The sequence below is a fragment of the Podarcis gaigeae genome (genome assembly GCF_964106915.1).
Source record: "Podarcis gaigeae genome assembly, chromosome: 3".
Classification (NCBI taxonomy): Eukaryota; Metazoa; Chordata; class Lepidosauria; order Squamata; family Lacertidae; genus Podarcis; species Podarcis gaigeae.
The window spans coordinates 110175020-110315729 of record NC_139680.1 but is presented as its reverse complement, the minus strand read 5'-3'; the positions used below and the strand labels follow the sequence as shown (position 1 = coordinate 110315729).

The 140710-nt window shown below is 45.7% G+C and overlaps 2 protein-coding genes across 3 annotated transcripts; both read right to left on the bottom strand.

Annotated features, from left to right (window-relative positions):
• Positions 1–34899: 34899 nt before the first annotated feature.
• Positions 34900–62531, bottom strand: CIMIP6 (ciliary microtubule inner protein 6). Its single transcript, XM_083733737.1, has 5 exons — positions 62366–62531; positions 47675–47888; positions 45920–46076; positions 38702–38817; positions 34900–35521 (listed from the first exon to the last, which is right to left on the bottom strand). The coding sequence occupies exons 1-5, from the start codon at positions 62419–62421 to the stop codon at positions 35120–35122; spliced, it is 945 nt and encodes a 314-aa protein (XP_083589863.1). The 5' UTR covers positions 62422–62531; the 3' UTR covers positions 34900–35119.
• A 14245-nt stretch (positions 62532–76776) lies between these two features.
• ACYP2 (acylphosphatase 2) lies at positions 76777–140331 on the bottom strand. Of its 2 annotated transcripts, none has more exons than XM_083733919.1 (4): positions 140108–140310; positions 137052–137068; positions 134932–135041; positions 76777–77287 (listed from the first exon to the last, which is right to left on the bottom strand). In XM_083733919.1, exons 1-4 carry the CDS (start codon positions 140157–140159, stop codon positions 77173–77175), a joined length of 294 nt encoding a protein of 97 aa, XP_083590045.1. In that variant the 5' UTR covers positions 140160–140310; the 3' UTR covers positions 76777–77172. The 2 variants fall into 2 exon arrangements, with proteins under 2 accessions (XP_083590045.1, XP_083590046.1); XM_083733920.1 differs by lacking the exon at positions 76777–77287 and adding an exon at positions 133076–133416 and having other exon boundaries at positions 140108–140331.
• Between the last annotated feature and the right edge of the window lie 379 nt (positions 140332–140710).

The following is a 140710-nucleotide window of genomic DNA, read 5'->3' as shown; positions in this document are numbered from 1 at the left end:
AAAACTTCCCTATACAGGGCTGACTTCAGATGTCTTCTAGAGGTTGTAAAGTTACTTATCTCCTTGGTTCAGGGGTTGCATAACTCCATACCCTCCAACATCCAACATTTCTCCAATGAAAACAGGTGTGATTCTGTAAATCTGGGACTGTCCCTGGAAAATAGGGACACTTGCAATGGAGAAGTGTGTTTTTAGGGGTGAAAGTACTTACTACAGAATGTGATGGATGAAGGAAGAGGATAATCAACAGCCCAGATCTGGGAAGCGATGGTGTGCAGCACCAACAATTCCCGTGACCTTGGTAAGGTCAAGCTGGGCCTTCTGGGTTGCATCCTTCAGAAAGGCTTTGGCAGTTGAAAGCAGTAAAAGACGCCCAGCGAATATTTGGCAGTTCTGCTTCAGCAATATTATAAACATCTCCACGAGAACATGGAAACACACAATGGCTGGGCTTACCCTAGAGGAAATGGTACTTCATCAGGGCGTAACTTGTTTAAATAATCTCTTAATTAAAAGGCTGAGGTGGGGAATCTGGATGGATGCTGAATGTCTTTTTAGAGCAGGAAAAATAATGGAATGGTCAGCTCCAAGTCTTCACGATATGCTGAGTGGCCCTACATGACTAGTTTTGTTAGGCAAAACAAGAGGGTCAAAGAGGGAGAATATCACTCTTCCAAAAAAAATGGAGTTTGTACCTTTTTGTGAAGAGCTACTACCTGCTTCTATTACATCTCTATCAGATAGGCGATAGGTAGATGGATAGATGATAGATAGATGATAGATAGATAGATGATTGATAGATAGATAGATAGATAGATAGATAGATAGATAGATGATAGATGAGATTAGATAGATATAGATAGATAGATGATAGATAGATAGATAGACAGATAGATAGATAGATGATAGATAGATAGATAGATAGATAGATAGATAGATAGATAGATAGATGATAGATAGATAGATAGATGATAGATAGATATATAGATATAGATAGATAGATGATAGATATAGATCTCCAGACTGAGAGAGCGCCCAGGTACTGTAGCATAATAACCACATCAAACAGTCATGCCTTCACCCAAAGAATCCTGGGAAATTTAGCTTGCCAAGGGTGATTAGAGTCATTAGGAGACCCCTATTCTCCTCATGCGGGTGACGCTGTGGGTTAAACCACAGAGCCTAGGACTTGCCAATCGATGGGGTGAGCTCCCGTTGCTCGGTCCCAGCTCCTGCCAACCTAGCAGTTCAAAAGCACCTCAAAGTGCAAGTAGATAAATAGGTACCGCTCTGGCAGGAAGGTAAACGGCGTTTCTGTGTGCTGCTCTGGTTCGCCAGAAGCGGCTTAGTCATGCTGGCCACATGACCCGGAAGCTGTACGCCGGCTTCCTCAGCCAATAAAGCGAGATGAGCGCTGTAACCCCAGAGTCGGCCACGACTGGACCTAATGCTCAGGGGTCCCTTTACCGTTACCTATTCCCCTCACCCCCCTTCATGGATCACTGCCTTGCCGTGGCGAAGGGGCTTGAAGAACTCAGAGAAGCTATGAACTATGCCGAGCAGGGCACCCAAGATGAACAGGTCATAGTGGAGAGTTTTGACCAAACGTGATCCACCTGGAGGAGGAACCGGCAAGCCACTCCAGTATCCCTGCCAAGAAAACTCTATGGACAAAGACAACAGGCATATAAAAGTTATGACGCTGGAAGATGAGCCCCTCAGGTCAGAAGGCGTCCAACATGCTACTGGGGAAGAGCGGAGGACAAGTACAAGTAGATCCAGAGCTGATGAAGCGGCTGGGCTAAAGCCGAAAGGACGTTCAGTTGCGGATATGCCTGGAAGCGAAAGGAAAGTCCAATGCTGTAAAGAAAAATATTGCATAGGAACCTGGAATGTAAGAACCATGAACCTGGGTAAGTTGGATGTGGTCAAAAATGAGATGGCAAGAATAAATATTGACATCCTGGGCATCAGTGAGCTAAAATGGACGGGAATGGGCGAATTCAGTTCGGATGACCATCATATCTACTACTGTGGGCAAGAAACCCGCAAAAGAAATGGAGTGGCCCTCATAGTCAACAAAAGAGTTGCGAAATCAGTACTGGGATGCAATCTCAAAAATGATAGAATGATCTCGATACGAATCCAAGGCAGACCTTTTAACATAACAGTAATCCAAGTTTATGCACCAACTACTGGTGCGGAAGAAACTGAAATTGACCAATTCTATGAAGACTTACAACACCTTATAGAAGTGACACCAAAGAAGGATGTTCTTCTCATTATAGGAGATTGGAATGCTAAAGTAGGGAACCAAGAGATAAAAGGAACAACTGGCAAGTTTGGCCTTGGAGAGCAAAATGAAGCAGGGCAAAGGCTAATAGAGTTCTGTCAAGAGAACAAGCTGGTCATCACAAACACACTTTTCCAACAACACAAGAGACGACTCTACACGTGGACATCACCAGATGGGCAGCATCGAAATCAGATTGATTATATTCTCTGCAGCCAAAGATGGAGAAGCTCAATACAGTCAGCAAAAACAAGACCTGGAGCTGACTGTGGCTCAGATCATCAGCTTCTTATAGCAAAATTCAAGCTTAAACTGAAGAAAGTAGGAAAAACCACTGGGCCGGTAAGATACAATCTAAATCAAATCCCTTATGAATACACAGTGGAAGTGAGGAACAGGTTTAAGGATTTAGATTTGCTGGACAGAGTGCCTGAAGAACTATGGATGGAGGCTCGCAACATTATACAGGAGGCAGCAACGAAAATCATCCCAATGAAAAGGAAATGCAAGAAAGCAAAGTGGCTGTCCAACGAGGCCTTACAAATAGCGGGGGAGAGAAGGCAAGCAAAATGCGAGGGAGATAGAGAAAGATACAGGAAATTGAATGCAGATTTCCAAAAAATAGCAAGGAGAGATAAGAAGGCCTTCTTAAATGAGCAATGCAAAGAAATAGAGGAAAACAACAGAATGGGAAGAACCAGAGATCTGTTCAAGAAAATTGGAGATATGAAAGGAACATTTCGTTCAAAGATTACCATAATAAAGGACAAAAGTGGTAAGGACCTAACAGAAGCAGAAGACATCAAGAAGAGGTGGCAAGAATACACAGAGGAATTATACCAGAAAGATATGGATGTCTTGTACACCCCAGGTAGTGGGGTTGCTGACATTGAGCCAGACATCCTGGAGAGTGAAGTCAAATGGGCCTTAGAAAGCACTGCAAATAACAAGGCCAGTGGAAGTGATGGTATTCCAGCTGAACTATTTAAAATTTTAAAAGATGATGCTGTTAAGGTGCTACACTCAATATGCCAGCAAGTTTGGAAAACTCAGCAGTGGCCAGAGGATTGGAGAAGATCAGTCTACATCCCAATCCCAAAGAAGGGCAGTGCCAAAGAATGCTCCAACTACCGCACAATTTCACTCATTTCACATGCTAGCAAGGTTATGCTTAAAATTCTACAAGGAAGGCTCAAGCAGTATGTGGACCGAGAACTCCCAGAAGTGCAAGCTGGATTTAGAAGAGGCAGAGGAACCAGAGATCAAATTGGAAACATGCGCTGGATTATGGAGAAAGCTAGAGAGTTCCAGAAAGACATCTACTTCTGCTTCATTGACTATGCAAAAGCCTTTGACTGTGTCGACCACAGCAAACTATGGCAAGCTCTTAAAGAAATGGGAGTGCCTGATCACCTCATCTGTCTCCTGAGAAATCTCTATGTGGGACAAGAAGCTACAGTTAGAACTGGATATGGAACAACTGATTGGTTCAAAATTGGGAAAGGAGTACGACAAGGCTGTATATTGTCTCCCTGCTTATTTAACTTATATGCAGAATTCATCATGCGAAAGGCTGGGCTGGATGAATCCGAAGCCGGAATTAAGATTGCCGGAAGAAATATCAACAACCTCAGATATGCAGATGACACAACATTGATGGCAGAAAGTGAGGAGGAATTAAAGAACCTTTTATTGAGGGTGAAAGAGGAGAGCGCAAAATATGGTCTGAAGCTCAACATCAAAAAAACGAAGATCATGGCCACTGGGCCCATCACCTCCTGGCAAATAGAAGGAGAAGAAATGGAGGCAGTGAGAGATTTTACTTTCTTGGGCTCCATGATCACTGCAGATGGTGACAGCAGCCACGAAATTAAGAGACGCCTGCTTCTTGGGAGGAAAGCAATGACAAACCTAGACAGCATCTTAAAAAGTAGAGACATCACCTTGCCAACAAAGGTACGTATAGTAAAAGCTATGGTTTTCCCAGTAGTGATGTATGGAAGTGAGAGCTGGACCATAAAGAAGGCAGATCGCCGAAGAATTGATGCTTTTGAATTATGGTGCTGGAGGAGACTCTTGAGAGTCCCATGGACTGCAAGAAGAACAAACCGATCCATTCTTAAGGAAATCAGCCCTGAGTGCTCACTGGAAGGACAGATCGTGAAGCTGAGGCTCCAATACTTTGGCCACCTCATGAGAAAAGAAGACTCTCTGGAAAAGACCCTGATGTTGGGAAAGATGGAGGGCACAAGGAGAAGGGGATGACAGAGGACAAGATGGTTGGATAGTGTCTTCGAAGCTACAAACATGAGTCTGACCAAACTGCGGGAGGCAGTGGAAGACAGAAGTGCCTGGCGTGCTCTGGTCCATGGGGTCACGAAGAGTCGGACACGACTAAACGACTAAACAACAACAACATTCCCCCCACCAGAACTACAGTTGTCAGAGTAGTTTAACAACCAATCCCTCTTCCCAGGGAACTTTGGGAATTGTAACTCTTCAAGGGGAATAGCGTTCTCTCAGCACCCCTTAACAAACTGCCATTCCCAAAATTCTCAGAGTGGGGGAGCCATGTTCAAAGTGATATAATACTGCTTTAAATCTGTAGTGCATGTGGGGCTCACTTCTGTGGACTAGCCTTGAGAGAGGCAGGTCATCTCTTTTCAGGGCTTCTGTTCTCACTTGGCGGGGAAGGTGAAAAAAGAGGATTCCATCAGGAGTTAAGTGTGGGATTAATGCAATCAACCAGTAGATTAATCAATTAAAGTCTGGGTTTTTAAACTTTGCAGTTGAATTTAATTGATAAGGGCAAATTTTAACCCATGTGGCTGAGTTTATACTGGTTTGCTTCTGAGGCCAGCATGTTACAGCAATAGGGAATAAAATATTAAAGATCGCCTTCCTTCTAACAAGTAATGTTAGCAGTAGCCTATTAAATTGTAAGTGGTTTTTATTATTTTCTTCAGTACGTTACATACACCGTCCGTGAGTTAGGGACTCTGCACGTGAAGACAGGCTCTCATGGATTGAGAGAATGAGACCAATACAGTGGTACCGCGGGTTACAGACACTTCAGGTTACAGACGCTTCAGGTTACAGATTCCGCTAACCCTGAAATAGTACCTCAGGTTAAGAACTTTGCTTCAGAACAGAACTCGTGCAGCGACGGCGCAGCGGCAGTGGGAAGCCCCATTAGCTAAAGTGGTACCTCAGGTTAAGAACAGTTTCAGGTTAAGAAAAGACCTCCAGAACGAATTAAGTTCTTAACCAGAGGTACCACTGTAGTAGGTCCAACTGTCAAGAAGGTGATTTCTTCACATGCTGTAGAGGAAATGAGGGGCAGATGGGGGTCATTAACCTGGGAAGGCAGCCTATCTAAGAGAAGGAAAACTCTGATCCTAAACCTCTGATGCCTTGTGGGAAATATTCAGGAGAAGACAAGGAATATACGCTACACAAATCCAGAGTTGAGTCCCTAAGATGGTTGGATGGCACCTTGTACGCCTCCTTCCGACAACTCCTGCAGCCAAGTTGGTGCCAAATCTACTTTCCTTTGGACCACACCAGTGAGATCGAGAGAGGGATATTGTCGTCGAGGCAGTTATCTTTACACAAGGGCTGACATTGATACCGAAATCGAGCATCGCCTGAGCTCTCTGAGTGCAGCTTTCACCCAGTTGAAGTGCAGAGTTTTTGAGCACCGGGATATTCATAGGGAAACCAAAAGGCTTGTTTAACACTCTATATGATATGATATATACTGTATAGTGAATCAACACAGATGCTTGCCTTTTTTTACTCTCCTCGAAACCGTGCCAATGGTGGCTGTTGAAATAAGCTCCCACATTTCAGAATCTTGAATTCTTGTTTAATAGTCCAAAGTTTGTTGACTCACCATCTTAGTCAAGATGGCTTTGCAAATGCACCACATATTTCCCAGCTTGCAGGAATGAAAGATGGCAAAGTTTTATATGAAGAACTTAAATCAGATTTTTAAAACATGACAAGTAAAGCTATCTTCTGATGGTCGAGCTACAATGAAGGTTTATGTTGCGTGTATAAACCATATAACCCAGAGAGCATACACTGGAGGTGACATCTGAGGTGGTTGGAATACTTTCACAGGAAAATAATGTATGTTCATTTTAAATACATTTCCCATGGGAAGAAGTTTATTTCCACTGCAAACATAAAACCAGCTTTGTTTTGGCTAAAGCTCCATTGCAGAAGAACCCTTATCGTATGGGGCTTGGGTGTTTGGATGTAACTTTGATCTAAATTCATGCAGTCATAAAACTAAAAGAGATGTGTTTATTAGTGCTTAGTTATGCCAAAACTTTCCCTGCTATGCTCTCAGAGTTGAAAAGGTCCTTCAGTATCTTCTGATTTCTGCTGGCTCCATTATATCAGTCAGAATTGGTTGCTCACTACCTTCTCTGGAACCTGAAGAAGCCAAACCAGATATATATCCGAGAACCAGAAAATGCATGGAGGGAGTTTCACTGAGTCTTGGAAAAGGCTCAGATCGAGCTAGACAGCAGTAGCTCCTGATGGCTGGCATCATTTCACTCCCAGTATGTTTCTGAGCACAATTCAAAGTGTTGGTGTTGACATTTAAAGCCCTAAACAGCCTCGGCTCAGTAGACCTGAAGGAGCGTCTCCACCCCCATCGTTCTGCCTGGACACTGAGGTCCAGCTCCGAGGGCCCTCACTGCGAGAAGCAAAGCTACAGGGAACCAGGCAGAGGGCCTTCTTGGTAGTGGCACCCGCCCTGTGGAATGCCCTCCCATCAGATGTCAAAGAGATAAACAACTACCTGACATTTAGAAGACATCCGAAGGGAAGTTTTAAATGTGTGACATTTTAATGTATTTTTAATCTTTGTTGGAAGTAGCCCAGAGTGGCTGGGGAGACCCAGCCGGATGGGCGGGGTACAAATAATAAATTATTATTATTTCACATGAGAGCTGTGCCTTGTTGAACAGGCACCTGACAAAGTCAAATATTTTGGATGAATCCTTTCCTGATTTCTTGGGAAAGGCATCCTGTTTGATTTCTGCCTGTCTTGCAGCTGTTACAGAGGCTGGATGACTCCACATTGCAAATACAGTGGTACCTCAGGTTACATACGCTTCAGGTTACATACGCTTCAGGTTACAGACTCTGCTAACCCAGAAATAGTCCTTCAGGTTAAGAACTTTGCTTCAGGATGAGAGCAGAAATCGTGCTTTGGTGGTGCAGCGGCAGCAGGAGGCCCCATTAGCTAAAGTGGTGCTTCAGGTTAAGAACAGTTTCAGGTTAAGAACGGACCTTCAGAATGAATTAAGTAATTAACCTGAGGTAGCACTGTAGCAATCACAACAACACATAGTGGCATACATTCCCCGCTCCTCTCATTTCACCGGTGAGTGCTTAACTGTTCTTTAACAAAAATTCAACAATTGCAACAGCTTTTAAAGCATTTCAGCAGTATAACCAATTGCATAATTCCCTGTAATGTTCCCATTGTTATTATTTCTTTTGCTTTTTCATGGTGCGCTGCCTGCCCCAATAACTGTATCAAGTTGAGATAATCTTAAGCGTCCCGCATTTGTGAAATCTATGGAGACACGATTATTTTTGACGGGCAAAAGTCCTGACAGACAGTTTGACTCTTCCTCTAGACAGATGTAAATAAATAACCCTTGCCCTTATGCTCCAGTGTGTCCACTGTTTTCATGTCTCACGATAACGACAGCCACAAAAACAAAAGGAACATTTCTGAAAGCTCTAGATCAGCCTTTGCCAACTTGATACGTCCCAAATGCTTTGGACTACAACTCCCATCAGCTCCAACTAGTTGTAGTCCAAAACATTTCTAGGACACCAGGTGTCCAAATGCTGTGATATCCATTTTTTTATAACATATTTTTCCTTGATTTTCATCCTGTCTGCATAGGCAGAACCAGAGGGCAAGTGAGTGGGATAACGGTAACCTCTGCCCCCGCAATGATGGATCCTCTGTGATTACTCGAAGGAAAGTCACAAATTATAAAATATACCCTAAACATGCTTGTCATCCTTGGGCTGAAGGTTCTCTGCCCCCAGTTTAAGTGTGTGGCTGTGAGAAATTGTTTCCCCAGCAGAAGTGATATTACAGACAAATTTACTTAAAACAGGAAAACCTTTCAGCCTTCCAAGAGGAATTGTCCATAGGACACTTTGCAACACCTCCATTCAACAGATTTTCTACACGTAACATGGTTTGCATTTCAGTGTTCTGTAGGAACAGCTAAACAATCTGAAACCCTCTTTCACCGGCCGAGAGCTTGTGATAATATGGAAATTATCTCTGGAAGGACGCAGGGCAAGACTATATCTGTGCAGTTGGAAGCCATGTGTTTGATTTCAAGTCAGTGGTGGCACCAGGAAAAAAAAAATAGTGACGAGAGGGGGGAGACTTTGTGCCTTATGTTTGATGAACTAAAACCAGTTGCTGTAGGTCTGAAAAGCAAGAGGGGGTTAATAGTAATCATGGGATTAAAAAGTGCACTCTGTGTCCATATGGTGTTTTTCCACAATTTCAGTACATGCACATTATGGAAGAGGGCTTCCAGGCTCATGTCCTGTTTCTGAGCTTCCCAGAGACATCTAATTGATTATACAATGGAATTTATCCCCTGGCAGTTACCTGAGTGGCTTCCATTTGGATATGATTTTCACCTGGCATTTACATGTCCATCCTCCCACCATTATATGACTTTGATTGTGATTCATTTTTACTTGTTTTGTTGTAGTGATTTATAATAATAATAATAATAATAATAATAATAATAATAATAATAATAATAATAATAATAAATTTATACCCCGCCCATCTGGCTGGGCTTCCCCAGCCACTCTGGGCGGCTTCCAACAAAATATTAAAATACAGTAATGCATCAAACATTAAAAGCTTCCCTAAACACGGCTGCCTTCAGATGTCTTCTAAAAGTCTGGTAGCTGTTGTTTTCTTTGACATCTGGTGTGAGGGTGTTCCACTGGGCGGGTGCCACTACCAAGAAGGCCCTCTGCCTGGTTCCCCGTAACTTGACTTTTCGCAGTGAGGGAACCGCCAGAAGGCCCTCGGAGCTGGACCCCAGTGTCCGGGCAGAACGAAGGTGGTTTTACTTACGATTTTACAATTGTTTTGCTGACGATTTGTGTTTTGCTGACCCTATCATATTTACATTGCAGTTGTGAAGTTCTATTGTGCTATTGAAATTTATTGTTCGTAAGCCACTTTGTGACTCGTACAAGTGAAAAGCGGCATAGAAATATGTAAAACAAATGAAAGGAAAGGAAACTATTTGCCGTCCCAAGCAAACCTGCCTCTGTAGAAACTTTCATGTTAAAAAAAGTCTGCATCAAAAAAGAAAAGAAAAAGGACAAAAGGACAAAGGTGTCCATAAAAATCTGGTAGCGGCACTTAGAAGATGGAGCAGATATCATTTTCAGATTTCCCGAGGATAGAGAAGCTCTGGATTTAGCAGGGACAAAGTTTGGGGCCGCAGCTATTTACAGTGAATGTTGTATGGATGACGGAGGGTTAAAGGAAACATGTAGGGTTACATATTCCACATTAGACTGAAGTGTGGCTGAACCCTTAGTTATCCTCTTCTTGAATATGGGCTTCCTTTGGTTTAGGCATCAGAATTTTTTGCTTCTTAGCTTACCACTGCTTGTAAAAAGGTAAAGGTAAAGGACCCCTGACAGTTAAGTCCAGTCGTGAATGACTCTGGGGTTGCGGCGCTCATCTCTCTTTACTGGCCAAGGGAGCCGACGTTTGTCCGCAGACAGTTTTTCCGGGTCATGTGGACAGCATGACTAAGCCACTTCTGGCGAAACCAGAGCAGCGCACGGAAACACCATTTACCTTCCCGCTGGAGCAGTACCTATTTATCTACTTGCACTTTGACATGCTTTCAAACTGCTAGGTGGGCAGGAGCTGGGACCGAACAACAGGAGCTCCCCCCGTTGCGGGGATTCGAACCACCAACCTTCTGATCGGCAGCCCTAGGCTTTGTGGTTTAGACCGCAGCGCCATCCACGTCCCTTCACCACTGCTTGTACTGTATACCTAATACTGAAAACTGCCCTGTTCTTACCAAGCGATTACCCAGCCCCTGCCTATCTTCCAGCAACCATGTGCCATGTTATTTTTAATTTGCAGCTGAAAGGGTATGCTGGGGAGGGTGGTGGAGACAGGAAATAATCTTGCAAATAAACAAAAGATACATAACAGGGCGGATTCCTAGCCTGCTGTAAATGAAAACTTTCCTTTCGGAAAGAACAGAGTTATATTTAAATTCTGATTCTTTCCCCAGGAGAAAAACGGGAGAGGTGTGTCCGTCAGTCCGCTGCGTTTCAAAATTCCATTTGGACAAAGAGCTCAGTCAGGAGGACCAGACAAAAGAGTTGTGCCCTGGGCTTCAACTCCCTCTGCTCCAGTGAAAAAATATTTTATATTTCAAAAGCTAGAAGATCAGAGAAATACACGCAGGCCACACCAGTGTGCTGCAATCACCACCAACAGATCAGATAAGCTCCTTGGCCAGGTGTATTATAAACATCATTTCAAAAATCTGAGGAGTGTAGCTTTTGTGTTTGTTTGGTTTGAATCTGAATACTGAAAGAATAAGCTTTCCCAAAATGGCCCAAGTAGTTAAGACTCTGTTATATAACAGGCAGAAATGATGCTTTGGGGAAGGGCTGTAGCTCAGGGTGTGAGAGAATCTCCTCTGCATGCCAGGTTCCAGCTGTGGCATCTTTGCATAGGGGCATAAGAGCCAAATCCTAAGGGCTGTGGGGGCTTTGCCCCCCCTACAATAAAATACTTGAGGGGGCCAGGCCCCTGAAAAGTTGATGGGCATTCCCATCACATCCCTTGGGGAGACAGGTGAACTAATACCAGTGTACTGGAAGAAGCAAAGATCACCAGTGTCGAAGCAATTATTCTTCAACATGAACTTCGTTGGACTGGTCATGTTGTTTGGATGCCTGATGATCATCTTCCAAAGCAACTACTCTACTCCGAACTTAAAAATGGAAAGCATAATGCTGGTGGTCAACAAAAGAGGTTTAAAGACTGTCTCAAGGCAAATTTTAAAAAATGTAATATAAACACCAACAATTGGGAAACACTTGCCTGTGAGCGTTCCAATTGGAGAACAGCCTTTACCAAAGGTGTCATGGGCTTTGAAGACGCTCGAACTCAGGATGAAAGGGATAAATGTGCTAAGAGGAAGGCACGCTTGGCAAATCCACACTGTGATCAGCTCCTGCCCGGAAACCTGTGTCCCCACTGTGGAAGGACGTGTGGATCCAGAATTGGCCTCCACAGTCACTTATGGACACACTGTTAAAACCGTGTTTATGGAAGGCAATCTTACTCAGCTACGAGTGATTGCCAAAGAAGAAGAAGAAGCGCACTGCATCATGTGATCGTTTATGCGAGGCAGGGCTTACATGGGCCCTCAAAATATTTTATTCAAGTTGACACCCCAAGGTAGGGGTAGGAGAAAACCCTGGTGTTGAAATATACATTTATTAAAAAACCAGAAGCATTTTTATTTGGCATTGTAGGTGAGGATATAAACAGAAAGGATTGTAAGTTATTTTTATATGCAATGATGGCAGCAAGAATATTATTGGCACAAAACTGGAAGCAAGAAGAATTACCGATGAAAGAAGAATGGAGAATGAAATTGATGGACTATGCAGAGTTAGATAAACTAACAAGAATGATTCAAAACCTGCGGGACCAGAGATTCTCAGAAGACTGGAGTAAATTTATAGACTATTTGAAAAATAATTGTGATGGACAGATTATGCTAGTAGGTTTGCAAGAAGTTTTGTAAGGTGAATTATTTGATATATTGCAAAAAAGACAATGAGGAGAATCATTAGTTAAAGATAATTAAAGGTAATATGAAATTAAGAAATGCATAATAAATGATAAGAACGGAAAATCATCAGAGGCTTTGACGGAAGTCCAAAAATATTGTATAAGATGTGAAGTTCTGTTGTATGGATGTTAATTAATTTATTAAAAACTAATAAAAATGCAATTTTTTTTAAAAGGAGAAACCCCTGGTGAGCCACTTCCAACAGCCAAGATGCCAATTTTTATTGCACTTTCATGACAATTTGTGCTCACGATGCTCTCTGGGTGGTCACACACAATGCTGCTTCCAGTACTCTTTGTGCCGGCAAAACCTCTGGGGGTGCCTGCAATGTTGTCGCTTTTCAGTCCATTCGTATTCTGTAACTTCCTGCTGAAATCACGAAATGCTTTACACCATGCTAGGGGCTGTCAAGCCTGCGAGAGACACAAGTATCTGAGGGTTAGCAAGAAGTTTGGTAATGAAGACAAACCTGTCTCTCCCACTTGCCTACTTTCCTACCCGCCCGCCCCCGCCATTGACGGATCACGGACAGCATTGGACCAGTCATATGGCTATGAATAGCACTGATCTTCTTTTAAATAATTCACGGGCAAGTTCTCCTGCCCACTGGTGGATTGTTATAAGGGTCACTGACTACCACCGGGAGGAATGTGGTTGCAATTTGCAGCCTGGGTTTGTTTTGCTTTGGATTCCACCTGTTGGAACTCACTAAGCCTTTTCCAGCTTGATCAAAGCTGTGGTTCCAATGTGCATTCGGAGGTCATTCATGCCCCGAGGGCCTAATCCAAGGTTCCCAGTCGTCAAGCAGACTTAGCTGGGTAGATGTTAATAAGCTTTGGATCAAGGCCATAAATATGCAAGGCCATGCCTGGGCGGAAGACAAAACTGCAGGAGTTCTAAGAAAGGGAAAATGCCTAGTGGGGGTTGTCAAACTGGGGACAGATAACAGCCCCCCCCCCCCGACTGCTAGCAAGTGTGGAAAAGGGCAAGGTGGAGTCTCAGCTCCATCAGGATGAATTCATGTTGCATGTAGCCTCCAGTGTAGGCACATGTGAAAAGTGATGGACTTATTTTGCATTATGAGAGTCCAACTCCTGATAGCAAGAATACAGAGCGAATGGGCTCCCCCGGCGAGCTGCACCCGCCGCCAGATTGTATAAGATGCGCCAGAGGCTAATGTTATAATTATCAAATCCCCAGGCGGACAATATCTTTCTTAAGATCCGTGTAGGAAACCTGTCAGTTTCAGTTTCTCTCTGTTTTTTTCCCCTTTCCCCAGTGCTCAGTTCAGTTCCTCGCATTTCGGCGCCAGCTTACGCAGATCGTCTCCTCGTGAAAATTGGTCAGTGTTTTTGTGTGAATTTTTTCCAATGTGCAAGTTCTTTTCGCAAGCAGATTTCCCCGAACGTAGTGCAATTTTGTATGTTGTCCTCACATATTTTATGCATTCTTTCCCCTAATATAGAAGAAGAAGAAGAAGAAGAAGAAGAAGAAGAAGAAGAAGAAGAAGAAGAAGAGTAGTAGTAGTAGTTTGGATTTGATATCCCGCCTTTTACTCCCTTTAAGGAGTCTCAAAGCGGCTAACATTCTCCTTTCCCTTCCTCCCCCACAACAAACACTCTGTGAGGTGAGTGGGGCTGAGAGACTTCAGAGAAGCGTGACTGGCCCAAGGTCACCCAGCAGCTGCATGTGGAGGAGCGGAGACACGAACCCGGTTCCCCAGATTACGAGACTACCGCTCTTAACCACTACACCACACTGGCTCTCAATAGGCATCATTTTACACTTTTTTGATTGGCGGACTCCATCAAAAAATTCAGAGCAGTGCGAGTTTCAAAGCATAGCTGTGTTTCAGTTGGCGTATTGTTTTGGGGAGTTGGAATTGGGTAGGTTCTCATTAAAATGTGAACCAAATAGCATTTCTCCCCATCCTCTTTTCAGGGACACTACTAATATACAGTGGTACCTCGGGTTAAGTACTTAATTCGTTCTGGAGGTCCGTACTTAACCTGAAACTGTTCTTAACCTGAAGCACCACTTTAGCTAATGGGGCCTCCCGCTGCCGCTGCACCACCACTGCACGATTTCTGTTCTAATCCTGAAGCAAAGTTCTTAACCTGAGGTACTATTTCTGGGTTAGCGGAGTCTGTAACCTGAAGCGTATGTAACCTGAAGCGTATGTAACCCGAAGTACCACTGTATATTGATTTGCACAATCATGCTCTTTTGTCTAAAGACTCCTGTCTTCTTATGCCTTGTACATCCAGGTGTGTGTAGGATAACACACCTTGAATTGGAGTGCATTGGAGTGCATAAAGGTCAACCCAGTGAACTGACTTGGCACGGGCTGCTTCTAGTAATTTTTAAATATGAGTTGAAACTTGAGAACAGTCCATATAGTGGATGTGTTTTGGTTTTGTTTCTTGGGAGGGGAAGATAGCCTGTTGAATTTATAGGCTATGGGGATGGGAGGGGTGGATTGCAGCTCATACTGGCAAAGACACAAGGAGCTATTTTGATACCTCGCCTTGCCTTTAGTTAATAATAATAATCTATCATTTATATCCCGCCCATCTGGCTGGGTTTCCCCAGCCACTCTGGATGGCTCCCAACAGAATATTAATAATAATAAAAGAGCGATAAAACATCAAACATTAAAATCTTCCCCCAACACGGCTGCCTTCAGATGTCTTCTAAAAGTCAGATAGTTGTTTATTTCCTTGACATCTGCTGGGAGGGCGTTCCAGAGGATGGGTGCCACTACCGGGAAGGCCCTCTCTCTGGTTCCCTGTAAACTTACTTCTCACAGGGAGGGAACCGCCAGAAGGCCCTTGGTGCTGGACATTAGTGTCCGGGCAGAACGATGGGGGTGGAGACGCTCCTTCAGGTATACTGGGCCGAGGCCATTTAGGGCTTTAAAGGTCAGCACCAACACTTTAAATTGTGCTCAGAAACGTACAGTGGTACCTCGGGTTACTAGCTGCTTTGCTTCTCAATACAGTGGTACCTTGGGTTAAGTACTTAATTCGTTCCGGAGGTCTGTTCTTAACCTGAAACTGTTCTTAACCTGAGGTACCACTTTAGCTAATGGGGCCTCCTGCTGCCACTGCACCGCTGCTGCACGATTTCTGTTCTCATCCTGAAGCAAAGTTCTTAACCCGAGGTACTATTTCTGGGTTAGCGGAGTCTGTAACCTGAAGCGTATGTAACCTGAAGCATATGTAACCTGAGGTACCACTGTACTGGGAGCCAATGTAGATCTTTCAGGACCAGTGTTATGTGGTCTCGGCGGCCACTCCCAGTCACCGGTCTAAGCTGCTGCATTCTGGCTTAGTTCTAGTTTCCAGGTCACCTTCAAAGGTAGCCCCACGTAGAGCACATTGCAGTTAATCTCATGGTGTGTTGTTGTTTTTTATGGGATACAGCTATGAACTTAGAAAAATGCTGTACAGTATTCTGAATAAGGCACTGTCAGGGTCTCAAGGGAGCTGTGTGAGGAAGCTGGCTGCATTTGTAGTCCCAAGAATGAGACTTGCAGAAGGTTGTCTTGTGGTCATAGGCGCCGACTCCATGGGGCCTGAAGGGGCCCGAGCCCCCTCAAAAATTCGTTTGGGGGGGCTCTGCCCCCCCAATAATTTAAGAAAATTATTAGTTATATTATGCTTTGTAAAATCACAAAATTATGTTGGTATTTTTTATTTTCCTTGTTTGACGATAGTTACCTTTTAAAATACATTCAGTAGAATGTATTTTAAAGAAGCGGGGATTCCCCCTAGCTCATTAATATTCACCACCCACGGTGGCAGCCAATCAGCTGCCGCAAAGGGCGGGCCCTCACAGGTTCACTTAAGGTCGGGGCAGCCCGGGGCTCGCCCCTTTCATTCCCCCAGCAGCAGCGGTTTGGAGGTCTTTGGCCCCCCCAATATTTTTTATAAGTCGGTATGGGCCCCCCAATATTTTTTATAAGTCGGCGCCCCTGCTTGTGGTTCTCGGAGGCACCAAATCCTGGCTTCTCTCGGGTGCCAAGGCCTCCACCCAGGATGGAACCGTGTTGCCCAGATGGATAGACATCTTTCCAAAACAAAGCAGCTCGCTGCTTTCATGAACCCAAAGCCCCCACGAGGAGAGGAGAGAGGGAGGCGAGCTGGAGGAAGCCACACCTTACCTCATCTCTGCTCCATGCCCGTTGCCAAGCTGCAGTCTGGAAAGGGGAAAAAAGAGAGAGAGGAGAGGGCAAAGATGGGGAGGGAGCTGCGGGCCAGCCGGCGCCAGGCAGCTTCTGTGTTTCTCTGTGTTTGTGCACTGTCTCTGGCCGCTGGTTCACAGAACAGCCAGCACTTGTCATTCAGGGAGCAGCTGCCGCCCGGAGCCGGGAAGTAAACCTTCCTTTTTCTGCCCCTCCAAACTGTTCTGTATCTCCAAGAAATAAGCAGGAGAAGGGCTTGTTAGGGCTGAAACATGGCTTTTGTTCTCTCTCTCTCTCTCTTTTTTTTTTTTGGAGTTAGAAGATTTGAAATACAGTGGTACCTCAGGTTACATAGGCTTCAGGTTACATACGCTTCAGGTTACAGACCCTGCTAACCCAGAAATAATACCTCGGGTTAAGAACTTTACTTCAGGATGAGAACAGAAATCTGGTGGCTACTAGGCAGCAATTAATGGCTGCCGTGAGGAGTGAGTTTACAGGTGAACAAATGAGCAAGGCAACATTTCCGAGCTAGGGAAGCTAATGTTTATTTATTAGTGTTATGCCACAATGCTTTGATGAAGATATTTCTGTAGGCAAATTAGGGATTCTTTGTTAGACTCGGCTGTTCTGTCACCATAAAACAATACAGTGGTACCTCAGGTTACATATGCTTCAGGTTACAGAGTCCGCTAACCCAGAAATAGTGCTTCAGGTTAAGAACTTTGCTTCAGGATGAGAACAGAAATCATGTGGCGGCGGGGCGACAGCAGCAGGAGGCCCCATTAGCTAAAGTGGTGCTTCAGGTTAAGAACAGTTTCAGGTTAAGAACAGACCTTCGGAACGAATTAAGTACTTAACCTGAGGTACCACTGTACATAACTATATTTAATGGGGAAATATTGCAGCTACCTTCACACGTTCTGGCAGCTTCTGTGCAAGGTTTGGTGAGAATGATTGGGGTTGAGCTATTGGACACATTTAACCCTGGAAGCTTGTTTAATGTTCTACTGGGTCTTTACACGGCTTTTAAAGATTTGCTCTTCAGCCAATTTATGGAGAAAGAGACAATTGCATTTTCAGATTATTGCATATTGCTTGTCTACACTTGTTGCAAGGGCCAACTTTATCCTTTCTCTTGCCCAAGGCAAAAATGGCCAGGAGTTTGGCGACAGACTCAGAATAATTCTGTGTGTGCAGCTGCAACCCGTTTGGGTCTTTGTAGCTGCAAATTTCAGGGGGTGACAGGCCTGGGTCCTGCCAATTTGTCAGCAAGGAGAAGGCCAACAGTGAGAATAGAGCCTCTTAACTGGCCAATGAGATACCCAAACCATCCATTTATGATAGGGCCAGGGAGCTGCCTCAGGTGCGGGATGCTGTAGGATGATGCCCCTAAGTTAGCCCTGGTACCCCTAAGTTAGCCCTAAGCTAAACTTGGAGGAAGATTTCATGTTCAGTCCACTTGGCTTCTGCACATGAGTGAGTGCCTTCATGTTTTTCATGTCAGGTAGAAGAATGTGTTGGCACCTGGCCTGTTATGATTCAGAAGATTCCTTGCCGATTTGAGTTTGCTGGTTTCCCATAGTTTTCCTATTTGGTTAGTGTGGGTTGTGGACATAAGCAGACACCCCTCTTCAAATGTCCCAGGTTCAGGATCTATTGTACCACTGAGTTCCCCTTTCACAAAACCTCTGAAGAACTACTGCAAGAAGGGATGAGAAGGAAGGGGAAAGGGGAGTCCATGCTGCACCCACTAAACTAGCCTGCTGCCGCAAAACACCTTGAGTGTTGAAGTAGGATTCTGTTATGTACTGAGTTGAATAGGATCCAAAATGCAGCAGTCTGATTGGTCCTAGAACAATGCAGCAGTATGATTGGTCCGCAGGAGCCACCCAATCCAGCTGCAGGGGGAAGTGAATCCACAATCTGATTGGCCTACAGGAGAATCCCAGAATTAGCCAATCACATGCAGCCTATTGTGTAAATAATGTATATAAAGCAGATATTGTGGGGGAACTTCCATTCCTCCTCACCACTATGAGCTGAATGAAGAGCATGAAATCCACTCTCAATTCCGAGTATATTTCAGATTCAATGACACTCCACCTCCCTCTGACATCAGACAGGCAGCAAAATGTATTTGGGCAAAACAATGAATGATCCCAATGCCAACCTTAATGGATTGCTCCACTACCGATTTCAGTCCAGATGCTAATTTAAAACAATGAAACCATACAGTGGTACGTCTGGATGCGAATGGGATCCGTTCCGGAGCCCTGTTCGCATCCAGAAGTGAATGCAACCCACGTCCACGTGTCTGCAGGTCGCGATTCACCGCTTCCGTGCATGCACGTGACATCATTTTGACCGTCTGCGCATGTGTGAGCAGCGAAACCCAGAAGTAACACGCTCCATTACTTCCAGGTCGCCGCAGCACGCAACCCGAAAATACTTATCCCGAAGCTACTTCAACCCAAGGTATGACTGTATTTGAACTACAAAATGAGAGGGTGTGGTAATCAATCTTCCCAAAATTTATGCCATCTTATCCAAAAGCCTTTTTTAAAATCCCACCTGTATGATGGCCAGTAGATTCCACCCTGAATAGGGAAAACCACTCTGTAAACCAGACTTCCTCAGTCTGATGCGCCCACCCCCACCCCAGATTCTGTTGACTACAAATCCCATCATCCATGACCATTGGCTATGCTGGCTAGGGCTGATAGGAGTTGTAGTCCAAAACATGTGGAGGGCACCATCTTGGGGAAGGCTGCTGTACATGCTTAAGGTAGGGCTGCCATACATCGGGGATCGGCAAAATATCCAGAAAAGCCCAGACGTACGGCAACTAGCCTGGATTGGCAACCCTAGCTTAAGGATACGGTCTGATTTGTCTCCTGGCATTGCAAATAGGTATCGTGGGAACAAAGGAATCTGCCTTATACAACTTTGGATAAGTGATCCACCTAGCTCAGCATTTTCTACACTGAAGCTGAGCTAGATGGATCAGTGGTCTGAGATGGTATTCAAGCTCTCCAGGGGTTTGGACAGGAGATTCTCCCAACTCCCAAAATTCTGGGGGCTGAATGTGGGGCATCTGGCACACAATCTACCACTGAACTATAACCCGCTTCCCCAAAGCAGTGCCGATTCCAGTTTCAAATAAGTCCTGCATGAAATTCTTTGCTGACACCGCCTTCCTCTTCTATAGGTGTTCTCGAGGCCCATCTGGAGCACTTTTAAGTGTTAGTATTGAATGATCAACAAATAAGCTCTTACTTTTTGAAAGGTCAATGGTTCTAAGAACAAGGGCTCTAAATAGCCGGGACGGAGATAAAACGAGGGGCTGCGTCACAAGTGCACTTAGGCTAAGTCAGAAGATGGGAAAAGAGAGAGATGAGAACAATAAGTTCAAAGTCACTGATTATTCGACCTGCACAGGGTATGACTAATATATGGTGGCCAGTCAGTCACTCAGGACATCTCCATATTTTATTTCATTTGCTGCTAGTGCCAGGCAAACAGCAAAACCAGGGGTTTAGACATGCCCTTGATTGGCTGCCATTTACAGCTGGGGAGCAGCATTTAGGTTGTTGAATCTTAAGTTTTGCAGGACTGGCTTAGCACCAGTGGTGATTGTTAAGCTGTGGGCGAACATATCAGACGACACAGCGATTCTTCCAAAGCAGCTCTTTATTTGTAAGCTGGAACTGAACTGAACTGAGGAGCTCAGTCAGCCTGCTTATATAGAGCTCCAGAACAATGTTGTTGTTGTTTAGTCATTTAGTTGTGTCCGACTCTTCATGACCCCATGGACCAGAACACGCCAGGCACTCCAGAACAATGTAACTGTTGCCATTTTCTAAAACTATCCAATCACTGAACGTCACTTTCGATCCTTCATTTGCATACAAACTATTCAGTCACTGAACGTCACTTTCGATCCTTCATTTGCATAACTATCGGCAGTATTCCCCTGCTGGCCCAGGATGAGAACTTCAGTACATAACAGTGATCTATGATATCCATGTATCTCAGGGGACAAGCGTACCCCATCTGGATGGGAACCAGGATGGGCCAGAGATAAGAATGGGTAGAGTCAAAGGTGCATAGCAGCCAACGCTTTGAAGCCAAAATCCATGACATCATCTTCCCGGACGCCATCTTCCCATTTTTATAGCATGGTGGCCATTTTGGTTGCCATGATCTTGTGTGATTTCACACCACAGTCCCACCCCCACCCCCAAAAAAGCACCTTTTCAGGCACAGCGTGCCCAAAATGTGCATTTTGGGGCACCACATGAGATCACGGCCCCCCAAAAGTGCTTTATTTGGGGGGGGGGGAATGTGCCACAATATTGTGCGAGATCACAGCAACCAAAATGGCCACTGTTCTCTTGCAATAAAAAAATTGTTTTTTGGGTACACTTTCAGGGTATGCAGGTGTGATTCCTGCCTTTGTGCAATCAGTTGGAAGTTTCTAAGAACATTTCCATGTACACATATCTTCATACAAGCATGAAGGATACATTATTACAGCATTATAACTAGGGCATGTTGCATTTTTCAACTTTCAAATTCCAAAAATGAGGGATGTGCTAAAAAAGTTGCAACATGACTTGGGAATTCAAAAGATATTTTGCTTAAATTAATATAATTCAGTTTTGCTCGGAAAGTAAGATGCGTGTGAAATTTCATGGGAATCACTAAAAATGATTCCCATGTACTTGCAGTTATATATTATTATTTTTATTTATTATTATTACTATTATTTAGCTGTACCTGGCATTTTCAGAAGGTAAAATTTAAAAAACCTTTCGCTTTCCGAAAGCAGCTAATGCACTTCTTCATCGGACGTAGACTTACCAAATTAAGTGTTGTCCAGTCACAACGATAATAGCAGATTTAAATTCCTCACACTGAAGAATAGATTTTTTAAACTCCTCATGGAAAAGAAAAATGCAAAAATTAAGTTTGGCCCCTTAAAATGACACACCCACCTCAAGCACTTTGGTTAGTACGTGGTGAATAAATATCTCACATAACACAGCACAGTCAGGCTGTGTACACTAGACCTATAAAGCACATTCAAAGCACATTTTCCCCCTCAAAGAATTCTGGGCACTGTAGTTTAGGCCTCACAGAGATACAATCCCCAGCAAACTTTAACAAACTGCAGTGCCCAGAATTGTCTGAGGGAAAGAACGAGTTTTGAAGATACAGTGGTACCTCAGGTTACATACATTTCAGGTTACATATGCTTCAGGGTTACAGACTCCGCTAACCCAGAAATCGTGCTTCAGGTTAAGAACTTTACAGTTTCAGGTTAAGAACGGACCTCCGGAACGAATTAAGTACTTAACCTGAGGTACCACTGTACATAACTATATCTAATGGGGAAATATTGCAGCTACTTTCACACGTTCTGGCAGCTTCTGTGCAAGGTTTGGTGAGAATGGTTGGGGTTGAGCTATTGGACACATTTAACCCTGGAAGCTTGGTTAATGTTCTACTGGGTCTTTACACGGCTTTTAAAGATTTGCTCTTCAGCCAGTTTCTGGACAATTGCATTTTCAGATTATTGTATATTGCTTGTCTACACTTGTTGCAAGGGCCAACTTTATCCTTTCTCTTGCCCAAGGCAAAAATGGCCAGGAGTTTGGTGACAGACTCAGAATAATTCTGTGTGTGCAGCTGCAACCCGTTTGGGTCTTTGTAGCTGCACATTTCAGGGGGTGACAGGCCTGGGTCCTGCCAATTTGTCAGCAAGGAGAAGGCCAACAGTGAGAATAGAGCCTCTTAACTGGCCAATGAGATACCCAAACCATCCATTTATGATAGGGCCAGGGAGCTGCCTCAGGTGCGGGATGCTGTAGGATGATGCCCCTAAGTTAGCCCTGGTACCCCTAAGTTAGCCCTAAGCTAAACTTGGAGGAAGATTTCATGTTCAGTCCACTTGGCTTCTGCACATGAGTGAGTGCCTTCATGTTTTTCATGTCAGGTAGAAGAATGTGTTGGCACCTGGCCTGTTATGATTCAGAAGATTCCTTGCCGATTTGAGTTTGCTGGTTTCCCATAGTTTTCCTATTTGGTTAGTGTGGGTTGTGGACATAAGCAGACACCCCTCTTCGAATGTCCCAGGTTCAGGATCTATTGTACCACTGAGTTCCCCTTTCACAAAACCTCTGAAGAACTACTGCAAGAAGGGATGAGAAGGAAGGGGAAAGGGGAGTCCATGCTGCACCCACTAAACTAGCCTGCTGCCGCAACACACCTTGAGTGTTGAAGTAGGATTCTGTTATGTACTGAGTTGAATAGGATCCAAAATGCAGCAGTCTGATTGGTCCTAGAACAATGCAGCAGTATGATTGGTCCGCAGGAGCCACCCAATCCAGCTGCAGGGGGAAGTGAATCCACAATCTGATTGGCCTACAGGAGAATCCCAGAATTAGCCAATCACGTGCAGCCTATTGTGTAAATAATGTATATAAAGCAGATATTGTGGGGGAACTTCCATTCCTCCTCACCACTATGAGCTGAATGAAGAGCATGAAATCCACTCTCAATTCCGAGTATATTTCAGATTCAATGACACTCCACCTCCCTCTGACATCAGACAGGCAGCAAAATGTATTTGGGCAAAACAATGAATGATCCCAATGCCAACCTTAATGGATTGCTCCACTACCGATTTCAGTCCAGATGCTAATTTAAAACAATGAAACCATACAGTGGTACGTCTGGATGCGAATGGGATCCGTTCCGGAGCCCTGTTCGCATCCAGAAGTGAACGCAACCCACGTCCACGTGTCTGCAGGTCGCGATTCACCGCTTCCGTGCATGCACGTGACATCATTTTGACCGTCCGTGCATGTTTGAGCAGCGAAACCCAGAAGTAACGCGCTCCATTACTTCCAGGTCGCCGCAGCACGCAACCCGAAAATACTTATCCCGAAGCTACTTCAACCCAAGGTATGACTGTATTTGAACTACAAAATGAGAGGGTGTGGTAATCAATCTTCCCAAAATTTATGCCATCTTATCCAAAAGCCTTTTGTAAAATCCCACCTGTATGATGGCCAGTAGATTCCACCCTGAATAGGGAAAACCACTCTGTAAACCAGACTTCCTCAGTCTGATGCGCCCACCCCCACCCCAGATTCTGTTGACTACAAATCCCATCATCCATGACCATTGGCTATGCTGGCTAGGGCTGATAGGAGTTGTAGTCCAAAACATGTGGAGGGCACCATCTTGGGGAAGGCTGCTGTACATGCTTAAGGTAGGGCTGCCATACATCGGGGATCGGCAAAATATCCAGAAAAGCCCAGACGTACGGCAACTAGCCTGGATTGGCAACCCTAGCTTAAGGATACGGTCTGATTTGTCTCCTGGCATTGCAAATAGGTATCGTGGGAACAAAGGAATCTGCCTTATACAACTTTGGATAAGTGATCCACCTAGCTCAGCATTTTCTACACTGAAGCTGAGCTAGATGGATCAGTGGTCTGAGATGGTATACAAGCTCTCCAGGGGTTTGGACAGGAGATTCTCCCAACTCCCAAAATTCTGGGGGCTGAATGTGGGGCATCTGGCACACAATCTACCACTGAACTATAACCCGCTTCCCCAAAGCAGTGCCGATTCCAGTTTCAAATTAGTCCTGCATGAAATTCTTTGCTAACACCGCCTTCCTCTTCTATAGGTGTTCTCGAGGCCCATCTGGAGCACTTTTAAGTGTTAGTATTGAATGATCAACAAATAAGCTCTTACTTTTTGAAAGGTCAATGGTTCTAAGAACAAGGGCTCTAAATAGCCGGGACGGAGATAAAACGAGGGGCTGCGTCACAAGTGCACTTAGGCTAAGACAGAAGATGGGAAAAGAGAGAGATGAGAACAATAAGTTCAAAGTCACTGATTATTCGACCTGCACAGGGTATGACTAATATATGGTGGCCAGTCAGTCACTCAGGACATCTCCATATTTTATTTCATTTGCTGCTAGTGCCAGACAAACAGCAAAACCAGGGGTTTAGACATGCCCTTGATTGGCTGCCATTTACAGCTGGGGAGCAGCATTTAGGTTGTTGAATCTTAAGTTTTGCAGGACTGGCTTAGCACCAGTGGTGATTGTTAAGTTGTGGGCGAACATATCAGACGACACAGCGATTCTTCCAAAGCAGCTCTTTATTTGTAAGCTGGAACAGAACTGAACTGAGGAGCTCAGTCAGCCTGCTTATATAGAGCTGTTGTTGTTTAGTCGTTTAGCTGTGTCCGACTCTTCATGACCCCATGGACCAAAACACGCCAGGCACTCCAGAACAATGTAACTGTTGCCATTTTCTAAAACTATCCAATCACTGAACGTCACTTTCGATCCTTCATTTGCATACAAACTATTCAGTCACTGAACGTCACTTTCGATCCTTCATTTGCATAACTATCTACAGTATTCCCCTGCTGGCCCAGGATGAGAACTTCAGTACATAACAGTGATCTATGATATCCATGTATCTCAGGGGACAAGCGTACCCCATCTGGGTAGGGAACAAAGGTGCATAGCAGCCAATGCTTTGAAGCCAAAATCCATGGCATCATCTTCCCGGACGCCATCTTCCCATTTTTATAGCATGGTGGCCATTTTGGTTGCCATGATCTTGTGTGATTTCACACCACAGTCCCACCCCCACCCCCAAAAAAGCACCTTTTCAGGCACAGCGTGCCCAAAATGTGCATTTTGGGGCACCACATGAGATCACGGCCCCCCAAAAGTGCTTTATTTGGGGGGGGGGAATGTGCCACAATATTGTGCGAGATCACAGCAACCAAAATGGCCACTGCTCTCTTGCAATAAAAAAATTGTTTTTTGGGTACACTTTCAGGGTATGCAGGTGTGATTCCTGCCTTTGTGCAATCAGTTGGAAGTTTCTAAGAACATTTCCATGTACACATATCTTCATACAAGCATGAAGGATACATTATTACAGCATTATAACTAGGGCACGTTGCATTTTTCAACTTTCAAATTCCAAAAATGAGGGATGTGCTAAAAAAGTTGCAACATGACTTGGGAATTCAAAAGATATTTTGCTTAAATTAATATAATTCAGTTTTGCTCGGAAAGTAAGATGCGTGTGAAATTTCATGGGAATCACTAAAAATGATTCCCATGTACTTGCAGTTATATTATATATTATTATTTTTATTTATTATTATTACTATTATTTAGCTGTACCTGGCATTTTCAGAAGGTAAAATTTAAAAAACCTTTCGCTTTCCGAAAGCAGCTAATGCACTTCTTCATCGGACGTAGACTTACCAAACTAAGTGTTGTCCAGTCACAACGATAATAGCAGATTTAAATTCCTCACACTGAAGAATAGATTTTTTAAACTCCTCATGGAAAAGAAAAATGCAAAAATTAAGTTTGGCCCCTTAAAATGACACACCCACCTCAAGCACTTTGGTTAGTACGTGGTGAATAAATATCTCACATAACACAGCACAGTCAGGCTATGTACACTAGACCTATAAGGCACATTCAAAGCACATTTCCCCCCTCAAAGAATTCTGGGCACTGTAGTTTAGGCCTCACAGAGATACAATCCCCAGCAAACTTTAACAAACTGCAGTGCCCAGAATTGTCTGAGGGAAAGAACGAGTTTTGAAGATACAGTGGTACCTCAGGTTACATACATTTCAGGTTACATATGCTTCAGGGTTACAGACTCCGCTAACCCAGAAATCGTGCTTCAGGTTAAGAACTTTACTTCAGGATGAGAACAGAAATCGTGCTCCGGTGGTGCGGCAGCCATTTAGCACTATTAGCTAAAGTGGTGCTTCAGGTTAAGAACAGTTTCAGGTTAAGTACGGACCTCCGGAACGAATTAAGTAATTAACCTGAGGTACCATTGTACAGAGAGTATGCAGCCTTACTAGGGCTGTCATATGTCTGGATTTTCCTGGACATGACCAGGATCTTGGGAAAGTCAATTTTTAAAAAAGTGTTTTTTTGGTGCTTTTGCGAAAAAGCTTAACAACTTGTAACATCCTTGACCTTTGGCCATGGTGGCTGGGACCAGTGGGAATTGGACTCAAGCAACATCTAGAAAGCCACAAGTCCCCTACAAGAACATTCCTTCCAAGCCCGAAATAGTGTGATCATTCCAGACCCTGGGCTCCTCTAAACCTAGCCACCTAAGTCTCCCCAATGGAGATGCTAACGGGTAAAAACGTCACCCAAACAGTGATTTACGACATGGGTATGTCCTGCCCATTTCACTGTTCAACAGGAAGTTAGCTGGAAGACAGGTCTGCCTTTATTAGCTGCAAGGATCTTTTCTACGCCGAAGAGTCAGAGTCCATTTTGTCATGTGCCACTTGTGGCAAATCCTTAATTGCTTGGGTGCCAGACTCCTCTGCAACCCTCGCCTTCACGCAGGTTTCTTGGCCAATTGGTTCCTCCCCAGTTGCCTGGTAACCTAGGAGACAAGAAAGTCACATTTCTAGGTAAGGAGGCTGCTAAAAGAGTTCTTTCTCTTTCTCTCCTACACTGAGAAAGCATCTTGGTAGAACTCCACACTAAAACTAAGGTTTTGGGAGCTGGTACTTTAACAGAACCGGGAGTGAGAATGCTATTTTGCAGCAGTTTGCCTGTGGTTCTTTTTATCTGGCCGGGAAAGAAAGCCTACTGATTTAACGGGGACCAAAAAGGAAAAGATAATAATGCAGTCTTCATATCCTTCTATGTCAACATGAAGTTGATCAGGGGCAGAGGACGTGCATTGTGCATGCAGAAGGCCGCAGATTCAATGTCCACGTCTCGAAGTGGAACTTAGGTAATAATAATAATAATAATAATAATAATAATAATAATAATAATAAATTTTATTTATATCCCGCCCTCCCCAGCCGAAGCTGGGCTCAGGGCGGCTAGCAACAATCAAAATAGTCCAACATTCTAAAAACATTCATTATAAAATTAATTAAAATCAAATTAAAATCAAATTAATGGCAACCATCAAGCAAAATTCTGTGCAGATTGCCAGAGGAGGGGGTCAGGCTGTGCCCTGACCAAAGGCCTGGTGGAACAGCTCTGTCTTGCAGGCCCTGCGGAAAGATGTCAGGTCCCGCAGGGCCCTAGTCTCTTGTGACAGAGCGTTCCACCAGATTGGAGCCGCGGTCGAGAAAGCCTTTACACAAAGTCAGACCATTGGCCAATCTAGCTCATTGTCTGTTGTTGCCTTCGACTAGCGGTGTGTCATGGACTGGTTGGATGCTGAGGAATGGGGGGGGGGGAGAACTAGCTGGGGAACCCCCAAGGGAAGAAGGCTCAGAGCCCAGGGATTTGTGGTGGGACGGCAATGAGTGGTCAGAGGGAGAAGACTGGGAGGAGGAGGTGTCTGAAGCTGAAGTTGGCAACAGGGCTTAGTGAGCTGGGAGAGTCGGTGGCAGAGAGCAGTCCAGAATCAGGGACAGAAGCTGGAGAGGAGAGGAGGGAGGTCAAGAGGCAGAGATGAGTCTGACTGGTGTAGAATCACAGGTGTTTCCATCTCCTATGGTGACAAGAATGATCTCTAAGGGAACCCCATGCCCCAGCAATTTTGTTTGCAATAAAATAGACTGCTAAATGGGTATATCTCTGTTATGTAAAGCAGAAGGCCAAGTACAGGTGACTTGTTGCCATTGGAGGTAGATGATGGGAATTGCCCCAGGAAGGAGGGCATTTCTTTCTTCATCCCCTACCCTGTCTAGAAGTGATGCTCCAATTGTCTGCGTGCAAAAAAAGAACAATACAGTGGTACCTCAGGTTAAATACTTAATTCGTTCCGGAGGTCTGTTCTTAACCTGAAACTGTTCTTAACCTGAAGCACCACTTTAGCTAATGGGGCCTCCTGCTGCCGCTGCGCCATCGGAACCCAATTTCTGTTCTTATCCTGAAGCAAAGTTCTTAACCTGAAGCACTATTTCTGGGTTAGCGGAGTCTGTAACCTGAAGCGTATGTGTCAGGGTTTCAGGGACAGAGAGCGAGGGGGAGGGGTCCCAGGGTGACGAGGAAGAGGACGACGATGACCCGAGGTTGTCAGTGAGTCCGTCAAGTGAATCCGAGGATTCCCAAAAGGGAGCCCCCCTGGTCAGGCCAAGGGGCAGTAGAGAGGGAAGCAGTCAGAAGCAGGGGAACGAAGAGGGAATCCCCAGTGGGGGTTGGAGATCGGGACCGGCCTCTCTGTCGGAACGGAGTGAAGGGGGTGGAGTTACCAGTGTGTCAGAAGGAGCAGAACAGGGAGCAGAGAGGGGAAGGAGTTCGGAGCAGAACGTCCTGCCGGAAGGGGAGGAGTGTAGTACCGAGAGTAGCGTAACGGTCGAAAGGAAGGTCAGAGGCAACGTACACGCGCCAAGTTCAAATGTGGAGGCGCGCGGAAATGAGGAGAGCCCTGAGGAGGAGCCTGGTCCCAAAGCACGAAGGAGGGGGGAGCAGGCGTCAGAAGACTCAGCCTCGGGGGAGTCCCGAAGGGAGGGAGCACAGGGGGGCAGGAAGACCCTGCGGAAAAGGAAGGAGAGGAAAAGGTGGAGCAGTACAAGCCTCTTAAGCTGGTGCAGGGGCGGGACTGACTCAGAGGGGACTTCAAACATCTAAGGGTAACAGATGCGGAGCCACGGAGCTTGGATGTAACGACAACAATGTTCTTCAATAAAACCTTTTGTATATAACTTGGACTGGATTTTGGTCTCTTGTGAGCTGGGACCTCGGGTGGCTCTGACAGTATGTAACCTGAAGCGTATGTAACCCGAGGTACCACTGTACTATGGCAGTTTGATATGAAAGTAGCTCCATGGTGGAAGTTCTTAGAGTTTACCATCCCTGGTTGCATAAGAACACGTGTTGCTGTCTGAAGTGGAATGTGAAGGAGGCCATTAGAGCCTCTCCCAGTGACCTGTGAGGACATAATGTCCCCTTTAATCTCCTCTTTGCCGCTTTGAAGAGTTTTCAGTTCGCACAGATCAATGGCCCAGCTGGAGAGTTTACTCAGCTGTTTCTGAGGTAATGCCTCATGTCTGGGTTCCCTACAATGCTTTTGAAATGTTAGAAAAAGTCACTGCTTATTGCAGAGAGACATGCAGATCCCAGGAGCTCGGAGGCAGGGGCCTATTATCCAATGCGAATAACCCTACAAATGCCAGGGCGTGATTTGAAAGGCTTTCGCCAGAGTTCAGAACGTTTCTGGAGAAAAATGCCAGTGCTGCCTCGATAAGTCTTTATTAGATCAAACATTCTAGCAAGTAAACAACAACAACAACAACAACAACAACTCTATAGCCTAGGCATCTGTAGGTTAGGTGGGTTCATAGCTGTCAACTTACAGATTTGAAAATAAGGGACCAGCAGCCTCGAAAATAAGGGATCAGCAGCCAAAATAAGGGATCAACAATTACTTTGATAACATACATATTTTGTTGCGTGCAAGTGGCTTTAGATACCTATTAGGTCCATAAATTACCATATAGCATATATTCAACACAAAAAACAGCAACAATTTGTTGCTGACAAAGCACAGCTGGACATAGAAAGAGCGCCATTACCTTCAGTAGCTTATTTAAGGGACATCATCAATAAGGGACAGCAGCAGGACATGGTGCTAGGATAAGGGACTGTCCCGCCAAATAAGGGACGCTTCACAGCTATGGGTGGGTTTGGTCTTCTCAAGTAAGGGAGATGTCTCAAGCTATGTGCACATTATCATTTCCTGTACGTATGACATTAGCACAATCCATATCTATCCTGTCACTTCTTCGGAAATACTGTGTTTTGATGCATTTCCCCCCAAAACCAGCTGTTAATGTGAATACACCATGAACTGAGTTTCAGAAAGGCTTTTGTTATTACACCTAGAGGATTTATGTATGTATTACTGTTTGGGGATGAAAAGCTACATTACGTTATATGTCTCCTTATTCTTGCTGGTGGGCATGAAGCTAAATTTGCGGCTCTGCTCTGAATGTTTCTTTTGTTTCCATTATGGTATATAGCTAAATTATTGCAACTGTTATGGGTAGGTCCAGTATCTGGAATTGTATGTGATGTATATGTATTCTCCCCTCCAATAATTTGTATTACTTTTCATGTAAATACAAGAACAACACATGACTACAGTAACTTGTCCAGTGGTACATTCTAATTAAGTTTCATATGAAGTACACAGCACACAAGCAATTCATCTATTTATGTATTACCAATTCAAATATCCTCTCCACGGAGATTCTCGTGTTTGGGGTGGAATAAAAGTATCTCCTGTCTCATTTACAAAGGAAAATAAAGGAAGCCAAGTCTCACGAAAAGTGTCTATCCTTGAAGTGCCTTTAATTATCTTTCTGTGGTACGTGAGGCCAAAGTTCCAAATATTCCAAATATTCCAGTTCCAAGTTCCAAATATTATTTAACCAGATTTCAATGGATATAACCATTTTGCTTGATTTTAGTGATGAATGCTGCTCACATTGCTATGTTATTGTTATGGATTCCTCCTGCTGCTGTCTTTATGGGGCTTCTGGTATATTTTAGTTGTTTTAATTATATGTTGGAAGTTGGAACTGACCCTAGAAGGCATCCTAAAATATTTTTAACAATAATTGTAACAGCAGCAGCAGTGACTTCAGGGAGAATGATTTTCAGCTGTCAGCAGCGACGGTAACATACAAAAATGTGTTATATTAGGAAAAATCACTTGCAAAAATGTGCGCATTCGTCAAAACGGCATACATGATTGTGTTTATTAGGAAACGTTTGCACTAAAATGCCGAAGAATTTGTGAAGTTTTGTTTTGTTTTTTAAAAAAACAGATTGCAAATTGCTGCAGAAATGTGTAGAATGAGAGAGAGAGAAAATGAGAAACTGAGAGGACCGAGACTGACAGATCTCAAAAGTGAATAGAGAAGGGTGAGGCATACTGTTGCAGCTGTAAACTTTATAGGCAGAAGTGTTGAGAAAATGAAGACTCCCTGTAGGCCATCTGGTTGTTTAAAACACTGAAATAGTTTATGGCGTATGCAGCAGATATTGCTGAGCAACGGTGGGGACTCAAGCAGTCAGAACTGCTCTCCCACCCCTCCAGAAATAGGTTATTTTGAGCATCCCGTCCCCTGCAGAGCATTCAGATCTTCCATTGTAGCTGGGCCTTCTCCTGCCCAGCCTTTTCCCGGGCCCTGCTGCTTGCCGTGTGGCATATCTGTAGCCCCAGTCAGTTGCACCAGGTCGGGGAAGAACAGGGGCTGGGTGGGAACAGGCAATAAACTGCAGCTGCCTTGCTTCCTGCCGTATCTGGGAGGTTTTAAAGGCATGGGAATGCTCTTTGGCTTCCAAACCAGCAATCCTGCACGTACAGCTTTTCAGGGGTGCTTCCCACGGTGGACATTTTAGCAGCGCTCAATCATTGCTGTGCTGAGAGCATCGGTAGACGTTTGGGGAAGAGCCTCAGTCAAAGAGCCCTAAGCGCATTTTCCAGCGCCTGTTGACCCCAAGCATGACTGGAGGCAAGTCCTGTGGGATGTAATGTCAAGTACAACATTTCCTGTTTGCCCAGAGTGGACACACAGGGGGATGTTACTCCACCCAGGAGGACTTCCTGTCACACCTGTCTGGAGCATCCTCCCCCTGCCTGTGACCAGGTAGATGGGCATGACCTTGTGAAACCCTGTAAAAGGGCCAGTGACACAGCCATCTTCCTCTTGATGCCATTCTCTCTTTGACTTTTAATATTTGATGAATTATTGTATTTTAATATTTTGCTGGAAGCCGCCCAGAGTGGCTGGGAAAACCCAGCCAGATGGGCAGGGTAATGACAAAATCACAGGGCAGGGCAGCCATCTCTCTCTCATGATGACTACATGCATCGAAGAAGCAACATCTGCTTAGCCAAAGATGCTCTCTTGGCTTCTAGCTAAGAGAAGCTTTTCTAAGCTAAGTCTGCCTTCTGGGATCCTATTGTGAACAGAATGATGTGTGAGTAAACCTTTTTATAGTTTTATAGAAGACTGTGTCGTGTCTTATCTTTTATGAGGGAATAAGGGGAAAATGCCAGAACAGTCATTATAGAGGCTTTAGCGAGCCTGAGCAAACGCATCCGCTGCAAGTTTAAAAGGGGGAATGTTACTCTGCTAAATTGCTGAACTTGTTAACACAAGTTGGAAAAGGATATAATCAAACAATATATCCCCTCCTGCATCCCTGAACATTCAAAGAGAATACTTTCACATTTGACTGAGTGAAAAGGCGCCCCCAGGAAAAGCAAGGACCGCCTGCATCAACATTTAATTTTCCCACAATTGAACGGCTAGGTCAATAGAATTCATTGCCTCTAGATGCGATGACTAGCCTTAAGGACTGTCAACATGGATTGCATATGGGAGACAGCCCTTATATGTAGGTAGGACTGCCAGAGTTCCTTATGGTGAAGGCAAACCCTACACATATATAACTTGCATGCATCTAAGCTTTTATGCTAGTTGCACATCGGCGGTGGGAAGAGCAGATGATCCTGTTCCCCCTCTAGGTACATTTGCTACACAACCATCTAGCACGTATAGCCTTAAGAAGCTTTTTAAAAAGAGAGAAATCCATAGAGGGGGATGCATCAGTCCTGATAACCCCATGTACAGAGATCCTATGCTTCTTTGTGGTCTGGAGGTGGCTCAGTTGGTTAGAACGTGGTGCTGATAATGCCAAGGTCATGAGTTCGATTCCCGTATGGGACAGCTGCATATTCCTGCATTGCAGGAGATTGAACTAGATGACCCACAAGGCCCTTTCTAACTCTAAAGTTCTGATTCTGTCATTCTAATGTTGTTGCCTTTAAGGCCTCCTCCCTAAGTTTCTCCAAAGAATTTGGCTTGCTACTGTTGGAAACAGGATACTGGGCTTTACGGACCTTTGGGTTGGATGCAGTGTCTTTCGGGGTTTATCTCATAGAATTTCCCTGTTCTTCAAAAGTGTTGGAAAATGTATTTGTTTGTAAAAAAAAAGTGGGTATACTTAGAAATTAACCTCCAGGGTTTATAGAACTACTCCAAGTAAAGTATCCTGAAAACTGATTCTCCCCTCCGGAGATCATTAGTAAGGGATTTGTTTAATGGAGCCACACAATTACCTATCAAAAAAACCCCATATAACTAAAATGGCAACACTCACAAAGAAGAGGGAGGTATATCAGCAGGCTTGGGGGAATCTTGAGGTCTGCAGAAGCACAAAAAAACATGTGGGGGAAAAGTTGGAGGGAGCCCCCAAACAGTTCACGAAGGACTGAGTATGCTCAGTGTGCATGTAACGTTCACTGCCTGTTGTTGATGGTAGGACAGAAACATTGGGTGAGGAAGGGACTAGAATGGAGTCTCTTGCATGGCCAGCTGGCATCTCAAATGGAATTTCTTGCAGTTTCCACTTGTTAAGATACTAGACATGCTAAACACATTATATGGCATATCTTTTTCTCTGTGAATGAGTATATGCACTTTCTGAGTGAGCAGAAAGAAGAAATGGAAATGGGAAGATGGCAAGCATCTTTCCATAAGCATCTCCACTGAAGAACAGAGATATTATGCACATTTCATTTATTCTGGCACTCATAAGCATGGGTAGGCAAACTAAGGCCCGGGGGCCGGATGTGGCCCAATCACCTTTTCAATCCGGCCCCCGGACGGTCTGGGAATCAGGCTGTTTTTACATGAGTAGAATGTGTCCTTTTATTTAAAATGCACCTCTGGATTATTTGTGGGGCCAGCCTGGTGTTTTTACACAGGTAGAATGTGTGCTTTTATTTAAAACGCATCTCTGGGTTATTTGTGGGGCATAGGAATTTGTTTATTATTATTTTTTCAAAATATAGTCCGGCCCCTCACAAGGTCTGAGGGACAGTGGACCGGCCCCCTGCTGAAAAAGTTTGCTGACCCCTGCTCAATGCTAAAGGTGTGAAATGCAAGGTATAGCATTGTGGGTGCCGTGAAGAGAAATCTGTACACAGATTTTTAATCAGATCTGCAGCCCTGACCTTGAGAACAAATCCATTCCAGGAAACTGTTACAGCAAAACGTGAAGGTTGCTGCAACGGTGTCCTTCCTGACTGGGCTGAGCAACGGAACATAACTTACATTCTTATGGACATTGTCTCCTCTGTCACTGTTTCCAACAGAAATAACAATGGCTTCTGCTCATCACAGGATGACAACGCAACACATCCAAAAAAATTTACTGCTAGGATCTGCTTGCTGTTCTTTCCAAGAAACCACACTTTAAAGGTATCAGACAGGAACCCAAAACACCCGACCACCCGAGTCAAAATGTCGGAAGCAAAGCAACACAATTGTTGACATTAATTGCTCATTATTCATTAGTGGCGTCCTTAGTCGCTCTCGATATTCAGGAGAGCAGATAATCCAGATAATTTTGATTTGAGGGGGTGGGCAGGGAAATAACCTAACTGCAACGGCGGAGAGAAACCATAATAAAAGATTCATAGGATTTTATATATATATATAAATATAGGACTCTCATTTTCAAGAGGCATCAAAGCAGGCTGCAGCTGTTGTTATGTAAAGGCGAGAGCGCGTCGCCTCAGACCGTTTGCTGGTGTCAGTTTGTGTTTGGCGTTACTGAAATTACACCAGGCCAACCCCCGCGCTTGGACCTCTTAGGCCTTCTGAATATCTGCCGGGGACTGTGTGGCTTCATGGATGGGGGGGGGGGTCCTCCTGCTGTTTCTCAAGGGAGCCCGTCTTTGGTGGGCTGAGAGGCCTTTTCTCCCCAGAGGGATGGCTCACATCCCCTTCCCCTGCCTGAGAAATCCCTGAACCCTCCTCCTGTCCTTTCTCCGGGGCTCCGGGATCTGTTTTGGCTCCTGCGCCGCTATCTGCTTCTGATAAGCGTAGGTTGGAGTCTGGGGGCGTCTCTGGGGGATCTGGCAGGCGGAGGCCGGCTGAGGTCATGCAGCTTTCCGCAGAGTCCTCTTTCTCTGCTTTTGGCTGTTCCAGCATCTCCGGTCCCACAGCGCCCGGCTGGGTTCTGGTCCCCTCCGGAACCGACTCCCCCTTCTCCGGTTTTATCTTTGTCCACACAAAAGCGCCGCGTTTCTGGAAAGGGAAACAAGGTTGACGTTAAGCAGGGGGACTTCGGCGGTGAGGAGATGCAGCTGTGAGCTGAATTCATTTATTAGCTCAAGCGCTGGCTGGTCTCTCTCTCTCAGGCCTCTTCTCTTGCCAATGGGGGCCGGGAAGTAGCTGGGAGCGAAAAAGAATGGCTGAGCCATCATCTCGCCTGCTTTGCAGAACAAGGAAAGGAGTTGTGGGTGGACAGGGGAAAGGAACAGGTGAAAATAAAGGAGACAAAACCTTGCCAATGCCATCCCCTTACCTGCCCCCCCAGTTCTGCTTTTTTTATTTGAAAATGGCTACGGTGCTCTTGCAAACTGGCATTTTCTTTTCTGCATGGCAGTGCCTATCCCCGTCAAATTTTATTTCTTGCCACACAGGTTGCTATGGATACAATTGCAAACCCCTGGCTGATGCAGGCCAAGGATTTATGAGCACTTGCCAAATGACTTTGGCCATTAAGGGTTGCATGAGAAGAATAGGATTAATTTGATTTTATATTTATAAAGCGGGGGTGGAAGACAACAACAAGCCAAAGTGGAAACAAACAGGGCTCTGTTTTGTTGCAGCATGTCTCCGAGAACAAGGTTCTCCATTTGGAAACCTGATTCAGTGGGAATCTCTCTCTGCTCCCACTTCTCCAGTGTTAATCCTGATTCATCCCATAACCATTTCTTGGTTACCAACTTAGAAGTCCACTCAGTACAGAAGCACTTGACAAAGTCAAACAGACAAAAATAATTATGTTGAGACATGAACGGACATTTAAAAAGATATGTTAGGATGGGAGAAATTAAAATTGTCTCTACAGGGTCAAATTTTTGTGATAAAATGTGAATATATTGCCCAGAATGATGTTTTTGTTCCAAACAATGTCTGTTATAGCTAATGACTTACCATTCAGACAATGGTATCCAAAAAACCAAGTTTTTATGGCAAAGGAAAAAACACCACGTGTTAAATTTAAAGTATTACAAGATGCAAAGGAAAGGGGAGGATTGGCATACCAATGTAAAATTGTATCTTGCAGCCTGTTGTTTAAGGTGAATGAAGGAGCTGAGAAATGAGAGGTTCCTGGAAATAGGACATGACTGGACGGAATGGGTATTTGTGGTACGACAAAATTAATGTGGACTTTAAAACCAGCATCTTTTGATAAAAGCAGAAGACAGCCCGTCATTTTTCACGTATCTCCAAATTAAAGAAAGTTTGGTACTGGGAGATACCAAGGAGTAATCAAAATTACCAGAAACCGGGTGGCTTTTCAAATAGGCAATGTTTGCTCTAAAATCAAATTCCTAAATTATAATTTCACTGGAATTAATGTCCCAATGAAGTTTTTGAAAGTCAGCTCCTACTAGACTACAGATATTGAAATTGAGTGGCCCTGGCCCTGGGGCTTGGGGGAGGTCCAGATCCAGCCCTTTGGCAATCTCCAGCTCTGCAAACCCCTGCTTCAGAGAATCTCAGTGGAAGTTTAATTTCTTAGCGGACTTCATGCCTTCCCTGGGGGTGGCTTACAACCATAATTGCAGCAATGATGTAGCTGAGAGACTGGAGGAGCCTCAGTCCTAGGCACACTGAGGGATAATAATTCTTACGCTTAGCAAACCAAGTCTGTAATGTTGGAAAGGACAACAAGAGTCATCTTAAGCTGTATTTTAAATTGGTGTTGTTGTTGTTGTTGCTGTTGTTGTTTTTGCCCCCTATTATGTTTTTACTGTGATTTTATTGGTGTTAGCAGCCCTGAGCCTGGCTCTGGCCAGGGAGGGCGGGGTATAAATAAAATTTATTATTATTAAAATCATCTACTCCAACCTCCTTAGGTAATACTAAGGTGCAACACACACATGGTTCCAATTTTAATAATAATAATAATAATAATAATAATAATAATAATTCACTATTTATACTCTATCCATCTGGCTGGGTTTCAAACATTAGAAACTTCCCTACACAGGGCTGCCTTCAGATGCCTTCTAAAAGTCAGATAGTTGTTTATTTCCTTGACATCTGGTGGGAGGGCGTTCCACAGGGTGGGCGCCACCACCAAGAAGCCCTCTGCCTGGTTCCCTGTAATTTCACTTCTCACAGTGAGGGAACCACCAGAAGGCCCTCGGCACTGGACCTCAGTGTCCAGGCTGAACGATGGGGGTGGAGATGCTCCTTCAGGTATACTGGACCGACTCTTCCTCCTGCACTGAATTTAGTCTTTGAGGTGGAGGGCGGTAGGAAGTCCTTGGTCCCTCACATCACAGTGGTAATAATAATAATAATAATAATAATAATAATAATAATAATAATAATAATAATTTTTTATTTATACCCCGCCCTCCCCGGTTCAAAAACCTGGCTCAGGGCAGCTAACAACAAATTTAAAACACTTAATTGTAAAAGCAGCATAAAATATAGTATAAAAACATGAATAACAATTCAGAAATCAATTTAGGGGAAATAAGCATTAGATAATCCCCAGGGCTAGCTGGCTGAATTGGTCCTACTTGGGCCAGCGAGGAGGCCAGGGGAGAATCAGCTGTGGGGTCTCAGAGCGGGTAATCTTCATAAAAGGGGAGGTGGAGGGAAGAGAAGGGAAATAAAAGATCAGGCTGAATTCAAATTAAAGACCAGATGGAATAGCTCTGTCTTACAGGCCTGACGGAAGGAGGTTAAATCCTGCAGGGCCCTGGTCTCATGGGACAGAGCATTCCACCAGGTCGGAGCCATCACTGAGAAGGCCCTGGCCCTGGTAGAGGATAGTCTGACTTCCTTAGGGTCCGGGACCTCTAAACTATGGTTATTCATGGACCTTAAGGTCCTCTGCAGGGCATACCAGGAGAGGCAGTCCCGTAGATACGAGGGCCCTAAGCCACAAAGGGTTTTAAAGGTCAAGACCAGCACCTCCCCACCTCTTGCCTTCTGCTGCAACATCCCAGGGTCTTTTGTAAGTCCACCAAGTCACAAGAAAGACATTGCCCTGTCTTTCTAAGGCCCGAGGGCTGGTGTGACAGCAGGCTTGCCGTTTGCAAATACCCAAAGCCGGTGATTGCAACGCACACAATGACATTCCCTGGTCCCAGAACAATGTGCTGGAGGCCTTAGGGGTAAACACATCCTTCTGGCTTCCTGCTGAACGTCCAGAGCACAGGATGCACATGGCCTTACCTTCCCTTGATAAGGGATGCAGGGGGTGGCTCTGGCATTGTAGTCGTATTTGAAAGTGATCTGCTCTTGGAAAATTCTCGGAAGGCGGTTCGGCAACGGAGGAGCTGCGAGTGGAACTGCGACAGAAAATGCACAGTATAGTCTTGCTTCCAGGTGGTTTGCATGGCTACATTGCATGCGGGAGACAGGAACACAAGAATCTGCCTTATAGTGAGTTGGACCACTGTGTGATGGCCTGGGATTCGGACTCGGAGACTGAACCTGAGGAATCCCAGCCTGCACAGGATTCCCCGCCTCCAGAACCAGCTGAGCTGGGGCTGGGGCTTGAGGCTGAAGGGTCCTCACCTGTGCTGGATCCTCAGGTGCAGGCATCATCTGAATCTGCTCTGGATCCTGAGGTGATGGAGGACCCATTGCCTGCAGGTGCTCCACTCTCAGCCCCGTCAGAGGAAGCGGAGGTTGCCTCTGTGTCCAGTAACCCTCCAGCCTCTCCTGAGCTGCAGAGGCTGAGGGCAGAGAGACGGAGGGAACTAAGTTCCCACAGGAGGAGTGCTCGCCTCCAGGCCAGGAGAGGTGAGTCACCTGTGGACCGGGGCCGCCCTATGCCTCGGGGCAGATAAAAGCCAGCCAGCCCCAGTCCCAAGTTGCAGGAGCAACGTTGTTGGTAGCCTGTTCCTGCCTGCACCCTGTCCTGCTTCTCTGCCGGAGCTCCTGACTTTACCCGACTCCCTGCCCTACACCCAGCTTCAGCCACTACGGACTGCCTCCACGTTGCATCTTTGACCACGGACCGGCCTCACGGACCGGCCTCACGGTCATCCCTCGGGACCAGCACACACTGGTTCATCAACCTTAGTATTGTCTACACCAGCCTTTCTCAACCTGTGGGTCCCCAGATGTTGTTGAACTACAACTTCCATCACCCCTAGCTAGCAAGGCCAGAGCTCAGGGATGATGGGAGTTGTAGTCCAACAGCATCTGAGGACCCACAGGTTGAAAACCACTGGTCTACACGGAATGGTAGCATCTCAACAGGGTTTCAGAGAAGGGTTCCCTCCAAGCCCTACATAGAGTTGGTGGGGACTAAACCTGGGACCTTCTGTATGCAAAACAGATGCTCTACCCCTAAGCTATGCCACTTTCCTGATCTGTCCCAGGTGAATAAATAATAATAATAATAATAATAATAATAATAATAATAAATGTATTACTTATACCCCACCCATCTGGTCAGGTTGCCCCAGGCACTCTGGGTGGCTTCCAGCACATATAAAAACATAATAAAACGGCAAACGTTAAATACTTCCCGATACAGGGCTGCCTTCAGATGCTTTCTAAAAGTCATGTAGTCTTTATCTCCTTGACATCTGATGGGAGGATGTTCCACAGGGCAGGTGCCACTACCGGGAATGCCCTGTAATCCTGGGTCCCTGTAATTTTGCTTCGAGCAGTGACGGAACTGCCAGAAGGCCCTCGGAGCTGGGCTCTGAACAATCGGTTCAGTAGGGCTGATGTATTTTATTAAACAACAACATTTAAGAAATGGTAAGGTTGCATCTTACTAAATTTCTACAATACTAGATAACTGTGATAGGAGATAACCTGTTAGATCACTTGTTGAGGCTTCTGTTCCACATTACACAACACCCTCGCAACACGCATCTGAAGGCTCCCTGCATCACAGCATTTCTGGCTAGAAGCCCGAAAAAAAGTCTCCACCATTCAGAACTGGTCCACAGACACAGTTTCTTTTGTGGCTCAGTAGGTCAAAGCGAGGCTGGATAAACAACTGTCAGGAGTGGCTTAAGAGCCGGACTAGGAAATCCAGCTACAATGCATTCACGTTCGGCTTGGTGACCCAGGATGTCCTTTTCAGCCCCTGCGAAGCTACACTAATGCCCAGGGAAAGGTTAGCTGTCGGTTGTTTCAAAGAATGCAAAGCCCAAATGCTGACCTACACATTCAAAGCATTGTCTCCAGCTTCTATGAGAAATCTGGCTTGCAGGAGCCACCCTGGATTTCTGCAGAATATTTCTTTGTGTGTGCATATAGCCTTTTAGGGACCAGTTCTGCCAAGCTCGGCATCTCAGCCGAGACACTGTCCCCTTGCCTTGAAGAGCCCCAGCCCAAATCCAGACAAACAGCTGGCTCTATGTTGGCAGTCCAACAAACACGCTCACATATGGAAGCTATCCTCCCCTCCGCCCTTGTAAACATGGAAGTGTGACTGGAGTTGTCATGCTCTGGCTATGTGCTGCTTGCTATAGCTCAGCCATCCATCATCGTTCGCAGACAAGCTGGATAGCTATTGTGGGGCTGAATTATTGTGAAGAAGTTGACTAAAGGCAGAACCGAAGGTTCTCCTGGGAGGAGAAGCAGAAGGAAATACCGTGTTTATATGAATGTAATGCCCCATCTTAAAAAGCAGAGACATCACCTTGCCAACAAAGGTCCGTATAGTTAAAGCTATGGTTTTCCCAGTAGTGATGTAGGGAAGTGAGAGCTGGACCATAAAGAAGGCTGATCACCGAAGAATTGATGCTCTTGAATTATGGTGCTGGAGGAGACTCTTGAGAGTCCCATGGACTGCAAGAAGATCAAACCTCTCCATTCTGAAGGAAATCAGCCCTGTGTGCTCACTGGAAGGACAGATCCTGAAGCTGAGGCTCCAATACTTTGGCCACCTCATGAGAAGAGAAGACTCCCTGGAAAAGACCCTGATGCTGGGTAAGATGGAGGACACAAGGAGAAGGGGACGAAAGAGAATGAGAAGGCTGGACAGTGTTCTCGAAGCTACCAGCATGAGTTTGACCAAACTGCGGGAGGCAGTGGAAGACAGGAGTGCCTTGCGTGCTCTGGTCCATGGGGTCACGAAGAGTCGGACACGACTAAATGACTAAACAACAACAACAATAACAATGCCCCATCAGATCTAATGCACACCTCAATTTTCAAGACCTTGAAACCAAAAAAGAATTTGCTGGAGAATGTAAATGTGCCGCCAAATCTAATGTGCACTCTAATTTTTGCGGTGTAATTTGGCCAAAAAAGGTGCACATTACATTCGAGTAAATACAGTACCTTACATCACTTTTTTTTTTTTAAAGGGTTTTGCCAATCAATGGGAAACGAAGGCCACAAGTGATGGCTTCTGCAGACTGAATCGCCAAAGTCAGCAGAACTTGCTTAAATTAATACTGCCATAAAGACTCTGATCCAAGATCTAAGGACAAGGAAAGACCTGCAAGCTAACATTGCAGCCTGATTTGGGGGGGGGGGATGGGACAGAAAGCCCCCAAACTGGGAGCTACTGTTCTTTGTGTTTCATCAATCGAACTGAACTGAAAGGTGCCTATTGCTTGTATGATCAGGAGAAGGTGATTTAAGTGGAGACTGAGAATGGAAGAGTTTAAGGCACTGGAATAGGATGGTTGTTGCCTAGGGTGTAGAAACTCATTTCTGCTACCATCTCTCTGGCTGCAGGCTTCTGCAGCCCTGTACACAGAGCTGACGATGGGACGTGTGTGCAGATTATGGGGAACAAAGCCAACACCAAAATTTGGTGCTCCCACCACACCTCTCGCCTCCCATTGCTCGTAATTGTTGTGGTGGCCTCTCGGCTCAGCACCCAGTGTGGGCAAAACGGTCACACTCCTGCAAATCTGCCTTTGCTGTGTTACACGAATCAGCTTGAAACCAGAATTCACAGGAGGTGGTTGAAGCTGAGAATTAGGAATCAATACATGTTAGGTCAGCGAAATGTGCCCAGATTTTGGAGCCATCACTCAATGGTGGAGCATGTGGTCCGCCTGAAGGTGGCAAAAGGTTCAATAACAGTTCAGTAGCAGCCACGAGGGGGCCTGATTTTGTAAGCAAATGTACTACTGCAGCAATCTCCGTTTCTGTCAAGCAACACTTGACATCTGTTGGCTGTTTTCTGTTCCGACTACACTTGTGCATGCAACAGGTCATAGTTTCGACCACATCACATCAGCAGGGGCGCCGACTTATAAAAAATATTGGGGGGGCCCATACTGGGGTCCTGCCCCGGGAAGTTTTATAAGATCCGCTCCCGGCCCGTTGCTGCTGCTGCCGCCCGCCTCGTGGCCCCCTCGCCAGCTGAGGGAGGGAGAGAGACCGAGAAGGAGAGAGATGCGTGGTGGGCAAGGCAAGTGCCCGCCGCGCCTCGCCTCCCACCGCCCCTCGTGCCGGCCGCCCCCTCCCCTCCCTTCCCCTCGCTCGCCCTCCTCACCCCAGCTCTTGGCCGTTCGCCCCAGGAACTCGCCGCTGTTGGGGTTGTAGATGAACCTCCGCCACTCGGCCAGAGACTGGCTGAAGGGCTTCTCCTCCTCCTTGGCCATAGCGAGAGAGAGAGAGAGAGAGAGAGAGAGAGAGAGAGAGAGAGAGGCTGGAAAGAGAGAGGGAGCTCGGCGGTTCGCAGGCGGTTTTTCCCCTGCCGAAACAACAGCGGCTCCTCAGAACCGCTAAGTAACTCTCCCTCAGGCGCCCGGCGGGAGAGCAGAAGAGAGGAAAAGGAAAGAGGGGCTGGGCCAGTCGCACGCACCGAGCAAAACTACTCGCGCCGCCTCTTTTACTACCGTAATAATTATTTGTTTTAACTCATTACTGAATGTATTTTAAAAGGTAACTATCATCAAACAAGGAAAATAAAAAATACCAACATAATTTTGTGATTTTACAAAGCATAATATAACTACCGTATTTTTCGCTCTATAACACGCACCTGACCATAACACGCACATCGTTTTTAGAGGAGGAAAACAAGGGAAAAAAACATTCTGAATGAAACAGTGGATGTATCATTTTTGTGCTTCATGCTGTGGCCACAGACATGTGATCTGATGGTGAATTTGGGGTGACCCAATGCAAAAATCCTGAGGATCCATGTGGATCCATGTTTTGTAACCACGTTTTTGCACCATTGCAGCCCCAGGCAACAGTGGGTGCGTGATTTTGGGGGGGCAGGCTGTAGCCATGGACATGCTATGTGCTCTGATGGTGAATTTGGGCTGACCCAATGCAAAGATCCTGAGGATCCATGTGGATCCATGTTTTGTAACCACGTTTTTGCACCATTGCAGCCCCAGGCAACAGTGGGTGCGTGATTTTGGGGGGGGGCAGGCTGTAGCCATGGACATGCTATGTGCTCTGATGGTGAATTTGGGCTGACCCAATGCAAAGATCCTGAGGATCCATGTGGATCCATGTTTTGTAACCACGTTTTTGCACCACTGCAGCCCCAGGCAACAGTGGGTGCGTGATTTTGGGGGGGCAGGCTGTAGCCATGGACATGCTATGTGCTCTGATGGTGAATTTGGGCTGACCCAATGCAAAGATTCTGAGGATCCATGTGGATCCATGCTTTTTAACCACATTTTTGCACCATTGCAGCCCCAGGCAACAGTGGGTGCGTGATTTTTGGGGGGCAGGCTGTAGCCATGGACATGCTATGTGATCTGATGGTGAATTTGGGCTGACCCAATGCAAAGATCCTGAGGATCCATGTGGATCCATGCTTTTTAACCACATTTTAAGTGGGGAGGGAAGGAAAAACACAGAAGGGACACGGAGCAGGAGAGGGGTGTGCAGAGAAGCAGCTGGCTAAGAATGCAGGACAGGGGTATAACGGGAGGGAGGAAAGGAAGGCAAAAGTTTTCCTCACCTACCCACCCAAGCCAGCCAGCTCGCACGCGCGCTCTCTCTCTCTCTCCCTCCTGCACGGAGCACAGAGACACACTCTGCTTTCCTTCTGCCTGGAGGGGAGGGGCTTTCCCTGCTCTTTGTTCCGTTTGAGCAAACACAGCAAGGAAACAGAGCAGGGTGGGCAGTAAGACCCTGAGGCAGAATGCCGGAAAAATACGGTAATAATTTTCTTAAATTATTGGGGGGGCGGAGCCCCCCCAAACGAATTTTTGAGGGGGCTCGGGCCCCCTCAGGCCCCATGGAGTCGGCGCCTATGCACATCAGCCAAACTGATAGAGACCACCTCTCCGCAATTGAACCAACCCAGAACCTGCAGTCATCGCCTGAGGACTTTCTTCATTTGCCTGCTGCACATGAGGTCCAGAGGGCAGCAACACAAGAACAGGTGCCTTCACTAAATATCTTGAGGTGCCAGGCAAAAACATCTCTCTTCTCCCAGGCCTTTGGCTGGTCTAGACATTCTAAGGCCTTTGAAATGTGTTCATGGGAGAGGGGTTATTGGCTTGCTTTTGTTTCATTGTGGATTTTGCAATCTCATTTTGTATTTTTTATATTGCAAACCACCCTGTCATCTTGGCAATGAAGGGCGGCACACAGATTTAATAAAGAATAATGCTTTTGCCGAAGAATTGATTATTGAAATAATAATTTTTCACCGAAGAATGGATGCTTTTGAATTATGGTGCTGGAGGAGACTCTTGAGACTCCCATGGGCTGCAAGAAGATCAAACCTCTCCATTCTGAAGGAAATCAGCCCTGAGTGCTCACTGGAGGGACAGATCCTGAAGCTGAGGCTCCAATACTTTGGCCACCTCATGAGAAGAGAAGACTCCCTGGAAAAGACTCTGATGTTGGGAAAGATGGGAGGCACAAGCAGAAGGGAACAACAGAGGACGAGATGGTTGGACAGTGTTCTCGAAGCTACCAGCATGCGTTTGACCAAACTGCGGGAGGCAGTGGAAGACAGGAGTGCCTTGCGTGCTCTGGTCCATGGGGTCACGAAGAGTCGGACACGACTAAATGACTAAACAACAACAACAATAACAATGCCCCATCAGATCTAATGCACACCTCAATTTTCAAGACCTTGAAACCAAAAAAGCATTTGCTGGAGAATGTAAATGTGCTGCCAAATCTAATGTGCACTCTAATTTTTGCTCCAATACTTTGGCCACCTCATGGGAAGAGAAGACTCCCTGGAAAAGACCCTGATGTTGGGAAAGATGGAGGGCACAAGGAGAAGGGGACGACAGAGGACGAGATGGTTGGACAGTGTTCTCGAAGCTACCAGCATGAGTTTGACCAAACTGCGGGAGGCTGTGGAAGACAGGAGTGCCTGGCGTGCTCTGGTCCATGGAGTCACGAAGAGTCGGACATGACTAAACGACTAAACAACAACAACAGAAGCAGAAGCTGAACCACCTTTATATTTTAACTTGTCTAGTTTTGGTGGAAAGAGAGAAGGGAAGGGAAGCTTTCCCCTAAAAGTCTTACCTATTCCACGCGAAGGTTTCCGCTTATTGTCGAACTTAAGGGGCCGAATCAATCTACAGGCTGGCTTCTGGAAATGACTTCTCTGAGTGCTCTGCTTGTCGTAAGGTGGTTTAGGGCACGGCACAACAAAGGGTTCGCTGCTTGGCCACCAATGTTCCTTTGCAGGGAACATAAATTAATTTGTCAGCAACTAGCCTATAGAACTGCCATTATTTATACTTTTCAAGTTTATACATTTTATTAATTTTACAATCAAGTTAACATTTCAAGATTTTACTTCCTGCCCCCTCTTTCTGCGGTTCTTTAAATGTATGTTTTTTAATATCTTCTGCATATACTTGCTCCTTTCATTATCGACTGTAAATATATGTTCTTGTGAAACTGCTGATTATTACAATGATCCTGCTAATGTTTTTAGCTGTTTACAATTTATCTGTAAATAGTCAATATACCATTTCCATTCTATTATAAAAAGCTTGCTATCTTTATTTCTTATTCTTCCGGTAAGTTTCGCCATTTCTGCATATTGCATAAGTTTTTGTATCCATTCTTCCTTCACTGGGACTTCTGCTCCTTTTAACAAGTAGCATTCTTGCTGCTGTAGTAGCATACATAAATAAATTTCTATACAATTCAGGTAGTTCTGCTCCTATAATTACCAAAATTCTCCCCCGCCCCTTCTGACGAAACCATGATTTGGTGCATGGGTGGGGAACCTTCTTCAGACCAAGGGTTGCTTTGCCTCATGGGCAAGCTTCCAGGGGCCGCATAGCAATGGCAGGTGGTTCTAAAAGCAAATAGATGTGCCAGTTACCTTCCTGCAGAAATTTGTGGTTCTTGTACACAAAAACCAGACTGTCTCGCCAGAGTGGTGCATGCTCTCGTTATCTCCCGCTTGGACTACTGCAATGCGCTCTACGTGGGGCTACCTTTGAAGGTGACCCGGAAACTGCAATTAATCCAGAATGCGGCAGGTAGACTGGTGACTGGGAGTGGCCGCCAGGACCACATAACACCAGTGCTGAGAGATCTGCATTGGCTCCCAGTACGTTTTCGAGCACAATTCAAAGTGTTGGTGCTGACCTTTAAAGCCCTAAACGGCCTCGGTCCAGTATACCTGAAGGAGCGTCTCCGCCCCCATCGTTCAACCCAGATACTGAGATCCAGCGCCGAGGGCCTTCTGGCGGTTCCCTCCCTGTGAGAAGCCAAGTTACAGGGAACCAGACAGAGGGCCTTCTCGGTAGTGGCACCCGCCCTGTGGAACGCCCTCCCACCAGATGTCAAAGAGAAGAACAACTACCAGACTTTTAGAAGACATCTGAAGCCAGCCCTGTTTAGGGAAGATTTTAATATTTAATGCTGTATTGTTTTTAACACTCATTTGGAAGCCGCCCAGAGTGGCTGGGGAAACTCCGCCAGATGGGTGGGGTAGAAATAATAAATTATTATTATTATTATTATTATTATTATTATTATTATTATTATTATTATTAAAAATGCAAGCACAGCACTCTATACTCCCTCCAGGGATGCAAAAAGCATTATCACAATTCCAGAACATATTCCGGCCAGGCAAAAAAATATTTGAGGGTACAGGGCAGGACCAGTGAGGGTTGTGGCCTGGGAAGAGTCCACAGTGTCAGACAGAGAAACCAAGAGGGCTACATTTGGCCCTCAGGCCTGAGATTCCCCACTCTGGGTTTAGCACTGTGGCGAAACTGAACCATGATCTCACTTTCACTAAGCCATCCTTACCTGCTTTGATTTTGCGCTGTCTGTGTCCATATACAATATTGGCTTATTTAAAAACTTGGTGTTCAGCTTAATGCATTTTGCGTGTATCGGCTGAGGGTTATTACGGCACTCCAGCTTATACTGCTGTTCCTTTGGCGTATGTACCTCTTCGGTTTTAGCTAGCACCTTATACCTTTCTGGGAACTCGAGGTTAAGTACTCTATAGGAATCTGGGCTGAAAACATATGAGAAAGCAGGACAGCATTTACTACCCTGGAAATGACGCTGATTTTAAAAACACACACAGAAAACCCACTTCCAAAGGTTCAGCTCTAAAGTGTGGATATCTCCCTCAAGTTAAAACAGGAGGTGTTTGGCTTTATGTAAGTGGTGGATATTTGGTAAAAAGGTCTCTCCATCACAATATAATTGCAACAACAAATACAATAGGTACCATATTTTTCGCTCTATAGGACGCACCCGACCATAGGACACATCTAGTTTTAGAGGGGGAGAACAAGAAAAAAAATATATCACCCTCTCTGCACAGCACCCTGTCAGCGAAGCGGCAGGAGAAACGGAGCCCCTTCCATTTCTCCTCCCGCTTCGCTGAAGGGGTTTTGCGCAGAGAGGGAAAGCTTCACAGCGCCTCTCCAGCGAAGCGAAGCCAGGAGAGTAAGAGGGATTGGTGCGCACTGATCCCTCTTACTCTCCTGGCTTCAGGCAGCTATCCCTGAGGCCTGGAGAGTGAGAGGGGTCGGTGCGCACTGACCCCCTCACTCTCCAGGCTTCAGCGAAAGAAACGCGAAGCCTCCGGAGCGCGGAGGGGGCGCTCCCTCTGCACTTCGGACGCTTTGCGTGGCTTTTGCTGAAGCCATGGAGCCTGCATTCGCTCCATAAGACGCACACACATTTCCCCTGAATTTTTGAAGGGGGAAAAGTTCATCTTGTAGAGTGAAAAATACGGTATTTGAGCAATACGGGTAAGGTAAAACGGAAATAAAATAAGAGTAGGTGGGAAATGTAACGGGAGTTTGGTACCATAGCATAGCTAGCAAGCAAGGAAAACGTTTCTTGGGTTAATTGGTGTACATATTGGCATCCTGTATCAGCATTAAAGTGTCTACTTAAAAGTCACCTGTTCTCTCAGGCTTTCCCCAAAGGGTGATCCAGCTATGTAGATCTCATAAATCTGATCTACCAATTTGCGATGCGTTTAACGTTTGTTTTGCTGCTGTAAATTTATTGTTGATTTTGGTGTATGCAATCAAAAACGAAGCCATACAGATGTGAACCGATGTGAAGTGCATGTAGCAGGCAGGGGGAAGGAGCACTTTGCTGGGCTCCAAGACAGAAATGAGAACACACCCTTATCTCCTGCGCTTTTTCCTGCTCCGAGTCTGCCGTGCCTTGTCTGCGGCCTTCCAGCAACTGGGCGTCCGAAATACCTCGTTCTCGATAAGCGGCTGTTCAGGAAGGGCTCGTTCTAAAATTAATGGGCGAGCCTGTCCCCACTCAACATTCCACCTTGCTAGGCTTCGCATTCCTGGTCCTCACCCTTCTCCTCTGACAGCAACAGCCCTTCCTCCCAGATTTATTAATGGCTTGCTGGGAAGTCAATCTAAAGACGACCCATCTCCCTTTGAGCTCTGACACTGGAGGCTCGACTCAGCATCTCCATCACCTTGCCTCTAATGGGGTTTTCCTCCTCACCCCTGATAGCATCCTCGAATAATGGCCCATATCTGCTCCTGGTGCCTGTTTCTCAGCTGAAAAACCCCACCTCTTCCCCACTCTACTGCTCCCTGGCCTGCGTTTTATAGGCACTTAGTGATGTCGTCTCCAAAGGGCCCTACTACAAGGCAGTTTTCAAGAACCATTCAAGGTCAATAAGCTCTCAAGATATTGAACGTATTGCGAGATCTATCTACATATGCCATGTGCTTTGTGCATGCGCAGGACTGTTTTCTACTTCAGGGTTTCTGGACTCTTCTAAATGGATAGAACAGACTTTCAGTCAAGGCTGGCCCAAGACATTTTGGCACCTGAGGTGGGCCCCAGATTGGAGCCCCCTCTCACTGCCAGGGAATAAGGGGTGAGGGGAGATCTATATCACCAGTGTGGAAGCAATGATTCTTCAACATCAACTTCATTGGACTGGTCATGTTGTGCGGATGCCTGATTATCATCTTCCAAAACAACTACTCTAATCCGAACTTAAAAATGGAAAGCGTAATGCTGGTGGTCAACAAAAGAGGTTCAAAGACTCTTTCAAGGCAAATCTAAAAAGATGTAGTATAAACACCGACAACTGGGAAACACTGGCCTGTGAGAGCTCCAATTGGAGAACAGCCTTTACCAAAGGTGTCATGGGCTTTGAAGACGCTCAAACTCAGGATGAAAGGGAGAAATGTGCTAAGAGGAAGGCATGCTTGGCAAACCCTCATTGTGATCAACTCCCACCTGGAAACCTGTGTTCCCATTGTGGAAGGACATGTGGATCCAGAATTGGCCTCCACAGTCACTTATGGACTCACTTTTAAAACCGTGTTTATGGAAGACAACCTTACTCGGTTACGAGTGATCGCCAAAGAAGAATATCAGGAACATCTACATCAGGACATTGGGATCTGCTGCCCTGGTGGATCCCCTGCCTCATGGGTAGGCATGTCCTGCTGCTGCATGAGGACAGAGAGGGGCATTTGTCCGTGCAGAAAAGAGGGAAGCCCCAGTTTTCATTTATCCCCTTGTTTTCAGAGGCCACGGGGCAAGAAGCTTGTCCCAAGTTACAAAAGCAGTGACTTCAGCCTTTCTGCATGCAGCTCTAAGTGCCCTCTCCTTGAAGAGCCAGAAGCAGCTGCTATTTCTTTTCCTTGCCCGTGTTACCTGTTCTCTCGGCCAGAGGGAGAGAAGAACAGGGAGATGGCCAGAAGAGAAGAATTATCCCTGACCCTTGACGCCAACCCAGGCATGCCTCTTTGGAAATATTAAGAGGAGCGACTCATGGAGAGATGAAAGAGGCAGTCCCTGCTGATGACAAGCAATTCTGCTGCACCTCTGCACCAGATGTGACTGGATTATCCAATCACAGCTGATGCAGAGACTTGCTCTGGGACAGAAGAGCATCACTCACTGCGAGGAGGGAGTTTGGATGGCCAGCAGCGGCCTTTTGACAGTTGCCTATCATGACACGCTGTTAGTTTGGGAACAGCTGCCTGGGTGGACAATGCCAAGGGTTAGATAGCTGCATCATTTTTCATAGCTCTTGTGAGCGAAGAAAATTGGTCTCAAATAACCGAGTGCATCTGTTTTAGCTTACGAACTAGAAGGGTTTGTTTTTATTTTATGTACTGGAAAGCTTTGGGGGCATGTGGGAGGTATGTGTTTGTTTGTTTGTTTGTTTGTTTGTTTTGGTAAGAAAAAAATAAATGGTTTTATGAAATCGGTATCACCTGATGGAGGTTTATACATTTTGTGAGTTTGGTTTTAATATGGGTATACTTTATTGCTGTTAAGTTGCTTTAGGAGTTTGCTTTTGAGGGCGGGGAGAGAATAATGAGGGTTTTTTTAAAAAAAAGCAATTAACCATTTGCCCAAATTATCCTCAGAGGACTACTTGCACTGTTTTCACTTGTTGTGAAGATAAAACATGGTGGCTTTGTTTTGAGCCTGGTGTGAGAGCTGGGAGATAGGAATACAGGCAAAGCCTGTTACCGCAAGAGTAAGGTGCCTTTTAGTGCTGTGGGTTTAAGTTCTGTCTATTTTATGCTTTACTCTTTTTTTAAGCCACTTTGAGGCAAATTGTGAAAAGCGGGGTGTAAATTTCTTGAACAAAACAAAATTATTTCTGCAACTGTATTCCTGGCTTAGGAACACTGCCACCATGGAATACATTTGAAATTTTTTACCTGATGCCCATCAAAAGCCGCGTCAGAAACTAGCACAGTGGTATCTCGGTTTACAAACTTAATCTGTTCTGGAAGTCTGTTCTTAAACCAAAGCCATTCTTAAACCCAGGTGAGCTTTCCCTAATGAGGCCTCCCGCTGCCGGTGCCCTTCCACCGTTCGGCTTCTGTTCGCAGATGGAGATGAAGTTTGCTAACCAGAACGCTACTTCCACTTTTGCAGAGTTTGTATACCGAATAGTTTGTAAACAGGGCTGTTCTTAAACCGAAGTACCACTGTATGTGCTTAGAAGTAATGAGGCATCTAATCATAAGCCTGCATTTTTTATCAGAGCTTCTATATTTTATCAAGGCTTGTATTTAAAAATGAGCTTAAAAAAAAGGATTTTCAAATGTTTCATGCCAGGCAGAAAGAACCTTGGCAAGAGGTTTTTCTCCTAAGACAAGGGGGCCCCATTGATTTATAGTAGAAAAACAATTCTCAAAGTCATAAAAAGGGAGAATTACATATGCTGCCCCAAGGCTGAAAAAACACAATTAAAGGCAAGGGTAAATAGTAAAATAATACCAATGTGCCTCTCAGTAAAATGAGCCAGATCTTCTTTCCAAGGTTGAAAGGCCAGAGCTTGGTAACCATATACCACTGAGCCTCTCATTTATTTGTCTGACAAATAAATTATTATTTTAATTTCTCTATTGCTGCGTTGAATATTTCATTCCAGCTAAGCGTTAACCACAAGCAGGGAGCTACATTTTATGGTGCCTCTGTGACTCGGATAAGTGGTCTGCTGGAACGCAGCCCCTTCGCCCTACTGGGCAGGGTACAAGAGAGAGGATCTCTAAACTGCTTACCCAGCGCGCACTGGTAAATTTTTCCAGGGGGAACGCAGAAGACTCGTCTGTCTGATACCCTGCTCACTGGCGGCGACGGACCGGGGGAAACAGGGAACCAACCAAGGGTAAGTGCACAAAGGGATTTTTGGCCCTCCAATTAATTGGGAGGAAGAGAAGTCTTGATCAAACTTCTGCGTCTCAGTAAGGGGAAACTGAGTACGCTAGGTGGTTGGGTACATCAGATGTTGGTCTGGTGGAGGAAAAGGGAAAATTGGGAGGTAGAGTGTGGTGAAGTATCTAGCGCATTGTATGTGTGAGAAAGTACAGAGCAATCTGTAGCTGACCTGAGTGTGGAGTGACTGAGTGGATACTTCACAGGGCCATACAATGGGAGTTGGGGGTTCAAAGGGGGAAAATACACCTCTTGAGTGTATGTTAAATAATTTTAAGAAAGCCTTCTCAGGGGCATATGGAGTCAAAATGACGCCAGAGCGCTTGAGAACGTTATGTGAACTAGAATGGCCGAAACAAAATACTGAATGGCCATCTCAGGGAACTTTTGATATAAATTTAGTAAGCAAACTTTGGTCTAACATCGCCAAAGAAACTGGAGGGTGCCCAGAACAATTTCCATATATAGATTCCTGGCTGAGCACATTAAATAAAAATCCTCCATGGATAAGGGAATGCAAAGTCAAACGATGCAAATTATTGGCTGTAAAAGCTGAAGCTAGGAAAGGAATCTTGCCAAATAAACTCAAACCCATTTTTGAGGGACCAGAGGAAGAGGTGCTTCCACCTCCACCCTATGCTCCACATCGAAGGGAGCTTAATTCAAACACTCCGCCAGTTGTAACCCCAAGGCAAGAAAGTGGAATGAATAATGGGAGTGGAGTCACAGAGCTTGATTCCTTGATAGATTATGATAAATATCTTCAGGAGGCATTGGAGTCCTATAATAAAGCCCAAGCAGAAGTGGTTATTCCACCTGTGACTCCTAATAGACCTGCATCTACAGTCTCCTTTAGTGGAACAACTGATTGCCCACCCCAAACCCCTGTACATCCAAGTCCTAGAGAATTATTACAGAAGTTACAGGGAGACCTTAATCGGTCAGCAAGCAATACAGCCAGGCGTATAAAGCTGCTAAAAGAACGCCTTGGGACAAATACCATCCCCTATGATTTGAGGCCCCTAGAGCAAAGCGAAGAGAAAGATCACGTAGTAGCCCCTCTTAGAAGAGTATTTGATGCACTTGAGGAGCCTGCGCTGGTTAACGGGCAACCCGGACCACGGCCACCTCGAACTTCGACCCTGCAATATATTCCATTCACAACTACAGATTTGATGAATTGGAAAACACACACCCCATCTTTTGCAGAAAAACCTCAGGCTATGATGGACTTGGTGACTTCAATAGTAAATACTCATAGCCCTACTTGGACAGATTGTCGCCAGCTCCTAAATACTCTTTTCACCACTGAGGAAAGGAGAGACATAATTGAAAAGGCACAGATATATTTGCGTGAGCAGGCCAGAGTGGGAAATATTTTTAATATTGACCGTCATCTCCAAGATAACTTTCCCTTGGAAGATCCTAATTGGGATCCAAACAATGGAATTCATCTGGCCAGACTTACCACCTACCGCCAGACGCTTGTGCAAGGTATCCGCAGGGCATGCCAGAAGCCCACTAATATGTCTAAAGTCTCAGAAGTAGAACAGAAACCAAATGAGAGTCCAGGAGACTTTTTAGAGAGGCTGCAAGAAGCCTATCGTATATGGACTCCTTTTGACCCTGAAGCCCCTGAAAACAGCAGAATGATTACTGCTACATTTGTGGCCCAGTGCGCTTCTGATATTCGTAAGAAAATTCAGAAATCAGAAGGATGGGAAGGGATGCTGATGAGCCAAATTATGGCCATTGCACGCCGAGTTTATCGGAATAGGGATGAGGCTGAGAAGCAAGAGAAGAAGAAGTGGCAGAAGGAAAAGATGGTAATGCTAGCCACAGCAGTGAAGCAAGACCACCGCCCCTTAAATGGAGGGAGAGGGCGAGGAAGGAATCCACCACTGGGAAGGAATCAATGTGCAAATTGCAAGAAGGAGGGTCATTGGAAGCGGGAGTGTCCTGAACCCCTGAGGTTGGAAGAAGTACGCCCAGGCCCAGGCCCAGGCCCAGGCCCAGGCTCCGGCCCAAGAAACCAAGGACGGGGACGGGGAATGATCCGAAATGGAAGATATCAGAGACCAGGACAAGGACAGAATAGAGACAATTTCATTGGACTGGCAGAAGAGGATTTTACTCAAGACTAGGAACGACCGGACTCCATAAAGTTAGGCTTCCAGGAGCCCACGGTCACGATTCAATTAGGGAGCCATTTAATAGACTTTATGATTGATACTGGGGCTGAATACTCAGTACTCCCAGAACTATTGCAGAAAAAGGCATCCAAAAGTGTAGTCATTAAAAGTGTCACTGGACAGTCAGCTAAGAGGTCTTTCCTCCAACCTTTGGAATGCCAGATTGGGGGACATCGTTTAACCCATCAGTTTTTGTATATACCTGAGTGTCCAATACCTCTCTTAGGCAGAGATATGCTGTCCAAATTGCAGGCCCAAATCACCTTCACTCCTCGAGGTCCAGAAATGAAACTGCCATCAAAAGCAGCAGGAATAATTACCCTCTCAGTACCTAAGGAACAATCATGGCGCCTAATGTCAGCCCTGCAAGTCCAACCCACATTGGATACAGAATTAAACAAGCTCCTCCGAACTCTACAGGTGCCACCAGGAGTATGGGCCGAAAATAGCCCACCAGGAATGGCTAAGAATATAGCTCCAATTGTAGTAACCCTAAAACCTATGGCTACCCCCGTATCTGTAAAGCAATATCCCTTACCCCGGCGAGCAGCAGAGGGCATCCAGAAACATTTGGACCGCCTATTAAAATATGGTCTGCTTAAGCCTTGCCAATCAGAATGGAACACACCCCTTTTGCCTGTTCGAAAACCTGGGACAGATGAATACAGGCCAGTGCAGGACTTGAGGCTCGTAAACCAGGCTATCGAGACCTTGCACCCAAATGTACCAAACCCATATACCTTGTTGAGTTTGATCCCACCAGAAGCAACATTTTTTACTGTATTGGACTTGAAAGATGCATTCTTCTGTTGCCGGCTGGCACCACAGAGCCAACCTATATTTGCCTTCCAGTGGGAAGACCCTTTAACAGGAACAAAAGGCCAGCTAACCTGGACAAGATTGCCCCAGGGATTTAAAAATTCCCCAACTTTATTTGGCACTGCCTTGGCGAGGGATCTAACAAGTTACCCCTCAATACCGGGAGAAAAGGTGGTTCTGCAATATGTAGATGATCTTATATTAGCGGCAAAGGATTTTAATACCTGTAAAGAAGGGACAGAGGAACTGCTCCACTTGCTCTGGGAAGCTGGCTACCGAGTTTCCCAGAAAAAGGCACAGTTATGTTTAGAAAAGGTCAAATATTTGGGCTTTGACATCTCACACCAACAACGAGCATTGAGACCAGAGAGGAAAGAAGCTATTTGCCTTATCAAGGAACCTACCACAAGAAAACAACTTAGAGGATTCCTGGGAACAGCAGGGTTTTGTAGACTATGGATACCTGATTTCAGCAGTCTGGCCAAGCCCTTACATGAAAGCACTCGAGGTGCAGAAAAGGACCCATTCGTATGGGGACCTGAGCAGAAACAAGCCTTTTTAGTTATCAAACAACGACTTATGGAGGCACCAGCCCTTGGATTGCCTAATTCGGAAAAACCCTTTCAGCTGTATGTACATGAACAGAATGGGATTGCAGCTGCAGTCCTGACCCAGAGATTAGGAAGTTGGAACCGCCCAGTAGCTTATTTGTCTAAACAATTGGACTCAGTAGCAAAAGGATGGCCTCCATGCCTAAGGGCAGTAGCGGCCACTGCAAGCCTTGTCAAAGAAGCTGATAAATTTACCTTCGGCCAGACACTCATGGAATATAAGGGTAGTTATTGGCTAACGAACCCAAGGATGGCTAGATACCAAGGCCTATTGTGTGAAAATCCCAGGATTCATCTACGAGTAGTGAATATGCTCAATCCAGCGACTTTGCTGCCCCTACCAGAGGTAGATGATGAGGAATCACATGATTGTCTCCAAGTAATGGATGAAGTTTATTCCAGTAGACCTGATCTGAAAGATGAACCATTGAAAAATCCAGATGTTGTATATTATACGGATGGTAGCAGTTACCTTCATGAAGGTGCCAGACGAGCAGGATATGCTGTGGTCACCAATGAGGAAGTTGTGGAAGCTGAAGCTTTGCCTGCTGGCACATCAGCACAAAAAGCTGAACTTATAGGCTTAACTAGAGCTCTGCAATTGGCAGCTGGATGTAAGGCAAACATCTATACTGATTCTAAATATGCCTTCTTAACCCTGCATGCACATGGAGCTCTATGGAAAGAAAGAGGTCTAATAGGAGCCCACGGGAAGGCCTTGAAATATGGACCTGAAGTAGAAATCCTGTTAGAAGCAGTATGGGCTCCAGAACAGATTGCTGTAATGCACTGCAAAGGTCATGGACGAGGAAGGGATCCAATAACCAGAGGAAATCATGCTGCTGACAAAGCAGCCCGAGAGGCAGCCCAAAAGCCTGTGGGAGGATTTATAGCAGCCCTCATACCAGAGGTAGTTCCAGAAGAAGTTAAACCTCACTATACCCCAGAAGAGAGGAAGTGGGCTGAACAGGAAGGAGCGGTTATGAAGGACGGTTGGATGATCCTGCCGGACAATAGGATTTATGTACCTCATCATCTAGCAGGCACAATTGTAAGAAATTATCATGAATCTACTCACCTTGGCGGTACTGCAACCAGAGAGAGTCTCAGTCGGAAGTTGTATATTATTAATCTATCACAATTAGCAACTTGCATTTCACAGAAATGTGTTCTTTGTGCTAAAAACAATCCCAGGCAGGGACCAGTACAACCTCCTGGAATTCAACATGTGGGATATGTCCCCATGGAAAGTCTAATTGTGGACTTCACAGAGCTGGTCCCTTCTAAGGGATTCAAGTATCTCCTTGTGTTTGTAGATACTCTTACCGGATGGGTTGAAGCTTTTCCCACCCGAACTGAAAAGGCACGAGAGGTAACTAAGAGACTCCTCACTGAATTGATCCCAAGGTTTGGATTACCTAGATGCATTGGAAGTGATAATGGGCCAGCGTTCATTGATCAAGTAGTACAAGATGTATGTCGAGTCCTACAAGTAAAATGGAGACTGCATGCAGCATATAGGCCTCAGAGTTCAGGGAAAACTGAAAGAATGAATCGGACTCTGAAAACCCAATTGGCAAAATTAACCCAGGAAACGGGATTGGGATGGGTAGATGTGTTACCCATAACACTGTTTCGTGTTCGGTGTGCACCCACAAAAAGACTTAAGTTGTCACCTTTTGAGCTCCTGTATGGGAGACCGCCCTCCTTTGTTCAGGATATTCCAGCTGACCTTAAACAAATAGGAGATCATGTGACACAGGGACAAGTGCAATCTCTCTCCCGTGTTTTTGTTTCTCTTAACAGGTGGGCCCTCGAACGCACGCCGTGCAGCATTGCCGAGCCGATTCATCAGTTCCAGGCTGGCGATAGCGTATGGGTGAAAGAGTGGAAACGCGATCCACTTGCACCTAAATGGCGTGGACCTTACACCGTCTTGCTCTCTACTCCAACAGCGGTGAAGGTAGCTGAGGTGACCCCCTGGATTCATCACTCTCGTTTGAAGAAGTCCGAAGGCAGTTGGACGTGCAAAGGTGACCCCTCTAATCCTTTAAAACTAACTCTCTCCAAAAACCCCTGTATCTAGCCCTACCGGGAACGGGCTAGGTCACGGGCAACATTTGACGACCGGCCTGCTGCAGCCACAACCTGGAAGCTGGCTGACCTGCGCACGCCTGAAGCTTGAGGAGCGTCTGAACCAGCGACTGTGAACGGAAAGATTCTCTAATACAATTGATTGACTGCCCCCTTGTGGAACAATTATCAGAGATATTACTCATTGGGGATCCTCGGGATATATGTTTTGGTCTTGGTGGTACCCCATTTCTGTCACTGGGGGAATTATATTGGGGCTAATAATTATTTGCTATCACAATAAGGTAATCTTTTGTGGAAGGAATGCATATACTAGACATCAACATGATTTTATTATTAATCCTGATCCCTTGGGAAGGGGAAGGGTCCTTGAATCTGACCAAATTGGCTAAATATGGATTCAGCCATGACCACAATATGTGGGTAGGTTTAGCTGAAATGGTAGCCAATGTTGCAAATAGGACCAATTGCCTTGTTTGCTCTCTTGGGCCAGATGATTCAGAGGGAGGTATGCCCTTATTACCGATACCATTAGATGCCATTGGTATGGTAAGCGAAATGCCACACCAAACAGAAATACAGAATTTCCCCGGATGGAACTCAACTAAACCATTACGAGTTATACCTGTACAAGGGGAATTCTGTGTACATAAATCATCAGATGCAGCTGATTCTCCCATGATAGGCTCTTCTCATTGTCACTATACTTGGGATTATATTAAGAATAGTCATACCTGGGCACACGGTACTACCTATCGAACTCGGAATACCTTGCCCTGTGCACCTCCTTTTATTCACGCATGGAAAGTGGTGTGGAACATAACTGTGACAGAAAAAGGCAATCTAACATACTGCACTGTGAACTCTCTACCTCTTTTGGTATTTCGCCTTCTGTACTCCACGTACCAAAAACCTCAGACCCGATGGTTGTGGTGGATATGTGGAGAATGGGCATACAAAAAGCTCCCTTCCAAATGGAGTGGGACTTGTTTCTTGGGTTGGGTATTACCACCAATGTGGATTATGCCCACTAGTTCGGCCAGGCGAACACGAAGGAATGCTGATATTTCTCATATAGCAGGAGGAAGTACCCAAAGTTGGAGCGGTACTGATGATTGGCCGCCAGAGCGCATTATAGCCTATTATGATCCTGCCTCCTGGAATCCTGGTGAGCTCATACAAGGGGCACGGGATCCTATTTATAATCTAAACAGAATAATTCGATTGCAAGCAGTAGTGGAACTTGTAACCAATGCAACGGCACAGAGTTTGAGACTTATTGCACAACAGTTGGATGAAAGTAGAGCCGCCATTTTGCAGCTGAAAATGGGAATGGATTATGTACTTGCCAGGCAGGGAGGCCTATGTGGAGTCTTGAACTTGACAGGGAATGCCTGTTGCTTTAACATTTCTGATAATGGTGAGGCAATCCGTGTGTTGGCCACAAAGATGGAGAATATAGCACATGTCCCAGTACAAACATGGGAAGGATGGGATATGGGATGGCTCACCAATTGGTTACCTAATGTCGCAGGACTCAAAGGGATACTATTGTCTTGCTTATTTTTCTTGACAGTAGTGGTAATGGTTTTATGTATGATGCCATGTATCATTTCATGTTTTAGAAGTACAATTAGCAAGATGGTTTCAAATGAAACTCTACCTCATATCATGGCCCTATACAGAGCTTTACCTCAGGAATATGATGAAGGTCAAGCTATCAAGGACACTTGGGATGAAGGTCCTTGAGCTTGAAAGGGGGGAATGAGGCATCTAATCATAAGCCTGCATTTTTTATCAGAGCTTCTATATTTTATCAAGGCTTGTATTTAAAAATGAGCTTAAAAAAAAGGATTTTCAAATGTTTCATGCCAGGCAGAAAGAACCTTGGCAAGAGGTTTTTCTCCTAAGACAAGGGGGCCCCATTGATTTATAGTAGAAAAACAATTCTCAAAGTCATAAAAAGGGAGAATTACATATGCTGCCCCAAGGCTGAAAAAACACAATTAAAGGCAAGGGTAAATAGTAAAATAATACCAATGTGCCTCTCAGTAAAATGAGCCAGATCTTCTTTCCAAGGTTGAAAGGCCAGAGCTTGGTAACCATATACCACTGAGCCTCTCATTTATTTGTCTGACAAATAAATTATTATTTTAATTTCTCTATTGCTGCGTTGAATATTTCATTCCAGCTAAGCGTTAACCACAAGCAGGGTGCTACAGTAACACTATTATACATGAAAATATAATATTATTTAAAAACAGCTTTAAAATTGTTGTTTTTTTGTATTATTTAATAAGTTGTAGGTACAGTACAGCAACAATGCAGAAAGACTGCAATACTGCTTCATGACATACGACCAAAGGAATACTTTGAATTATTAGTTGAAAGGAGAGATGGAGATTTGGAAAACAGACTTTGGGGCCTTTTAACAGCTAACAGGAAAGTAGGAGAGGCTCAGGAAGTGATGCCTTTTTATGCCACTGCACGCAGGAAACACTGAAGCTGTGATCCTCTGCTTACAATAGTCTAAGCCCCAACTAAAACCACTGTGACTTACTTCCAAGTAGACACTGTAAACCTACCTCTCCTAGAGCTCTTCAGGGTCGAGAAGCTCTGGCAGGTTTCACTTGTTATTTTTGAAAGCATCAAACTTTTAAAGATTATTTAAAAGCTTTAATTTCTTTCTTTCTTTCTTTCTTTTTTGAAAACAGCAAACTTTCAAAGCTCTTTAAACTGCGATCACCGCCCCTTTTGCGGAGATCATCACAGTCAGGGCCGGATTTAGGTTTGATGAGGCCCTCAGCTACTGATGGTAATGGGGCCTTTATGTGTCCAGCTGTCCTTTGTCAACAACAAATTGCCACTGTTTTTTGTGCTGAGTAGGGAAGTGGGTGGCGCTGTGGATTAAACCACAGAGCTTAGGGCTTGCTGATCAGAAGGTTGGCGGTTCGAATCCCCACAACGGGGTGAGCTCCTGTTCCTCAGTCCTTGCTCCTGTCCACCTAGCAGTTCGAAAGCACGTCAAAGTGCAAGTAGATAAATAGGTACCGCTCCGGTGGGAAGGTAAACGGCATTTCCGTGCGCTGCTGTGGTTCGCCAGAAGTGGCTTAGTCATGCTGGCCACATAACCCGGAAGCTGTACGCCGGCTCCCTCGGCCAATAAAGCGAGATGAGCGCTGCAACCCCAGAGTCGGCCCCGACTAGACCTAACGGTTAGGGGTCCCTTTACCTTTTACAGTCATACTTCGGGTTGAATGTGCTTCGGGTTGAGCGCATTCGAGTTGCGCTCCGCAGCAACCCGGAAGTAACGGAACATGTTACTTCCTGGTTTCGCCGCTCGCGCATGTGCAGATGCTCAAAATGACGACACGCGCATGCGCGGAAGCGGCAATAAGCGCACTCACCTTTGTGTCTTACGTTGCATTCAGGATGCGAACAGGGCTCCGGAACGGATCCTGTTTGCATCCTGAGGTACCACTGTACAGGTTAAGTACTGTAACCTCAGGTTAAGTACTTAATTCGTTCTGGAGATCTGTTCTTAACCTGAAACTGTTCTTAACCTGAAGCACCACTTTAGCTAATGGGGCCTCCTGCTGCCACTGCGCTGTGAAGCACGATTTCTGTTCTCATCCTGAAGCAAAGTTCTTAACCCGAGGTACTATTTCTGGGTTAGCGGAGTCTGTAGCCTGAAGCGTATGTAACCTGAGGTACCACTGTATATGCTATATGGAAATTTATGGACCTGACAGGTATCTAAAGCCATTTGCACATAACAAAATATGTATTTTATCAAAGTGATTGTTGAACTAAAATACAATTAAGATAAAGTATATTAATACTGAATTTTTTGGGGCGGGGCCAAGAGAGTGGAGCCCTAAGCTATAGCTTGTTTAACTTATACGTAAATCTGGCACTTGACGCAGGGTTTCTCCAAACCAGCCCTGGCACAAGGGTGGGCTGAATATCTGGGGGCCTTTTAAAATCAATATCTCCTGATTCTGGGTGGGGGGTGGAAGTGGGGGCTGCCCCTGCAAAGCCAATTCCCGCAGAGCCCCCTGGCAAGGGATGCTGCAGCAACTTACATGTAGCGCGGGGGGGCCTTTTTCCGCCGCCCCATCTCCAGGATCTCGTACAACATGGTGCTAGCAGGCCTGACACCCAAGGGGGGGAGAAGGGGGAGAGGGGCGTGGGAGTCGCGACAGGGAGACTTCAGAGGCAGCGCCGCGTTTTGATGCCGGATGGTTGCTAGGCGACCGCAGCCCGGAGAAAGGCGGGGACAGAACGCGGAGGGCGGAATGTGGGCGGTGCGCACTCCCCTTGGCCAATCAGAATCGTCGGATGGTTAGGTACCTGTTCATGCTTTAAAGCCGGGAGAGCCAAGGACAATCTCCTGCGCATTTACTCGGAAGTAAGTTCCGCACCAAGGGACGCAGGTGGCGCTGTGGGTTAAAGCCTCAGCGCCTAGGACTTGCCGATCGAAAGGTCGGCGGTTCGAATCCCTGCGGCGGGGTGCGCTCCCGCTGCTCGGTCCCAGCGCCTGCCAACCTAGCAGTTCGAAAGCACCTCCGGGTGCAAGTAGATAAATAGGGACCGCTTACCAGCGGGAAGGTAAACGGCGTTTCCGTGTGCAGCTCTGGCTCGCCAGAGCAGCGATGTCACGCTGGCCACATGACCCGGAAGTGTCTCCGGACAGCGCTGGCCCCTGGCCTCTTGAGTGAGATGGGCGCACAACCCCAGAGTCTGGCAAGACTGGCCCGTACGGGCAGGGGTACCTTTACCTTTACCTTTTTAAGTTCCGCACCTCGTGCATTGGGACTGGATCTCAGTTACTAAGTCTGACTAGGATGGAGATATTCAAGATAAGGGCTGCGATCGTGCCCTGCTGGGAGTATGTCTCGTGGAATTATTCAATGGGAACTTGCTTTTGAGTAGCCCTACAGAGGCTTGCCAACAAAGGTCCCTATAGTAAAAGCCATGATTTTCCCAGTAGTGATGTATGGAAGTGAGAGCTGGACCATAAAGAAGGCTGATCGCTGAAGAATGGATGCTTTTGAATTATGGTTCTGGAGGAGACTCTTGAGAGTCCCATGGACTGCAAGAAGATCACACCTATCCATTCTGAAGGAAATCAGCCCCGAGTGCTCCCTGGAAGGACAGATCCTGAAGCTGAGGCTCCAATACTTTGGCCACATCATGAGAAGAGAAGACTCCCTGGAAAAGACCCTGATGTTGGGAAAGATGGAGGACACAAGGAGAAGGGGACGAAAGAGAATGAGAAGGCTGGACAGTGTTCTCGAAGCTACCAGCATGAGTTTGACCAAACTGCGGGAGGCAGTAGAAAACAGGAGTGCCTGGCGTGCTCTGGTCCAGGGGGTCACGAAGAGTCGGACACGACTAAATGACTAAACAACAACAGAGGGTTGTGTTGCAAACTGCATCGGACCTAGGCAGCCTGCGCACCATAGATTTAGAGCACATTCCTTGCCCCCGATGCTGGGAAACATAGTTTCTTAAGGGTGCTGGGAATTGTAGCGCCATGAGGGGCAAACTGCAGTTCTCAGGATTCTTTGGTGGGTGACATGTGATGTACGTGTGTGTGCGTCCCTTGTTTAAAAACCTCAAAATTAAGACGTTTAAATTATTAAGGAGACATCTATTAATTAATTGGTGTTTTCAGCCTTGGCACTTATGTACTTTTGCTCCTCCAGTGTTGTAGCACAGAGGCGAGTGCCTCAGCTGGTGGGTTTTGGGTGCCATGCAGACTGGAAACCGGAGAGGCAGACAGATCTGGCCCGCTGGACATAAGCCATTGTGTTGCACAAGCCCCAGGGAACTTCCCAATGGATTGTGCTTTGAGTTAATTAGTGGGGAAATCCATATTGGATAATATTTATTTCAGGCTGGATGCGCTGTAGTTTGTTAAATGTGTTGGGGAGTGTAGCTCTGTGAGGGGTAAACTCCAGCTCCCATGATTCATTGGGGCAGGGTTTTTTTCCTCTCTCTCCATATTTTTTATTAAAGATTTCTTGGTTTACGAAAGTATGTGCAATGTCTCTTTTTTTCAAGTTACATTTTCTACAGATCAGTTTCATTTGTTGAGACGTTAGTGTTTTAAATGTATGGTGTTTGGGCCCAGATCTCTTGAGGTGTCCTGGAACACGTCTCACCTCAAATCTTTATAACTGGTCCGACCAAATCAAAATTGTGCGACACGCAGTTTTAATTCTTTCTTTCAAACGACGGTTTATTGTTTTATGGTGACAGGACAGCCGAGTCTAATGAAGAATCCCTAATTTGCCTACAGAAATATCTTCATCAAAGCATTGTGGCATAGCACTAATAAATAAACATGAGCTTCCCTAGCACAGAAAGGTTGCCTTGCTCCTTTGTTCACCCGTAAACTCACTCAGTCATTAATTGCTGCTAAGTAGCCCCTTAGTTTTATATAATCACAGCATCCAGGAAAACATCCACTAGTGAGTTTGCCAGGACCAGCTTCCTGCTCTAAACTGATTTTTTCATGTATTTCTCACCCAGCCGGTTCCAACGTCCATGTTCTCCAAGGGGGGGAACATCCCTGCGAAGTGGAAGAAACCAAGTGATGAGAGTCTATCTGCCTCTGTGCTGCTTTGCTAGAAACAGATTGCCAGAAATCAAAACATAGACCTGGTCCACAGTGATGTCCTGTTGGAGCAAGGTCTTCAGGTGACCAGCTCTCTTATTACCTATGACAATGAAGTGGAACATCTCTGTCCAGAGGCAGTATACAGGGGTACCTCAGGTTAAGTACTTAATTCGTTCCGGAGGTCCGTTCTTAACCTGAAACTGTTCTTAACCTGAGGTACCACTTTAGCTAATGGGGCCTCCTGCTGCCGCCGTGCCGCCAGAGCACGATTTCTGTTCTCATCCTGAAGCAAAGTTCTTAACCTGAAGCACTATCTCTGGGTTAGCGGAGTCTGTAACCTGAAGTGTATGTAACCTGAAGCGCATATAACCTGAGGTACCACTGTATCTGTGTGTAGTAGAAGCTGGAAAACAAACATCTGGAGAAGGCTTGTGAGTATCCAGAGGAATCTAGTTTAGTCCATATCGTGTCCACTTCTGGGCACCACAAGCTAAGAAGGATATTGACAAGCTGGAAGGTGTGCAGGAGAGGGCAACCAAGATGATCAAGGGTCTGGAAACTAAGCCTTATGAGGAACGGTTGAAGGAGCTGGGTATGTTTATCTTGAAAAAGAGGAGACTGGGCTTCCGGAGAATGTATAATGGGACATGAATCCATAGTTCTCTCCATAGTTTTATCCTTTGGCATAAAGTAACCTGAAGCGTATGTTACCTGAGGTACTACTGTACTTAACCCGAGGTACCACTGTATTTAGTTGATCTTAAAGGTGCCACTGGAATGATTAAAAAAAGTTTTTTCTTTTTTTTTAAAAAAAATATATTTTATTAATTTTCCATACATTCATACAAAATTACAATTTCTATTAAATTTTCCATTTTTGACTTCCTTCGGCTTCTCTGCCAATCATCCAAATTCTAACTTCTTTAATTCACATTTCCAAATTTTGCTATTGCCTTTATACCTACCCCCCACTTCTATTTTGCCTTTTTACAATATTTCTTACGCTGTTACAGAGCTTCTCTAAATGCCACTAGCGTTATTCCATTATCACTTATACATTCCCAGTATTCAACTAATTTTCTAAAAAAAAAAAAAAAGTTTTTTCAAATTGTTATTTATTATGAGTATGACAGATCAAAACGGCTACCCACCTGAATCTTTAAAAGTTTGGTACTTGTATCCAGGGTTGCTTGCACCTGAGTTGCTAATGAGTAGGCTCACCAGTGTCACATTCAGGTGTGACCAAGAGCTAGCATGGAGGTAAACTGATGGGGAATGGTTTGCCTGCTACATTTCTGTGGGACACATTGGTTGAAGGAATCCTAATCCAGAAGCTTAAGCACAGTGGAGCAAGATATTGCGTGTTAAAAACCCTACAAAGGGAACAGGAACGGGCTGACCACCTAACTATAATGCTTAAGCCACGGGTCAGCAAACCTTTTCAGCAGGGGGCCGGTCCACTGTCCTTCAGACCTTGTGGGGGGGCCGGACTATATTTTGAAAAAAAATTAATGAACAAATTCCTATGCCCCACAAATAACCCAGAGAGGCATTTTAAATAAAAGCACACATTCTACTCATGTAAAAACGCCAGGCAGGCCTCACAAATAATCCAGAGATGCATTTTAAATAAAAGGACACATTCTACTCATGTAAAAACACCAGGCAGGCCCCACAAATAATCCAGAGATGCATTTTAAATAAAAGGACACATTCTACTCATGTAAAAACACACTGATTCCTGGACCGTCCGCGGGCCGGATTGAGAAAGTGATTGGGCTGCATCCGGCCCCTGGGTTGCCTACCCCTGGTTTAAGCAATCGTACTATAAACTGTCTTTATTATTACAGTTATATATTTTTTTTCATGCTTAAAAAAAAATCCCCCACCAAACAAAGAAGGCGTTTAATTTGCACATTTATTTTTCTGTGGAGAACCTCTTGTTCAAAAGAAGGATAGCATCTCGTCCAGCAAGCTAAACCCCCTTTTCCCCTTCAGTGTGTTCTTGTCCCTCTGCCCCCCCACCCCACCCCCGGCTAGCCAGTCTCTGTTATGCATGCTTGGTTACAGGGATCCCCTGTGGCATTATGCTGTCAGAGAACATCTTCAACATATACCCAGTGGTGTGTGCTGGAGCGTAAATATATATAAAATCCACAGATAAACCCTTTCGTTGCTGAGGTGTGGTGGATTTTTGTTTTGGGGAGGCAGGCCTTTTGTTAGGGAGGGACAGAACCTCAGTTTTATTGAATTTTATTGATGGGGGGCTGCCCTTCCTTGCCCCCCTGGCTACGCACATGGTGGCTGTTAGTTACTATATACATATATATATATGCTTTCGTAGATTTTCACGGGTACAGGAATGCAGGTTTTGGTGTCCTCGGGTGTCTTCCCGTGTAAAAGTTGGGGTGTCTAGGCGACGTTTCGACGAGGTCTCACTCGTCATCTTCAGGCTGGTGCTTTCGGCTTCTTGTTACTGGAACAGAGCGGGATCTCAATGTTTGAGTTCCTATAAATACTGTAGAGGGGGTGTGGTGTCTAGCCTCCAATGTTCTGGGAACTTCCTCTCTGCCCAGAACATTGGAGGCTAGACACCACACCCCCTCTACAGTATTTATAGGAACTCAAACATTGAGATCCCGCTCTGTTCCAGTAACAAGAAGCCGAAAGCACCAGCCTGAAGATGACGAGTGAGACCTCGTCGAAACGTCGCCTAGACACCCCAACTTTTACACGGGAAGACACCCGAGGACACCAAAACCTGCATATATATATATATATATATATATATATATATATATATATATTTGCTTTCGTAGATTTTCACGGGTACAGGAATGCAGGTTTTGGTGTCCTCGGGTGTCTTCCCGTGTAAAAGTTGGGGTGTCTAGGCGACGTTTCGACGAGGTCTCACTCGTCATCTTCAGGCTGGTGCTTTCGGCTTCTTGTTACTGGAACAGAGCGGGATCTCAATGTTTGAGTTCCTATAAATACTGTAGAGGGGGTGTGGTGTCTAGCCTCCAATGTTCTGGGCAGAGAGGAAGTTCCCAGGCTAGTGTGCCTTTTCTTCTTTTGTTCCTTAATTACTTGAGAGATACCTTGAGTGATTTCTTGAGTGATATCCTGAGTACCACTTAGGTGGGTCATTAGGTGTGGATTAGTTGCTAAAGTCTTTGTGTCTTGACCTCTTGAACTTTGTGAAGAGTTTTCCTGAGAAGATGGCTGTATTGCACTTAGTTGTGCTTTGGCTTGGCTTCGTGTATAGGGGCGAGCTGTGGTTTTGTGGCTTGTGTCAGCCAGATCTGTGTAGGGATTGCAGGGGGGTGCAGCATCCGGAGGTGCCACCATGGATTGGCTACTGGATGGTGTCAGTAATTCATCTGTGGAGAGGGTCTGGGTTTGGGTCTGGTGTGGTTGATTGGTGTTGGCGTTCTGTGTGCCTCTGGATCTGGTGTCAGTTTTTGTGGGGAGGGCTAATTTCCAGATGTCTGGCAAGCGGGATGTGTCGTCACGCTTGTTCATGTTGTGAGGGTGTTTCTCTATCTCGATGGCTTCCATGATTATTCTCTTGTGGTGAATAATAGAGAAACACCCTCACAACATGAACAAGCTCTGCAAAGGGTTCTGGGAGTTTTCCCCGGCTACAAAATGCTTACTGACCTCACACTCCAGAGAAAGATTCATCAGCCTTTGGGGAAAGAGTTTGTCATACTTGGCTTAAGAGAGGTCTGTATGCAGATCTCTCTTTTTCAAAAAATAAAAATAAAATGTGCACAGTTTAGGAATGGTTGCAAAACAATAGATTTAGCTTTCGTAATAAGATTAATTGCCATCTTCGTTGGGTCCTCTGAACTAAGCACAGAGTATTGAGTTACGAGCAATTTATTTTATCCTAAATGCTGAGCTGTGAACTCGGGTCACAGGTAGGCAATGCATTTAAACTTCCCTCAAAGGATCCTGGGAACTGTGGTTTGTTAAGGGTGCTGGGTAGAGTAAACTACAGTACCCAGAATTCTTTGAGCGAAGCCATGACACTTAAAGTGGTCGCCGAAGCCTCCATTCTGGTGTTGCGCGGCAGCAACTTTGGGGTTCTGGCAAAATCTCACAAGAGCTCTGCAAAATCTTGCCAGAATGCAGAAGCCACACCTGCTTATTCTTCGCTTTTCCAGCGGCAGCAGGAATTGCCCCACCACCACCGTGGGAGAAGCGAGGTGTTATGTACTGAATTGAATAGGATCCAAACTGCAGCAGTCTGATTGGTCCTAGAACAATAGGACCCAAACGTCTGGAGGGCCGGAGTTTGCTATGCCTGACTTAGAGAGTCTCGTCCCTACAAAAAGCAGTGTGTACACACACACATACACACACTGCAAAAGAACAACAAATAAATACATAAATAAATAAATAACCCTGACATAGATTAGGCCTGGGAGAGCAGGATTTCAGCATGGCTATCTAAGTTTGCTGACTCTTCCAAAACAAAATGATGACAGGCTGCAACCAACTTCCAACAATGGGCAGCAGGGCAGGAAGAATAGGCTGCTAGGCGCTATTTATCAGAGTTAAGCTGCAGTTTCAATACAGCAATGCTGATGACCTAAGTCCATTATCTGGGCCCTGTAATCTTGCAGTCCCCTAATGGGCTGATGAAAAGGAATGTACTTTTTGTACTCGTCCCGGACAGAAGGAACAGTTTGCGAACGCAAGATCTGTCCCACGCAGGGTGTGTTGACGAAACATGGTTAGGGGAGAGAAATGCTTCCTTTCCTATCCAAAAAGACAACTGGGCTTGGGGTTCACCTGACGAAACTGGCTGGCAGCTCGGGGCAAAGCAAAAGGAGCCAGCCGCAGCTACGAGTTTTGATGGTTTTGGAAAAAATCAGACATCCATGAGGTGGTGGTGGTTGTTGTTGTTGTTAGGGCTCATTAGCCATGGAAGCCAAATAGAGCCTCCTTCTGCAAAAGCTCTGCTTGCACAATCTGGCTTGCAATGTTGCTGTTCGAAGGCAACATGCGCCCTTTTGTGAGTCAGGTCAATGAAAAAATAACAAGAAGCTTATAAATACATTCATATTTCTCTAAGGAAAAGAAGGAAATCTTCTTGGCTGCTTCTCCTCTCTGGGTTGGAGTCTAAGCAGGTCCACTGACCTAAGGTGTGTCAGAGGCCTGTCCTAATACATTATCCATGGGGGCTTCCTTACTGGAAGCATATTTTATTTAAGGTTTTTTAGATTCGGGCATTTCAAGTAGCGATGCCAGAGCAGGAGCCTGTTACAGAGCCTTGCTTGACTTAGAAATTATCCCCACCAGGAAAAGCAAACAGAGTGATTACGAGGAAGAGATTTTGCAGGAAGGGACTTGTTGACGTCACTTTAAAAGATGGCAGGTCCACCGCAAAACAGTCCAGTGTGTTGCTCATTTAAGCCACAATCGTGCAATACATTTAAGTTACCACTTTAAACAGTCACGTTTATGGAATTCTGGGAGGTGTAGTTTGTTAATGGTGCTGAGAGATGTTAGCCAGCCCCCCACCCCCACCCACCCTATTCTGCTCACAGAGCCAAAGTTCAGGCTGGATTAAGAATCCCTCTTTCCAGGGAATTCTGGGAATTCCCTAGGAACTCTGGGAATTGTCATGCAAGATTTGGAGGGACACCGGCTCCACAACTCAACCTTCCCCTCTTTCTCGATGTCCACTTGTGCAAAGGAGCCTGGTGGTCTAGTGAATCTATTTGAAAGACTGTCAGAGGACAGTCCTCTATCTGGTGCAAATCTGGTTTAACGATGATGAACCATAAAATGGGAGAGCAGGAGCCCTGAAGTTGCCCATCAACAACAGAGCAGGAAACTCAGATCACCTGAGCGCAGTTTTCTCTGCTGCCGCAGTGTATCTGTGTTTAATTATGGTAATTATTTCTAAATGTGCATCCGTATCTACAAATTAGCACACACAAACGTTGCTTAAATCCCTGTCCTCTTTTTGTTTTTTGTTGTTGTTTTTTGACAGTGGACACTTTGCAGTCGGGAGTAGACGGCAGCCCCATGTTATTAATCAGTAAAGCTCTCCGGACTAATCCCGTTCTTTCTCTCTCTCTTTCTCTCTCAGAGTAAGAGGATTCTGCGAGCAAACATGCACACAGATTTCTAAGAATAAAAGGAGCGCCGGGAAAGGCTCCGGGGGACTTCAGGGAAATGAGACGCGACAGATTGGTGTCACGTAAGGGAAAGTACAGCAGCAGATCCCCGTCGTGGGGGGACGTGGCTGCAAAAACGTCCTCGTCGCTTTGCGACGCATCAAATACTGTAGGAATGTCAGAGGCCCAAACAGGTTGGACCAAAGGCCACCAAGCTTGATTATGTGGGCTAAAGTTCTGGCACCCAGCTGTCTTCTACCATAGCTGTCAACTTTTCCCTTTCTTGCGAGGAATCCTATTCGGAATCATCATCATCATTCATCATTTTTAATTTGTATGCCGCCTTTCTATCTTACAATACTCAAGGCGGTTTACAAGCTGAAGAAACAAAAAATGTACATCTTATAACAATCTAATGCTAGACAGGGATTGGAAAGTGTTTAAAGGATACTTGCAAAACCATATTGAAAAATCAGAACTCCTATTAGAATAAACAAGCTCCGTTTTAAATACTGAAATACTAAATAAGATGGATAACAATGTGTAATAGAAAAAGAAGCATGAAATTAGGTTAAAGGTGTATGAAAGAAAGTAATAGAAGTGGAAAGAAATTGTAATTGAGTAGATTGGAAGTCTAACACAAAGGTGGGGTGAGGGGTGGTGGATGGTGATGGGAAAAGGAATTATCTGTGGGACTGAATGTAGGTATGTTTGAATATCTTTAAGGATTGTATGAAATGTATCTTTGTATGCTTGTATATTCGCAATATGTGTGTATTAATGCTGAATTATTTTAACAATAAAAACTTTTTAAAAATAACAACAACCATCTAATGCAATACAAAAATGTGATAATAAAACATAACTTTAAAATAGGCAGCCAACATCAAAAGAGTAACATTCAACAATCAGTTAGAATAGTATAAAATAATAATAACATATAAAAGTTAAACAGAAATCCCCTCAACAGTTACAATAACTATAATCAATAAAACAATGGCAAGCCACAGTACATAAAACAATAGAATACACATTGAGAAGCAGAGGGTGGGGCAGGATCAGTGGCGTAGCGTGGGTTGTCAGCACCCGGGGCAAGGCAAGTAATTTGCACCCCCTTACCCGTGGATTTGCGCCCCCTAACCCTAACCCCCAGATGTTGCGCCCGGTGCGGCCGCCCCCCCCTGCACCCCCCACGCTACGCCACTGGGGGCAAGGCAGGTGGAAGGAGGCCTTGCCTGATGGAGTCTCTTCCCTTAAAAAAGGGAAAACATTGACAGCTATGGTCTTCTAAGGCAGTGTTTCCCAACCTTGTGCCTCCAGCTGTTTTTGAACTACAACTCCCATCATCCCTGACTAGCAAGACCAGTGGCAAGGGGTGATGGGAATTGTAGTCCAAAAACAGCTGGAGGCACAAGGTTGGGAAACACTGTTCTAAGGCAGAGTGGTGGGCAGTCTGTGGTCCTCCAGGTGTTACAGGGCTACAGCTCCCACAACCCCTCACTCCTGGTCATGCTGACTGGGGCTGATGGGAACTGGAATCCAATCACATGTGCAAAGTCACTGGGTCTCCATTCCTATTCTAGGAGGCTTTAAAGACCGCCTCTTTCCATACAAACAGACCCAGACCCTGCGCTTTTCGTCTGAGGTTCTTTTCTATGTCTCCCCCCCCCCCACCAAAGAAGTCCGGAGAGTGGCATCACAAAAACAGGCCTTTTCTGTGGTGGCTCCCCCGATTGTGGAATACTCTCCCCAGAGAGGCTCGCTTGGCGCCATCACTGAGAGGCTCGCTTGGCGCTTCTGTGCATGATTTAGTGCTTTTTGCGCATGCACGAGCACTGAAACCCGGAAGTAATCGCTTAAGCTGAAGCGTCTGTAACCCAAGTGTCAGGGAACTGCCATCGGAGCCAGAGGTGGAGGGAAGGCTCCAGAGGGATGCCGGAGAGGGTCCCAGCAGGCAGAGAGGCAGCCCATCTGCTGGGGAAGGAAATCAGCGTAACACCAGTGGAGAAGGGGGGCAGATGGGGGAATCGGAGAGGAGGCTCCAGGACTCTTCACCGGAGACCAACGGGGAGAGCATGGGTACTCTGCTACTCACACCCTCCCTGCGCAGAAGACTTCCGCGCAGGGAGAGTAGGAGGAGACTTGGCGTCAAACAACTTCTTTGCTGGAAGAAGTTCAAGAAACGCCCACTGACGGATTCTGCCAGCGACTGAAACAGCCACAAAGTGAAGGGCTGTCCAGACAGAAAGGGTTCAACCAGGTAACCTGGCCAGGAGTGGCGGCAACTTACGCACGAGCAACCCCTAGAACCATTACACCAAGGTACCACTGTACTAGTAGATCTCTAGATGTCTGGGTGATTTGCAGTGGACCTTGTAGTAAATTTGCAGCTTGCAACTCCCAATTGTTTAACAATAGCAACAACCAAACTACTTTCCCCAACTAAATTAGACTGAGGACATGAAACAAGCTAACCAGAACTGGCCTTTTTGTGGGACAGAACTGGCTTCAGTTCTAGTACTGAAAACAAATTTCTCGGCTCACGATGTGGTCAGAGGCACCACATTCTTTCACTGTATGTCTTCTGCACCTAGTTGGTAGGTCTCGAGGTTCTAGTAAAAAAACAAAGTAGATCCACAATGCCTATAGTCTGCCTACCCCGTGCCTTACACCACAGCACAGTGATAATGAATTGTGGAAACAACACATTGAGGTTTGTGTGTGTGTGTGTGTCCTGTAACTCAACATCACCATCGTTTTGGCTCTGGATCACAGTCTCCAGCCGAAGGATTTTCCGGCTATTGAACAGGACCTACACTTGATCTTTGCCATTTTGCATTTCGTTTTAACAAGGGTCACCCTCTAGGAACTCAACAAAGGATGCTTGTGGGTGATCACAAAAGCTGTGTGTATCTGGAACGATAACAACTTATTAGCAACCCAGGCAAGAACTTGAAGGAAATCCCCAGGGCTAGGCATGGACAAAAGACCCAATGAAAATAAATCCAATAGTCAGAAGGAACAGTGCTCTCCACACAAATGCTGTTCTGCCACGGCAGACCATTTCTTAGTTATTTTTAAAAAAATTGAATTCATGCTTTACGGATGACATCAGTAAAACAGTGCTGGAGAATGACTCCTTTGGTTCTACATGAGAAGATGCCTCCGGACTGTCGCTGTTTTGTAGGAAGAATTCAAGCACGTCCTGGAACTTTGGACAATTAAAATGGATGAAAGAGCTCTACCAACCTAGCCCAACAAATTCACTTTAAGAAGAAGAAGAAGAGTTTGGATTTGATATCCCGCCTTTCACTCCCTTTAAGGAGTCTCAAAGCGGCTAACATTCTCCTTTCCCTTCCTCCCCCACAACAAACACTCTGTGAGGTGAGTGAGGCTGAGAGACTTCAGAGAAGCGTGACTGGCCCAAGGTCACCCAGCAGCTGCATGTGGAGGAGCGGAGACGCGAACCCGGTTCCCCAGATTATGAGACTACCGCTTTTAACCACTACACCACACTGGCTCTTCTTTAAGAAAGAAAGGGACATTTTGCAGTTGGGGAATGCATTGGAAAAGTACAGAATGGGTGGATGATTAAAGAAAAGATGTACGAAGACCCTGCAAGCAAAGAAAGATGAATGTAGGGCAAATGTTCATTATCATATAACCACCCTGAATGTTCCATAAAGACTGGAAGGAGTCTAACCTCCCTGGTACTTTTGCGCAGACAAATAAGAACAAATTCTCCATAAACGGGTCATCTGGAGGAGAGCCAAGAGCCAGTGTCCTTGCATTCTTGCTACATGCCATTGTCACAAAGGACAGTGGAGATCTCAATGAACAGCATCTTCCAGTCACACCAGTTTGACTATGGTGCATCAAAATCTCCATCATGTTATCATGAGTGCTTATTGATACAAGTGCAAAACAACCATCAAAATTTCTGTTCATAATTTTCACGTGGCACGTTCAGCACATTGCTAGGGTTAGTAAGGAATTTGCACGAGGTCTAAACCACAGATCCTAGGGCTTGCCAATCAGAAGGTCGGCGGTTCGAATCCCCACAACGGGGTGAGCTCCTGCCAACCTAGCAGTTTGAAAGCATGTCAAAGTGCAAGTAGATAAATAGGTACCACTCCGGCGGGAAGGTAAACAGCATTTTTGTGCACTGCTCTGGTTCGCCAGAAGCAGCTTGGTCATGCTGGCCACATGACCCAGAAGCTGTCTGCGGACAAACACCGGCTCCCTCGGCCAGTAAAGCGAGATGAGTGCCGCAACCCCAGAGTCATTCACGACTGGACTTAACAGTCAGGGGTCCCTTCACCTTTCAAACAGAGATAAGACTGAAACACATTTTTTGTTTTCTTTTTATTTAATTAATTTTCCACATTTCCATCAGGCAATTGTAAACAGTTTTGGGTTTTTCCTGTTATAGATGGATGAACCCTGGATTCAAGCACTGAAGGTTCGTGAGGAAGAGCAAAGCATGTTTTGCAGTTTGCAGTTCTGATTGGCTAGTGCCATTTTCCTTCCTAGAAGGAACTGTGTTCTTGTTGCCAAACGGCCTGCGGCTACCGCGGCAAAGGCGTAGTCATTCAAACAAGAGAACTAAGGGCATTGGGCGGCTTTCATGATGTTTTGGCTTTGTCTAAGTCACTTGGATCAGAATGCAAGGTAAACATATTGAAAGATAGGCCGGAGAGGGAGAGAGACAGAGAAGGTGTTGTAGATTCTGTGATGTGAAGCCAGCCAGATACTGCTGAGGAACCCTATAGCGAAGAACTCAGCACTTACCCGGGAGTAAGCCGCACTGGATGCAGTGGTACTTACTTCCAAGTAAAGATGGGTAGGGTTGCTCTGTAAATAAACACAGCAATAACTGCCAAGGGCACAAACTGATTCAATTGTGCTTTGGAACCAGTGTGCTTAATGCTTTGTTATGAGTTGGACTGTTGGTCAGACTGGATGGGATGTTAAATGCATTAATGTGCCATGTTTTCTTCCAAGCAGCAGCCATGGGTGGTGGCGTGATCAGGATCGGGAGCCTGGTGTGTCAACCCTTCTCGCATTGCTGTATTCCCAGTGAAAATCACACCCCCAAACGGCTATTAGCCTCAGGAGGGACACTTCCATCACAACCTCATTTCCCAACCCAACCCAGCTGTTCTTTAGAAGAAGGAAACAGCCACTGTTAAATGCAATCACACTCTTAGTTGGGCTTGCTACAACTAATCCAGAATGCAGCAGCTAGACTGGTGACTGGGAGTGGCCGCTGAGACCATATAACACCGGTCTTGAAAGACCTACATTGGCTCCCAGTACGTTTCCAAGCACAATTCAAAGTGTTGGTGCTGACCTTTAAAGCCCTAAACGGCCTCGGTCCAGTATATCTGAAGGAGCGTCTCCACCCCCATCGTTCTGCCCGGACACTGAGGTCCAGCTCCGAGGGCCTTCTGGCGGTTCCCTCACTGCGAGAGGCCAAGTTACAGGGAACCAGGCAGAGGGCCTTCTCGGTAGTGGCTCCCGCCCTGTGGAACGCCCTCCCACCAGATGTCAAAGCGATAAACATCTACCTGACATTCAGAAGACATCTGAAGGCAGCCCTGTTCAGGGAAGTTTTTAATATGTGACATTTTAGTGTATCTTTCATCTTTGTTGGAAGCCGCCCAGAGTGGCTGGGGAGACCCAGCCAGATGGGTGGGGTACAAATAATAAATTATTATTATTATTATGCTAAGAAGTTGCCTCGAGAGAGGCTCCTATTTGCCTTTTTGAAATCTGTAGGGGCAGCTTCAGCTTGGGGGAGCCAGTGGTTGTAAAGACGTCATTTTTCAAAAAAAGTATTTCTAAAATTACAGCACACAGCAGTTCCTACTGAATGCAAACAGGAGAATTGCTACATTTCCCTAACATTCAGGAAGGTTCCAAAAAGTGGAATTGTGCACTTTAGAGAAGCGTGAAACATTATCATGCAAAAGCAGAAACCTAACAATATAATAATAATCAATCAATGTTATCATTAATATTATTATAGTGTTTCAATTAAGTAAATAATATAATGATAACATCAACAATAGTTTCAAGTGATTAATTGCTATAAGCAGTATAATCAGCTTGGTGTTGTTCTGTTTGGCTAGTATCTTGTGCTAAAGCCAGTGAACTCAAGTTTAGTGATCTCTTTCTCATTAGCAAAATTAGTCCGGTCGATGCGTGAGCTTGGGCTTCCGACGTTGGTCAGCCAGGCCTTCCTGCAAGGAGAAAGTAAAGGGCAGACCAGTTAGAGCACTGCAAGATTTCCTGTATAATAGTCACTCTGCTTGTGTGTTTCACGGGTTCCCTATAACTTCGAAAGACCTCCTATTCCCGTATAGACCTGTAAAATCAGTATCTGTCCATTTCAGTTTTTCCAAGTTTCTCACCCTTTACCCCACTCTTAAATCCAGTTCTCCACATTTCTGCATCAATTTGTGATTTTTTTTAAAAAAGAAAAGAATCCTCATTTTAAAATTTGCATCTGACCAAACTGCAGGAGGCAGTGGAAGACAGAAGTGCCTGGCGTGCTCTGGTCCATGGAGTCACGAAGAGTCGGACACGACTAAACAACAACAGTGTATACAGTATTTTTACTTATCTTTATGCAATTTTTGACTATTATATACATTTCTGCAAGCTATTTCATGCTAATTTAGCAGGTTCTCCTTTTGACGAAATCAAATTTCTTCCCCATCCCTAAAGATCACTTGGGTCATCTGGGGAAATTTTACTCCTCACATTTTTTTTCATCATTGCACCAGCCCTGTGGCATTCCCTCCCCTCTTTGTGAAGCATTCCTCCTTCAGCTTCTTCAGCAATCTTGTAAAGATGCATATTTCCCCCCCTAGCTTTTCCTCAATCCATAAATGAGATCTTATTAGTAATAAATTCCCGTTTACATCTATCATAATACTACCCGTAAAACTGTTTTCCTGGCTTTCATGATTTAGCTGTTTTTATTTTATTGTTCTTATGTGGTGCTTTACATACGATTTAGAGATTTTTTAAAAATAACTAAACAGTTTAGAAATCCTGTGAAATAAAACAAATAAATACTTCATTCCCCTCCTCCCTCAACAGTCTTCATTGGGCATTTGGGGGGGGGCAGTCCCTTCGGAATTCCCCCCCCCCTTGGGTGGTATACTTCTACCCCAATGTGCCTCTTCTGTGCAGATGTTGTTGTTTTGTCTGCATGAGGACCAGCGCTTGGAGAACTGAGATCTCTATATGCATGATATTCTGGTTCTTTTCCTTGCATACGATACGATAATCTTTATTGTCATTGTCCCATACAGAACAACGAAATTGAAAAAATCTACATCAGACATTCAAAAACCAACAAGCCTGCTATCCCAGCCTGGTTAACCCCCTAAAAACTCTGATACCCCATAATTAAATACAATATACTCCCACAAAGACCACCTTACACTGCGTTTAAAACCAAAATCTCATGTGGCTAGAAACTGTTTCTCAGGTTGCTAGTCCTAGTCTTTATAACCCTGTACCTTCTTCCAGAAGGCAGAAGCTGAAAGAGATCATTTCCGGGGTTCGCACTATCCAGCACAATCTCTGCAGCTTTCTTATGACACCTGGAAGCGTAGATTTGATCCAAGGTGGGAAGAGTGCACCCAATTATTCTCTCCGCAGTCTTTACAACCCTGGACAGCATTGTTTTTTCCCTGACTGTGCAGCTCCCAAACCACACACACAGACTATAAGTTAATACACTCTCCACAGTGCAATGGTAAACTGCCATCAACAGGTCCTTTGAGAGATTATTTTTCCGGAGGATTCTCAGAAAATATAACCTCTGCTGTGCTCTCTTCATCAGGTCTTTGCTGTTTTCTCCCCAGGTTAGGCCATTTCAATGGCCTGATCTTATGTGGTTGTGGCATTTAACCCCTTCTTTGTCATTGGACACAGAGGAATGGTGGGAGGAACCAGCTGCTGCCCATCAAGAGCAGAGGATCCTGGACTTGATGGACTAATGGACCGACTCCATAATACAGCAATTTCAAAATGGGGAACAGCCCACATCTTATGCATATGTGGGTTCCAGACTCCTGTAAATTCCTGGCTCCAGTAGGTGTTAGAATTTAATCAATGCTTGGAGTGTTAAAACTGGGTGCTAGACCTGTGTGTTTCAAGCCAGACCTGTGTGCTAGACACTTTGAATCCCCTGGAATCAGCAAATGTTAAAATCTAATTAAGCTAGGTTTTGTTTTGGTTTTTTAAACTGCTTTATTGGTTTTAAAACTGTATAACATGAATAGTCAATAAATGTTAAAGACAACGTGAAAATAAACAAACATTCATTTCGTAATTGTTACTTATTGTGTACATCAATTTGTGATTAAATTCATCATGACCTCCGAGCTCCCCATTGTGTTCCCAAACCACATTCTTTAGTTACACACTTAACTTTATCTTCTCTGAATTATTCTGATTGCTTTAAATTTATAAAGTTGTCCTATTACATGCAGAAATTCAGTCAAGGCCTGCCAACGGATTGATATTTTGGCAATGTTCTTTTAGGTAAACTCTATATATGTCCCACTCTAATAAATTTTTCATCTGTAACGTCTTGTAACCTTGCTGATATTCTCGCTAGTTCAGCATACTCTCTCAATTTATTTTGCCAGTCTGATTTGGATCGGATAACTTCCCCCTTCCAGTTTTTCCGATTAGAATTCTGGCAGCTACTGTGGAGTAGATGAAAACTCTCCTGAACTTCTTTGGGATTCCATTACCCATAATTCCTAGCAGGAAGGCTTCAGACTTTTTAGGGAAAGAGTGTTTAAACATTTTCTTAAGCTCATTATAGATCATTTCCCAAAACTCTCTGATCTTTTTACAGTTCCACCACATGTGGATTAATGTGCCTTCTGCCTCCCTGCATTTCTAACAGGTGTTTGGCCTAGATCTAAACATTTTGGCTAATTTAACAAATACCACCTGTAAAGCATTTTCATACAGTTTTCTTTTAGATCGTAACATGACGTAAATTTAATATCTTCCCTCCAGGGCCTCTCCCATGCTTCCATTTGAGTGTTATAGCTATAATTGAGGTAGGTTAAGATTTCCATGCCCAAGAAATTGCCTGGGATGATGGGCCATTAGGGGAACTAAAGGAAGATGACAGGACATAAGGTAAGCTAAAGAGAGGGGGCTCTGTGCCAGATGGCAAATGGGAAGGGCTCCTCTCTTAACCCAGAGTTAGTTAGAAGATAAAATCAGAGGTTAGAGAGTTCTGTGACTGAGACGCAAAGCAGCGGGCAGAGCAGAGTGGCTGATGGCAGTTTGGATTCAGGGCTGTACCTATGGACGAAGCAAGGCCCTCTTGAAATGTTTATGCTGTGAACCCCTCCATCATAGGCTCAGGTTGTATAAATGTGCAAATAAACCATATGTCATGAGAGACACTACAATTTCCACTGTGCCTCATTTCCAAAAGAAAACATGGACCCCAAGTAAGTGTGGGTCGAAACCCCTGGGATCTCCCATTACTTGGAGATTGGGCTGGCCTGCGACATTATTAAAGTCCATGGCAAAATTCCTGCTGATTTTAATGGCGCTGGATCTCAATTTTATATAGTGGGTTGTTATGGATTTCATAAAGCCCTCTCTGCAGACACCGATATAGCATATAAATACACACAAATACATTATCATCACTGTGGTCGGAAAGGTCCGGCAGGGTCAACACATTAAGTCTCAACCAGAAAGCGGACAAAATTAAAAAGCATGTTATTAAAATTCAACAATGGGCACCAAAAGGTTAGGAAATGTCAGGATTCTGCCTAGTCTTAATGCAAAGCCTTTGGGGTATATATGCAGCACAATATTTCATCAAAAAATCAATGCTCTCTCCTTCTTTGCTTCCATTACGTTGATTTTCAGCACCGGCTAAGTGAGAAATTTGCATCCTGTTTACTCCAGAGAAACCCTATTATTAGTATCTTCCGTCCTGTGGATTGGTGGTTTACTTCTGAGCTCTGATTCCCCCAAACACACTACATATGAAAGCAATGCAGACAAAGTCAGTGATTGATTACAAACCATGAACCATGAGTCTGAGCAGATCGTAGTAACTACTCACTGTTCAAATAAGCTTTCCGCACACAGCAATAGACTGGAAAGAGAAGTTGCTGAATTGCAACTTATTGCGTGGACAGGCGGAGTCCCCAGATCCCGCGCGGTCCCCCCGTCATGTGGAATAACGACTCAAGACAACGTGCTATGGGATTAAATTGGCCACAACTTTATTAAATTTCAAATGTGGGTAGACCTTGGCTCAGGCACTGGGCGTTCTCCCTCCCCAGTCCCCAGCCGGGAACCTAGGGAGCATCAGGGTTATCCAGTGTGGGGGGGGGGATGGGCTGGCTCTGGAGAACATATGTTCAAGCAGAGATAGCCGCCCCCGTAACTCCGCCGCCGCAGGGGAGAGCAATGACGACCTTTCGGCGTACGGTCAAAGCCTCCCTTCAGAAAACCCCTTTAACGGGGAACCCTGGTATCGCCGCCGCAAAGAGGAAGATGGGCAAAAGGATTCCGCCCAAGGCCTGATACCGCCAAAGTTGTGACGTTTTGCTACGAGAAAGGCGAAACCTGCCAATGCAGGGAAATTCCTTTCCGGCCCTTTAACAGCGACCTTAACGTAGCAGCGCCCGCATACCTGTGAAGAAAAGTTAACCTGCAAAACCTGTGAGGAAAATTAACCTGCAAAATAAGACATTGACTGAGGGTGGGTAGGGTGGGAGAAGCTCTGGAGCCAAGTGAGAATTCCCAGGTAAGATCCTCCCTCCTTTGTGTGGGCAGGTAATCCCTCGCCTACCTGGCCTGGTCTCCTTGGCAACTCTTCCCCCAGGTGGGATTGGACAACTGACTGAGGTAGGCGGAGACCTCCAGGTATCCCACCTGAGGGAAGGCAAAGCCAAGCCTATGCTGTTGGAGCCGCTCCAGATCTAGGGGCTGCACGCGTCCATGCAAAGGGCGCCCCCCGTTTTAAGCGGGGAGCAGTCATTACCAGACTTAAAACCATGGGTAGGCAAACTAAGGCCTGGGGGCCAGATCCGGTCCAATCACCTTCTCAAACCGGCCCCTGGACGGTCCAGGAATCAGCATGTTTTTACATGAGTAGAATGTGTGCTTTTATTTAAAACGTATCTCTGGGTTATTTGTGGGGCATAGGAATTTGTTTATTATTATTTTTTCAAAGTATAGTCCAGCCCCCCACAAGGTCTGAGGGACAGTGGACCGGCCCCCTGCTGAAAAAGTTTGCTGACCTCTGCTTAAAACCATGAAGAGACCTGGTCTAAACAGAGACATTGGATTCTTATCTCATTATACATGATAAAGCTATTTTTAGCCATCTCACCCCTTGCTTTTTCCTGTAAGACCTGTTGCCATCGTTAACAGTCATCAACAGGTTTACCACACCTATCAGCCAATCACCCATTCCCACCACCCTTCTGAGTAATACCCCTCCCCACCCTCTCACTATATATAAGGGTCTGGTGACTTCTGTTTCAGTGTATCTGAAGAAGTGTGCATGCACACAAAAGCTCATACCCAGAACAAACTTAGTTGGTCTCTAAGGTGCTACTGGAAGGATTTTTTAAAATTTTGTTTCGACTACGGCAGACCAACACGGCTACCTACCTGTAATTAGCACACAGCATGGAACATTCATGGTAAATGTTATTAGGCAGTTTTCAGTCTTGTTCTTAACCCTGCAAACACTAGAGACACAGGTTGCCATGCTAGCTGCAACTGATGGGAGTTGGAGTCCAACAGTGTCTCATGGGCACCATGTTGGCTGCCCCTGACTTAAGACAATAGGCTGTGTCACAAAATTACTCCCAGATGGTTATAACTAAGCACTCCCTATTCAGACTAAAACTTTCCGGAGAAGAGCTCAAGTCTTCCCTAGAAATTACCACGAAGGGTGATCCACTTCATGTCACGAGAACCATGGACTGAAAGGAATTGAATGTGTCGCTCTCAAGACTTGGGGAGCCTTGTCTGCTGAAGCGGAATGCTTTCATCTGTCGATGCCCTTAAAGTCAAAATCTGCCTGTCTCTGCTGCCATGGAAACCAAATTCACCCGTTTGGCAAAAATGGGGAGGCTGGTGTTAAGGTTTCTATGCCTCCTCTTTCTAAAGGATCGAGGAAACCCAGGACACAATGCTGGGCAAAGCTTACGAGGCTATTAATCACATGAGATTACAGGGAATACGTGACATCTCTCTGGAGTGGAGGTAGGTAGAATGCAGAGAGGGGTCTACTGGTACATCTCTGGATGATTTGTAGGAATGGGCAATAATTTGTTTGTTTGTTTGTTTGTTTCTTCTTTTTACTACCAACTGTTTAGCAGTGGAAACAACAACAAAAAAGGTTTTCCTGCTCATGCTTAACTTCACATGGTTGAGAGAAGCAGGGATTTTAGAATCTCTGCTATGCAGTAACTCAAATGCACAAATGTGTATCTATCTATCATCTATCTATCATCTATCTATCTATCTATCTATCTATCTATCTATCTATCTATATCTATCTATCATCTAATCTATCTATCTATCTATCTATCTATCTATCTATCTATCATCTATCTATCTATCTATCTATCTATCTATCTATCTATCTATCTATCATCTATCTATCTATCTATCTATCTATCTATCTATCTATCTATTATCTATCATCACCATAGCTGTCAACTTACAGATTTGAAAATAAGGGACCAGCAGCCTTGAAAATAAGGGACCAGCAGCCAAAATAAGGGACCTGCAGCCTCACCTGTTCCAAGCACTCCAGTCTTCCTGTCCTCCTGCAATCTGGTCAAACTCATGCTGGTAGCTTTGAGAACACTGTCCAACCAACTTTGTAACCAGAGATTCAACTGACTAGAATCTGAACCACAAGGCCTATGCAGCCTCAACTTAAGATGGCTCCCCGGCCTGACTTTGCACTGCAAAGTTTGCAGCAGCACATGCAACAAAATGGCGTCCAGCATTCAAAAACCTCCTCAGCTTGCATTAACTAGCCACACACAAGGCATGCAAGCTCCACCCCCCCAGTCGTTCTTAGATTTCTTATTGGGTGAGCAACACAGCCAAGCAACACAGTTGGAGCCTCCCTCCTCCCTGGCCGGCAGGGAGGGAGGGAGAGAAGCTGCTTCCTTTGAAATTTAAGGGACATCATTTAAGGGACATTTAAGGGACATCCATCAATAAGGGACAGCAGCGGGACATGGCGCTGGAATAAGGGACTGTCCCTTCAAATAAGGGACACTTGACAGCTATGATCATCACATCCCAGAATTCGGTTGAGTTTTTATATTGCCACAGCAGGCACTGCAACCTTCCAACAGTTTGAACAACAGCTATTGTAAACCGCCCTGTGATCCTCAGAGGAAGGGGCAGGACAGAAACTTAAATCAATTAAATAATAATAATAATAATTCATTATTTATATCCCACCCATCTGGCTGGGTTTCGCCAGCCACCCTGGGTGGCTTCCAACAAAAGATTAAAAATACATTAAAACATCAGTCATAAAAAACTTCTCTAAACAGGGCTGCCTTCAGATGTCTTCTAAACTTCAGATAGTTGTTAATTCCTTTGACATCTGATGGGAGGGTGTTCCACAGGGTGGGCGCCACTACGAAGAAGGCCCTCTGCCTGGTTCCCTATAACCTCACATCTCGCAGTGAGGGAACCGCCAGAAGACCATTGGAGGAGGACAGTGTCTGGGCAGAACGATCAGGGTGGAGACGCTGCTTCAGGTATACTGGGCTGAGGCCATTTAGGGCTTTAAAGGTCAGCACCAACACTTTGAATTGAGCTCGGAAATGTACTGGGAGTGAAGGCGGGCATTTTCCTAATAGATAAAAGGCAAGGTTAAATAAGAATTTTATTTATTTATTTATTTATTTATTTATTTATAGAATTGTAATGCTGGCCTCTAGCACACACATGCCCAGTAGAAACTTTGCTCAGTTTCAATTTGTTTCATATAGTGTCAGGCTGGCTGATCGCCGAAGAATTGATGCTTTTGAATTATGGTGCTGGAGGAGACTCTTGAGAGTCCCATGGACTGCAAGAAGATCAAACCTTTCCATTCTGAAGGAAATCAGCCCTAAGTGCTCACTGGAAGGACAGATCCTGAAGCTGAGGCTCCAATACTTTGGCCATCTCATGAGAAGAGAAGACTCCCTGGGAAAGACCTTATCCTGGGAAAGATGGAGGGCACAAGGAGAAGGGGACGACAGAGGACGAGATGGTTGGACAGTGTTCTCGAAGCTACAAACATGAGTCTGACCAAAATGCGGGAGGCAGTGGAAGACAGGAGTGCCTGGCATGCTCTGGTTCATGGGGTCACAAAGAGTCGGACACGACTTTACGACTAAACAACAACAAGTGTCAGGCTTCGGGGACTCGGCTTCCTCCCCCCCCCCCTTTGGCCGTAGAAAAGCAGGACAAAGCAAAGAGTCGCTTAATGTCTAAAGAGTCTTTAGTTATCACAGCAAAAGAACAAAGCAGCCACTCTCGGAATGATGGTGTCCCCAATTAAGGTTTCCACCCACTTCCCCCCTAGTCACTTCCGTGCCTTGCAACCTGATCTCGCAACCACCATGCTAGCCACGTAATCTGCTCTCCATGACCTCGGACTGATAGGCTGGACACTTTCTAGCAAGAGAGAGTGTCTGTTAGCTCTCTCCCTTCCAGTTCTTTTTCACTTTGCTGTTCATTCCCCCTCCCCCAGTTCGTCCCAAATTTGTCTTCAGAACTATGTTCCTCTGCAAACCGCTGTTCCAAATCTATACTGCTCAACTGCTGCTGGGCAGCTTCAGGATCCTGGTCAGGAGCAGAGCGAGGGTGAGGGTGAGGTTCCCACAATTCCTCATCAGAGCAGTACTCCTCAGCCTGGTCTCTGACATCTGGGCAGCTGTCTTGCACTGAATCAGACCGCATATTTCTCTAGCTCAGTATTGTCTGCAACTGAGGTGGTTCATCTGTGGTCCTCCAAAACTGTTGGACTCCAACTCCCAACCCCCCCCCCCAGCTAGCCTGGCCAGTAGACAGGGATGATGGGATTTGTAGCATACAGCATAGCTGTTAACCGGCCCTTATTTGGCGGGAAACTCCCTTATCCCAGCTCCGTGTCCCGCTGCTGTCCCAGATTGATGATATCCCGTAAATTCCCCGGGTTTCAAAGGAAGCAGCTCCTCTCTCTCCCTCCCTCCCTGCCGGCCAGGGAGGAGGGAGGCTCCAACTGTGTTGCTTGGCTGTGTTGCTCACCCAATAAGGAGTCTAAGAACGACTGGGGGATGGAGTTTGCGTGCCTTGTGCCGATCAAATCGGCCGCGTTGCCTGGGGACTCGCCTTTGCTCAGTGCTTCCCAGCACAGAGGTGACAGTGGTTTTCCTTGCTGCATCCCCTTTGCTGGGTTGCTGTGCTGTGGGAACCACCGCCTGCGGCTTCGTTTGGCTGCTGGCTGGGCTTTCTGCCTTTGGCTTGGAGGGGCTCAAAAGTTACCTGTGCTCGGAATCGGATGGATACATCATCCACGGCCCACGCACCCTTGCTGGGGAAAAGGTCTGTCTGGAGCGGGGGCACACGGTGTGGGAAAAGGAAATCCCTTATTCTGGCTGCTGATGCCTTCTTTTCAAGGCTGCTGGTCCCTTATTTTCAAATCTGTAAGTTGACAGCTATGGTGTTCAGAGATGGTCCACAGGTTAGTGGCCGAGCATCTGATTGCATGCAGAAGGTCCTATGTTCAATCCCTTTGCCCTCTCCAGGAAGGGCTGGGAAAGAGTCACCGCCTGAAACCCCAGAGAGCTGCTGTCAGTCAGTGTAGACAACATTGAGGTAGATGGACCCATGGACTGACTTGGTACAAGGCAGCCTCCTAAGTGGTCTAGCAAGCTCTGGAGGATCACAGGTTAGCCACCTCTGATCTACACTGGCTGTCTCAAGGTTGTAAAGCAGAGTCTTTCTCAGCTCTACACAGAGGTAACTGATCCTGCCACCATTTGCATGCAAGTCATGTGTTCTGCAACTCAGCTGCAGCACATACTGTATTTATGCTCTATAGGACGCACCGGACCATAGGACTCACCGGACCATAGGAGGGTGAGAAGGGGGGGGGGAATTCTCCCCCTCTCTGCTCAGCGCCCCTTCAGCGAAGCGGCAGGAGAAATGGAGCCCCTTCTATTTCTCCTCCCGCTTCGCTGAAGGGGTGCTGCGCAGAGAGGGAAAACTGTGCAGCGCCTCTCCAGCGAAGCGATGCCTGGAGAGCAAGAGGGGTTGGTGCGCACCAATCCCTCTCGCTCTCCTTGCTTCAGACGGCTATCTGCAAGCCTTCAGAGCGCAGCAGGAATTCGGAGCACAACAGGCTTGCAGATAGCTGTCTGAAGCCCCTGGAGCACAGCCTTTAAAGCCTCCGCAGAGCAGCGGGGTGAAGGCTGTGTAGTGCTCTGTCTCCCTGTTCTGGCTTTGGGCTTAGCTGTGCAGCCTGCATTCGCTTTATAAGACGCACACACATTTCCCCTTAATTTTTGGAGGGGGAAAAGTGCATCCTATAGAGCGAAAAATACGGTAGACAGCTTTTCTGTGCATTCAGCAAAGTGTGCATTTTCCTGAAGGTCAACATGCTCACGATCCAGAATTACAAAACAATTTAAGGCAGAAAGGGGGGAATATTTCACACGTATTATTATCCGTTCTGCATCCCACGCTCCTTTGTACAAGCTTAAAATGAATGCCGCACTGTGTGATTTACCATTTAAATGAAAGACATCAAACAGCATTTGTTAAAGACCTAGGCTGCCATCCTGCCTACAGCTGTAAGATGCCAAATCCTACCACAGTTTTCAGCATAAATTATGTGCTTTGCAGGAATGTCGCCCTAAGGGAGAGCCAGTTCCCTATAGATATATGTAGCATTCTACAGTCTGTAGCAAATATTATTTTAGCAATGCCTAGAAAGAAAAACCAGGATCCCCGCACATGTAAATGAAAAGAGACTCTTTGAATTAATGAATACTTCATTGTATCGTTCCCAAAAAAGCCTTACAATTAAATTCAGATTTCACTTGGAGAAAAAAAGCGCTTCATTAATTGTATACGATTATATCAAAACAAACAAACAAAAAACCAGCCCCCAAGCATTGCAACTAGCATGAGTGGTAGCGGAATATTGATTAATTGCGCATTAATGCTCACAAAGAACAAGGCCAGTAACGAATCTGATTCATTATCCCTTGTTTGAGTTCTTGGCCAATTATTATTTCCCACAAAACTTCCATTGGCCTGGGGTTTACCATGTTGTTGTTGTTGTTTAGTCATTTAGTCGTGTCCGACTCTTCGTGACCCCATGGACCAGAGAACGCCAGGCACCTCTGTCCTCCACTGCCTCCCGCAGTTTGGTCAAACCCATGCTGGTAACCTCGAAAACACTATCCAACCATCTCATCCTCTGTCGTCCCCTTCTCCTTGTGCCCTCCATCTTTCCCAACATCAGGGTCTTTTCCAGGGAGTCTTCTCTTCTCATGAGGTGGCCAAAGTACTGGAGCCTCAGCTTCACAATCTGTTCTTCCAGTGAGCACTCAGGGCTGATTTCCTTCAGAATGGAGAGGTTTGATCTTCTTGCAGTCCATGGGACTCTCAAGAGTCTCCTCCAGCACCATAATTGAAAAGCATCAATTCTTCGGCGATCAGCCTTCTTTATGGTCGAGCTGGGGTTTAACATAGCTAAAGCTTATTCTGAATCAGGGATGGGAAACCCAGTCTTGAAAATGTTGGGACTCCAGCTTTCATCAACCCCAGTCAGTGGGCGGGGTTAATGGAAGCTGTATTCCAGCAACCATTTGGTCTCCTGTCTTTGGTTTAGAACAAAGTAGGGAGAATGATATCTGGAGTACCTTATCTGATCTGATAAATAATATCTGATTAACATAGTTGTAAAATTCCATTGATTTCAATGTGGCGTAATGACATGTAAGTGGGTATAGGATATCCTATATCCTAGGGGTCAGCAAACTTTTTCAGCAGGTCCACTACGCAGTGAAAGCAGCAATCCCTCTTGCTGTTCTGGCTTCTGGGAGAGCTGCGCAGCCTGCATTTGCTCCATAAGACGCACTATTTAGGAGGGGAAAAGTGAGTCTTATAGAGCAAAAAATACGGTACAGTGGTGCCCCGCAAGACGAACGCCTCGCAAGACAAAAAACCCGCTAGACGAAAGGGTTTTCCGTTTTGGAGGCGCTTCGCAAAACAAATTTCCCTATGGGGTTGCTTCACAAGACGAAAAAATCTTGCGTCCCCCGGCAGTTTTTTTTTGCTTTTTTTGCCCTTTTCCTAAGCCGCTAAGCCGCTTATCAGCTGTTCCGCTGATAAGCCGCTTAACAGCTGATCGCTGGAAGCCGCTTGACAGCTCTAGCATTAATCCGCTAAGCTGTCAATGGGCTTGCTTCGCAAGACGAAAAAACCGCTAGACAAAGAGAATCGCAGAACGAATTCTTTTCGTCTAGCGAGGCACCACTATACCTGCATGGTGGGCAGGAGTCAGATATAGTCGGTTCAATTCCAGTGCCTAAGCCAACACCACTCACATTCTGTTACCAATAACGTTGTGGCCTTAATTATCCCATTAACCCAAAATACTGGTGTCCGTGTGTTTTATTATTCATCAAATAGCAGGGGCTTGGGGCCTTGGCATGCAAATAGAGCATAACACCAGTCGAAATGGCAAGGCTGATTGTCACTTGATGACAGAAGCATCAAGTGATGTACTCCATATGACGGGCATGTCCAAAGTCTGTTTTGGGGGCCTAATCCGGCCCGGCAGTCGATTTAATCTGGCCCCTGTGGCAGTATATTTCCTGGAGTAAAATCCTTTAAAAAAACCTCAATAACTTCAATTCTAAAAAAAGGTTAACAACTTTTGTCGGTCCTCATAGCCCTTCACTTCATCAAATCTGGCCCTCCTGGACACCACTGCATATGGGAATGAGTCATCACAGATTAGACACCGAGGACCAAGTGGCTGGCAGATGTTGCCGGACTCCAACTCCCATCATCCCTGACCTGACATCATCATGCTGGCTTGGGCAGAGGAGTCCAACAACATCTGGACGGCTGCAGGTTTGCCTCTTCCTGCCTTGAGACAAACTTCCAGATCACTTCAAATGCAATGACTTTCTGTTCAGCTGGCTCCTACACTTAGCCGCAGGAGATACAAGGACAAGAAACATGCGAAGAAAGCTGCCTCAGCGATAAAAGATTAACACTGGCTCCACCCAGTTGTTCCAAGAAGCTGTTTGATCACAGTATGAATCGTATAAAACATTTTTTTGTGAGCAGCGAAGGAAGGAGGGGAAAGAAGCATCTTCAAGTGGGGGTGGAAAGTGGTGGTACCTCGGGTTACATACGCTTCAGGTTACATACGCTTCAGGTTACACCTTCCGCTAACCCATCAATAGTGCCTCAGGTTAAGAACTTTGCTTCAGGATAAGAATTGAAATCGGGCTCCGGCGGCACAGCGGAAGCGGGAGGCCCCATTAGCTAAAGTGGTGCTTCAGGTTAAGAACAGTTTCAGGTTAAGAACAGACCTCTGGAGTGAATTAAGTACTTAACCTGAGGTACCAGTGTATTGCAATAATAACATCAGCAAAAACATTAGTCATATGTCAATAAACCATTTCCAAAGATTCATCATTATCTACCATGGAGGAATGGATGTTAAAATTATTGGACTTAGCTGGGATGGCAAAGCTGACATGTTTAAGCAGGGGGAAATCATTGTTAATATTTACTATAGATCAAAAATCTCTTATAGACTTTTTTTGCATGAAAAAGAAAATGAATTTATGATATCTGGGTTTGAGGATTGAAGAAAATATTGGTTTATATATTGGTCTATATATAGCTGACAGACAAAGAATCAGAAGTTCTCTCTCTCTCTCTCTCTCTCTCTCTCTCTCTCTCTTACTCTTTTCTCTCCCCCCCCCCTTGGGTTTGTATTTTTGTTTAGATTGGTTTCTTATGACAAAACGATATTGGGTATTTAATATTAACGTTTGTATATTTTCTTTCAAACTTTAATAAATTCTATTGGGGGGGGAATAAACCAGGTTCCAAAGGTTTTGTCTAAAAAGTACAAGTTTGAAAAAGGTGTCTAAACAAAAGCAGGGAAGACTCCCACTGACTTCTATTGGCAAGGAGTTCCACAGGGCAGGGGCCACCATACTAAAAGCTTGGTTGCTGGTAAAGGCCACCCACTCCTATGGGGCATGAGGGAGCCACCAGAATCTCCCATCAGAAGATCTCCATGATTGAGGAGCCAGGTGGTCCTTAAAGTACTTTGAGCCCAAGTCATTCAGGACTTTGCGGAATAACTTTGAACCTGGCCTGGTAGCAGATTTTCAGCCAGTGAAGCTCTCTTAGCAAGGGAACGACACTTTGTTTATTTGTATGTATTGCATCTGTGCCCCGCCTTTTCTTCCAAGAAGCTCAAGGCTCTGTTTTATTCTCACAACAACACTGCGAGGTAGGTTAGGCCAGGGGTGAACGAAGGCTAACCGACACCCGGGGCGGGGCAAACCGCCGGCTGCGCATGCGTTGCGCTGCTACGTATGATGCACGTGTGGCGTCTCTACGTATGACACATGCGTTGTGTCGCTACATAGGGCACATGTGCGGCGTTGCTATGTACAGCACATGCATGCGACACCGTGCATGTGTTGTACATAGAGGTTTGCCGCTGGCGTGCCCAAGCGCCATACGGACAGTGGCGGGATCTTCTGTTCGCAGCAGCAGAGGGATCCTCCGCTTGCGGCTGTAGTGGCGATGGAGGGATCCCACTGCCGTCCGTACGGCGCTTGGGCGCCAGCGGTGGCAAACTGGTATGTACAGCACATGTGCGGCATCGCTTTGTACAGTGCAAGCGTGTGACACCGCACATGCGTTGTACGTAGCGGTTAGCCGCTGGTGCCGCCTGAATGCTGTACGGACGGTGGCAGGATCCTCCGCTTGCGGCTTGCAGTGGCACGATGGCTGCTTGCACCACCGTCAGGGCCTTGCAGAGACAGGCAAAGGCCCGGGGCCAGGTAGATAATGTGCCCCCCCTTTTTTAGCCTGGGGATAACTGAAGCCTTATAAATAAGTAAGTACAGTGGTACCTTAGGTTACATATGCTTCAGGTTACAGACTCCGCTAACTCAGAAATAGTACTTTGGGTTAAGAACTTTGCTTCAGGATGAGAACAGAAATTGTGCTTCGGTGGTGCGGTGGCAGCAGGAGGCCCCATTAGCTAAAGTGGTGCTTCAGGTTAAGAACAGTTTCAGGTTAAGAACAGACCTCCGGAACAAATTAAGTACCTAACCCGAGGTACCACTGTATATAAACAATTTTCACAAAATTTATGCTGACAAATAATTTTATTTCAAGGCTTGAACCTGTATCTGCATATAGAGACATGATGGAAAATATAAATTTGCTGACCGAGGCCCCCTTTGGAATCGGAGGTCCGGGCCAAGTGGCTCATATGGCCCCCCACCCTTCTGTCTGGGCCTGGCTGCTGCGCCCGGGAGCAGCGGGGTGAGCACCCCGTGGGGTGCCTTCTTGTCACCCCCCAGACATGGCACCTGGGGCACACCGCCCACCCCTTGCGATGCCACTGGGTTAGGCAGAGAAGGAGCAACTGGCCCAGGGTCAGCCAGTGAGCTTCATGCCCAGGTGATAATTCGAACCCCTGTCTCCCAGGTCCGGGTCCAACGCTCTAACCATTACGCCTCACCGGCTTATGTCGCCTGTTCTTGTGAGTATGTTATAGTAATCAAGTCTCCAGGTTATCAGTGCATACATAGGAGCCAAATCCAAGGGGCTTTGGTTCCTAGGCACCCACAATGATATACCGTATTTTTCGCTCCATAAGACGCACCTAGTTTTTAGAGGGGGAAAGCCCCGTTTTTTTGAGGATCAGCTGACAGTTGTGCAGCTTCTTTTGCAAAGGGAAAAAGACCCTTTTTTGAGCATCAGTTCAAAGTTGTTGAGCTTTCATTGCAAAGGGAAAAAATCCTGTATTGAATGGGGTTCAACTCACAGTTCTGCAGCTTCTTTAGGAAAGGAAGGGAACCGTTTCTACAGTTTCCAGACAGGAAATCTAATCAGCCAGTCACTTGCAGAACATTCAACAATGGAGGCCTGGGCAAGGGGGCGGGGCCAGAAAGGGAGCCAGCGATTGACCACACATTCACTCCATAAGACGCACAGACATTTCCCCTGACTTTTTAGGAGGAAAAAAGTGCGTCTTATGAAGCGAAAAATACGGTAAATGGGGGGGCTGGGCACCCACAAAGTCAATGAAAAAAGCATTGCCCCCGAGAGAGAAGCAATTCAGCACCGCCCTCCGCAGCCAGCCAGAGAGGCACCATTTTCTGGGGGGTGGAGCTCGTACACGGAGACAGTCTCTCTGCCTCCAAGTCCGCGCCCCTGCCCAGGGAAAAGGGGACATATTGCGTGTGATGTCACACATCAGGCATGTGCATGTCACATTACGCATCCATGTAGCAGCGCTGGGCACCCACAATCCTGAGGGTGAGATGGCACCCCTGAGCGCATCGATAACCTGTGGCCAGGATTTTCCATTCCAGGGATGGTTGCACCTGACAGATCAGCTGAAGGTGGTGAAAGGTCCTTTCAGCCACCAAATCTGGATGCTTAAGTGTCGTAACAGCCAGGTCAGAAAAGCTGCAAAAAGAAGAAGAAAACTGTCTGGTGGCCCGCGTTTAATCCGCCAGACTCATCGCGGCTTCTGCCATTTCCTTGTGCTTTATTTATTTATATGCTAAATAAATGATGAAGGGCTGTTCGCGTTATATAAGTGATATCACGTTTGGCTCTTTCGTTCTCTGAGCAGGAGGACATGACTATCTACTCCATGCTCGGTTTGCAGGGACGGTTTCCAACAGGGGCTGGAAAGAGGCCCGGAGTATTACTGTGGCTTTAGAAACTCGGAGGCATCGCCTCCCATCATCTCTGATCAGGAATGGGGAGGAATTCTGTCATATTTGCACGTGCTGAACCAGTGCGCAAGCTGAATTGCAGCTATCCCTTGAAATTTGCACTCTTCTAACCAAATAAATGGGACACGGGTGGCGCTGTGGGTTAAACCACAGAGTCTAGGGCTTGCCGATCAGAAGGTCGGAGGTTCGAATCCCCGCGACGGGGTGAGCTCCCGTTGCTCGGTCCCAGCTCCTGGCAACCTAGCAGTTCAAAAGCACGTCAAAGTGCAAGTAGATAAATTGGTACCTCTCTGGCGAGAAGGTAAACGGCGTTTCCGTGTGCTGCTCTGGTTCACCAGAAGCGGTTTAGTCATGCTGGCCACATGACCCGGAAGCTGTATGCCGGCTCCCTCGGCCAATAAAGCGAGATGAGCGCCATAACCCCAGAGTCGGTCACGACTGGACCTAATGGTCAGGGGTCCCTTTACCTTTAACCAAATAAATGGGTGCAGGAAAAGTGTGCATTGGGGGAAAGTGTGCACAATAATGCTTATATTAGTGAAGGCAGTGTACATAAAGGCATTATATTATGCAAAAGTGCATACAATGATGCATATACCAGACCAGTTTGCTTAAGGGACCGCCTTGCCCCATTCGTGCCAATCGGATCTGCGGAATTTGCACTTCTACAAGTGCCACACATTGTTTTCCACATGTGTAAGGAAACATTCCTTTACTGTGGCATTCCTTTACCTTTGGAACTCCCTGCCTATTGATACTAGACAGATACCATCACTTAACTCTTTTAGCCACCTGCTGAAAACCTTTATGTTTTGGGGACCTGACCAGACACGTGATTTGGTGACACCTCTTTTTAAAATTTGCTTTAAACGCTTGATTCCAATTGTTTTCAGGTGTCTTTAATGGGTTCTAAATTGTTTAATTGCGTTTCTTATTTCCGTAATTGCATTTTTAAAATCACAGGTGGGTTTTGCTGCCCTGGGCTTTTTTGGGAGGACGGGTGGAATATAATCATACATACATGTTAACTCATATGTGCTGGCAGGAATGTGAGTTTAAAGATGTAAGGGAAGACCTATAGCTCAGTGTTAGACAGAATGTTCCAGGTTCAGACATCTGCATCTCCAAGCAGATCTGGGCGAGATTCTGTGTCTGAAATCCTGAAGAATAGCTGCTGGTTAGAGGAGACAATGCTGAGGAAGATGTACAGTGGTACCTTGGTTATCAAACTTCTGGAAGTCCGTTCCAAAACCAAAACATTCCACAACCAAGGCACACTTTCCCATAGAAAGTAATGCAAAATAAATTAATCCACTGCAGGCTTTTAAAATCAACCCCTAAAACAGCAGTTTACCATGAATTTTACTATCTAGCAAGACCATTGATCCATAAAATGAAAGCAATCAACAATGTACTGCAGTCACACAACCGACCAATCAGTAGCTGAACTGGGTTCCACACAGTCACAAAAACAAAACAAAAAACCCACAAAAACCCACAAAATAAATAGCAAAAACAGACAGACCTCAGTGTAACACTCAAAATGGAAGTGTGGCACTCAAAACAGAGGATGTTCGGCTTCCAAAAAAAGTTCACAAACCGGAACACTTACTTCCAGGTTTGCAGCGTTTGGGTTCCAAGTTGTTCAAGTACCAATGTTATGTACTGAGTTGAATAGGATTCAGAATGCAGCAGTCTGACTGGTCCTAGAACAATAGGATTCAGAATGCAGCAGTCTGATTGGTCCACAGGAGCCACCCAATCCAGCTCCAGGTGGAAGTGAATCCGCAACCTGATTGGCCTACAGGAGAATCCCGGAATTAGCAAATCACGTGGGGCCCATTGTGTAAATAATGTATATAAAGCAGACATTCTGGGGGAACTTCCATTCCTCCTCACTACTATGAGCTGAATAAAGAGCATGAAATCCACTCTCAACTCCAAGCATATTTCAACCAAGACGTTTGAGAACCAAGGTACCACTGTACTATGCTTCTGTCTCAACACAAGGCCACGCCCTATGTCCCAGGAAGCCTACGGATATGAGACAAGAGCCCAGGACATTTCAACAAAGTCCTGTAATCCATCATCACTTAGCAGGAATATGCATATTGTGATTTCACCCCGATACGTTTGAAAGTAAAAGATATGCATTCAAGCATTTTTTTTCAAATCTACAGCAGGCAAGGGGTCCTCCATCTTCCCCCCCCCCCAAATGGCCAGGATCCAATTTCAGCGTTTTTGTTTGTTGTTTGTTGTTCTCTCTGTGGAGGGAAGCAATTTAATTTTTTAAAAAAAAACAACAAAAAAAAATGATTCTGACTTAATTCAAAAAAGAAATCTTTTCAGGCTTGAAGCCCAGCACAGGAAGTTACAATCCAGCCCAAATATTTTTGAGCTTAGCTGTAAACCCCTGAAAAGTAAGAGTTTATAGGAGTGAGTGCTGACAGATCCTCTGCTATTGTGGTACAAATGGTTCTGCTCCGATTACATCATTTTCCTTTGTACTCATGTGGGAGAAACGGCCCTTTATTTATGCAGCGTTTGGTTCTTCCAGCTGAAATTGTGGCAGAGAAATTGCATCGAACTCCACCCTGAATCTGATACGAATTATTGCACTTGAGCAAGAAGAAGGTGTGGGCGGGTATTTTGGATTTCACCAACTTGCAGATATTCGGTCTCTCCTATTTATTTTCTTTAAGCTTCTATGCACTCATCTAGCAATGTCTGACGTACCCTGCAGAGACCCCAGTAGACATGGGACTCGCCCACTCAGAAAAGGCTCCTTGCGAGATTTCGGTGGAGGCGACAACTTCACACAAACGCTTTCGCACAGGTGGAGCTGCCCTAAAGTCTCTCTTAAAATAAATGGAGAAGTTAAATGGGATGGTTATAGAAGATACGTTCAAAAATACAATAATAGTTTTGACTCTGTGCTAGCATTCGAGTGATAAAGGAACTAAAAGGAAGTGGACAACAATTAAGGATTTATTATGTTTTCAGAATGTATTAGAAAAATTATATAGAAAGGTTTATTGTTTTGTGTACATTCAAATGTAAGATAAAATATATGCAAAGGGACTTGACAGGAAGTCAAAGTTGAAGAAACGATTTTGGAAGATAAAAGGGGGGAAAATATTTACTTTCATTATTATCATTTTGTGTGCGGGTGTGTGGGTATCTGCACATATGTGTGTTGTTGTATGAAATGTTTGGGAGGAAATAAGACGGTAAATAACAAATAACAAACTAAATATCGATGTATGTAATTTTTACTTCTTAATTATATTTAGTGGTAGTATGGCTGTAGTATGGTTGTTTTTTGTAACATAAAATCATTCAATAAAAATTATTTAAATAAATAAATAAACGGGGAAGTTGAGGGTCTGGGTTGGAGAAGGGCTTGAATCAAACATTATGGGAGAGCTGTCTTTGCCATTTCCCCCACAGTGGCTCATGTGGAAATGTCCTGTATCAGTAGAGCACATGCTTGGCGGCCAGCATGTAAGATGCTGTATGTCTTGAACGCAGGACTCTGCAAGCAGGATCCATATGCCTTGAACTCTGTACCACTATGGTTGCCTGTCAGGATTGCACTCTGCTGGGCTTCAGTGTCACCACTGCAAATTGCCAGAATATGTTATTGTAGGCAGAGAAACCGTCCACATATCCCTATTTTCCAGGGACAATCCCAGATTTACAGTTTCTGATTTAATTCTGGAATGTCCCGCTTTTCCTTAAAGGTAAAGGTAAAGGGACCCCTGACCATTAGGTCCAGTCGTGGCCGACTCTGGGGTTGCGGTGCTCATCTCGCTTTACTGGCTGAGGGAGGCGGTGTACAGCTTCCGGGTCATGTGGCCAGCATGACTAAGCTGTTTCTGGCGAACCAGAGCAGCGTATGGAAGTGCCATTTACCTTCCCGCTGGAGTGGTACCTATTTATCTACTTGCACTTTGACATGCTTTCGAACTGCTAGGTTGGCAGGAGCAGGGGCTGAGCAACGGGAGCTCACCCCGTTGTGGGGATTTGAACCGCCGACCTTCTGATCGCAAAGTCCTAGGCTCTGTGGTTTAACCCACAGCGCCACTGGATGTCCCTATTTTCACAGAATAAATGTTGGAGGTAACACAAGGGGCTTCTGACTCTACCTGCAGAAGGACAACCTGCCATCGTTGCGGCTTGGCTGCCAATCTGGTTGATATTTGATTGCCTCCGTACGGCCAGATCGGTGTTGTTCTCATGGTCCATCATATGTCCCTGCTGGAGAAGATGCATCATTTCCTGGGATTCCTCTGATGCATCTGCAGCTAGAGCTGAGATCAGGAACTGACATGTGCTTGGGCTCATACTTCAAAACAGACACACACCACACAATGACCCACTGCAATGTGCATATCCTGATGGGTACAGAGAGCTCATTTGAGCATGCACTTCATCATTCATTGGGCAGACCTGATTGGAATGTTCAGAAGATCAATGGGCTCCACTGGGATGAATGGGGAAGCTATGTTCTGCAGACAAGCAGACAAGAAGTTTCACTCTCTTGAAACGAGAGCCTGTGGCCGTCTAATGCAGCTGACGAGGACAGGAAAAAGGAAGTCCTTCACAGTGTGAGGGTGCCATATCTAGGGGCCCTGGGGCCCCAAGCACCCACAAAAGTTTTGTTGTGGGTGCTCAGCACCCACACTGCAGGGCCCCTATGCAACTTGTGATGCCTCGTGAAGTACTGGAAGTCATGTCAGTGGCCTTGCGAGACCTCGGAACCTGACGTCCGGTGCCACCAGGTTCTGAGGCCATGTGACGTTGTGATGTCACACCACACATGATGTCATGACGTCATGTCTCGCTGGGCACCCATAACCTGGGGCCCAAGTTGGCACCCCTGGATAGTGAAATTTAAAAATTGCTGTTAAAAGGCATGGCGACAGCCACCAACTCAGGTGGTTTTAAATGGGGACCGGACAGATTCATGCAGAATGAGGCTATTTTTTATTTTTTATTTTTATTTTTTATTAAAGATTTTCTTGATTTACAAAAGTGTGTGCAATGTCTCTCTCTCTCGTATATACAGTGATACTTCAGGTTAAGTACTTAAGTCATTCCAAAGGTCTGTTCTTAACCTGAAACTGTTCGCAACCTGAAGCACCACTTTAGCTAATGGGGCCTCCCGCTGCTGCCGCGCCGCCAGAGCACAATTTCTGTTCTCATCCTGAAGCAAAGTTCTTAACCTGAGGTACTATTTCTGGGTTAACCTGAAGCGTATGTAACCTGAAGCGTATGTAACCCAAGGTACCACTGTATATATTTTTCCATGTAACATTTTTGCAAATCAGTTTCATTTGTTGAGACATTGGGAAGAAAAGGGGGAAAGAGGTGGAGGGGGGGAAAGATGGGTGGGGTTGGGTGGCGATGTTTCTATTTTGCTTAATGTATGTAGGGTTTGGTGTCAGTGTCGCTTGTGCAGGTTCTTTGCTGTTCGCTTGTGTTCCTTTGGTGATGAGAGAGGTTGGGGTTGGCCTAGGGTGTGGTTGTTCATTTGTGGTTGGCTGTGGTGGTCTTTGTTTTCATGTGTGAGTCAGGTGGGTGGGTGTTTTGGATCAGGGAATGAGGCTATTTATGACTTATAGTAACTATGGCTGTATATTACCTCCAGAAGGAATAAGCTTGAATACCAGGTGCTGAGGAACAACAATGGGAGAGGGAGATGGATGTGGTGTCCTGGTTGTGGACTTCCCAGAAGCATCTGCTTGGCCATGGCAGGGAACATGTTCAGTTGGTAGAGCATGAGACTCTTAATCCCGGGGCTGTGGGTTCGAGCCCCATGCTGGGCAAATGATTCCTGCATTGCAGGGGGTTGGACTAGATGACCCTCATGATCCCTTCCACCTCTACAGTTCCACGATTCCACGATGTTGGACCGGATAGGCCTTTTGTCTGACCCAGCAGGGATCTTCCTCTGTCCCACTGTTCGGGGGCTCTTTGCGCCTATCAAAGCTCTCTTGGCAATAAGCAAATTCATCCGCATGATCCTGATTAATGCATGATGGTGTGTTCCCCTTCCTCCTCAGTCAATGTTTAAATAATACATAGCTGCCTCAGCTGTCCTGGCTGGCAGCACTTTACCTAGGAAATGTGCAAGCGATCAAATCATAGGATTTGCTAGCGCGCCCTTGGAGAGTTAATTTATAGACATTTCCGATCCTAGGGAGTGGATTCCTGACATTCGTAAACCACACATGGGAGGGATATCTAAGGTTCCTCATCCGCAGTTTAAGTAAGGCAATTGGGCTCAGATCTAGCTATGTGCACAAAGAAATCAAATATGTATATGGCGGCGAAAAGGAAGCACTCTTCTTTATCAAGACAAAGGCAAATCACGTGGTTGCAGCAGGGAGTTGGAAGGATCTGATTCAATTAAATATTAATAGATACTACTTTCCTAGTTTTCTCTAAAGCGGTTAGAAGTAATATATTTTTAAATGCACCAGGAAGTAAAGAGAGATTTAAAGCAAAGAATTTTTTAATTTTTTTTACTTTTAACTGCGTGCATCTATAGTTTTTATTGAATCAAGGCAAGCCCAGGTTTATTATAAAAAAAAGACCACCACTTTGCAGCTCCTGGGACAGAGAACTATGAAAAATTGGAAATATTTAGGACTTGTGGAATGTAGCAAAAGAGGAGGATCTCCAGCCCCGCCTTTCTCACTCTGTTTGTCTGTTTCTGCCCGTTCCCCGGTTGTCTGCTTCTTCCTGCAATCTTTCCATTTGAAAACTGAAGTGTGGAATCAAAGGTTACTCTGGCTGTCCTGGAATTTAAAAGAAGAAGCTTCAGATCTGGCTTTTAAAGCTAGACCTCTGAATGAATGAAAGGCTGTATGCTCACCAGGCAGGGAAGGAAAAAGGGCAGGCGGCAGCAGGAGAAGGAAGGCATGTCAGATTGCGGCCGGCTGATCTTTGGTCTCCATAAAAACAGCAACTACGTAATCTGTGCATAAGGTGACCCCTTGCACAGTACAGTGCCTTAAATCAGACATGTGACTATTATTTGCATCTACGGAATGACAACACAAGTCCGGCATCTGGTAAACGGTGCAGAATTTGGCAGCCTTAGGATCCCAGTTTTCTTTTTTGTTGAAAAAGACGCAGGTTTCCAGACCTTGAGGTTGTAGGGAAAAAAGCTTGGAAGTACGCCTGATCAAATCTCCTTTCTAAATGATCATTTTTACAGTGCAAAGAATGTTCTTTTTTAATTATTTACTACATTTGTTTTCAGGATGTGGGTGGCGCTGTGGTTTAAACCACAGAGCCTAGGACTTGGCGGTTCGAATCCCCGCAACGGGGTGAGCTCCCATTGCTTGGTCCCTGCTCCTGCGAATATAACAGTTCGAAAGCACATCAAAGTGCAAGTAGATAAATAGGTACCACTCCGGCGGGAAGGTAAAAGGCGTTTTCGTGCGCTGCTCTGGTTCACCAGAAGCAGCTTAGTCATGCTGGCCACATGACCCGGAAGCTGTACGCCGGCTCCCTTGGCCAATAAAGCGAGATGAGTGCTGCAACCCCAGAGTCAGTCACAACTGGACCTAATGGTCAGGGGTCCCTTTACCTTTACATTTGTTTTCATTTCAGCTGAACGTTAGGAGAAACCTCTTGACAGTAACAGCAGTTTGACTTTGGGTCCAGTTAGCTAAAGGAATGATAGGCTCTTGCTCAGTGGAGGTCTTCAAACAGAAGACAGACAACTTTGCCCAATATAAATCATTTCTGTATGTTATTTTCACAAATATATGATTATTCCCCCAAGATATGAGTTTTTCTACACATCGGGAAGAGGGAAATAGATGGATCCACCTTCAGTTGTGGAATGAACAGAGCTGCTACTCTGTTCCTGGAGCGAGACCCCTCCTCTCACTTCTAAAGTAACATGGGATGCCCAAGGAAACGAAGAACTGAATGCGGAAGTGGACTGTTGTGCTCAATCGGCTGCGCCACACCTGCTCCCTCTGGGACACATGATGCTCTAGTGGCAACATGCAGCTGCTATATGTACAGGCTTTCTCATTTATTCCCATGCCCAGGGCAGCTCTGTGCATTTTTCTCACTGGATAAGCAGACCTCTCCCCGCACTCCCAGTTCGATTTACTTACTTTGCACGTGAGGGGACCTTACGCCCTCATTCGCCCTCCCATGCCTGATAGAAGAAATGGCCGCTGCAGTGCCGGAAAGGAATAGGCAGAGCATACTTAAGAGGATTCTCTGGAGGTCCTCTTAGTGCTATTGTTTCATGCTGGCGTTCCTCTGAACAGCACTCAAGGTGGCAGGGAGGAAGGGGAACGCATCTCGGACTGAAAGCCCTCATTCATCTAAAGCTGTCAAGGCAAAAAGCTTTCAGTCCTGACCCTTTTTACACGCGCATCTGCTTTCCCCTTGACGCCTTTGCAAGGTTAGCTCAGGGCACCCATAAGACTGTCAAGAGCAGCGTCCCCTGGGCTCTCTTAAGTGTTCGGATTCGTTAGGTCTGAAACTTGTTAAGTACTCCGAAGGCATCGCTTTGCCCAGAGCTATTGGTCCTTGGGCCGGAAGCGCCGAGCGATTACGTAAAGAGATATTCCAGGAAGGAGAGATACATCTTGCAGAGGAAAGGAACACACGTACGCACCACAATCCATCCATGCGCTCCACAAGCAAAATAAGCGCACATGAATCTGGGGCCAGAACTATGTGGCAAGCTGATGAACATCTGGATGAAAATCCACGGCTTGCAGCTAGGGAGGCGGGTGGGAACTCGGGTCAATTCACATTTTTTATGATTTGCAGGGACGCAGGTGGCGCTGTGGGTTAAACCAAACCACCGAGCCTAGGACTTGCTGATCAGAAGGTCGGCGGTTTGAATCCCCACAACAGGGTGAGCTCCCGTTGCTCGGTCCCTGCTCCTGCCAACCTAGCAGTTCAAAAGCACATCAAAAGTGCAAGTAGATAAATACGTACCGCTCCGGTGGAGTTGTTCTGTACAAACAGTTTTCTGGGAATTTGATGCTTGTGGGGGGTGGGGGTGGGAATCCTGCTTGCCTCCATTTATGTTCTGCTTGTGCATCCATGAACAAATATCACCTGAGTCATTACCGCTTTCTCACTGACTTTTGGCCCCTGGAACTTCTCACTACTCCTCGCCTTGTATGGTGACCTCAGTCGGGAGAGACAGGAGAAATGTGTCCTTGTCAATTCTCCTCGACCTCTCAGTGGCTTTTGATACCATTGGCTGAGTTAGGGGTGGGTGGCCCTACTTTGCAGTGGTTCCAGTCCTACTTGGGCGGTCATTTCCAGAGGGCGATGCTTAGGGAGTGCTCTTCAGCCCCATGGATTTGATTAAGTTCTTAACCCAAGGTACCACTGTATAGTGCAAAGTAAGCTTCCCATCAGTGGAAGGATTTATGCTACCACAATGGATATTTCTTTCCTCTTTTCCTACTGCCTAACCCTTGTTATGTACTGAGTTGAATAGGATCCAAAATGTAGCAGTCTGATTGGTCCTAGAACAATAGGATTCAGAATGCAGCAGTCTGATTTGTCCTAGAACAATGCAGCAGTATGATTGGTCAAGTGCTGGCATTGACCAATAAAGACTTAAACCGCTCAAGGACCGCCTATATGACCCAATCTGGACCCTGCCATCATCTTCTGAGATCCTTTGCTGTGTGTCCCCTCTACATGAGGTTGAGAGGGTGGCAACATGAGAATGGGTCTTGCATACTGCCCTTGCATACCCCTAAACATTTTTTGAATCTAAGTTTGACCACATTCAGGGCCAGTATTTCAATATGAGTAGGAAAATACCCCTAAACATTTTTTTTTGGGGGGGAGCACTGACAACAATACTTTGGGAAGCACAGTTAAGGAAACATCAATAGAACACAATTGCCCCATCCGAGAAGGGAGAATGTCCTTCTACACATGCAGCTATTGTGGGTGTAAGTTTGCATCTAGAAGTGCATTTGCCCCTGTATTACAATGTTCATCTGGGTTCCAGTGAACCGGCTGGATGCATTGTTTGATGCAAGTGGGGATGTGCTTAGACTAGGGTTACCAGACGTCCCCGTTTCCCGGGGACAGTCTCCATAGTTGTGAATAAGTCCCTGGGCAAACTTAATCCCTGGAATGTCCCCGGATTTCATATAATGTCCCCGGGAAACACAGCAGTGGCAGTCTCAGCAGCACAGAACAGTTGGTTCTGGCTGGCTTCAGGAGCTGCTTGGAAGTCCCCATATGATGGTGGTGCAGGGGCTCTAAGATGCAGCTTCTGGGCTGCCTCCACCTTCCCTGACCCCAGCAACTAAGCTGTGAAGGGAGGCTTCATTCTGCCTATCGGAGCAGCCTCCCAACTCCTACTTGCGTGAAAGGAGGAGCGGGGCAGGGATCTCTCAGCTGTGAAGGGAGGCTTCACGCTGCCTATCAGAGCTTGTGTGCAAGCAGGAGGGGGCAGGGATCTCTCAGTTAGGCAACGGGAAGCCTCCCTTCCCAGCTGAGGGATCCCTGCCTCCTCCTGCTTGCATGCAAGTAGGAATGGGATTGGGGCTGCCCTGATGGGAAGGGAGGCATCGCGGTGCTCAAGCCTCGCCACCGCTCTTGGCCCTCCTTCTCCACCTTCCATGCCTGACGCACCGCGCACCGCTTCCCCACCACCACCACCAAAGAACCAACAACTCAGGGGCTGCCCAGGCTCATGGAAAAAGGAGATTGAAGCCTCAGAGAAAGGGGAAATCTGGTGGTTGAGGTCAAGGCGGCGGCCGCTCCTCTGCCACCGCCATCGCTGCAGCATCAACATCCCGAATGTGCAGTATTTGATTGATTGATTGATTAAAGTGTCCCCGGATTCAGTGGAAAAAATCTGGTAACCTTAGCTTAGACCCCAGAGCAAAGGAAAGGATAAGCACCACAGTACAAAAAGGCAAAACAAGGAATTATCTCCCTATGCGGTAATGACGCAGGCACTATTTGCACACAAAGTTGACTGCCGAATACTGAACACTGAGCCATGCAACAAAAATATCAGGAATTAGCAACTCACTTGTCACTAGTATTTAAATAGCACTCATTCCTGGCTTCATGGCATGAATCCCTAGGGTAACAGAACCCAACTGGAAGTCAACTAAATTTGAGAAGCAAGTAAAGGAAGGCCAACTGTGGTGAAGGGCTTGTGGAGTCCAGCGATGGATTCCAGGCATTCCAGTGCCCACAGATAATGGAAAACCTTGATAAGGTGATTGCTAGAGGCTGCTAATGTTTTGGAATTTTAAAAAAAACAACACAGAGAGAAGGTAGGAGGAGAAAACTGGCAGGTGGCTGAGTGGCAAGTCCTTGAAAGAATCAAGAGACGCTCTGGAAACTATCGTGCCTCTTTCAACCTGTCGTTTGGACAAAAAATAAAAATAAAAATAAAATAATTGAAATATGATCCCACAGTTTAGGCATAAAAGGTTCCTATGTTAGGGTTGCCGTACGTCCAGGTTTCCCCAGACGCGTCTGGGAATCGGACAGCATTTTGGCACGCACAAAAAGATGTGGCAAATCACATTCTCCTCTCTTTCTTTCCACCAAAAGTCTTTACACATGTGCCAAGAGATACAGGGGAAAAGAGGTAGCTATTACAGCATAGAGCTGTAGTCTGTCACTCTCCTTTTTGCACATGTGCAATGATTGTGCAGGAGCAGAGAACTGTACAAGTTTAGAGTGCAAAAGCTGCTCTCAAAATGGAGAGATGGCTTTTTTTTCTCTAGGGGGGAAGGTGAGTAGAGATATTTGATTAAGTTTGCATTGAAAGGCAAGCCTGCCTAATTTGCACTCTGAAACAATACGGAACCTGAAACCCATCCAGCTACCTGTCAAAATATTCACTGCTCCAGATTTCGCAAGGCTGTTCTCCAGCCACGCATTGTGTACAATCAAAGAAGCATATCCTAGAGTAAATTTTAGATTTGAAGAATGAAAAGGCTTTATAGACTAGGCATTCATCTCCATAGTCAAGTACATAGCAAAGCCTGATGATTGGCAGGGATGGCCAAAACCAATGAATATGCCATTGTTCAGCACCTGGATAACCTAATCAGTTTCCCAACCTTTGGTCTCCAGCTGTTTTAGAACTACAATTCCAATCATCCCTGACCACTGGCCTTGCTAAGTAGGGATGATTGGAGTTGTGGTCCAAAAACAGCTGGACACCCAAGGCTGGGAAACACCTAAATCACCTAGAACAGGGGTGGGGATGTAAGGAAGTTCAGGCCAAGGAACACACTTAATGGACCATCAACAGCTTGAGAGAACTGCTGGGGTAGCCCTCTTCTGCCTTCCCCAGAGCTATGTGTGGAGAAACCTCTGGCTTTTGCAAGGCTAGAATATGCCTACCATACAAAGAGGAGGCTCTCATCTGTTGCCCTGCCCACTTTTGTCTCTGCCCCCAGAAGTGGCCTCTGGAAGAGGCCCATGACCTCATTTGACCTCTAGACCAACCAAGTTCACCCACCCATGACCATTACTAACTTGAAACAATGCACCCTGCTTCAGGGAGTCTATATCAGGTGTAGGGATCCAGCCCTCCAAATATTGCTGAATTGTTGCCCTCTAGGGGTTGTCATGGGACAAGGGTGGCGCTGTGGGTTAAACCACAGAGCCTAGGACTTGCCGATCAGAAGGTCGGCGGTTCGAATCCCCACAACGGGGTGAGCTCCCATTGCTCGGTCCCTGCTCCTGCCAACCTAGCAGTTCAAAAGCACATCAAAGTGCAAATAGATAAATAGGTACCGCTCTGATAAACGGCGTTTCCGTGAATTGCTCTGGTTTGCCAAAAGCGGCTTAGTCATGTTGGCCACATGACCCAGAAGCTGTACACTGGCTCCCTTGGCTAATAAAGCGAGATGAGCGCCACAACCCCAGAGTCGGTCACAACTGGACCTAATGGTCAGGGGTCCCTTTACCTTTAGGGGTTGTCATTGGCCATGCTTGCTGGGGCTGATGGGAGTTGTAGTTCAGCAACATCTGGAGGACCAAAGGTTCCCTACACCTAGACTATATAGCCCAGGCATTCCCCAACCCGGCCCTCCAGCTGTTTTGGGACTACAATTCCCATCATCCCAGACTACTGGTCCTGTTAGCTAGGGATAATGATAGTTATAGTCCCAAAACAGATGGAGGGCCGAGTCTGGGGATGCCTGATGTAGCCAATGGCAATAAGCACCATTGCCACGTTTGTTGGGTTTCAATAAAAGTGGTTGCTTGTAAATCTGGGTGTGTTCCATGCCATTCTTTCCCTTTTAATTAATGCCTCCATCCCCTTAACATATGTGTGAATAAGAATCCTCTGTATGTTCAAGTGAAAGTAGGAATGGACCGTTCAGTCTATTTTCTGTCCGTGCCAGCTGTGCATGTGTTCATCCCTAAATCTAATCTGTCTTGTTTCCACATCGATCCGTGATATATTCTTTTAATGTGCCATAGAGCCTGTTGGATATTCAATCAGCCGCTCAACAACTGTAGTGGTGAGGGCCCCATCTCTGCTTCATAGCCGGTGCTACAGCCAGAAGACGTACGTTGGCTGGAGGTGCAGAGGTCACAAGACTACTGCTGCTCTCAGCTGCTGGGTCTGGCTTGCCTAGTGGTGAGAGGCTCAGCAGGTGCAAGGCTAGCAGGAGGAAGGGGGTAGCTGTAGATGGTGAGAAGATTGAAGTCTCTCCTATGACTCCCTCTCTCCTGTTCACCTCCTTGCTGCAAACAGAAGTCCCTTGGTTCATGGAATTAAAGGGGTTTTCTTCTTCAAGAACATATTCCAGCCAAACAAACAGGCCTGAGGAGGACAAAGGAGAGGGCTAGAGAGGGGCATGATTTGGAAGAGGTATTAAGGCCTTGAGCTGCGAAAGGCTGGGCTGGATGAATCCCAAGCCGGAATTAAGATCGCCGGAAGAAATATCAACAACCTCAGATATGCAGATGACACAACCTTGATGGCAGAAAGTGAGGAGGAATTAAAGAACCTTTTAATGAGGGTGAAAGAGGAGAGCGCAAAATATGGTCTGAAGCTCAACATCAAAAAAATGAAGATCATGGCCACTGGGCCCATCACCTCCTGGCAAATAGAAGGGGAAGAAATGGAGGCAGTGAGAGATTTTACTTTCTTGGGCTCCATGATCACTGCAGATGGTGACAGCAGCCACAAAATTAAAAGATGCCTGCTTCTTGGGAGAAAAGCAATGACAAACCTAGACAGCATCTTAAAAAGCAGAGACATCACCTTGCCAACAAAGGTCCATATAGTAAAAGCTATGGTTTCCCCAGTAGTGATGTATGGAAGTGAGAGCTGGACCATCAAGAAGGCTGATCGCCGAAGAATTGATGCTTTTGACTTATGGTGCTGGAGGAGACTCTTGAGAGTCCCATGGACTGCAAGAAGATCAAACCTCTCTATTCTTAAGGAAATCAGCCCTGAGTGCTCACTGGAAGGACAGATCGTGAAGCTGAGGCTCCAGTACTTTGGCCACCTCATGAGACGAGAAGACTCCCTGGAAAAGACCCTGACGTTGGAAAAGATGGAGGGCACAAGGAGAAGGGGACGACAGAGGACGAGATGGTTGGACAGTGTTCTCGAAACCACCATCATAAGTTTGACCAAACTGCGGGAGGCAGTGGAAGACAGGAGTGCCTGGCGTGCTCTGGTCCATGGGGTCACGAAGAGTTGGACACGACTAAACGCCTAAACAACAACAACAAATTATGGCCTGGGGAGAGTGCTGGGGGCCAGATAAAGGCCACGGGAGGGTGGCACATTCAGCCCGTTTGAAATAGAATGATGCGGCATCCCATTCACTCGGTTCAAGCACACTGTAAGTCCACACAGCCAAAGAGGCACCGTCCAGATCCCTCAAGAACATGCTGAAACTTGAAGCACTCGATTGCAGCTGGCCCAGGCAAGTAATGTGCAGAAAATGGTGACGTTGGTCACAGATGAGCTTCATGCTTGGTCTTCACTCCACAAGGCTCTTCAGAAGCCCCAAACCAATATGAAGGGGAGGAACCGAGAATCAACCCAATGGACGAATGATCTAGAATATGAAGTCTGTTATCATCCAGAAGTCTATGCTGGTACAGTGACATCTAGTGTAGGAATATAGAACTATTAAGTTTTATGTGATACATACTAGAAAACCCGCCCTTTTTAATGTAAAAAGAAAATACTTCAGAAGCACAGATCAAGGCAAACACTTCTGCTTTATATTATCAGGGGCTGCTTCAAGCTCCTAGTATTTTCTATCCTATGTTTACTTATAGCATTTAACCATCCCTTTTCCTCTCCTGGGAGAGAAAGGATCCAAGCTGGCTACGATGTGAAAAAGAATGAGTCTTCATGCAGTGGCAGAGAAGGGGAATTATGTGATGCCTCCCCTCCCCCTCCCCACTGTCTCCAAACCTCAGAGCCTGGGAGAAACAGCTTGGATCCACCCCACTAGTACAGCCATTCAGCGGCTGATTGAATATCCAACAGGCTCTTTGGCACATTAAAAGCAGCTGCTTCTTGCTGCAGCTTTCTTGGGGAGGGGGGAGGTTTATTGGTAGCAGCTGAGGTCAATGAACTGATTGTAGCCTACCTGCTAACCTCAGGTGCAATGGACAACCTGAACTGCCTATTGGATCAGGTCAAAGGCCCTTCTGGTCCAGCATCCTGCGGCCAATCAGATGTCCATGGGAAACCAGCAAAGCAGGATTCAGGCACAAGAACGCTCTTGCCTCCTGGGGTTTCCAGCAGCTGCTATGTGGAAGCAATGCTGTTGACCCCCAGTCAGCACTCATTCCCAGCCTCTCTCCTTTCTTACAACCAGCCTAGAGGTGGAGCACTGCCTGTTAGCCCCCTCCATGTTGACTTTGTAGAACTCATCAGGGAGGTGTTGGCCAATGCTCCTGGGGGGGATGGCAGACCCCCAGTACCTCCGAACATCTCCCAGTAGGCTCGTCTCTGGAATGGCAATGTCCCTTCACTCCAGAGTGCCCCTCTGAGACACTTCTCATATGAAAAGTGCACACAGGTCTTCTGGCATCACACAGCAAGAAGATAGAGACATCCGTAGATCTAAACTACGTTTTATTCACAATATATACAGAGAGTCCATAATCACGTCTGTGTTCTCCAAACTCTGGCAGAAACAGAAAGCACACCGCAAAACAAAAGTACAGTCCAATAACACTCTCAGACAGAAGAGATAAGATAGTCTTCCGTTCCCACACTCTTCTCAGACATCTCATGTGATTTATACTAATCACACTAACCAGCATTGGTTATGTAAAATCCTAACAGGAGGATGGGGACAAAACCAGAAATAGTTGGCTCCACCTGCATTTGACCTCTTTGACTTCTGCCCTACCAATGCCAATGAGCACCAGCCTCCGCTGAGTCACCTGCAAGTTTAGTTAGCCTTTGAACATGGATGGACTTTAGGGGAGCATCACCTTCTCCTTTGCCCCAGGAGGCAAAATGTCTTGGACTGACCCTGCTCAATGGAAGATTACTCAAAGCTGGGATTTGATTCTGGGCTTGCTACATGCAAGCAAAGAACATGTTCCCTACAACGCACTGGCTTTTATGGCCAGGGAGAACTATAAGAGACCTTGAACTTTCCTCAGTTATGACCTGCTGAGATAGCATTTGGTGTCGTAGCCCCACCACATGCATTTGAAATGTATATCGGGTGCTTTATTTACATCTGATTCCATCAGTGGATCAATCCTGGGGATGTGGAAATCTCTGAGATTACTTCTACTCAGGTGACAGTGATGCCACACAACAAGAACCGTTTCAAAATACAAGTTTGCTCCTGTGGATTCACATGAAGTCGGGGGCTGCTGCTTGATAAAATTAGCTGCACCTTCACCATCATAATTTGTGTTTCCATGCTGAAGAATCTGAACCCTGATTAACAGCAACCGATATCTGGGTTGGCGTTTTTTTGGATAACTTTTATAGGCAGACTTCCTATGCATTTTTATGGCCCTTACCATCATTGTTTTATGCATTTATGCTGCTGCCTTAAAAAATAAACGGGGGGAAATCTACTCATAGACCTGTCAGCTCTGACTCTCTTTATGCTGCCTGCTATTGTGGGTAGGGCTGCTGGAGAATTCTGATGAGAATGGAAATAGGAGCAGAGATTGCCACTGTTTGTTTATTTGGCCCATGTCTGGAATGGAACTCAGTCCAGTGAGTAGATTATGGCTCCTTCCAACTCTACAATTCTGTGATCCTTCTGCAACAAATGCATTCACTGGTACAGTGGAACCTCGGTTGTCAAACACTTTGGAAGCCAAACAATTCGGAACCCGGATGCCAACAACCCGGAAGTGAATGCTTCCATTTTCGTACAATCTTCAGAAATCGAATGGCTTCTGAGAACGATTTCTCAATATTTTCAATGGCTTTTGCCAACCAGCACCTGCACCTCGGTTGCCTAATGTTTTGGAAGTCAAACATTGGATTACATTCGACAACTGAGGTTCCACTGTAGTCTAAATGTGCAAAGAGAGGGGGCTTGAAGGATCAATCCGGGTGGAGAATTCCACAACAAAATAAATCCTGGGCCTAGTACCCTTGCTAGTGATGGGTCATGAAACAGGAAGCTCTGGAGCTGATCTCAGAGTTTGGGTAGGTTTGGATGTGTGCAGATGTCTAATTGCATGTCTTTTGTCCCTGGCTGTTTGGTGGCTTTTGTGGCTTGAGAAAACAACAGCAACAAAGTAGACCTCACAAGGCTGAAGTCTTCCTGGCCTAGGTGGGGTGGGTGAAGCAATGCTTCACATCCACTGGCCCCACCCTGGCTACAAGCCCCGTAGAGCCTGTTGATGCCTGGCTGCATGCTGCTAATTACCACACACTCCTCCCTTTGCCCACCCTTGCAATGGCCAGATAACATCTATTTGTTAAATAGTCCGTGCTCTCTTTGTCTCTTGAATCACGCGCCAAGCTGCCACTTAACGCCTGATCAATAACGATTAATAATTTGGCGCCTTCCATTTGTTGTGTGTGTGTTCCTTTCTTCTTTCACGCCATTACTCCAGAGCCCTCCCCAAGAATCTTCCCTCCGAACACACTGTCCCTTTTCTTTGCAATGAAGCTACAAGCCATTTATTATCTAAATAACTCCCATGCACTCTTGAGTGCCTTTGTGTCGGAGGGGCAGCAGAAGGGGGGAGTGAGCGGGGCGGGTAGAGGCTCCGGCAGCTTTAAGTGAGCCTCTTTGTTAGCTATTCCCCAGCAGACATTTAAGCTGGTAGGAGTGGAGTGTCCTAAGGGGAACTGAGTGAGAGCACTGTCTCGAGCCCATAAATCTGCATTAGCTATGGTAGTTCTGGCAGTGACTTGTGTCACTGCATCCAAAGTGGCATTGTAAAGGCTATATCCATCACCAAAGGAAGCCTAACAGAAAACGTAAGAGGAGGTCTGCTTTATCACGCCAAAATGCCCATTTAGTTTGCAGTGGCCAACTAGATGCCAATGGTAAGCCTGCAAAGCAGAACCTAACTGAAACAACATATGACATTTCCAACATCTGATATTCAGAGGTGCCTACAGCAGTGGAGGTAGAACAGAGCCCTTAAGGCTGCAGTCCATGGACAGCCTTATCTTCTATTAATTTGTCGAATCCTCATTTAAAGCCATCCGAGTTGACGGCTGTCGCAGCTTCCTCTGGCAGCGAGGTCTGTAATTTACCGTATTTTTTGCTCTATAAGACTCCTAAAAAGTAAGGGGAAATGTGTGTGCGTCTTGCGTATTGCAGAGGGTTCTACTAGATGACCCTTGATGTCCTTTCCAACTCTAAAATTCTATTATTTGTATGGCAGGAGTTATTATACTAATCAAGAGTTACAGATCTGCAGGGGTTGACTTTTCACTTCTCGGGACCACATTGTATGTTACATCGTGTTCTGTAGATGTCTGTCCCATATAATGAAGTCCCCCAAATGTGACAACATCTAAATACATTAACTGGCTCACATTCATCCTTCGTTATCATTGCTCTTCCTATTCCCAGGCCAGAAAGGAAGGCTGGAGCTTGGAGTCAGGAAGAGAGCTATTGTTTCAGCGATGGTAGAAGTTCAGGCAGGGAACCAATATAGGACCAGGAGGCCCCAACGCTTCCAGGCTCTCAGTCAAGTCAGGACCCATGCAGGTTTTTCCATGTGCTTTGTTCCATGTAACTATTGGGACTAATAACTATTAGCGATGGGGAAGAATTTGATTCAGTTGACAATTCAGGCAAATCTACCTAATTCACACTTTCTGGAACAGCAGAAGAACAAAAACACAGCCATACTTTGAAATTCACAGTTCTCTGAATATTGTAATGCAGTTCTTCGGCCAAGTTATTACCAAAACACAAATGCTAAAATAAAGCATGCACAAAAAAGGCATATATTAGTGAAAACGTACAAAAAAACTCATTATATTAGGGGGGATTAAGGGAAGTGGCATACGAATGTGCACAGTAGGAGAAATTAGTACTAAAATGTTGATGAATTTTCATAAGGACTTGGGGGAGGGGAGTCACGCCCTGATGTAAAAATCTGGATTTTAGATTGGAAAAATGAGGAACTGACTGAAAGCAAATTTGGCAGATTTGCCTGTTCTTAATACCTTTTTGAATCATCCATAAATCTGCCTCACCCTTAAATAGAGAGAGAAACTATCTATATAAGAATGATCCTCAGCCTTAAGAGCCATGAAATTACAGGAACTGGCTGTGTGATTTTAAAAGGATGTTTACTACAGCGTGTGGCTTTCATTCCCACAGCCAAATGTGAAATTGACAATAGTAATGGGAAACAGGAGGCCTGTGGGTGGACTAAGATGGAGGCCTGCGAGAAAAAAATATTTCAGCGTTCTGAGGACAAGCAATTAATTTTACTGCTGCTTCCAAGCTGTGTTTGCCTAGCTCCAGCTATGAACATCAGATTGCACACCATGTTTTTCCTCTCATAAGCATAAGAATGCATGAAGAACCCGGCTGAATTAGGTTGAAGATTCACCTCATCCAGTACTCTGCTCTCACAGTGACCAACTAGCTTGAAAGCTTATATCTGAGCATGAGATCACTCTCTCCACTTGTGAGCCCCAACAACTTGTACACAGAGAATACTGTCTCTGACAGAGGAGATAACACACAGCTTTTGAGGTGAGTAGATCTCCACTTATTGCATCTCCCATCAAGCTACCTATCGGTTCTGACTTTTAAGAAGAGCAATTATGACACTTGGTTTGATGCTGACTTTGTGTAACGTCAACTGTCCTTGCACGAACTTCTCTCTGCTGTTGGGATTATGCATGTTTTCGTAGCAAAAGCTGAATGATATAATATTTGCATTATCAGCAGGCTAAGACAGCATCTTAAAAAGCATCACCTTGACATCACCTTGCCAACAAAGGTCCATATAGTTACAAGCTATGGTTTTCCCAGTAGTGATGTATGGAAGTGAGAGCTGGACCATAAAGAAGGCTGATCGCCAAAGAATTGATGCTCTTGAATTATGGTGCTGAGGAGACTCTTGAGAGTCCCATGGACTGCAAGAAGATCAAACCTCTCCATTCTTAAGAAAATCAGCCCTGAGTGCTCACTGGAAGGACAGATCGTGAAGCTGAGGCTCCAATACTTTGGCCACCTCATGATAAGAGAAGACTCCCTGGAAAAGACCCTGATGTTGGGAAAGATAGAGGGCACAAGGAGAAGGGGACGACAGAGGATGAGATGGTTGGACTGTGTTCTTGAAGCTGCTAACATGAGTTTGACCAAACTGCGGGAGGCAGTGGAAGACAGAAGTGCCTGGCGTGCTCTGGTCCATGGGGTCACGAAGAGTCGGACACGACTAAACAACAAGAAGAAGAAGACTTGTGATCCAACAGAATGAGGAACCAGTGAAAAACCAGGAATCCCCCAAGATTATGTGTTGCAAGCATGCAAAAAAAGAGATATGCATTCTCCTAGGGAGGGCAGATGTCAGACACCTCTTCAAATGCTAGAGGAAAGAATAAGGATAATCTGAGAAAGGAAGCTGCTTGCAGCTGACGCTTTCACGGATGGGTTTGGGAGTTCCCTGGTATGGATGAGTAACATGCCCACCCACCCACTGAAGACCGAGCTGCTATTTACAGCCATGCCCTTTAAATGCTAACTTCCGAGAGAAGTTGTTAACTCAGAATGTCAGAGATAACACATTGGAAGCGGAAGGATAAATGTCCTAGCCACAATGCTGCACCGTCTCCCTCTCACCAGCAAAGTCAGGTCAACAGCCCATCTGCTTCGCCGTCCTTTTCACACAGTGGCCAATCAGATGTCCGTGGGAAGCCCACAAGCACCATAGTACTCTACCCAGCTACACCCCCAGCAACTGGTTTTCAGAACCACACTGAGTCCAACAGAAGAGGGAGAACACAGCTGTGGTGGCTGGTAGCCCTATCCGCCATAAAATTATCTAATCCTTTTTGAAAGCCATCCCAAGATGGTGGCCATCATTACTTCTGGAGCGATAATATATATCCAAACTTTGCCAACCTAGCGCCCCCAGATGTTTTGAATGACAGCCCCAGCCAAGGTAGATGTTTATCTAATGGTGGAGGATTACAAATACCTAGCAATGGTATTCCTCTCCCTTTATATCTGGGGACATGGTTGCTGCTCACTGACCATCTTTAAACAGTGTGAACCTGGAAGAACTGCTAGCAAACAGTAAAAAGGTAAAGGACCCCAGACAGTTAAGTCCAGTTGCGAACGACTTTGGGGTTGCGGCGCTCATCTCCCTTTACTGGCTGAGGGAGCAGACGTTTGTTCGGAGACAGTTTTTCCAGGTCATGTGGCCAGCATGACTAAGCCGCTTCTGGTGAAACCAGAGCAGCACACGGCGTTTACCTTCCCACTGGAGTGGTACCTATTTATCTACTTGCACTTTGACGTGCTTTTAAACTGCTAGGTTGGCAGGAGCAGGGACCGAGCAACGGGAGCTCACCGCATCGCGGGGATTCGAAACACCGACCTTCCAATCGGCAAACCCAAGGCTCAATGGTTTAGACCACCGAGCCACCCACCACAAACAGTAGTGGCTAATAAATAGAGCTGTGCACCAGAAATTCCAGATTCAAATCACATCTTCTCCAAGATCTCACTTTGGCAAGCCTGTCACAGTCCAAGCCTCCTCCTTAGCTACTGTATTAATTTTATGGTTCCTTCCTTCCTTCCTTCCTTGAAATTCATCTCCCTCCCTCAAAGGCAGATGTGAACAGAGAGCCGATGTCATTACACTTTAAATTTCATTTTGTTTTATGTTAGGTTCTGTGTTGCTATTACTATTACTATTATTTGTTGCACTAATAAGGTTTTAATGATTGGATTGGATTGGATTTGCCTGTTTAATTGATTGTTGCAGACCATTCAGGGAACTTGGTTGATGGGCATCTAGAAGCATAGCAAATGCAATATGGAGATCAATAACACATCCTGATCTAGCACAGAAGAAATGCTAAATTTTATTACTGTGGTGCAGCAGTTGGGGTGATGGGCTAGGATGTGGAAGACCTGGAGAGGCAAGCGTTCAAATCCCCACTCAGCCTACTGAGTGACCATGAGCCATTTGGTATCTCTCCGCCTAACCCACCTCACAGGGTTGGCGTGAGGATAAAATGGAGAAAGCAAAGCACAATGGATTCTTATGCCATTGTTTTATTATTTGGCAGAAGCCACAAATAGCACTGTTAACAGCGCTAAATATTTATTATGAAAGATCAGGCCTTGGCTGTCATCTTTATCTGTAACACCACGCATGTAAACTTTCATATACAAGTTGGGCAGGAATACAAAGGATTTCGTCCTGCTCCTACCTGCACCCCCAGAAGGAACCTAACAGAAAAGAATCCGTATCTTTTTAGATAGTGTGACATGTTTTATGGTGCCCTAAAGGCCAGTGTTATTCACACTGACAGTGGCTTTTATTGGAAAGGTTGATTTATAGGGCATGTGAGCAGTTGCAGTCTGAGGTGAAAAGAACTGGATCCCCTTCAGTCAAAGCAATTAGCGTGTGCAAATCATGTACTAAGTAATCCTCTGATGAATGATTCTATAATTCTATTTATGGGGCCGGCCCTAGCACCAGGCAAAGTGAGGCAACTGCCTCAGGCGGCAAATGCTGGGAGGCAGCAGGGATAGTCTCCCAGGTGTTCCTACTTAACAGCAACAATAGTAATAATAATAGTAATAATTTTCTTATTTATACTCCACCCATCTGGCTGGGTTTCCCTGGCTACTCTGGGCGGCTCCCAGAAGAATAGTAAAAACATGATCAAACATTAAAAACTTCCCTAAACAGGGCCGCTTTCAGGTATCTTAACCACTTAAGTCATGCCCTATTGTTGGACAGAGATTTGTTTATGTTACATGGTCTGTCCTGCACCCCTCATTCATTCATTCATTTAATATACTACCTTTCATCTGAAGGTCACCAGTTTAAAACACAAAAATGCAGAATAAAAACAAAATACATAACGTATTAGCAAAAAAACAATACCTCCGATAACTCACCCATCCCAAGCTGTTGCCCTCAGATTTGGCTACCTGACTGCCATTACTGAGGTAAGATTCCAATATCAGTCCAGTATTTTTCTGGACTGGAGGGGGGCACCAACTTGCTCTTTCCCTCAAGCAGAAATGTATCTTGTGCTGACCCTAGCTTCTTTTGAAGAGCTGGGGACTGAACTGCAATCTTTAAATCAATGAGCTATACTAAAAATAAACAAAATATGGATGTATAGTAGGGATCCCATATCTCCTTTCCCCACACTTAAGTTCAGTTCTCCGCATCAATTTGCTTTTTCTTAATTACTCGTGGAAATTCATCAATTAACTACATTTTTTTTCCCTTACAGACACATTTTTGTATGGAATTTTGCCTAACGTGCTTGTTTTCTTTGCAAAACAGTTCTCCCCAGGGCTTTTTTATTCAGCTGGAACTCATCAGAACTCAGTTCTGGTACCTGTCAGGTGGGTGCTACGATAGCACTGGTTCTCCCTAATATATAATGCACTTTTCTACATTATTTTCACTAAGGTCTGCTTTTTCCGAACGCTTTACCCCGGTATGCATTGTTGCTGTACTGTACCCATGACTTATTGAATAATACAAAAACCCATTTTAAAGCTGCTTTTAAAATAATATTATATTTTCATGTATAATAGTGTTAGTTCTAAGCACATACAGTGGTGCCTCGGTTTACGAACAGCCCTGTTTATGAACTACAGTGGTATCTCAGGTTACAGATGCTTCGGGTTACAGATGCTTCAGGTTACAGACTCCGCTAACCCAGAAATAGTACCTCGGGTTAAGAACTTTGCTTCAGGACGAGAACAGCAATCACGCGGTGGTGGTGGGGCGGCAGCGGGAGGCCCCATTAGCTAAAGTGGTACCTCAGGTTAAGAACAGTTTCAGGTTAAGAACGGACCTCCAGAACGAATTAAGTTCTTAACCCAAGGTACCACTGTATAGTGCAAAGTAAGCTTCCCATCAGTGGAAGAATTTATGCTACCACAATGGATCTTTCTCTCCTCTTTTCCTACTGCATAACCCTTGTTATGTACTGAGTTGAATAGGATCCAAAATGTAGCAGTCTGATTGGTCCTAGAACAATAGGATTCAGAATGCAGCAGTCTGATTGGTCCTAGAACAATCAGCAGTATGATTGGTCCGCAGGAGCCACCCAATCCAGCTCCAGGTGGAAGTGAATCTGCAACCTGATTGGCCTACAGGAGAATCCCGGAATTAGCCAATCACATGCAGCCCATTGTGTAAATAATGAATATAAAGCAGATATTTGGGGGGGAACATTCATTCCTCGCTACTATGAGCTGAATAAAGAGCATGAAATCCACACTCGACTCCGAGTATATTTCACCCCTTAAATCTGTTTGGGAGATTACTCCGACCCCCCGGAGCAGATTTGGAAAAGGCACAGTGCATGCACACAAGGAGGAGAAGGGAGGAAGTCTTATTGCATAGGCAAAATTCCTTGCACTGACAGGAGGGAGTTGGACGCCATCTTTTATTTTCTGCAAGCCACTCTGAGTACAAATATTATTTGTGGAAGATCTGGTATATACATAAGCCTGACTTTGACTCTAAGAGGAGGAATGAACAATGAAGCAATAATACGAAGGACTTCATTGCACTGAGCGAATTGTTTCAGGATTTCTTCCAGAAATATTAAGTCCAAAAACTCTCTCATTGTTTCTTTCTTTCTTTTTTTTAGGTAGAGCAGACAGCTAGAGGCCCACCCTGTTCAAGGAGTGGACCCTTACTGATAGGAACTCCACCTCACGCTGTAAATCATCCAGACAATTAATCCCAGTTGGCACAACCTGAAGTCCCTAAGAGTTTCGCTTTCTTAGAAGAGGACATTTGAAAAGAATTTGCTCCACCCTGAATCGCTTGCCAATCCAAGGAAGGCTCTGTTTCATTTCCCAGAGGTAACGATTCTAGGAAAATTGTCCTGGTGGCTCAGAAAGCAGAGAGCACAGGAAGTGAGGATTTTCAGACCTGCCTGAGAAATGAAGCCAACTCACTGGAAAGAAGCCATTGGACACATGTAAGATAAAACATTCGCTTCCTCTTCACCAAGGATGACTGCTTAGGGAACAAAAGAAATTAACGAGCGAACATTCCCCACACATGAAATCAAGGGTTTAGCATGGTTTGTCCTTTTCAGTACGAATTGTGAACTTGGGAGTGGGAGACCTTTCTTTTTCACTCGTCCAGGGCAGCCTTCCCTTGGGGGGATAATTTGTTGAGTGCTCCATGCTGGATGTGGGTGAGCTGGATTTCCCCACTCTTGGAATACTGGCAAACATTGAAAATGGTACACCCTTTGTTCACAGAAGAACTTGGACTTCAGTTTTTGGAAGAAGCAGCTTTCCTCACAAACCACTGTTGGGAAGTTGCGGTTAAGGAGATGTTGGTAATGTTCTTTCCAGCCCAGTACGATAGCTTCCACATCTGAAATCCAGCATCGCCTGAGCTCTGCGAGTGCGGCTTTCTCCCGATTGAAGGGCAGAGTGTTTGAGGACCAGGACATTCACAGAGAAACCAAAATGCTTGTTTACAAAGCTATTGTACTACCAACCTTACTGTATGCTTGTGAAATGTGGACCACTTATAAACGCCATCTCCAACTCCTTGAAAGATTCCATCAATGGTGTCTCCAAAAAATTTTACACATCACTTGGGAAGACAGGCAAACTAATGCCAGTGTACTGGAAGAAGCAAAGACCACCAGTGTCAAAACAATGATTCTTCAACATCAGCTTCATTGGACTGGTCATGTTGTGCAGATGCCTGATTATTGTCTTCCAAAGCAACTACTCTATTCTGAACATAAAAATAGAAAGCATAATGCTGGTGGTCAACAAAAGAGGTTTAAAGACTGTCTCAAGGCAAATCTTTAAAAAATGTAGTATAAACACCGACAACTGGGAAACACTGGCCTGCAAGTGCTCCAATTGGAGAACAGCCTTTACCAAAGGTGTCATGGGTTTTGAAGACACTTGAACTCAGGACGCAAGGGAGGAACGTGCTAAGAGGAAGGCACGCTTGGCAAATTCACACTCTGATGAACTCCTGCCCAGAAACCTATGTCCCCACTGTGGAAGGATGTCTGGATCCAGAATTGGCCTCCACAGTCACTTACAGACTCACTGTTAAAACTGTGTTTATGGAAGACAATCTTACTCGGCTACAAGTGATTGCCAAAGAAGAATAAGAAGATTGTTGGGGAAATTTGAAAAGCATATTTAGATATGATGTTGTAGTCTTTCCCAATCAAAATTTTTAAAAAATCACACTCAGTAAACCTAAGTCCATAAATTTGTCTAATGTGGATCTTTGGATCTTGGTAACTGCAGAAACAGAGTATAGTCTGAAGACACACGAGGCCATCACTTTCCTGGAGCTAAGCAGGTCAGGATCTGGTCAGTGCCTGGATAGGAGACTACCTGGCAAGCACATGCATACTGACTTGGGTTCCATGCCACGTGAGATATAAATGTTAGAAAATAATTAAATTCACAGTCTTGTGAATCGGTTTCCTAATTAGTTTCCCGGTCATCTGATCATTCATTCATTCATTCTTTTTTCAGTAAATGTATTGTTAATGATTTGTTATGCAGCTTCTGGGTGTCTCCTCTACCGGAAGTGCCCATGGTGCAAGGGGAACAGCATTTCCGCTGGATGCAATGACTTTGCTGCTGGGGAAATGCAATTCTTCCTCTAAGTAGCATGTCCATTTCTGTTGAGAGCGCTGCATCAGCTTAAGATCAGACATAGATAGTCAACTTACGTGGGAGGGAAGGAGTAAAGGGGAGGGAGCGAGGGAATGTTGCAAACTGAATTTAAGGCTGGAATAATGAGACACTTAGGCGAAATGAAAATTGATAGGATTCGTCCATCCCCTAAACAAGACCACGGGTCCAAATGGGTTCAGTTCTCATTGCAACTGCACAGACAGCATTTGAAGGCGGTGAAGGTCCTGTGTGAGTGCCTGGAGGCGGTTGGAGGATGGATGGCGGCTAACAGATTGAGGTTGAAGTACTGTTTTGGGCGGGACAGGGGGTGGGTGGGTGTGGGGGATTCCCTGGTCCTGAATGGGGTAACTGTGCCCCTGAAGGACCAGGTGCGCAGTCTGGGAGTCATTCTGGACTCACAGCTGTCCATGGAGGCGCAGGTCAATTCTGTGTCCAGGGCAGCTGTCTACCAGCTCCATCTGGTACGTAGGCTGAGACCCTACCTGCCTGCAGACTGCCTCGCCAGAGTGGTGCATGCTCTAGTTATCTCCTGCTTGGACTACTGCAACACGCTCTTGGTGGGGCTACCTTTGAAGGTGACCCGGAAACTGCAATTAATCCAGAATGCGGCAACTAGACTGGTGACTGGGAGTGGCCGCCGGGACCACATAACACCGGTTCTGAGAGATCTGCATTGGCTCCCAGTACGTTTCTGAGCACAATTCAAAGTGTTGGTGCTGATCTTTAATAGCCCTAAACGGCCTTGCTCCTGTATACCTGAAGGAGCGTCTCCACCCCATCATCCAGCCCGGACACTGAGGTAGAGCACTGAGGGCATTCTGGCGGTTCCCTCGCTGCAAGAAGTGAGATTACAGGGAACCAGGCAGAGGGCCTTCTGGGCAGTGGCCCCTGCCCTGTTGAATGGCCTCCCTTCAGATGTCAAGGAAATAAACAACTATTTTACTTTTAAAAGTCAACTGAAGGCGGCCCTGTTTAGGGACGTTTTTAATATTTAACGCTGTACTGTTTTTAACACTTGATTGGGAGCCGCTCAGAGTGGCTGGGGAAACTCAGCCAGATGGGTGGGGTATAAATAATAATAAAGTAGTAGTAGTAGTAGTAGTAGTAATAGTATTTGTAACCTGGCTATCCAAAATACCACTTCATTTGGAGAGGACAGGGATTAAACCAGGGCTTTCTGTATGCAGAGCAGCTGCCATGGATTTATTGGGGCCCCTTTCATGTTCTTCCCTTTAAAGGGCAGCTTCTATAGCTCAGCTAAAGAACACAAAGGCACTCCAAGCTGGGGAAAGTGCTGACACAGGGAGCAAACTGACTAACGCACGAGTGCATTGAAGAGCCTTTGACTACAGTGGGCTTTAATTCATGCCCTGACACTGCCAGCGCGCTCTGCATGCCAAGCGGCTCAGGCTCTTGACTCCTGAGTGCTTCTCCCTGGCCTCCTTCGTGCTGTTGCCATCAGTCTCCTCCTTTCCTCTTTTCTCCTTCGCGCTTTCTCAAAGGGAGTGGGGCGGAGAGCCTGGAGCCAAAAACAACTGATGGAATAATAATAATGGGGGGGGGGGAGTTCATTGCCAGGGCAGCCTGCGCCTGATTCTCCCAGCAACATGGGGGTGGGGGTGGAAAGATTGCAACGGAGGCCTTCTGAGGGCACAGGGATGGAAATGAATAGAGAGGTGAAATATACTCGGAGTTGAGTGTGGATTTCATGGTCTTTATTCAGCTCCTAGTAGTGAGGAATGCAAGTTCCCCCAAAATGTCTGCTTTATATACATTATTTACAGAATGGGCCCCACGTGATTGGCTAATTCCGGGATTCTCCTGTAGGCCAATCAGGTTGCGGCTTCGCTTCCACCTGCAGTTGGATTGGGTGGCTCCTGTGGACCAATCAGACTACAGCATTCTGGATCCTATTGTTCTAGGACCAATCAGACTGCTGCATTCTGGATCCTATTGTTCTAGGACCAATCAGACTGCTGCATTCTGAATCCTATTGTTCCAGGACCAATCAGACTGCTGCAATTTGGATCCTATTCAACTCAGTACATAACAGAGGGAAGGATAGGTGAACATTCCATAGGAGCCTGCGGGGAATCTGGGAAACACAACACACACACACACACACACACAGAGAGAGAGAGAGAGAGAGAGAGAGAGAGAGAGAGATGAAAGATAGTGTTCTATAGTGGTTAGAGCACAGCTTTCCAAACTGTGTGTCAGCTACAGGGTGTAGGTGTGTCGCGTGACCGCTCCCCATGCACCTCCTGGGGCTGGAAAGGGGTTAGTTGAACCTCTGGTTTGCTAGTATAATGGAATTACTGTGTCGCGAAATGATGCATGTCTAAAAAGTATTTCACCAACATGAAAAGTTTGGAAAGCTCTGGGTTAGAGGGTTGGACTTAGGACCTGGGAGACCAGGGTTCAAATTTCCGCTCAGTCCTGAAGCTCACCGGGTGAGCTTTGGCCTGTCACTGACTCCCAGTCGAACCTACCTCACGGGATGGGCAAGGTTACAGACATGGAGGCTCTCGCCTCTCTAAGGATGCTGCCCACATCCTCAGGCTCCGCAAACTGAAATGCTTTCATTGTCACAGGACACGCAACAGCCATATACATCCACAGGACCTGATTCAACTACAGAACTCAAGTCAGAGCGGATCCGAGCAACTTTGTCTACAAAGTGTGCTGCAAAGTGGGCTTCTTGTAGGCCAGGGTGCATAGAAGTAACTCCTGTTGAATTCTCTAAGGCTTACACCAAAGTACCTGGGTACAGGGACTGCAGCCTTAAAACAGTTGCTTAATTCTCCCGTGGAAATCAATGAGACATAACTCTTTGGGCTAGATTGGGCTGTTTGTTGCCAGTATTAATATGGACACAGTCTCTGAAGAGGTGTATGTCCAAAATTGGGTGTGAGATGCTGTAGAAAAAGATTAATATGGAAGGTGAGCTGGAAGTAACATTTGTTAAAATTATGGAAGTTAATTACAGATTTTGGAATAGTTAATAATGGCTTTTGGGACGCACCTAAGAGCATAGACTCCACAACTCTGCTGTGAATGCATTAGAAAGTGGGGGGGGGGGAGGATGGACTAATATACAATTGCTAGCTAGCTAGCAAAGCTTGTGGCATTTCCATGCAAAATGACCTTTAAGAGCCAAGAAAATGTCATGATTCAGCTTCTGCAAGGAGACGGTCTGCAAAATCCTAATTAAGAGATTGTATTAAGCCTTCAGCTGGCAGAAAGAATTTTGTCACATTCATACAAATGAGGGACAGCAGCTCCGTGGGAATTTGGTTACCATGAGTTTGGAGAGAATCGTTAATATATGTTGATTATTTTAATTGCCAGCATTTAAAATGGGTACACAGGCCTTCAAATTGGGTGCAAACAATATCAGACAAAGTTTAAGAAAATGGGAACATAGAAAGATGACCTTTGCCTGGGGGTACTATTTGTCCATCTAGCCCAAGGGTCAGCAAACTTTTTCAGCAGGGGGCCAGTCTACTATCCCTCAGACCTTGTGGGGGGCCAGACTATATTTTGAAAGGATGGAAAAAAAGAACGAATTCCTATGCCCCACAAATAACCCAGAGATGCATTTAAAATAAAAGCACACATTCTACTCATGTAAAAACACACTGATTCCTGGATCGTCCGTGGGCCAGATTTAGAAGGCGATTGGGCTGGATCTGGCCCCCGGGCCTTAGTTTGCCTACCCATGATCTAGCCTAGCATTGTCTACTCTGGCTGGTAGCAGTTCTTTAAGGGTCAGTCTCAAGAAGAAGTCTTTCATCATTGACCGCTGCTTGATCCAAGAGATTCCAGGGACTGGTGAACCTATGGAAGCCTTCCCAACTTGGTACCCTCCAAATGTTTTGCACCATAGCTTCCATCAACCCTAACACAGCTTGAGCTGATGGGATATGTAGTCCAAAACACCTGGAGGGCACCCAGTTGGGGATAGCTGATCTAGGCCCTACTGCAAGCAATGCACATGATCAACCAGGGCTTGCAAAAATTCTAACAGAAATTGTGTGTGTGCCGGTTTGTATGAAACTCTGGAGAAGAACTCAAAATTGTCAGCTTTGCTTTCCTGCACTGTACAGGTTAAGGAAGGCATAGGCAAACTCTGCCCCCCCCCCAGATGTTTGGGACTACAATTCCCATCATCCCTGACCACTGGTCGTGTTAGCTAGGGGTGATGGGAATTGTAGTCCCAAACATCTGGAGGGCCGGAGTTTGCCTATGCCTGGGTTAAGAGCATGCAGGACCTCCTTACATGCTGCTTGGTTGCCTTGGGGCAGTAGATTGTCAACGTGGTGCCCACTGGTGCCAGTTTCTCCTATGGCGCCCATATATAAGTCTCCATAAGTCTCCATATATATTCCCCCCTCGAATACACAGTGAATAAGTCTTCTTGCCCAGGGTGCACTGCCTCAGTGTCTCACACATTGAACACAGCCCCTTCAACAGATGCATATTTCAATGGATGTCAGGACTGGACACCCAGCCTCCCAGTTTCTCCGTGAGAGTGCAGCACTGGTGGCTGAAGTGGGTGCTTTTCCGCCTCACTGATGGGGCAACAGATGGAAGGGCATGCCTGTGGCCTTGTCAGCAGATGATTTCCCACAAAACATCTGGCTGACCACAACTGGACACAGGATGCTTGAAGAGATGGGCCTATAGCCTGACCAAGCTTGAATATTCTCTTCTGTCTTTAGTAAAGGTAAAGGTAAAGGTACCCCTGCCCGTACGGGCCAGTCTTGACAGACTCTGGGGTTGTGCGCCCATCTCATTCAAGAGGCCAGGGGCCAGCGCTGTCCGGAGACACTTCCGGGTCACGTGGCCAGCGTGACAAAGCTGCATCTGGCGAGCCAGAGCCGTACACGGAAACGCCGTTTACCTTCCCGCCAATAAGCAGTCCCTATTTATCTACTTGCACCCGGAGGTGCTTTCGAACTGCTAGGTTGGCAGGCGCTGGGACCGAGCAGCGGGAGCGCACCCCGCCGCAGGGATTCGAACCGCGACCTTTCGATCGGCAAGTCCTAGGCGCTGAGGCTTTAACCCACAGCGCCACCTGCGTCCCTTCTGCGTCTTCTGTCTTTAACAGTGGCTTAATCAGAGTAAATCACCAGGTAAGCATTGTAACTTTCCCGTATCTGCAGATCAAGTTGCTGCTAAAGGCACAATAATGGGACAGACATTTAGCAGCTGGTTTGGTTTCTTAAGCCTCCTCTTTCCAAGGCTCTGGTGCAGTGGGACAGGACCAAAACAGAAATCTAGCATTGCCAACTTTTTTTTTCCTGGATGCTGTTCCTGTACCTTTAGCAACAGCTTGCTCCACAGACTTTAGAACAGGCTTCCTCAACCTCGGCCCTCCAGATGTTTTTGGCCTACAACTCCCATGATCCCTAGCTAGCAGGACCAGTAGTCAGGGATGATGGGAATTGTAGTCTCAAAACATCTGGAGGGCCGAGGTTGAGGAAGCCTGCTTTAGAAGGTAGTGATGCTTTTCTGCATGAATGCTTCACCTGCTTTTTTCAGACCAAGGTACTAAGAGAGCGCAGACAAAGCACAAGCCAGGCCATTTCTTTCCTGGTCAGTTTGCAACCCTGCTGGAATTATTATTGAAAATCCCAATGGTGTTAATTCAGCTGAGGTGCAATATTCATCAATTGCCAGCTCCCTCTTCAAATTTTCCATCAGCCATGATACCCTTTAGGAACACGGTTACTACTTATAGCCTCTGGCAGGAACAAAGAACAGCCTTTTTCAATTGCTTCTAAATTTACATTTTGTCCTTGCTCCGGAAAATAAATTTACCTCCACCTCCAGCAAGCTTCCTACCTCCTGCTCTGGAAATGAGAATTATGCTGCAACGTAAACGTGGAACAAGCTCCGCACCAAAAAAGGAAGGCCTGTCGTATCATGGCAGGTTACTATAGCAACAATTGGAACAGCTTCTTTTTTGGACTACAGATCAAAAAGCACAGCTATGAACGCCTCACCATTTGTGCCTCTCCAAAACATAAAGCAAAAATCAACCAAACAGGAGTCTTCTCAGTTTTTGCCCTGAAATATTTTGAAGCAGTTAAATGAACAATGATAAAATCGGTTTCGTCAACCACAGGCCCCTAGCTGTTGTTGGACTACAAACCCCATCATCCTTAACCAGTCTAGCCAATAGTCAAGGATAATGGGAGTTGCAGTCTAGCAGTGTCTGGGGACCCAAGACTGCAAAGCACTTGAAATGACTTTTAAAAATTCATGGAAAGGATGTCTCAAAGTCTAAAAGCTAGAGAGGTTTCCTTAATGAGCTCTAATACCTTGAAGAGGATCACAGAATCATAGAACTGTAGAATTGGAAAGGACCCCAGGGTCATCTAGTCCAACCCCTTGCAATGCAGGAATGCTGCCCACAGCCATCCTTGGGTGGGCTTGAACCACCAACCTTCTGGTTTAACAGCCAGATGCACTGACTCATTGTGCCACAGAGAACGATCGTTCAATGACTTTGATGGCTGGTGCCTACCAGCAGCTGAGCATCTCTCTCTACCTCCCTGTGTGAGGGCTGAGCTCAAAGAGAATGAGGGTATATATAAGTAAGCACTGTGGCGATCACACAGGGTCCCCGGACGTTTCACCATCTATTGATCCCTGTGCCACCACTTTATTTCTTGCTGTCACCACCCAGGCCCTACCTGGGACAATACTGAGTCCAGTCAGGATTAAATTGGAACATAAACTTTTGTTTATTTATTGCAGTTTAACAAGCGTGTGGTTTCATAAATGGTATCGGTCCATTACAATCATGGGGTGCCTATCCAGACCTATAACTTCCGCTACCTGCTCTCACTCACTAAACCACCTCTCAGATATTTACTTGTCTTCCTAGCCCCTAACTGTTCCTGACTCAGCTTATTTCACTACACTAACTCAGCCTACCCACAGACTCTATCCCAACTCACTCCCACTCCAACCAACCACCCAACTCCCAACAAACTCCCCTTTCGCCCCTCCCAGAGCTGGTTTTATAGTCCCTCTGACTCCACCCCCTGGGTTCTGATTGGATAACTTGTTTAACTAATTCACCTCCAGCACTCTCATATGTTAACGACACAAGCACCTCTTCCACTATTTGCCAAGCCATGCCTTGAGATCTGCTGGACAGGGCCTACTGATGGTTCCACCTGCAGCCATGACCTTTTCAACATTCACTGCAGATGTGCTTGTTCAGTTTAGCCTTTGGGGGACTGTGGATACGGATGGGGAACCTCAGGCCTGGGGACCAAACAGGGAATCTCCCCAGGCCACACACTCTCCGGAGCCATACCCCTTCCCATAGCTGTCAATGTACAGATTTGAAAATAAGGGATCAGCAGCCAAAATAAGGGATTTTCAGAGCACAGGGAGGTTCAAACTTCTGAGCCCCTCCGAGCCAAAGGCAGAAAGCCCAGCCAGCAGCCAAACGAAGCCTCAAGCAGTGGTTCCCACAGCGCAGCAACCCAGCAAAGGGGATGCAGCAAGGAAAACCACCGTCACCTCTCTGATGGGAAGCGCTGAGCAAAGGCGAGTCCCCAGGCAACGCGGCCGATTTGATCGGCACAAGGCATGCAAGCTCCACCCCCCAGTCATTCTTAGACTCCTTATTGGGTGAGCAACACAGCCAAGCAACACAGTTGGAGCCTCCCTCCTCCCTGGTCGGCAGGGAGGGAGGGAGAGGAACTGCTTCCTTTGAAACCTGGGAAATTTAAGGGACATCATCAATAAGGAACAACAGCAGGACACGGCGCTGGGATAAGGGAGTTTCCTGCCAAATAAGGGACGGTTGACAGCTATGCCCCTTCCCCATCCCTGCTCTGCATCCTCCTTGAGTACTTTTGCTGGGCTGGAATGTATCCTTGAGCTCATATCATGCCTCTTGCTTCCCTGGATGGAGGACAGAGGATGGGTGGGTGTTAAAACAAACCTACTGTACCAAAGTGAAGTTCGCATTCAATGCCCAGCCCACTTTTGCCCCTGGCCCTCAAGGGCATGTGGTTCTCGGAATGTTGCCCATAAGAGAATGTAGCCCTCGGGACGGAGACATTTCCTCACCCCTTTTCTAAGGACATGCCACTGGTATTTGGATGCATTAATGTGGGCTATGCTTTAAAGAACGGCCGTGTCTTTCTGTGTGCTGGCTTGAGGTGCGCTCTTAAAAATAGCAATAATAAAGGACATGAAACAGGTGGCATTTTGGTGATGCAAGAGTCCAGCATCCTCTCCTTGCTCTATAAAGGACATCCCTTCTGAAATGCCCTGCCCCTAAGAAAAAGGAGGAGCAGAAAAGTGCACATTGTATTACTTGTGACAGCATTCTGCTTTGGTGATGTATTTACCATGATTATCTCCCCATAATCAATGAAAATAAAAGGGGCACTAATAACTGCTGCTTCTCTTAGGAAGCTGCTTGGTCAGACCATTGATCCAACTAGCTCAGTACTGTCTACACTGAGTGGCAGAGCTTCTCCAGGATTTGAGGCCGGGTTCTCTCCTACTCCCACCTGGAGATAAGGGGACGCGGGTGGCACTGTGGTCTAAACCACTGAGCCTCTTGGGCTTGCCCATCAGGAGGTCGGCAGTTTGAATCCCCACGACGGGGTGAGCTCCCCTTGCCCTGTCCCAGCTCCTGCCAACCTAGCATTTCAAAAGCATACCAGTGCAAGTAGATAAATAGGTACCGCTGTGGCGGGAAGGTAAACGGTGTTTCCGTGCGCTCTGGTTTCTGTCACAGTGTTCCATTGTTTAGTCATGCTGGCCACATGACTCGGAAAGCTGTCTGTGGACAAATACCAGCTCCCTCGGCCTGAAAGCGAGATGAGCGCAGCAACCCCACAGTCGCCTTTGACTGGACTTAACCGTCCAGGGGTCCTTTACCTTTACCACTTTTTTACCCAGAGATTGAAACTGGGAACTCCTGCAAGCAAAGCGGATGCTCCACCACTGAGCAATGGCCCTTTTTGATTGGCAACACAGGGACTATTAAGACGCAGTAGGAGGAAAGATCCCATGTTGCAGGGAAAGAAGAGATTGTCTCAGGAGGCAGCTAAAAATAGGGGAACATCAATGAGAAGTGTGGTGCATGTTACCATTACCCATCAAACAGCTCCACCTAGAGCTCAGAAAGTTAGGTCCTTGGAGAAGCTATGCTAGCTCAGCTTCAGCAAGACTTGTTTATCCATAAGCTTTCTAATTTTATGTTTGATAATACTTCCCATCAGTTTTTCTAAAACAGGTGTTACGCTAAACAAACCGTAAGTTCCTGGATCCCCCAAAATCCCTTTTCAAAAATTGCTGTTGCACTGCCCACTTTCCAGTCCTCAGAGAGTGATCTTTGAGACAAGGTACGTATTTTTGTTAGATCAACATTATCGCATTTTCTCAGCAACTGTCCATTTACATTGCAGAGGGTTGAGCTAGATGACCCTTAGGGGTTACGATTTTATACAGTTACAGTTACGATTTTATACATAGCCGTTAAATCAGATAGCGCTGTGCTCAATATCAGTTTAACAACACCTACAGCTTGCATCAGCTCCTGGGTGCCACTTATAAGTCCAGGGTTGCTGAGGGGAACTGAAGTTCAACCATTACTCCAGCATTTCCTCTTTAGGATGCTTCTTCGTTTTCATTCTCCATCTCGAGGTGACCCTGAGCGTTTCAGCCAGGACAACATGCCTCCTCCAGTGCTCAATTATTCTTGGATCCTGGTATCACCACCCACAGCGATTCTGTGGGGTTTCAAACTTCCTCTTTGACATACAGAGCAACACCACCCCCAGAATGCCCTTCTCTGTCCCTTCCTAAGCAGTTTATATTCAGAGATAACCGTGTCTTACTGGTTCTCTCCAATCCACCAAGTTTCCTTTATATCCACTGTATCTATGTCTTATCTTAAGACCCAACCCTCCAACTCACGCATCTTGGCTTGGAAGTTTCAAGCATTAGAGCATCAACACATAAATAGGGCCTCTCTCCCAATGTGCTTGATACACACATTTTACCCTACAGAGCTTTGGCTCTCCGAATTGCTGCTGTGTGCTCCTGCCCTCTAAGTGTCTAGTTCTACCTCACCCACACCTGAATAATCATAAATATTCCCCCCCCCCCAACCTGATGATTTGTTCTGAATCAGCTCATCTCCACTTCCCCCATGCAATCAGTTTAAAAGCTGCTCCGCCACCTTTTTTAAAGCACTGTATCCCTGGCTCTTTTGAATTATGGTGCTGGAGGAGACTTTTGAGAGTCCCATGGACTGCAAGAAGATCAAACCTATCCATTCTGAAGGAAATCAGCCCTGAGTGCTCACTGGAAGGACAGATCCTGAAGCTGAGGCTCCAATACTTTGGCCACCTCATGAGAAGAGAAGATTCCCTGGAAAAGACCCTGATGTTGGGAAAGATGGAGGGCACAAGGAGAAGGGGACGACAGAGGACGAGATGGTTGGACCGTGTTTTTGAAACTACTAGCATGAGTTTGACCAAACTGGGGGAGGCAGTGGAAGACAGGAGTGACTGGCATGCTCTGGTCCATGGGGTCACGAAGAGTAGGACATGACTAAACGACTAAACAACAACAACAACAATCCCTGGCTCTTTATCTGCGTCCCCAGACCAAAAAAATTATGACATTCCTATCTTGAAATCAAAGCAACACATAAATTAACGGCCCCATCACGTATTACGCGAAACGATCAGCAATCTTGGCAGAAATACAACATTTCTACCAAACTAATTGCCTCTAATCAGCCTTACACAACAGAATTAGAATGCCTTTGATTTATTGCATTCTGTTTCCCCAGCATTACTCAGTACTCTTGTCTTCTTCCTTCCAAGTACTAGACTAACAAGTCTCCACCCTCTGCCCTCACCCTTTTTGTCTTGGCACCTGGCCACATTTGGAGTTCTGTTTTTACACTGTTATAAGAGAAACCGGCAACAAAAGGGACTGCACCCTCACCTCCCAGCAGGACTGCTCAAGTTATTCAGGATCCATCCCAGGCCATCCAGGATGTTTTCTGGGGATAGCCATATAGAACCATCTTGATGTTGTTGGACTACAACTCCCACCACTCCTGAACACTGGCCATGCTGGCGGTGGATGATGGGAGTTGGAGTCAAATATTCTCTCGAGGACACCATATTGACTATGCCTGCTATATAATGAATGCATGTATGCCATGAATATGCAGAAATTCAGAATGTGGTTTGGGGTGCAACTTAATAAAAACCCACCAAGTTTCTATCCCTCATTTTTTGATGATTTGTTCAAAAGCGTGTGAGCAGCAGCTGATGAAATCTCTGAGGTCAGAGGGGTGTGTGAATACAATTCTCAGTGATTGGGGCTGGGACTTCAGTGCCAAGCAGAGTTCCTTGACCCACTAGATTAATTATCACAACCAAAGTAAATATTGATCCATAGTAAAAACAGCAGGACAAATCATGCAAAATAATCACACAGATGTGTATCTCGGTTGATGGGAGTTGCAGTCTAAATATCTGAAAAGCATCAGGCTATTTGCAAAAACAACTCTATGGAATTCAGAACTCTATGGAACCCCTGCTCTCCCTATGGTGCAGATTCAGTTCATTCTTCAAACAGCTTTCCAATATTTCCCAATGAAAAAGGTCCGCACATTGTTCCTTCTGACTCCTATAGCTTAAGCTTGACTCATAGGCACGACTGGGGCTACTGATGATGTATGGTCAAATGGGTGTGTGTGGAGCTGATTGTGTCCAAGCTTCTCATCAAAGATCACATGTGCTTGCCTACGATGTCATCAGCAAGCTCCCAAACCAAAAGGGAGCTCAGCAGACCCCAACTCCACCTTGAATGCCAGCCTTTGCTTGGGGCCAAGAGACATGGGCTGGTTGTCCACAGATCCCTATCTCCTGCACTTTAGAAAGCTGGAAACAGCTATATAACAAAGGAAAATGTAAAGGTAAAGGGACCCCTGACCATTAGGTCCAGTCGTGACCGACTCTGGGGTTGCGGCGCTCATCTCGCTTTACTGGCCGAGGGAACCGGCGTACAGCTTCCGGGTCATGTGGCCAGCATGACTAAGGCGCTTCTGGCAAACCAGAGCAGCACATGGAAATGCCGTTTACCTTCCTGCCAGAGTGGTACCTATTTATCTACTTGCACTTTGACGTACTTTCAAACTGCTAGGTTGGCAGGAGCAGGGACCGAGCAAAGGGGGCTCACCCCATCGCGGGATTCGAACCACCGACCTTCTGATTGGCAAGTCCTAGGCTCTGTGGTTTAACCCGCAGCGCCACCCACATCCCATATAACAAAGGAAGGAGGACTCTTAATAGGAATCCTTAACAGTGGCTAGCAAATGGAAGCCCTAAGGTGGTCTTCTATCAACAGCCCCTCCTTCTGCAGGGCTTGGGCAGACTTCAGATTGTTTAGGAAAGTGGGCGTCCTCAGAAGTCACATGTCACCTCCATAAAAGGAAGCCACAGCTGCAGCAATTATGCTTGTTCCCTTAATAGGAAACCATTTGGCGAGAGACTGTTCTGTCTCTGGGCGCTTGTAAGCCATTGCTATTTTCAGACGGGATTCAGTCATATGCTAGCAAATCCAGGTGGTACAATTAAGGCAGATATGGAGCTCTTGCACAACACTGGGCAAGCAGGGTTCAAATCCCCACTCAGCCATGAAGCCAATGACCCAGTCATTATCTCCTAGCCTAAGCTACCTCGCAGGGTTTTTGTGAGGATGAAATGGGGAAGAGAATCATGTGCACTGCCCTGAGATTTTTGGAAGATAAAAGTGGTATATAAATGTGATAAATAATCAAATCAAATCAAATCAGACATTTGCAATAAGAAGTGTGACAGGGAAATGCACTGAAAAGTATGGGGTAATAATTATTTGACGCAATGCTGGAAAACCTCCCCAAGAAACAAATCAGAATGAATGCTTGATAAACAGCCAATGTTGTTTAATTTCCTCTACACACTTCGTGCAAATGAATTAGGGTGAATGCTTAATAAGCTGGTCATCTGGAAGTGACAACATAGCCAATCTCTGTAATTTACACATCTAGGGCAGTATCCAACGTAACAGTTTCATGTGTGCAAATTACCACTAGCACAATGGGAACATTCTCCATCTTCTCGCCATCCCCAAATCTGATCCAGAGGGTTCAGAGGATCCCCAGAGCAGATACAGGGGGTGCCATGGACTGGGGGAGCTCCACTGTGCTAACAGACATCCTTGGCTTGACCAAACTACTTACTTAACGCAAGGTTGAATATAAGTCCAAGTGAGCAAAATGGCTTCATTTAAGACCTGGAGGAAGTCCAGTTTAGAGCTTCAATATCATTTCCCCAAACCATTTTGTTAATCGGCAGAAGCGTTTTAACCAATCCTGCAAGTTAGTGAAGCCAGCACAGCACACATTTCAGGAAACGCTGTACTTACATCTCCTGTACTTTATCTTCTGGACCCTGGACCTGGCCAGTAACCGTCCCTTGTCTGGTATTTTTAACCCAGCCAACTACTCCCATTTTCCTAGCTTTATCTTCTGTATACTGGTTGAGGGTTGTGGGTAATGGGGGTGGGGTGGAAAGAAGAAGAAGATACACATTTTTTATGCAGTATCTGAAATCATATAATTCAGCTCACTTTTAAAACATCACATTTCTTTCTGCACAATTTCTTTCCTAAGGATTCAAGAGGACCAACAGACATGGAGTTGCAGGCCACAAAAGTCATATCTCGCTTTGCAGAATGTCTGGATGCCGTGTGGAAGTCTCAAGAGTTTCCTGTTTCATCCAAACCAAGAAATTATGGTTACTGGCTGTGAAACAAGCCATGATTCAAAAACCAACTTTTTAAATGACGATTTAGGTTCCTGGCTTGTGTAGAAACTGCCCACCATAGTTTCCTGGTTCAGCAAAACAGGAAACTATGGTGAGCAAGCAATCTTTGCTTTGCCTCCAGGTGTGCAACCAAGAGAGCAAAGGAGTTGTGTACAAAACCAAAAGGCTGCTTTGTATCTGGCTTATTAAACACAGATGTAAGATCAGGCACAGGCAAACTCGGCCCTCCAGATGTTTTGGGACTACAATTCCCATCATCCCTGACCACTGGTCCTCCACAAGCTTTGAATAGAGGCAATAGAGGAATAGAGCCTTGTACAGTTTTCAAGGGCATTGTATTTTAACAGGAACATGTGTCCACATTTACAGTAGAACCTGATTTTATGAACTAATTGAGGAGATAGGAGTTCATAAAATAAAGTTCAGAAAACTGTGCTTTTGAGCATTACAGCAGCTACAGTGCTTTGAGTGAGAAAGACAAACTGAAATGCTTACTGATTTATTTTTCAGTCATTCATACAGTGCATTATCAACAGCAACAGATCTATCATTGGACTATGTCAAGAATCAAGTTTTTATTATTGTCTTTTCTTGCTGCCAAAAGTTCTGATCTTATTTTTGTTTGAGAGAATTCGCTATCTTCTTTGCAGCCAAATCTCTCAGGCTTTTCAAAAACAGGAGCTGTACCACATCACTTTCTTCTTGATCTTCCAGCCACTGCAGAGCTATTTCTAATGCGTTGTAAGCTTCCGAATGTGAGGGTCCAGGAACAACAACAGTGTTGTAAATGCTCTCGGCGTCAGAGTCCTCCTCTGTTTTGAAATCTGTAAATTCTTTTTTGAGGCACTGAGTGGCTGGCTGATCAGCAGAAAGCTTCTCATGATGCACACCGAGATGGTGAATCCCATGGCGAGACTTGAACCGTGCCAGCCATCCTGAGCTAGCCTTGAAGTCAGGGTTGCCGTTCAATTTCCTGTTCATTTCTAAGGCCTTTTCACATAGAAGTGGGCCTGAGACTGGCTCACCAATATTTCTCATGTGGGAAAACCAAGCATAGAGAGCATCTTCCAACGTTGAGTTCTTTGCGCATTTCATCGTCTTCCGCTTCTTTTTGCCATTTTCGCTCCCCATTGTTGAGACAAAATGCAGGAGAGTGTCTTTGTTTTTCTTCAGTTGCGAAATTGTGGACTTCCCAATTCCAAACTCCTCTGCCAACACTGTTGCTGTTTCGCCTTTCTCCAACCTTTCCACAATCTCTATTTTGCTTTGGAAAGTGAGCACAGTTCGCTTGCGTTTCTTGGTCACTGTGAAAAACGGCGTGTTGCTCATACGCAATCTTTCCATGCTGTATGTTTGGGAGTATGGGCCACGGGAAGATCAAGGGGCAAAAACTTTTAAGTCTATGAGACCTTTGCACAAAGTTAAAGTTCATGCACACGTACCGTGGTGCTTTTTTCTCATCTGGTTGAGTAAGATGGCTCATAAATGTATTGTTCATACAACTAGTTTTCATAAAATCAGGGTTCTACTGCATTTTATAAAAAAGGATTTCCGTTAAAACACATACCACAGACACACAATACTTAACTGTTCAGATTAGCTTTGAAAACTTGGCATTATAGACTGTTGGGGTCTCTGTACAGGCCACAGGCCTTATTTTTATTCTTAGAAATATGATACAGTAGCGATGAAAGATTGATGTACTTCATGTTGTCTTACCATTCTGAAACAGACACCTAGGAAAGAATAAAAATAACATTAAAATAAATAAATGTTTTTATTCAAACTAGTACAGCAACATTTTAGTATATTCAGGAAACAGGATGCCAGAAACATTGATAGTAAGTGGTGCATGTTTGCCACAAAGTTTTTGTTGTCCTCGATATAACTATTTGCAAATTATCAGATGATTATGAATAACTCCTATGTCCTCTGATGTAGCAAGCGAGATATAGATTTGCTGTAGAAATGGGTGTGTGTTTCCATCACGAAGCTCAGCTGTGTGCCACTGATCTTTATGAATGTGTCTGAATTTCATGAAGATACACAGCCGTATGCAGGGGGCATTTTTATCTACTTGTATAGGTTTTGTTGCAGTTGTTTTATATTATTTAAAAGTTCGCTGGTTATTTTACTTGCTTGGTTGGTAAGAATTAATGAGCTTACTTGCTGAAGTTGTTTGTGCGACATGTATGTAAATCTAAAATGAAATAAGTAAATAAATGTTTGTTTTTGCAAGAATCTTATAGAATTTATTTTTGTCAGCATTTGTGTGGTTTTATTTGTGATTTGTGTATGTGTGTATCAGCTGCCCTGAAAGTCTCATTGAGCCAGGATATATAAAATAAACATAATTGAATAGTTATATGCAACAAGAGCTGAACTGAGACCAGAGAATGTCATTTTTAAAGATTTTCTTTTGACTAGCCTGTTTTCTGCAGCTGGGGGAAAAGGATGGAGTCAGTACCATGCAGGAAACATAACAGCCACAATTATTTTTGTCCACTACCTGGTGCTGTTGCATTCACTTTTTCCATTCTCCTCCCTGATTATCCTGCTTCCTGCTGCCAATTAGCAGGAGGGAACAGACAGCCCCATTACTTTAAATGGCATATGCTTTGTTTCTCAGTGAAATCAATGGGATTAAATATCTCTTTAGATGTATCTTGCCCAGTGTATGAAACTGGTTACCATTCTTTGTATCTTACACCATAATAACTTTGGCTGAGCACCTGTGGATGAAAGCTGCAAATTTAAGGATACTTGCAATGCAGGAAACTCTGTTGAATGTAACGGGATGAAATGTGTCACAGTAAACTTGATTAGGATTGGGTTTCCAACTCATATATACAGTATGAGCTGAATTATGTAAGCAAATAAATTTAACAATGAAGTTGCAACATCTTACAATATAAAGTTACAGTATTTGTTTTATACATGGTGGATCCAAAGTCATTGTACATACATTCTTAACTTCTATGTTATTGATTGTCTTCACATCTAGTCACACACTCTCTATCCTGGCCACCTTTTAGCTATGGATCCTATATACAGAAGATATTTTTTTCCATGTCTTCCCACTGTATAATCTCTACCACTTTGCTGAAGCAAAGTACCGTAGGTTCAGATCTGTTCTGTCCCTGGATGGGAGACTGCCTGAGAACCACATACCTTGGGAGGTCCCATGATGGAAGAAAGGCAGAATTTAAATGTAAGAAACATAAAATTAAATAAATTTTCAGTAGTGGCTTCACAATGGTGAAATGCCCTTATCATCTGGCGCCACCCTTAGAATGCAATCCTATGCACACTGACTGGGAGTGTCCCATTGAACTCAATGAGGTTTTCTTCAAAGTGGGCATCTATAGGATTGTGTAATCCTCCTAAACCCACTAATGGGAGAGCAAACCCATTTAAACTCAATAGGATTTGCTTGTGAGTAAACATGTCTTTAACCTACAGGCACAACAGCTCCTGTTCACACCTCGTCTTTAATCTCCCTCCCCCCTTTGCTCCATTTTGTTACTCTCCCGTATTACCCATGTTAATAATAATAATAATTTATTTATACCCCGCCCATCTGGCTGGGCTTCCCCAGCCACTCTGGGCGGCATCTAAAAAAATATTAAAATACAGTAATGCATCAAACATTAAAAGCTTCCCTAAAGAAGGCTGCCTTCAGGTGTCTTCTAAAAGCCTGGTAGTTGTTTTTCTCTTTGACATCTGGTGGGAGGGCGTTCCAGTTCCACAGGGTGGGCGCCACTACCGAGAAGGCCCTCTGCCTGGTTCTCTGTAACTTGGCTTCTCGCAGGGAGGGAACCGCCAGAAGGCCCTCGGCGCTGGACTTCAGAGTCCAGGCAGAACAATGGGGGTGGAGACACTCCTTCAGATATACAGATATACTATCATAGCTCAGGATAAATAGGCTTCAGGATAAGTATTTTCGGGTTGCGCTCTGCGGCGACTCGGAAGTAATGGAGCCACTCGCGCAGACGGTCAAAATGACGTCACACACATGCATGGAAGTGGCAAAACGCGACCTGTGCACACACAGTCGCGTCTTACATTCTATTCAGGATGCGAACGGGGCTCCGGAACGAATCCCGAGGTACCACTGTACTGGACTGAGGCCGTTTAGGGCTTTAATGGTCAGCACCAACACTTTAAATTAGCCAACCAGTCAGTGTGCAACGTTAGTCACTGACGAAATAAGCGCTGAAGGGTTCTTTGAGGCAGAGCTTCTTGCATTTCCTCTTCTTAATAACAGTAATAACAAGAACCCTATTAAGCTATTAAAAAAACAAACAGTTGCAGTCTTAGGCTGGGGGGGAAATGCTCCTCCTGAAACCAGTAAACGAAGCACGAGAAAGAAATAAAGTGTGTGTGGGGGGGGATTCTTACAATCGAAGCAACGAAATCAATAGGCGTTAAGATACCCAAAGCAACCACCTTGCACGTTTCCGCTTTCTCTGCACGTTGCGCATGCGCAGCAGAGTCCCTGCGTAGCGGTGGGGGGGGGGGAGCTCCACTTGTGGCTCGCGGAGGAACTCCGAACGTTGCCCGTAACCGCACATGCGCCTGAGGCGACGGTACTCGCCGCCTGGCTCGCGCATGCGAATTCGCTCCCTTTTCTCGCGCCCCCTCTCGGCAAGCTTCCACAGCCTGAGGGAACCTCGCGCATGCGCCCTTTCTCCCTTTCCCCTCTTCTGGTAATTCGAATACACTCCCCCTCCCCCTCCTTTATTATTATTAATAATAACAATAATAATAATCACCCTGCACCCGGCCGAACACTTCGTAATCCACCGACTTAAGGACCCGAGACATGGTGAGGGAAGCGTCCAACCGCCAGACCCGGCACCGGAGACCAACCCGCCGCCCCCCCCGCCGCGCAGCGTCACCGGTGGGGAAAGGGCAGCGAGAGCGCCGAGGAGAAGACGCGAGAGCGGCTCCAGCAGCCTCAGCTGGCGGAGGTCGCGACGGAAAGTCGGGAGGCTCAAGCTTCGCGGGATAGCGACCGCCCGCCTAGTCCGGGAGCGCAGCCGCCACCGGCATCCCTTTCTCTCTGAGGAGAAAGGAAGTTGGGAGAGGCTTCGACTTCTCTCCAAGCTCTCTGCTGGAGGGATGGGATGTGGCCGAGGGAGGAAGGGATACAGGCTGGGCCCCTCATGGGTTCACTCCCGATCCACATTCTGCTAAAGAACCCGCTCGCTTGGCTTAGCGTTGCTGGCGGCTGCCCTTTGGAACTCCCTGCCACTTGATGTAGAGCAGTGCCCTTTCCGGCCCATACATTGAAAACCGTTCCTGTACCCAGCATATAAAATAATTTCCCAGGCATGGGCGTAGCCCAGTGGGGGCAGGGATTTTTATTGATAAAC

Coding starts and splice junctions, on each gene's coding strand:
- CIMIP6 (XM_083733737.1), bottom strand. CDS start 62,421: ATGTTGTACGAGATCCTGGAGATGGGGCGGCGGAAAAAGGCCCCCCCG. Junction 46,077..47,674: donor ACAGCGCAAAATCAAAGCAG/GTAAGGATGGCT, acceptor TTCCCTGCAAAG/GAACATTGGTGGCCAAGCAG. Junction 35,522..38,701: donor GCATCCCTTATCAAGGGAAG/GTAAGGCCATGT, acceptor TTCCCTTTCCAG/AAACGCGGCGCTTTTGTGTG.
- ACYP2 (XM_083733919.1), bottom strand. CDS start 140,159: ATGTCTCGGGTCCTTAAGTCGGTGGATTACGAAGTGTTCGGCCGGGTG. Junction 77,288..134,931: donor GAAGATAAAGTACAGGAGAT/GTAAGTACAGCG, acceptor TTCTCCTTGCAG/GAAGGCCTGGCTGACCAACG.